This window comes from Ovis aries, chromosome 15 (genome assembly GCF_016772045.2).
Source record: "Ovis aries strain OAR_USU_Benz2616 breed Rambouillet chromosome 15, ARS-UI_Ramb_v3.0, whole genome shotgun sequence".
In the NCBI taxonomy this organism is placed as follows: Eukaryota; Metazoa; Chordata; class Mammalia; order Artiodactyla; family Bovidae; genus Ovis; species Ovis aries.
In genome coordinates, this window is record NC_056068.1 from 37,900,429 (window position 1) to 38,044,607 (window position 144,179).

Here is a 144,179-nt window from a genome sequence, read left to right on the forward strand (position 1 = left end):
GAAATAAATGGGGAAACAGTGGAAACAGTGTAAGACTTTATTTTTGGGGGGCTTCCAAATCACTGCAGATGGTGATTGCAGCCATGAAATTAAAAGATGCTTACTCCTTGGAAGGAAAGTTATGACCAACCTGGATAGCATATTAAAAAGCAGAGACATTACTTTGCCAACAAAGGTCTGTCTAGTCAAGGCTATGGTCTCTCCTGTGGTCATGTATGGATGTGAGAGTTGGACTGTGAAGAAAGCTGAGCACCGAAGAATTGATGCCTTTGAACTGTGATGTTGGAGAAGACTCTTGAGAGTCCCCTGGACTGCAAGGAAATCCAACCAGTCCATCCTAAAGGAGATCAGTCCTGGGTGTTCATTGGAAGGACTGATGCTGAAGCTAAAACTCCAATACTTTGGCCACCTCATGCGAAGAGTTGACTCATTAGAAAAGACCCTGATGCTGGGAGGGATTGAGGGCAGGAGGAGAAGGGGACGACAGAGGATGACATGGCTGGATGGCATCACCGACTCAATGGACATGAGTTTGGGTAAACTCCAGGAGTTGGTGATGGACAGGGAGGCCTGGCGTGCTGCAGTTCATGGGGTCACAAAGAGTCAGACATGACTGAGCGACTGAACTGAACTGACTAAACTGGTGAAAGCACTGTGTTTTCTAGCTCTTGGGAAAACAGGTTGGTAAATTAGAACCAGTACGATTAAATACAGACACCTGGGGGCAGAGTCAGGAGACTACTAGCTTCTGAAAATTCCCCCAAATCTGAGGAAAGTTGTGTATTATCCCACAGTGTAGAATCAAGTGATTGAGGTGATTTCACTGAACTCATTAATCAGGGAGGTCTCAGCTTTCATCTGGGTCACAGCAGGAAAGAAAGTAAAACATAAACTGGCCTGTGGCTCCTGCTAGTAGAATTCCCTGAACTTTAGACTGGTTGCATCAGCCACCATCCACTTAGACCTCTCTGCTTACCTAGCAGTTATCTGGGGCTGGTCTGTTTTTGTTTTTTTTTAATTGGAGTGTAATTGCTTTACAATATTGTGTTAGTTTCTGCTGTACAACAAAGTGAATCAGCTACACATATACATAAATCTCCTCTCTCTTGAACCTCCCTCCTGCCCACCCCCCAACCTATCCTCCAGGTCATCACAGTCTGTTTGCTGTCCTGTGTTTTCACCATCTTCTCTTCATCACCGGAATGGTCTGGTCACTTCTGACCTCAGCTCTTATCATCCCCCAACAAGGGATGTCACAAGAAAGTATATAGATAAGTGCTCTCATCCTAGAGTCTAAGAATTTAGGGAAGGGAGTCAGCAGTGTGGCCCTTGGTGGTTAGGTGTCTGATTTGCCCTTGAAGGAGGCCAGATTAGGCAGGCAGGGCCTTAGGCAAAAGTGGGGCCCAGGCAGGAGGAATAGTTTTGGGGAGCAGAGGTGTAGACTTGCCCAGACAGTTGGAATATAACCAGGACAGAGGGGAAAAGCAAATATATTCCAGGAATATATGTCAGCGATTGAACCTTAGACATCAAATCCACATTAAGTTCAAGGAATAAGGGATGGTCAAACATGGAAGAAGGGGCCCAATTTCAGAAGCGACTAAATACAGGAACACAGCAAAGATAGGGCCAAGGCAGGAATGTCCAAAAGGAATGGGATTTCTAGCCATAGTGCTAGGCTACCTGTGGTTAAGTTAACCTCTCCTCAGTGAGGGATAGAGGTTGCCCTGCATGTGGAAACATACCTTTTTATGTGCATGTGGTAAGATACACATAAGGGTTACTACTTTAACTATTTTTCGTGTGTGTTCAGTGGCATTGAGTTCATTCACAATTTAGTGCAATATCACCAGTCTCCATCCTCAGAGCTTTTGCATCATGCTTTATTGACTATGCCAAAGGCTTTGACTGTGTGGATCACAATAAACTATGGAAAATTCTGAAAGAGGGGGGAATACCAGGCCACCTGACCTGCCTCTTGAGAAATCTGTATGCAGGTCAGGAAGCAACAGTTAGAACTGGACATGGAACAACAGACTGGTTCCAAATAGGAAAAGGAGTATGTCAGGGCTGTATATTGTCACCCTGCTTATTTAACTTCTATGCAGAGTACATCATGAGAAACGCTGGGCTGGAAGAAGCACAAGCTGGAATCAAGATTGCTGGAGAAATATCAATAACCTCAGATATGCAGATGATACCACCCTTATGGCAGAAATTGAAGAAGAACTAAAGAGACTCTTGATGAAAGTGAAAGAGGAGAGTGAGAAAGTTGGCTTAAAGCTCAACATTCAGGAAACTAAGATCATGGCATCCAGTCCCATCACTTCATGGCAAACAGATGGGGAAACAGTGGAAACAGTGGCTGACTTTTATTTTGGGGGCTCCAAAATCACTGCAGATGGTGACTGCAGCCATGAAATTAAAAGACGCTTACTCCTTGGAGGGAAAGTTATGACCAACCTAGACACCATATTAAAAAGCAGAGACATTACTTTGCCAACACAGGTGCATCTAGTCAAGGCTATGGTTTTTCCAGTGGTCATGTATGGATGTGAGAATTGGACTATAAAGAAAGCTGAGTGCCAAAATATTGATGCTTTTGAACTGTGGTGTTGGAGAAGACTCTTGAGAGTCCCTTGGAACTGCCAGGAGATCCAACCAGTCCATCCTAAAAGAGATCAGCCTGAGTGTTCATTGGAAGGACTGATATTGAAGCTGAAACTCCAATACTTTGGCCACCTGATGTGAAGAGCTGACTCATTTGAAAAGACCCTGATGCTGGGAAAGACTGAAGGTGAGAAGAGAAGGGGACGACAGAGGATGAGATGATTGGATTGCATCACCGACTCAATGGATATGAATTTAGGTGAACTCCGGGAGTTGGTGATGGACAGGGAGGTCTGGCGTGCTGCGGTCCATGAGGTCACAAAGAGTCAGACAGGACTGAGAGACTGAACTGAACTGAACTGAACTGAATCTGAAACTTTGTACGCATTAAACAACAGCTCCCGTTTCCTGCTCCCTCCTGCCCCTTGTAGCTACTCTTCTACTTTCTGTTTCTATGAATTTCACGCATCTGTGCTGCATGCTAACTCGGTTCAGTCATGTCCAACTCTGTGCAACCCTACGGACTGTAGCCATCAGGCTCCTCTGGCCATGGAGTTTTCCAGGCTAGAATACTGGAGTGGGTTGCCATGACCTCCTCCAGGGGGTCTTCCCCACCCAGGGTTTGAAACCGAATCTCTAATGTCTCTTGCCTTGACAGGCGGTCTCTTTAAAAACACTAGCACCACCTAGGAAGCGCTGCTCATCCAGTACTTCAAGTAAGTGGAATGATACAATATTTTTCCTTTTATGCCTGGTTTATGAAACATATTTTTAAAATATCGCCTCAAAGTTCCTAAGGAACATGCCATACATGCCCCGGGTCATGTCTCAAGTAGATCTGCAAGTAAACCAACCACCAGCCACTTATCCACCACTGGTTCTGATTTTCCCTTTGAGGGAGATGAGTGCAGTCAAGAGGAAGGCATCTACCTTCTCACTTTCCATTGTGTTTGCTGGTGCTGCCAATTTGCCTCCTCTGCCCCCCAACCTTGATCACTGCTCCCAGTGTTAGCTCTGTTGAATCGCACCACAGCCCTCTTTAACCCCAAAGTAGTATGAAATTGCTGTTCTAAAGAGTGAAACGTTTTTCAACAAACCTTAGGTAGTCTGGTATCTAAACAAGTATGCCTCATTTGTTTCTCACTCTGTGATACCATCTACCTCAGCCTCCCTCACCTGCCTGGTGTGTGCCCAGAGATATCCCCTTCTGCTACCCACTACCACTCTGCCCTCACCTACATCCTGCTCTGCTTTCCCAGCACCTCTGCCCTCCCCTGGGATTAGGGGCTATTTCATCATTCCCTCTCTATTCAAAGTTATCATCCATCTGTGTAGGGTCTCAATCATTAGTTCCCATGGTCGTTACTATCCTTTATCCTAGAAGGTCTAAGAGTCTTCATGTAGGACTTCCAGCAGTTAAGAATCCATCTGCCAATGCAAAGGACACAGGTTCAATCCTGGTTCAGGAAGACCCCACGTGCCAGTCAGGGCCACTAAGCCCGTGCTCCTCAACTACTGAGCTTGTGCTCTAAAACCTATGAGTTACAACTATTGAGCCCAGTGCTGCAGCTACTGGAGGGCATACACCCTAGAGCCCAGGATCCACAATCAGAGATGCCCAAGCACCACAACAAGAGAGTAGCCCCTGATCACCAGAACTAGAGAAAGCCTGTGCACAGCCATGATGATCCAGCACAAAGATAAATAAATACATAAATCTAATAAATAGAATATAAAAATTTGTGAAGAGCCCTCATGCAATCAGACCCCTGGTGGCAGCACTGACCTCTCAGAACTCTCAAGGTAACATGCAGTTGAGCCTCACCATGGCCCTTGGAACTCATGAATTTTATTTTTGAAAGAGGTAAAGGAGGGGCAAGTTGAAGAGTATGGTTCAATGACCAGACACTGTCAGAGGGCTTTGCTGAAATGCTGTTGGCAACTATAGAGGGTCAAAAACTATCCTCAGGGTCTGAAAGTGAACACTGCACAGGAGGAAAGTATATTTTGCTTTGACAAAATCAGATCCTAATTGCTTCGTCTACTAGGTGGGTGACCTTCGAAAATGATTTAATATGGATAACCCACAGATTTCTTATTTGCAAAATTGAAAAATAGAGTACAAAGCATATAGGGTCTATATGGATTCATATTGGCTGTGAGAAACAGAAATACAATATAAACAGTTTCAACAATATTCTTTTATTTTTCTTTCACACCAAAGTCCTGAAGTAGAAACTCCAGAGCTGTTCCACAGTGTCCTCAGGGACTCAGGGCCACCTCACTGCTCTCCATACCTTCTGTGTGGCCTCATGGTCCTCGATTGTGACTAGACTGGCAACCATTGCATCTGTCTTCCATGAAGCAGGCTGGACAAAGGGATGAAGAAAGGGTAAAGGGCATGTACCATCTGTCTTTTGAAGAAAATTGCCAGAAGCTGCCATACAATATTTCTGCTTACATCTCATTGACAAGAATGTAGTCACATAATCACATCTAAGCTGCAAGGGAGGCTGGGAAATTCCAGGCAGCCTTGTGCACAGCTAAAAATCAGGAATCCTATGGCCATAAATGAGGACCAAGTTGGGTTTGGAGGGGGGGCATTCTGAGGCTCTGTTATATGAGTTACTTATTGTGAAGATTAATGTACTCCATCAATAAATGTTGGCTATTTTTAATAGACTTCCTTGAGGGATTGCTAAGGAGTAACTCAGGGAAGCAGAAATAAGAGTGTCCCCAAATGAAGGGGCTTCCCAGGTAGCTCAGATGGCAAAGTAGCTGCCTGCAATGCAGGAGACCTGGGTTTGATCCCTGGGTTGGGAATATCCCCACATAAAGAGAAGATGTACCTTTCATTTTGCCCTTTGTTAAGATAATGACCCAGACATTGTAGCCTATGAGGTGCTAACTTAAAATTTTCAAAGTTGTTATTTCCTTTATTTCACAGGGCTCTGCTCACTCTGAAAGTATCTTATTGACTCACACTGAGCCAACCAGTGTCATGTCTAGGCAGACTCTCAGAAGTCTGTCTAGATATATCAATATCAAAAGATCAAAGATTTTGTAAAAGATTTTCAAAAGACCCGGGTCCAATTCCTGTTGGGGAAGATCCCCTGGAGAAGGAAATGCAACCCACTCCTATATTCTTGCCTGGTGAATCCCATGGACAGAGGAGCCTGCAGGCTATATAGCCTTGGGGTCACAAGAGTTGGACACGACTTAGTGAATAAACCACCACCACTACTTTCCTCCCAAAGCCTCTAATCACATTCAATGGATGATCAAGGCACTGGAAGAATTGATTGATTAGCTGGGCACAACTAGGACAGAATTCTGGAAGTGTAGAGATGTGGAGGTCAGATTCCAGTCTCGTAGCAGGACTACTTCCCATCTTTCCCTGTTGAAATATTATATTGATCCCAAGATATAAAACTGGTAACAGTAGAGCTGGTCTGATTAAAGGTGGGGAGAGCCCAAAACCCAGTCCACCCGTCTTGCCTCTTACCAAACACCTTCAACCCTTACATGTAGAGTCCCTGGGTATCTCCAAGAAACTCCAGGGCTCGTTCCACTAACCTCAGTTTGAATGTCCTTATTCTGATCCATTCTCTTGCTTTAAAAGCTGGTCATGTGAAAGGGAAAGGAAAAAGTTTTAGAGTCAGACAGTCCAGGTGTCCCACTTTGAGATATTATTAGTTGTGTGACTCTTGGGCCTCAGTTTTCACATTTGTAAAATGGAGTTGATGAAAGCTGCTTTCCTGCATTCTAATAAGATTTAAAGTGAGTTTATGAATATAAAGTTCCCAGCACAGAGCAGCTTCTCAATAAATGCTAGCTCCGTTTCTTCTTTTCTCTCCCCTTAAGGTAGGATGATAGCTAGCACATCTTTAACATAGTTTAACATCTTTTCCCCACCACACTGAGCACTGTGCGTGTAGATGAGTGTGCCTTTATGCATGTGTCTGGAAACATACAGGTCACCACTGGAGAGTTTTCAGTACTGGCAGCTAACGATTACTGTAGTGTGTGAAAACTGTCCTCAGGCATTAATTAAGTTAATGAAAGTGCTATCAGATAAGACTGGGATAGTATAGAATGAACAAATCGGCTTCTTACATTTGTATTTTTTTTTTTTTCCACAATGTGTGGCATGTGGAATCTTAATTCCCTTATAAGGGGCTGAACCTGTGGCCCCTTCAGTGGAAGCAGGGTCTGAACCACTGGATCACCCGTGGAGTCTTAACCACTGGGCTACCACTGGAAATCCCTGTTTGAAAATATTAATCAAAAAAATTGAATCTATTAATATTAGCCTGGCTATCACAATAAAGAATATGAATGTTTTTGAAGAAATAATAATTTCTCCTACCCACCTATTTGGGCAGAGCAGCCAGAGCACCCTCATGCTCAGTATAAGGCACTTTGGATCACTTTATATAAAAGTGAAGGGGAGGGACCAGTCAGGCTAGAGACCAGCACCTTAGTATGGGGTTCAAGAATCCCAGCACAAAGAGGATGGCTCAGGTCTGGCATCCGAGGGAGCTTACTCATTCTAGAATCAGAGAGCAGGGCACAGTGAGTAATGGTTGTTGAAGGCCCCCAAAGACATCCACATGCTATCTCTGGAACCTATGGATATGTAATATGACATGGCAAGTGGGAATTCTGGAATTAAGGCAAGGTTGCAAGTGGAATTAAGGTTGCTAATTGGCTGACCTTAAAATAAGGAGATTATCCTGTATTACTCAGGTGGGCCCAATGTAATCATAGGGTCTTGAGTGTGGCAGAGGAAGAATCAGAAGAACATGTGTTGATGGAAGCAGAGGCTGGAACATTTCAGTGTGAAGACTCAACCTGCTGTTGCTGGCTTTAAAGATGGAAGGGGTCCATGAACCAAGAACTGCAGTTGATCTTTAGAAGCTGGAAAAGGCAAGGAAACATTGCCCCCTCTAAGGCCTCTAGAAAGAAAGAAAACCCTGCTGACACCTTGATTTTAGCTCAGTGAGATCTGTTTTGGTTTTCTAAACTGCAGAACTCTAAGGTAATAAATTTGTGTTGTTTAAGCCACCAAGGTTGTAATAATTTGACATAGAAGCAGTTGGAAACTAATACACTGGGTGATGGGCAAACACTGGGAGATTACACAAGGCAGTGGTAGGCAGGAGGCATCCATGAGCCCAGCTATGGAAAACAAATATCACAGAAGCTGGGGAGGTGAAGCCCAACGTGTCAAGGCTCACAGTAGCTTAACAGCCATCTCTCTGGGTCATTGGTTCATTTCTTGGGTAAGTTGGAGATGGCTACTCCTTACGCCTTCAAGCCTGCTGAAGTAGGGCAAGAGGAAATATGGGCACACTTTCCCAAAGTGAGACTTTGGTGCCTTTTTTAATCAGTCACCAAATGATCTCAGGAATGAATGATCTCCAGAGGCCCCACTCTGGTCCCTGCTGGGCAATCCTGCAGGTGTCCTGACACTTCCACAGTCAGGATTGCTTCTCAGACCCAGGCTCACATGTCCCTGTGAGTACCTGTCTTCCTCTTACAGATTCTTCAAAATTCTGTATATTTTGCTTTCATTCTCAGAGCTGAGAAGAAAAGGAAATATCTCACCAGGTGCAAGAATATACCGCAAAATGATAGTATTATGAATAATAGCAATAGATAGTATTTGAGGTTCCTAAGCACGCTTCACAAAAACATCATAGACCTCACTTCTTTTAATGATTGTGAGAATCATAATCTGATAGAGTGCATACCATTAATATCTGCATTTTACACATAAAAGAACTAAAATCCAGAGAGATTAAAGAGCCTGCCCCAAACCACACACCTAGAACATGGTGACTCAGTTCAGTCTTACTCCAAAGCCCATGCCTTTAGTCAGTCCTCCAAGGCCTTGAGTGCCACACTGCTCCAGAACCCACTGCAGAGTGGGAAGCCCCAGCTTCCAGTGGTCCTCCCAATACCAGGGCAGAGATTTTGACTGAAAACCACTTCCAATAGTAAAATAATAAACCTGGTTCAGATATCTAATGTTCTTTCAACTCTAACTCTCATTCCGCACTGGTGCACCGAGCGACTTTCCCTTCTTAGGTTCCCAGTCAAATATATCCGTGTCTCCCCGGGCTAACTTCCTTTTCCCTATTTCCTCACAAACCTCATCTGCTATGACTTGCGTGTGAGAGAAAGGAAAAAGGAGCTGGGAAGAGGAAGATGAATTGGGCTGGGCAGGTAGAGGGCTAAGAGTCCTGAGCCCTATGTGAGAATGGGCAACACGAGTGCCCACAGACTAGAAGCTGAAGGCTGGAGTCCTTTAGTTCAGAGTTAAGACGAGCTCCCAGCTCAGGCAGCATACCCCATGCCTCGTCTTCCCTGTACGCCTTGACTCTATTCCTGCTTGGGTTTCCCAGATCCATCTTACCAGAGGTAAAGAGGTAAGCCGTAGGAGAGAACACAAAGAGAAATGAAAAGAGGCAGAGAGATTCAGTCAAATGCTTCTCTATTCGGTTTCATGTACAGTTTCTTGACTGCTTACCCCCAAACACTCCTCCTCAGCTGAAAAGCTCTACCCCTGCTATACTGGCCCCTGCTTCGTGCCAGTAAGGATTCCATTCTGTCACTGGCCTATGTCAGAGCTCTTTCTCCCTAGGGAAAATAGATGGCAATCTAGGAGGCCAGGCATTCACTGAACAAAATCATGAGCAACGTTGAGCCAACAGTGTTCTAGGCACAGGTGATAGAAAGATGAACAAGAAGGCTGTTCCCATCAAAATGAATCTTTCAGGAACAGTCTTACTATGTAAAGGAATCCAGAAAGCCTTTCCAAAGCCAGACACTCAGAGCTACCTTAAGGGTCTAGGCTTTGAAACAGACTGAAATTCAGTATAAACTCTAAAATTCCTTAAGCCTGGCAACTTGGACCCTCCAAGTATATGCTTTCTTTCTTTCTTGTTTTTTTTTTAGTATAATTGCTTTAAATGGTGCAGTAGTTTATGTATACATATATCCCCTCCCTCTTGAGCCTCCCTCCTACCTGCCTCATCCCACCCTCTAGGCCATCACAGAAGAGCAAGCTGAGTTCCCTGTGCCACACAGCAGCTTCCCACCAGCTATTTTACACATGGTAGGATATACATATATGTCAATCTTACTCTGCCAACTCATCCCACCCTCCCCTTCAAACCCGCATGTTCACAAATGTGTTCTCTATGTCTGCATCTCTATTCCTGCCCTGAAAACAGGTTGATCAATACCATTTTCCAGATTCCATATATATGCATTCATATATGATATCTGTTTTTCTCTTTTGGGCTTAACTCTGTATGATAGACTCTAGGTTCATTCACATCACTACAAGCGTGTGCTTGATCTTATAAGAACACAGGTCATCATACAAGATAAAAGTTTCATCTTAGATGCCAACTCTGATGGACTGGTAGTGATTGCCTAGAGTCCTATGGTAAAGATCAGGAAACTCCATTTGGGCTCCAGTGGGAAAACGGGTTGTGATAGAGCAGCCATGTCGGCCACATATATTTAAGGAATGGTGATGGTAAATGTGCTACGATTACAATCCCAGCCTACGCTGGATGATCTTATGTTTTTCACAGTTGTTTCACACCTGCTCATTTCCCACCTAGGCAACAAGGTGTAGGGAAAGCAATGTCATAGAGCAGAAGGAGCACCAGAAGCTGAGCGGAAGAGCTTTTCTTTCTCTTCTGAAAGGGTGGGATGAAATGAGCACAGGTGTCTAGAATCAGAGAGGCAAGACTTTGCAGCTAGGCTCTCCACGCTCCTGTAAGTTGTCTGAGCCTACACAGATCACAGTTGATTCTTGTTTTTCATGGTAGTTATGTTCTACAAATCTCTGCAAACACTGAATTAGTAAATATGAAACTATTACTCATAAGGGAGATACACGGTTACATTCTTGCATGTCTCCAGTGAAACATTTTCACAACCAATCAATATATAACTATATAACTTTATTCTATGTATGCTTCTGCTTGTGTGCGTGAGAGCTCAGTTGCTCAGTCGTGTCTGACTCTTTGCAACCCCACAGACTGCAGCCCACCAAGCTCCTCTGTCAATGGAATTTTCCAGGCAAGAATACTGGAGTGAGCTGCCATGGCCTCCTCCAGGGGATCTTCACAACCCAGGGATCACACCTGTGTCTTCTGTGTCTCCTGCATTGGCAGGCGGATTTTTTACTACTAGCACATGGAAAGCCCTTGGGAAGCCCATGCTTCTGCTTAAAGGCACCTTATTAAACATGCATTAGTGGCTCATTAACATTGAACCCACAGCCAACAACACTGTAACTCATGCCCGAACAAAGCTCATCTAAAACGTTTCCTCTGTAAGGCATATCACAGCTGCTTGTACTTAGGAACACTAGGTTGCACTTTAACAATACGATTACAGGCCATTTTAAACAGTAAAATCACCAATAAACAGCACAAAAAAGTGAAAGATGTGATGCTAACTAAATTACAAAATGGAAACTTATTCACAGCATAAGAGCTGACATAAGAAGGGAGAGCGTCGCCTTGCTTGCCTCAGCTGGGAATGTGCAAGTTGGAGAAATCAGGTTTTTTCACTGCCCTGCGCTCTGTGAATGACTAAAGTGCCGAGAGGATTGATTTGGGCTTACAAATAAATTTTAGTGAGTAAGAAAATTTGCAAATATGGAACCCACAAGTAATGAAGACAGACTGTACTTATCCTCTGTGAACCTCAATGATAGTACCTCCTTCACACTGCAGATTAAGTAAGAGAAGGTATATAAAGTGTTTCACATGATTCCAATCAGCTCTTCTTTATTCAAAATAGCTGCATTCACCTTTTGTACCTTGTCTGCCATGCTCAATCTGCAGAGATAAGTAGATACTATGAGATTTCCTGACAATACACCATCTTTATCCCTGGAGTATAAATCAAAAATTACTCAGTGTCCGTCAACAAATGAATGATATGACTATGGAATATGTATATACAATGTAATATGTCAGTCATTAAAAGAATGAAAAGTTGCCATTTGCAATAATGTAGATGGACCTAGTGGAGAAGGCAATGGCAACCCACTCCAGTACTCTCGCCTGGAAAATCCCATGGATGGAGGAGCCTGGTAGGCTGCAGTCCATGGGGTCGCTAAGAGTCGGGCACGACTGAGCGACTTCACTTTCACTTTTCACTTTCATGCATTGGAGAAGGAAATGGCAACCCACTCCAGTGTTCTTGCCTGGAGAATCCCAGGGACAGGGGAGCCTGGTAGGCTGCCGTCTATGGGGTCACACAGAGTCGGACACGACTGAAGCGACTTAGCAGCAGCAGCAGCAGCAGATGGACCTAGAGGGTACTATGCATAGTGATATGTCAGACACATACTCTTTGTTGTCACTTATATGTAGAATCTTAAAAAAAATAAAAGAATGAATATAACAAAACAGAAACAAACTCACAGATATAGAAAATAAACTAGTGGTTACAAGTGGGGAGCGGGGAGGGGGTTAGGACAACAGTATGTGGTTAAGAGGTACAAACTACTGTGTATAAAATAGATACATAACGATATATTGTATAGCACAAGGAATTATAGCCATTATTTTATAATAACTTTAAATGGAGTATAATGTATAAAACTACTGAATCACTAAGCTGTACACCTGTAACTGCTGTAATATTGTAAATCAACTATACTTCAACTTAAAGAAAAAGAAAAAAGAAAAGAAGGTATTTTGAACACCAAAAGGAGGTATTTTGGGGACACTAACATGCAGGGGTCAGCCTAGCCAGGACACCTGGGGATGGGACTGAAATAGGAAAATTACATATAGTCCCAGCTCATACAGAGTGGCACCATCTGCCATCATCTCCTCCTCTCTGATCGTCTGCTATACTTCTCAGCTTCTCTCAGCCGACAGGTTTCCTCTTTTTCTGGCTTCCTTACACCTTCATAGTTTTGGCTCCTGTGATTCTGGTTTCCATGGAGTCGGTTCCTGCCTGACTCCATGTGGCTGATCCACACACCTGTAGTCTTTGCCTGTCTAGCACCATCCTCCCACTTCTGGTAACAGAGTAGCTGACTGTACATGAGGTTCCAGGATTCACATGTGACCCAGGCCTGGTCATTGAATCTGTCTCTCCTGAGAATTTGGTGCTTCCTCGGTTATCTTCTGTCACGTCTGTCATTAGTCTGTGTATCTTTTGGCTGCCTCCTGGTTTTTGTTTGCTCAGAGCATTTGTTTGTTCGTGGTTTCTGCTTACTCATGAAGTCTGGATACTGCCTTCTCTCCATGTCCGCTCTCACTGATGATGATAATCATGGTTTTTGTCTCCCCAATTCTGATTCCTAGAATAAAAAAATCACTGGCACAGTTAATTGCCATTTATTTGGGCAAAACTTTCATGCCAGGACACCCTAAAGGCTAATGCCCAGCTTACTGCTCAGCTGCTCCCAGGTAAAGCGCCCGTCATTGTCCAACAAGCTGGACAGGACTGTAGAGGTAAGAAGGGTGTATATGGTATTAAAAGTGGTCACCTATGTTTAAAAGTTTATATCAAGCTGGTTATCCAGATACCTATCCTTTTCTGTCACCCCAGATCCAATCTATGAAGAAATTCTATTAGCTGTACTTTCAAAATATGTTTAGAACCTGAACCCTTCTCACCTTTCCCACTTCAATCACTTTGCTCCAACTGCACTGCCTCTCACTTGCATTGCTTCAGTAGTTACTTGCTTCTATACATAACCCCTTCCCAACATAGTAGCCAGAGTGATTCTTCTTCTTTTTTGTTTTGGCTGCGCTGGGCCTGAGTTGCAGCATGTGGGATCTCTAGTTGTGGTATACACTTAGTTGCAGCATGAAGGATTGAGTTCCCTGATCAGGGATTGAACCTGGGCCCCCTGCATTGGGAGCATGGAGTCTTAGCCATTGGACCACCAGGAAGTCCCCCAGAGTGATTCTTTTAAACCTAAATCAGTTCATGTCATTCCTTTGCTTCATATATGGCAATGGCTCCCCATCTCACCAGAGCAAGAGCTAAAGGCCTAGCCCTCATTATACTCTGACCTCATCGCTACCACTTTCCCCCTTGCTCATTCTGCTTCAGCCACACTTGCTTTTCCTCTTGCCTTTTTTTTCTTTTTCCTTCTTGCTTTTCCTCTAATATTCAAGACATGCTCCCACCATAGGGCCTTTGCTTTAGCTGCCCCATCTGTCTGAGGCACACTTCCTACATTTACTGACTTGACTAACCCTTTTAGGTCTTTACTCAAATCTCACTGTCTCCACAAGGCCTATCTGACCAATCTATTCAATGCTCTAACTATAGTACTACCTGCATTATAGTAAGTTCTGCAGTAGTAAATACTGTGTGCATGCATGCATGCTCAGTCACTTCAGTAGTGTTCGACCCTTTGCAACCCCATGCACCATAGCCCATCAGGTTCCTCTGTCCATGGGGATTCTCCAGGCAACAATACTACAGTGGGTTGCCATGCCCTCCTCCAGGGGATCTTCCTGATCCAGGGATCAAATACAGGTTTCCTGCATCTCCTGCATGGTAGGCAGAGTCTTTACCACTGAGCCACTGGGGAAGCCCGTAGTAAATACTATATATGAAAGTGAAAGTTGCTCAGTCATGTCCGATTCTTTGCGACCCCATGGACTATATAGTATATGTGTATATACCATATATAGTTTCCCACGTTTCCATTCCCTCTTACTCGGCTGTACTTTCTGTTCCTGCACTTATCACTTTCTTAATGTGGGAGAACTGGGTTCATTCCCTGGGTTGGGAAGATCCCCTGGAGAAAGGATAGGCTATCCACTCCAGTATTCTAGTCTGGAGAATTCCATGGACTCTACAGTCCATGGGGTCACAAAGAGTTGGGCACGACTGAGTGACTTTCACTTCACATATAAATTATGTTCATTATTTATTACCTGTCTCCTCCTGCTAAAATGTAAGCTCCACAAAGACAGAACTCTTTGTCTATTTTGTTCCCTTATGTATACTAAGAATTTAGAACAGTGCCTGGCCCAAGCACTCCAAAAATATTTGCTGAATTGAATTGAATTCCTCGGGAGGGAGCTATAAACATGGTAGGCACACTAAGGCTTTTCTATGCAATATAAAATATCTTTCAGTGAAATTTACACATATATGTATACATATCAGTAAAGAGAAAATGTCTGTGTTCAATAATCTAAGCTCCCATTCAAGAATCTAGAAAAAGTACAAAATAAATCCAAAGCAAAAGAAGGGAATAACAAAGAGAAGAAATCAATGAATTTGAAAGAAATACTATGAACAGCTCTATACACATAACTTTGACAACTTAGATGAAATGAACCAGTTCCTTGAAAAACACAAACCAACACAACTCACCCCATATGAAGTAGGTCATTTGAATAGCACTATTCAAGAAAATAATACTATTAATGAAATTCACTACTTGCCTATCAGAATGGGTAAAATAAAAAGTAAGGGTGCACAGAAATCAGACCACTCATACATCATGGGTAGACTACAAAATGGAAAGGCCACTTTGGAAAACAGTTTAATAATATCTTTGAGGACTAAACAAGCAACTGCCCACCTGGGTGTAAATGCCAGAGAAATTTTATATTCACACAAAAATATGTACATTAATGTTTATAGCAGCTTTATTTGAGTAGCCAAAAGCTGGAAACCCTGATGTACTTCAAGGGGTGAATGTTTCAACAAATTGGGTGTATCCGTTCATGGAATATTCAACAATAACAAAATAATGCATTATTGTAAAATCTGGATCAATCTCCAGAGAATTATGCTGAGTGAGAAAACCAAAAAATACATAGTGTATGATTCCATTTGCAGAACATTCTTGAAATGATAGAATTATAGAAATGGAGAACAAACTGATGGCTGCCAGAGGTAATGGCCTGGGCTGGAGTGAGGAGAGTGACAGAAAGGTGAGTATGGTTATAACAGGGCAACACAGAGATGCTCCTGGTGATGAAAATGTTCTATATCAACACCAATCTCCTAGTTGTGACACTGAACTATACTTTTGCGTGATGTTAACAGTAGGGAAAATGGGTGTTATTAGTCAGGGTTCTCTTGAAAAACAGAGCCAGGAAGATATATAGATATAGATTATAGGTACAGATATAGAAATAGACACAGACATAGAAACAGACATAGACACAGACAAAGATATAGAGATATATAAGAAGAGATTTGTTGTACGAACTGGTTCACACGGTTGTGGAAACTGAAAGTCCCATGATCTGCTGTCAGCAAGCTGAGAACCAGGAAACCCAGTGGTATAATTCAGCCCAAGTACTAAGGCCTGAGAACCAGGAAGGTCAATAGTGCAAGCACAAGTTCAAAGGCCTGAGAGTCAGGAGACCAATAGTATAAGCCTCAATGTTAGTCCAAAGTCCCAAGAACCAGGAGCACCACGGTCCAAGGGCAGGAGAAGATGGATGTCCCAGCTCAAGTAAACTAATTCACCCTTCCCCACTCTTCCTTCACCTTCTTTTTCTATTCAGGCTCTCAGTGGATTGGATGATGCCCACCTGCATTGATAAGGATGATCTTTTTTACTTAGTCAAATGATTCAAATGCTAATCACTTCTGGAAATATACTCCTAGACACACCTAGAAATAATACCTTACCAACTATCTGGCATCCCTTAGCCCCATCAAGTTGATAGATAAAATTAACTACACACTGGGTAAAAGGTAAAAGGGATCTTTCTGTATTATTTCTAACTGCATGTGAATTTATGATTATCTGAAACTAAAAGGTGAAATTTAAAAATCTTTCTATTTTAAGATACCATGGACTACATTTAATAATAGCTATTTGTGGGGTAGGGGAGAAAGAGAAATACTTTATTAAATTTAATCACTGATTGTAAAACTGTATCTCATTTTAGAAATGTCAAAATGTGGAAAAAGGTACATCTTAGAAACTAGGAAATATATTAAGTGTGCATGTTTATTTGTAAAATTAATTACTTCAGACATGGGGAACCACTTGGAAGTAAAAATACCAAAATAATAGCAACCAACTATAAATGGTAAGATTTTAGGCATTCTCTTTTTTTTTTAGCTTATCTGCATTGTCTCATTTTTCTACAATGAACACGTATTACTTGTATAACTTTCAAAGCACAGCATATTTTTTTCACAGTATATTTTTAAGACATGACTTAGCTCAGCCCTTAATCCCTTGCTCAAAAACCTACAACCTTAGATGTCCATAAGCAGATGAATGGATAAGAAAGCTGTGGTACATATACACAATGGAATATTACTCAGCCATTAAAAAGAATACATTTGAATCAGTTCTAATGAGGTGGATGAAACTGGAGCCTATTATACAGAGTGAAGTAAGCCAGAAAGAAAAACACCAATACAGTATACTAACGCATATATATGGAATTTAGAAAGATGGTAATGATAACCCTGTATGCAAGACAGCAAAAGAGACACAGAGGTATAGAACAGTCTTTTGGACTCTGTGGGAGAGGGAGAGGGTTGGATGATTTGGGAGAATGGCATTGAAACATGTAAAATATCATATATGAAACGAATTGCCAGTCCAGGTTCGATGCATGATACTGGATGCTTGGGGCTGGTGCACTGAGACGATCCAGAGGGATGGTATGGGGAGGGAGGAGGGGGGGGGGTTCAGGATGGAGAACACGTGTATAGCTGTGGTGGATTCATGTTGATGCATGGCAAAACCAATACAATATTGTAAAGTAATTAGCCTCCAATTAAAATAAATAAATTTATATTAAAAAAACCCTACAACCAATCCCGAAATAACTAGTTTTTCAGTCTATTCACATCATAAAAATCAGTATCTCCCAAAGCAGCCCAGACAACTATAATTATTGGAAATGAGTGCTATTGCAAGCAAAGGTCTGTACTGCTTGTGCCTTCAGAGGGCTTAAGGACATGGATTTGGTTCCAGTACAGATCAATTAACCTGGCTTATTCACAGAGGAAAACGTAAAGGTACACCACCCACATGATTCACAAGGGCCAGGCACTACTCAAACATTATCCACAAGAGACACAAACATGTGAAAGCAAACAGGCGATGCAAATCCATCTCTGCTAAGCAGCCCTTCTCACACTGGGCAGTTCCTCATTTCCTCAAATGGTCAGCAGAAAACATAAGCAGATTCTAAAATAGTTGTCACAATCAACAGCCAGAAACGAAGGTGCAAAAAAGCACTCACATCTGCAACCCAAACACCAAATCCCCATTATTTACCTACAATACTCACACACACATACCTCAAGAGCTATAAAGAAAACTATACAACCCTAATAACACATTGAGAGAAAACCAGGCTAGATGGAGAGCTATTTCTGCTCATAATTGGAAAGACTAAACAAATGATATGGTCATACTTCCCACTGACAAATTTAATGCAGTGCTAATTAATGAGGCATCTTCTGTGGTGGCTCAGTGGTAAAGAGTCCACCTGCCAATTCAGGAGACATGGGTTCAATTGCTGGGTCAGGAAGATACCCTGGAGAAGGAAGTGGCAACCCACTCCACTATTCTTGCCTGGGAAATCCCATGGACAGAGAAACCTGGCAGGCTACAGTCCATGGGGTCACAAACAGTTGGACACAATTGAGTGACGGAGCATGCAAATCACAAGTTGTTTCTCGCATGAGCAAGTAGCCACCTCTGGTCCAAAACACCATGTCCAGGGCATGGCTGTTATCAGCAGATGGTCTGTCACCCCAGACTTTCTGTTGCAGCTGAGACTAGAACAACTCAGAAGCTTGTGGGCAGTTTAGGGGTCGGGAGGACTGACAGTTGAGGAAGGACTACGAAGAGATTTGAGCAGAGTCAACCCAAACACACAAAGAGCAAGATCTCAAATCAGAAGTCCAGAAAGAAATCAGTGACAGGTAGTCAGCCGTGGGAACCAATGGCGTTGAAAGCCAAAGACAGTTGCAGTCACAGCGAGTAGATTCCAGAAACAGAACTGAGACAGACTGGGACAAAAGTGGGCATTTCAGAAATATCAAGGGGTAGCTAGGCAGAGATGTGCTTACAAAGAGGGCCAAACACTGTTATTACAGTCACATTAAAGGGCTTCCCAAGTGGTGCTAGTGGTAAAGGACCCGTCTGCCAATGCAGGAGATATAAAAGACTCGGGTTCGATTGCTGGGTCGGGAAGATCCTCTGGAGGAGGGCATGGCAACCCTCTCCAGTATTCTTGCCTGGAGAATCCTATGGACAGAGAAGCCTGGCAGGCTATTGTCTAAGAGTTGGACATGACTGAAGCAACTTAGCACACACAAAGGACTGAGAGCAATCATTGTTTATCTGAGTTTGCCCCTAATCTGCTCCTTCTTTTTATTTTCCTAATAATTATCTTTTATTTTATGATTAATATTTTTCTTAATTTTATCTGCAGAGCTTCTCTTTTTTTTAAGCATTGAAGTGATGTGTCCTTTGTAATATAACATATATTAGAATTTTTTGATAAAGGGCAAGAAAAATATAAAGCTCATCTGTAATTCAATCATCCAAGGCTAACCATCCAGACCTTTTTTTAATGCCTCTGTATTCATATGCACATATCTATGTTCACATGCACATTTTAAAATTTTAATTGGAGGATAATTGCTGTATAATGTTGTATTAATTTCTGCTGTACAACAATATGAATCAGCTCTATGTATACATATATCTCTTCCCTCTAAAGCCTCCCTCCCACCTACCCCCAATATGAACATATATTAAAGCCAAAATTACTTCAGTTCTTAAAGGGACGTAAGAGGGAAGAATCTGATAAAACTAGATTTTTTTAAAGTAGACCTATTGATAAAATTGGAAATTTCAGAAATAAATTTGAACCTACCTACAGTAAGTTAAAAACATGAAAAATATGGTGGAATAAGTGACAAATAAATGAATCTCTGTTAAACAATACAGGAGAAACTAGATACCATTTTAAAAACTCTAACTACACTTGATCTCAGCCAAAAGGCCAAAAAACAATGATAATTTCTACTATATGCCACAATATATTTGGAGGTATTAAATAACTCAACAGAAATCTATTGTCATTTGAAGATAAAAAGTTTAAGATTATGATAACATATCTTTCCTAACAGAAAACAATATATCAATTTTAAAATATCAAAACATTTAAAGAAATTATTAATGGGTGTTGTGCTATAAAACACAAAGCAAACTATTTAATTAAAAAGTGAATTCAAGATAAAGAGCAATGGAATGAGAAACCACTGAAAATAAATGTCAAATAAATTTTGTTGTCTATAATACATAAAGGACTGATAAAAATATGAAAGACCAGTCTCCTTTTTTAGAGAGATAAATAGCCAAAAGATATAAATAACAAAAAATACAAAAGGTAAAAAACACTTGGGAAAACTCTTTGCCTCACTAATAATTAAGGAAACTGAATTTAAAACAATGATGAGGTAAAAATTCTTTCTACTACCAAAAGTAAGAAAAAACCAGTGTTAAGAGTCTAATAATTGGTAAGCAGATACTTGAACATTGCTGCAGTATTGAAAATTAGGAAAATCTTTCTTAAAAGCAACCTGGTAATAGAGCTTTTAATCCCATTACGGGAGTAAAAAAGAGAGATTTTTTTAAGCTATTTTTTATACTTGTACTACTTATTATTGTGAAAAACCAGATATAAGTAATATGCTCCAAACAGAGAGATTAACTCATTATAACATTATAAATTAATATGGTAGAAGATTGAATTACTAATAAAAATAATAAATCTATGAACAAACTGTATTAATGGAGAAAAATATATAAATAGCATGAAAATAACTTCTTGATATGAATATGTAAACATTATGTCTGCACAACAATGAAGGTTTTTAAAGTAATCAGAATCTTATAAATGGTGGATATTTTAGAATAAAGGCATTCTTTGTACTTTTTGTTGATCCATTTAGAACTTTTTTGCTTGGATCAACTCAAAGTTTGGTTAGATATACATGAAACCACAATATATACAATTTTCAATGCATTTTCTCAGATAAGCAACTACAACCTCTGGCAGATGATATATCACAATTTTCTGCCCTCCTCCAACCTATCCCCATTCTAGAACTCCTTGGAAAAGCTGAGATTTAGAATGGAAATGCCTACCAGTTCGTCAGTTATTCCTAGCTCTCTCCTCTAGGACTCAGATACTCATTCCCCTACCTGCTGTGAGAGTTCGTTGACAGCTCTCAGATGAATGTCTCTCCAAGTATCGCTCTCCCTCAACTGAAGAAAGCTACCTTGCCCGAGGTCATGCTCCTTTCTTTGGGAGCAGCCACTAATAATTACTGGCCAGTGATGGAGGGGTGGATATTCATCTGGCCACACTCACTTGCCTCACGGATCGGCACCCAGTGGGCTCCTATGGAAGCCTTTGATGCAACTGTATCTCTCTTATTCCTTCCTCTGTTCAACCCATTACTAAGAGAGACCAACACTGAGTCCTCAATATGGCACCACTCTTCCAGGAGACCAACCAACAACTTGATGGAAAGTTGACTATACTGGAAGGGGCTGTGATTCATTTTGACTGGAATGAATATATATTTAGGGTATAGGTATGCCTTTCCCATCCTCAGGGCCTCAGTCAGCACCACTATTTGAAGGCATGTGGATGGAGTGCTTGATCCACAAACACAGAATCCTGTAATATTTTGATTGAACCCAGGAACCCATTTCAGAGAAGGCGCAACATGACCCATGACCTTGGGATCCATTCTTTCTATTTCATACCACACTATACAGAAGTCGTCAACTTGACAGCAACAAAATGGCCTTTTAAAGGTGCAGCTGCAGTACCACTTTGGAGGTGATGCCTTCCAAAGATGGAGTGATATCTTCCAAGATGCAGCATAAACCATAAATCAACAACGATTATATTAATATGTGACCATGTTCTCAATAGATATAATACATGGCTCTGAAATCCAAGAGAAGGAAATAGGAGAGGTCTGGCTTCTGCTTATCACTCACAGTGACTAATTGTGGCATTTACATTTCCTGTCCCAGCAACACTGGAGTCTGTGTTTAGAGGCCTTGGTGATTGACTGAGTAATTTTTGCACAATTTTTATGGTAAATGGAGTAGCCACAGCCTGAGAAGGACATGGTAACCAGAGGCCTGCCACATAAGACGCTTATATGACAGTGCTGAAGGTGAGGGAAATGAAAATGGTTTGTATAGCAGGGAGACAATAAGTATAAATTGCAACCTTTGGATGAGATTGTGTGCATTCAGGGTGGCATGGCTGTAGACAAATTGCACCTTTCAGACCGGAAGCAGCACTAGGGGCTCTAGTTTATCCACTAACCTTCCTCTTGTAGATTTCCCCACGAACATAAACCAACCAGAATCCTGGAGGAGCTGTTCCCAAAACTTATTGTAGTGAAAGTGAGTGGAAACAGTGCAAACGGTTGGCTGTAATGGATACTCTGGTATGTTACTCAGATCCTTCTTCCTGAATTGAGGCAATCATTCCCTAAGCTGCTAGTAATGTTGGCAGCCGATGGCTCTCAGATGGGTCTCTCTTCTGATATTGTTTTCAGTTGAAGAGAGTCACTTTGTCCAAGCTCATAGGCAGCCTACAACTAATGACTGGTCTATGCCCAAATATGAATGCCCAGTCCTCTTTGAGCCAAGGCAGGACAGAGTTCCCCAGAGGATTGGCGGGCCGACCTTTGTTGTGACCACTCGGCCATCCTTTTATGCAGTCCTACTTCTGCACTCCTTTGCTGGCATTGAATCCCTGGGCACTCTCCAGAAAGCTTCTTGCATGTGAATATCTACCTCAGGGTCAGTTTCTAGGGGACTCAGTGTGCAACAGTTCATTGTTTTTTCATTTTGTTTTAACAGAAAAGATTATCTATCCACAAGTCTTTGCGTGACCATCATATAGACATTAAGAATCCCTGGGTGATCAGTATCTGGAAAGTACATTGTCCTCACCAGCACCACTGACACTATTTCCTCTCCTTTTGAGACTGTTTTCCTGGGGCTCCGTTGTGTGTGCAGAATGTTAGAAGCAATCAGGAAAACTTACAGTTCTGCTTCTATCTAAAGGTCATTTCCTTTCTTCTTCTGCTCTCTGGTTGTGACAGTCTCTGAGCTTCTCTATCCCATCCTTCCAGGAAGCCACTGGTTCCACTATTGGGCACTTTCTCACTCCACTCACAGTCAAATAAGTTCTAGATGCTGACAGAGTTGTGGGAATCTCTACAGGGTCACCAGGAGGAGGGGAACTTAAGTTCTTCTAGCTGTCAGTCACCATCTTGATTTTCTGTTTCTTTCCTTTGCTCCCATAGCTTTTCTCTCTTGATCAGAGAGTTAAATCACTTACTTACTCCACTGTATCTTTTTTTCTTTTTTTAAGGAATGATGTTTTATTTATTCCTTTAGCCTCCCCGAGTAACATGTGGGATCTTAGCTCCTTGGTTAGGGATCAAACCTTGCCCCCTCCATTGCAAGCACAGTCTAAACTACTGGACTGACAAGGAAGTCCCTTACTCCACTATATCTTCAAATCCCTCTGTCTGCTTTGATTCAACATCTTTTTGCTGTAAATCTCTGCATCACACTTTAAAATTTTATTATTATTATTGTAGTATTACACCGTAAGGGCTTCCCCAGTGGGTCAGCAGGTAAAGAATCCACCTGCAATGCAGGAGACTCAAGACACATGGGTTCCATCCCTGGGTCAGGAAGATCCCCTGGAGTAGGAAATGGCAACCCATTCCAGTATTCTTTCCTGGGAAAGCCCATGGACAGAAGAGCTTGGGGTTGCAAAGTTGGACACGACTGAGCCACACATATATATACACATCACACTTTAAAAGTTCTGAAAGACAAAGCTGCAAATGAAAATGAAGCTTTTTACTTCTTCGTTCTTTCTTTCCTTCCTTCTATCTTTCAGGATATTTCTTGTGTACCAACTCTGAGTCATCTCTTAAGGGAAGCTGGGCTATATATACTTAAACTTACTTAATGTTATTAATGTGACTGTAATCTAAAAAAAGATGTACAACATGAAATTTTTGAGTTATGTTTTATTTGGGGCAAAATGAGGACTGCTGCCTGGAAAATAGCACTTCAGATAGCTCTGAGTGCATGTGTGTGCATGCTAAATCACTTCAGTCATGTCCAATTCTTTGCAACCCCTGGACTATAGCCACCAGGTTCCTTTGTCCTTGGGATTCTCCAGATAAGAATACTGGAGTGGGTTGCTGTACCCTCCTCCAAGTGATCGTCCCAACCCAGGGATCAAACCCGCATCTCCTAAGTCTCCTGCATTCGCTGGTGGGTTCTTTACCACTAGCACCACCCAGGAAGCCGGATAGCTCTGAGAGACTACTCCATAGAGGTAGTAGAGGAAGGCCAATATGTAAGATTTTGGTGAAGAGGGGAGTTCAACGCAATTAAGCACTTACTTTATCAGAGGTTTTCTGCTAGTCATAAAGTGCTGATGTCATCATGAAGGGATTTAGAGCTTTTCTAGAGGGGGAAGATGCAAAGACTGGGATCATGAACACAGTTCCTGAAACTACCTAACTATCTAAAGACCTGTTCCATGAGTTTCCCTGGAACACAGAGTGCCTCAGTCTCCACCCTGAACTCCCTTCAGGGCATATCTAAGGTCAACAGCTGCAGTAGCACAGGGCTCAATCTCCACAGAGGCAGATGGCAAATGCCCTTGGCAAGTGCTAGTTTGTAGCTGACACGACATTAGGGATACAACCATTTCTTCTTGAGATGGCCCTAGGGGCCAAACTTGGCAGCAAATTACAGGTCTATCTGTAGTACATCCCACTGGGGCAACAACCCAGAGCTCTTGCCCTGAGATGGAAAGGATATTAACAGCCTTCTCCTTGTGTAGGAAGGTCTCTAAGTTTTGTAAAGGCCCACTATATTTACTTTAGTAAAGTGAAATATCCCTAACCAGTGGATTTCTATCAACCAGCCAGTTCTCAAAGACCGACTGGACAGGGAAGTTGGAAGTCATAACTCGGCCCCCTTCTCAGCGACTCCTTTAAGACATCAGGGTGCACTTCTAAATTAAGAGTCACATAAAATTGAAACTCCTTCATCCTCACATTGCTGTTGACCTTAGTCCTAAAGCCTGGACACACTTCTTAACTTTTCTACAACCTCCAGACCTCTGACCTTGAAATCATTCTTCATATATAGCCTTGATTCTCCCTCAGGACATAGCTTGGGATCAGCAGAGGGAACTACTGCTCCTCTTCATCACATTATTTCAAAGCACTGTCTTTTTAAGTGGAGAAACATGTAGAAAGTAGACAACGATTGTGACTTTGGATATGATTATTCCTCTGGTTGCAGAGATTCTCTTGCTTTTGTTCATCTTTTGTATTCTACCATGGGCACCATTTCTCTGACTTTGCCTTCAAACTTTTGTTTTGGTCCTGAGTCAAAATTCAGGCTCCCTCATATGGGACAAATCAAATAAAGCTGAAAAAAGGAAGATAAATTGCACCACAGAACCCTGGAAACTTCTGAAATTGAAGGCACCAAGTGATTCTGAAGATGGGAATGTGGCATGTGAATGGAAAGAAAAGATTATTTGAATGTCTTTATAATCATCCGTTAGATCCCTAGATTATCCCAAAAGCACAGCCAAGTGACTTCCTAAAAGAAAGTGACAGTCACTCAGTCATGCCTGACTCTTTGTGAACTCCTGGACTGTAGCCCGCCAGGCTCCTCTGTCCATGAGATCTTCCAGGCAAGGATACTGGAGTGGGTTGCCATTTCCTCCTCCAGGGGATCTATATGACTCAGGGATCAAACCCAGACCTGCTGTGTCTTCTGCATTGCAGGCGGATTCTTTACCACTGGGCCATCAGGAAAGCCCTTACAAAGGTTACCTAGAAGTCAGGCAGTTTCTCTTGAGAGACTGGGTCAAAGGTTCTTTGCCTGGTGCATGAGACCTCCCTGAAGACAGGGGGATTAGATGGAGGTCTCTGTAAGGAATGATGAGCTCCCTGCAGTCCCACCCTCCAGCCTTTACCCCCAATACTCTCTAGAAGTCAGGTTCATAAACTCCCATGTAAAAAGATTTCTTTGACTATCTGACTAACCAGCCTAAGAGAAAATATCTATAAATAAGGACATTTGGAGGTATCTTCCACTGCCCCACCCCCAAACGTGACACTACTGCAAAGCTCAACAGTCCAATACACTCTGCACATTCACAGAAGGGGCATTTAAGTGCCTCACTCTTAAATATGAATAGGCAGCCATTTATGAAAAATCACAAATGTAAATACAAACAAAAAGAGTTCAGAGGGAGATGATAATGGTGGAAATAAAAGAAAATGTCAAGCACTAAAATGAGTGCCCTTAGAGAAGTATGGGAAAATGAAATAAGAACAGTATGCTATTTAAAAACAAAGCAAAACAAAAACAGGGACAGGAAGGAAGGGGCAATCAGGGAACTAGAAAGAGCTCTAGAAAGTAAAAATATGATGGGACTTCCCTGGCAACCTAGTGACTAAGGCCCCATGCTTCCATTCCAGGGGGTACAGGTTCCATCCTTGGTCAGGTAACTAAGACCCCCTATGCTGTGTGGCATGCCACACACCCCTCCAATAAAAAAGAAAAGAAAAAAATTTGATAGGAGATTTAAGACAAAGAAAATCTCCAAGGTGGGGGGGAAAGGAAAGATAAGAAGAAAATCAGATCAGTTTGAGTGATTCAACAACTGAATCAAAAGTTCTAGGGTGAACAGAAAAAATGGAGGGGAGGAAACTCCTACAATAAAAATATACATGATAATTTCTCAAAACTGAAGGAAACATATTTTCAGATCAAAAGGGCCCACAGTGTTAAAGTTCATTTTGTACAGTGGATGAGAAAAGACCCTAATCTAAGGTGCCATCATCATGGAGTTACAGAATGTTAGGAAGAAAAGGAAGATCTCAAAACCTTCCAGAGAGGAGAAAAATAATCTTCTAGTCCCATAGGAGGTACCTAGGGTCAAACTCTCAATAGCAATGTGGAAAGCTAGAAGACAGAGAAGCAATGTATTTAAATTCTAAGGGAAAATTATTTCCAACCTAGAACTCTATACCCAGACTATCCATTTAAATGTGCTGCTAAAAAAAAGGCATTTCAAACATGCTAGTCCTAAAAAACAATTTACCTTTCACGAACTTTTTCTCAGGAATCTATTGCAGGATGTGTTCCACCAAACAAAGTGAGCAAAACCAAGAGGAAAATATGAGTTCCAGGAAACAAGAGACCCCGTAAAAGAGAGATGCAGAGAGACTTCTCAAAATGATGAAAAAAGGAAGTCACAGGATGACAATTGGGCAGCTAGCCTGGAAAGCAACAAGCCCAGACTGAAGCTGGACAATGAAAAGCTCCAGGATGACATCCAGAAGAAATGTCTGTGAGAAAACAAATAAAACTGATAGAGTAAGAGATTTATAATTCTGTCAGAGTGCTTAGGCAGAAATTAGTGACTGCTCTATGGAAACAGAAGTTAAAAAAAGACAATTATTAACCTAAGGGAAAACAAAATGACTATATAAGACACAAAGTGAACAGCAATCAGTTCACCTGTGAACAATATTTCCATAAGCATAATAATATAAACACTGAAAATAGGTTTAATCAAAATTGTTGTATTATTACAATGGAAGGATAGTTATAGGTGAAAGGTGTGTGTTATAGAGAGCACTGTAAGACAACAAAATTCTACTCTCCATAATAAGAAATCAGGAAATAATGCTTAAACTGAAAAGCCAACTGAAAAAAAATCACAAGCACCAGATGAAAGAGCTAAAAGATGTGACCTTAACTGGCTCTACAGAGTGGAAATCAGAAGTGGGGAGGAGTGGGCAAAGGGACTGTCATTTTGTCTTGTTGCTTTTGGTAAAAGCCTTCTGTTTTACTTTTTATACTGTCTTGATTTTTTGAAAGACTAAAGCAAAAAGAAATAAGGTAGGGAGGAAATGAGGGAGAAGAGAAAATAAGGGTAGAAAAATAAGATGAAGTCAGAAGTACAATAACATTAGATCCAGTACACATCACTGCTAAAGATAGGCTGAAAATTGGGTTCTGAGCTTTTTAGCAGCCAGCACAAAGTGGGAAATGTAATCACTTATACAGTTTCACAATGTCCAAGAGATAAAAACAAACCACTTAGTCAGGAGAAATATATCTATTCCTGGTACTGAGATCTGAGAGGCAGTTTTCCCATCTGTCCTCCTAAAGAGGACACCATGTGACGTAGTGAACCACATCCTCATCAACTTGCCTACAGTAGATACAATAGGTTTATAGAGCTATTTCTTATCATATCTTTCAACATGGTTTCATGGTAAAATGCCAATGCAAAGTTCAGTAAAATCAACTCTGTGAGGAGATAAAAACTGGTTCACTTCAGAGAGACAATAAAACACAGGGCCTAGTGTGTGGGCCTGGGTTCCAAATCCACCTCTTAAAAAAGTTACTCAGTTACTCTGTCAGTTTCTCATCTATAAAATGGGGCATAAATCATCTCCTAGGAGTTTGTGAGGTTTAAATAAGTGTATACTTGTGAAGTACTTAAAGCAATGCCTGGCATATATAAGCACTCAAAAAAAAAAAAAGAGCTATTATTCAGAGAGAAAAAATTTAATGGATCTTAGATGTTAACACCATAGTGAAAAAAAAAACCAGCAGTGTGATATCAGTGAGGAGACAGATAGATAGAGCTATTGGAGTAATACAGAGAAATAGACTCACATAAGCAAGGCCAACTGATCTTCAACAAAGCTGTAAAACAATTCAATGGGGGAAAGATAGCCTTTTCAACAAATGGTACTAGAGCCATTGGACATTCATACAGGCAAAGAAATGAACTTCAACTGACGTTTACCTTATCCAAAAATAACTCATAATGAATCATAGATTTAAATGTAAAATGTCAAACTACAATACTATTAGATGAAAACAAAGCAGAAAGTTTTTGGAACCTAGAACTAGGTGAAGAACTCTTGGACATGACACTGAAAGCATAATCTGTAAGAAAAAACTTGATAAATTGGACTCATCAAACTTTAAAACGTTTTGGTCTGCAACACATCCTCTTCAGAGAATAAAAAGACAAGACACAGAATGGGAAAATGTGTTTGCAAACCAGAAAATATTACAAAAGTACTGCAAACCAAATATCTTCAAAGGACCATAAAGTGAAGTCTCTCAGTCGAGTACGACTCTTCGTGACCACACGGACTGTAGCCTGCCAGACTTCTCCATCCTTGGGATTTTCTGGGCAAGAATACTGGAGTGTGTTGCCATTTCCTTCTCCAAAGGACCATAAAGAACTCTCAAAAATCAATAGTAAGAAAAAACAATCCAATTAGAAAAAGGGCAAAAGAGAAGAGGTATTTCTATAGAGGTGATATACAGGTAGTAAATAAAAATGTGATATTTTATATGTGTTATATTATTAGCCACTGCTGCTGCTGCTGCTAAGTCACTTCAGTCGTGTCCGACTCTGTGCCACTAGGGAAATGCAAAACTAAAAGCATGATGAAACATCTTCGTATATCTACAAAAGTGGCTAAAATGAAAATAGTGACAAAACCAAACGCTGACAGAACAACTGGTTCTATTATATATTGCTGGTAGTAAAGTTAAATGGTTTAGCTAATCTGCAAAATAGTTTGGCAATTTCTTAAAAAAATAAACATATACTTACCACATGACCCAGCAGTCACTCCCCTAGGCATTTATACAGAGAAGTGGGAATTTAAGTCCATACAAAAACATACACAGAATGTTTCCTGTATGTTTATTTGTAATAGGCTAAAATTGGAAACAACCTTCAGTGGGTGACTAGTTAAGAACAGTTCAGTTCAGTTCAGTCGCTCAGTCGTATCCGACTCTTTGTGACCCCATGAGTTGCAGCACGCCAGGCCTTCCTGTCCATCACCATCTCCCGGAGTTCACTCAGACTCACATCCATCTAGTCCGTGATGCCATCCAGCCATCTCATCCTCTGTCATCCCCTTCTCCTCCTGCCCCCAATCTCTCCCAGCATCAGAGTCTTTTCCAATGAGTCAACTCTTCGCATGAGGTGGCCAAAGTACTGGAGTTTCAGCTTTAGCATCGTTCCTTCCAAAGAAATCCCAGGGCTGATCTCCTTCAGAATGGACTGGTTGGATCTCCTTGCAGTCCAAGGGACTCTCAAGAGTCTTCTCCAACACCACAGTTCAAAAGCATCAATTCTTCAGTGCTCAGCCTTCTTCACAGTCCAACTCTCACATCCATACATGACCACTGGAAAAACCATAGCCTTGACTAGACGGACCTTAGTCGGCAAAGTAATGTCTCTGCTTTTGAATATGCTATCTAGGTTGGTCATAACTTTTCTTCCAAGGAGTAAGCGTCTTTTAATTTCATGGCTGCAGTCACCATCTGCAGTGATTTTGGAGCCCAGAAAAATAAAGTCTGACACTGTTTCCACTGTTTCCCCATCTATTTCCCATGAAGTGATGGGATCGGATGCCATGATCTTCGTTTTCTGAATGTTAAGCTTTAAGCCAACATTTTTACTCTCCTCTTTCACTTTCATCAAGAGGCTTTTAAGTTCCTCTTCACTTTCTGCCATAAGGGTGGTCTCATCTGCATATCTGAGGTGATTGATATTTCTCCCGGCAATCTTGATTCCAGCTTGTGTTTCTTCCAGTCCAGCGTTTCTCATGATGTACTCTGCATAGAAGTTAAATAAGCAGGGTGACAATATACAGCCTTGACGTACTCCTTTTCCTATTTGGAACCAGTCTGTTGTTCCATGTCCAGTTCTAACTGTTGCTTCCTGACCTGCATACAGATTTCTCAAGAGGCAGGTCAGGTGGTCTGGTATTCCCATCTCTTTCAGAATTTTCCACAGTTTGATTGTGATCCACACAGTCAAAGGCTTTGGCATAGTCAATAAAGCAGAAATAGATGTTTTTCTAGAACTCTCTTGCTTTTTCCATGATCCAGCTGATGTTGGCAATTTGATCTCTGGTTCCTCTGCCTTTTCTAAAACCAGCTTGAACATCTGGAAGTTCACGGTTCACGTATTGCTGAAGCCTGGCTTGGAGAATTTTGAGCATTACTTTACTAGCATGTGAGATGAGTGCAATTGTGTGGTAGTTTGAGCATTCTTTGGCCTTGCCTTTCTTTGGGATTGGAATGAAAACTGACCTTTTCCAGTCCTGTGGCCACTGCTGAATTTTCCAAATTTGCTGGCATATTTAGTGCAGCACGTTCACAGCATCATCTTTCAGGATTTGAAATAGCTCAACTGGAATTCCATCACCTCCACTAGCTTTGTTTGTAGTGATGCTAAGGCCCACTTGACTTCACATTCCAGGATGTCTGGCTCTAGATGAGTGATCACACCATCATGATTATCCGGATTGTGAAGATCTTTTTTGTACAGTTCTTCTGTGTATTCTTGCCATCTCTTCTTAATATCTTCTGCTTCTGTTAGGTCCAGACCATTTCTGTCCTTTATTGAGCCCATCTTTGCATGAAATATTCCCTTGGTATCTCTAATTTTCTTGAAGAAATCTCTAGTCTTTCCCATTCTGTTGTTTTTCTCTATTTCTTTGCATTTATTGCTGAAAAGGGTTTCTTATCTCTTCTTGCTATTCTTTGGAACTCTGCATTCAGATGCTTATATCTTTCCTTTTCTCCCTTGTTTTTTGCTTCTCTTCTTTTCACAGCCATTAGTAACGCCTCCCCAGACAGCCATTTTGCTTTTTTGCATTTCTTTTCCATGGGGATGGTCTTGATCCCTGTCTCCTGTACAATGTCACGAACCTCAGTCCGTAGTTCATCAGGCACTCTATCTATCAGATCTAGGCCCTTAAATCTATTTCTCACTTCCACTGTATAATCATAAGGGATTTGATTTAGGTCATACCTGAATGGTCTAGCGGTTTTCCCTACTTTCTTAATACCTCCAAATCATGGACTATTCCTCAACAATAAGAAGAAAGAAACTGTCGATACATGCAACAACCTGGATGTATCTCGAAAGAATTATGCTGAGTAAAAGGAAGCCAATCTCAAAAGGTTGCATACTGTATGATTCCATTTACATAGCATACTAAAGATGATAAAATTATAGAGATGGAGGATAGATTAGTGGTTCTAGAAATTTGGATTGGGGGAGGGGAGGAGCATAGGAATGACAATAAAGGGGGTAGATGAGGGATCTTTGTGATGATAAAATAGTTCTATATGTTCATTGGTGATTGAAAGGGAAAGTGAAGTCACTCAGTCGTGTCCGACTCTTTGCGACCCCATGGACTGTAGCCTACCAAGCTCTTCTGTCCATGGGATTCTCCAGGCAAGAGTACTGGAGTGGGTTGCCATTTCCTTCTCCAGGGGATCTTCCCAACCCAGGGATCGAACCCAGGTCTCCCGCATTGCAGGCAGACGCTTTAACCTACTTTCTGAAATGTGGGGGGAAATATAGGGAGGACAAAGTAAAACTTATACTTTAGCAAATCACTCTGCCAAAACTACATTGAACCAGAAAAGCCACTTTATTAATTTGCAATGAACAATGAATGTCACAACAATAGGTCACATCCATGTGGCTAGTCATTTCTCCCCTCTTTAAAGCAGACATTCAAGGTTCTAATTAGACTGTTTGGTGAACCTGGAAGCAGAACCAGAGATATTAGAATAATTCAGTGTTTAAAAGGGACATCGTCTCTTAGCCTGATGTATCAATCCTACAACAGGGATACTCAGGTCATGCTAAGGGAGCTGGAAACACTGGAAATTCATTGGCTATAATTCCCTGGATGGAACAGCTGGTTCCAAATAGGAAAAGGAGTGCGTCAAGGCTGTATATTGTCACCCTGCTTATTTAACTTCTATGCAGAGTACATCATGAGAAACACTGGGCTGGAAGAAGCACAAGCTGGAATCAAGATTGCCAGGAGAAATATCAAGAACCTCAGATATGCAGATGACACCACCCTTAAGGCAGAAAGTGAAGAGGAACTAAAAAGCCTCTTGATGAAAGTGAAAGAGGAGAGTAAAAATGTTGGCTTAAAGCCCAACATTCAGAAAACGAAGATCATGGCATCCGATCCCATCACTTCATGGGAAATAGATGGGGAAACAGTGGAAACAGTGTCAGACTTTATTTTTCTGGGCTCCAAAATCACTGCAGATGGTGACTGCAGCCATGAAGAAAAGTTATGACCAACCTAGATAGCATATTCAAAAGCAGAGACATTACTTTGCCAACAAAGGTCCGTCTAGTCAAGGCTAGGGTTTTTCCAGTGGTCATGTATGGATGTGAGAGTTGGACTGTGAAGAAAGCTGAGTGCCGAAGAATTGATGCCTTTGAACTGTGGTGTTGGAGAAGACTCTTGAGAGTCCCTTGGACTGCAAGGAGATCCAACCAGTCCATTCTGAAGGAGATCAGCCCTGGGATTTCTTTGGAAGGAATGATGTTAAAGCTGAAATTCCAGTACTTTGGCCACTTCATGCGAAGAGTTGACTCATTGGAAAAAACTTTGATGCTGGGAGGGACTGAGGGCAGGAGGAGAAGGGGAAGACAGAGGATGAGATGGCTGGATGGCATCACTGACTCGATGGACGTGTGTCTGAGTGAATTCTGGGGGTTGGTGATGGACAGGGACGCCTGGCATGCTGTGATTCATGGGATCACAAAGAGTCAGACACGACTGAGTGACTGAACTGAACTGAACTGAATGTTCACTTTGAGAATGTTCTTGCCAGTAGAACTGCAATAATCAGAGGCATTTGGCTGGGACCTTCTCTCCCAGGAGAGTACTTGCATGAACACCGCCCCCATTTGTCCTAGAGACTGTCCTTTCTCTATGCTTCCACAACCTCTTCCATAAAATAACAAGCCTTTCCTGGCGAATGACGCATGTCTCCCCTGGATGATTTTGCATAGATTTGTTCCAATCAGTTGCACGTATGTGTGTGCTTATTTGCTCAGTCGTGTTTGACTCTTTGTGACCCTGTGAATTGTAGTCCACCAGGCTCCTCTGTCCATGGGGATTCTCCAGGCAAGAATATTGGAGTGGGTTGACATGTCTTTCTCCAAGGATCTTCCCAATCCAGGGATGGAACCCAGGTGTCTCACATTGAGGGCAGATTTTTTACTGTAAGCCACCAAGGAAGCCCAAGAATACTAGAGTGGGTAGCTTATCTCTTCTCCAGGGGATCTTCCCAACCCAGGAATTGAACCGAGGTCTTCTGCATGGCAGGTAGATTATTTACCAGCTGAGATACCAGGGAAGCCCAATGAATTGCATAGGGGCTTTAAATTGAATTCTCAAAAAGTGTCGGTGGCTCAGTCGTGTCTGACTCTTTGTGACCCCATGGACTGTAGGCTCCTCTGTCCATGGGATTCTCCAGGCAAGAATACTGGAGTGGGTTGCCGTTTCCTTCTCCAGGGGATCTTCCTGACCCAGGGATCGAACCTGGGTCTCCTACACTGCAGGCAGATTCTTTGCTGTCTGAGCCACCCTCAGATGGTAATGTGAATTCTCAAAGAGTCATAAAATTTCTTTGTTCTTGAATTAACCTTCTTGTAACCATCACATCCTGATAGTGATATATATAAAACTAACAAGAAGATCTTCAATGTGAAATTCTAAATATCAGAAGCATCTAAGAACTTCCCTGGAAGTTCAGTGATTAAGACTCTGTGCTTCCAATACAGGGGGCACTGATTCAATACCTGGTCAGGGAATTAAGAACTCACAGGCTGTGGGGTGTGGCAAAAAAAAGTTAACACTGTATTTGATGAAAAAGAAATTTAAAAAAGAGAAATATCAGAAGCATCTAAACAAAGGTATTATCTTAATGTAAAAATAATTATACATTTAAAATTACTAAATCATTGCAACTATTGAAGAACAGTTATTTCTTTCTCACAGCATGCTTGTTGATGGGTGAGATTTGCTGGATGCAAATGATCCAATAATAATGTCACCAAAATCAGATTTTTAAGGTTGGGTGTACACTGTTCTGTATAGAGTGGTCTCACTCTAAAAGTTCCCTGAGTATTATGTTTTGGTGGATAATAATATCTTTCTGGTTTATTGAATGTGTGCTGTGTTGAGATATGTAATCCTCAACATATCATAATCAGTTTGGGTTTCCCAGGTGGCAGTAGGGGTAGAGAACCCACCTGCCAATGCAGGAGACATAAGAGACTCAAGTTCGATCCCTAGGTTGGGAAGATCCCCTGGAAGAAGAAATGGCAACGCACTCCAATATGCCTGTCTGGAGAATCCCATGGACAGAGGAGCTTGGTGGGCTACAGGCTATGGGGTTGAAAAGAGTTGGACACAACTGAAGTGACAGCATGCACACAGTAAAAGACAGGCAAGTCCACGGCATTTCCTCCCACTCTGCAGAGAAATAATGGACATCCTAGTGAAAGTACTGTACTCTGAATTTGCAAAATGTTTAAAAGCAATCTTTTAGACTAATACAACACTGTAATGCAAATATATACCAATAAAAAAAATTTTTAAGCAATCTTTTTGGTAATTCCTCACTTATATATCTATATTTACATCAAGAATTATTACAGTGTTTTCTATTTTAAAGGAGAATAAGAAAATATAATAATAATAATTAGATTTCAAGGTCATTTTTTTTCTATAAACAGTTTAACAAATTACATCACCCATGGCAGCAAGAGTAAAATTCAGACTGACTTGCTCCCTCAAATTGTGTTTGGTTACCTTGTATTCTCTAGTATCCTCTGCTTGTCTTATTTCTCTTTTCAATCCTTTTTTTCTTCTCTAGTTTTGTTTAAATGGTAAAAGCAGGGTATTCATCATTACTAATAAGTTCTCCCCAGTCTTAATTCATTACATTCAGGAAAGTCAGAGAAAACACTAGACTCATGAATGATTTTTAATATCTTTATCTATCAAGATAAATGGATATGCCTTGGCTTCCCTGGTGGTTCAGAGGTTAAAGCATCTGCCTGCAATGCGGGAGACCTGGGTTCGATCCCTGGGTCGGGAAGATCCCCTGGAGAAGGAAATGGCAACCCACTCCAGTATTCTTGCCTGGAGAATCCCATGGATGGAGGAGCCTGGTGGGCTACAGTCTCCCGCAAAGAGTCAAACACGACTGAGTGACTTCACTTTCACTTTAGTATCTTAGGACTTCTGGAGTAATTCCAACATAATTTTAGGATTCCAAAGCAGTGTATGAGAAAATGAAATTTAAAAAAAAATTCACCTCAACTGGTTTGGGAATAAAACTTAGCATAATGTTTCTATCAAGTTGTGCTGTTTTATTTTTATTTGATTCCTTGACTACATAGCACCTGAATGTTTATGAAATACATGAATATATTTACTTTGAGTTTTGCTTTCCTCCAGCTTATGCATAACAACCCTTTTTTATTTATGTAAACTTGAAATAATAATAATAAGTCAGCTGTGTTCAGCTCTGTCCTTTGAGATGAAGAGATGCAGTCACAGCCCCAGAGGATGGTCATATGGTCTCCACTGCCTCTCAACATTATAAAAAGTGAAGACTGTACTCAGAATCTGTTCAGATGACCATTTCATCCAAGACACATTTTTGTTAAAGACAGAACACCAGGCATTAGAGGACTGTGAGGCTTAGAATTAACATGTTTAGTTTTGCAAAGACAAAGAAAAAAAAGATCAGTCCCATGTAGTATTGTCACCTACTGACTCCATCCTCCTGCAACAGGACAGAATCTGTTTTTGTCCTTGTGGCCAGACCTTCAGCCTTACACAACTCCATGACACTCATTTGGCAGGAAGGATCAAAGGACATGGATTGTTGCCTACTCTTGCCTACATGTTGTATGAGGTGGCAAGAACACTTCTTTAGGCTTGGTTTTTACTGCTGGAAATGATCAGATCAGATTACTGCACATCAGTTCAGTTCAGTTCAGTTCAGTTACTCAGTCATGTCTGACTCTTTGCAACTCCATGAATTGCAGCACGCCAGGCCTCCCTGTCCATCATCAATTCCCAGAGTTCACCCAAACTCATGTCTATCGAGTTGGTGATGCCATCCAGCCATCTCATCCTCTGTTGTCCCCTTAACCTCCTGCCCCCAATCCCTCCCAGCATCAAAGTCTTTTCCAATGAGTCAACTCTTTGCATGAGGTGGCCAAAATATTGGAGTTTCAGCTTTAGCATCAGTCCTTCCAATGAACACCCAGGACTGATCTCCTTCAGAATGGACTGGTTGGATCTCCTTGCAGTCCAAGGGACTCTCAACAGTCTTCTCCAACGCCATAGTTCAAAAGCATCAATTCTTCAGCGCTCAGCTTTCTTCACAGTCCAACTCTCACATCCATACATGACCACTGGAAAAACCATAGCCTTGACTAGATGGACCTTGGTTGGCAAAGTAATGTCTCTGCTTTTGAATATACTATCTAGGTTGGTCATAACTTTCCTTCCGAGGAGTAAGCGTCTTTTAATTTCATGGCTGCAATCACCATCTGCAGTGATTTTGGAGCCTAGAAAAATAAAGTCTGACACTGTTTCCACTGTTTCCCCATCTATTTCCCATGAAATGATGGACCGGATGCCATGATCTTTGTTTTCTGAATGTTCAGCTTTAAGCCAACTCTTTCACTCTCCTCTTTCACTTTCATCAAGAGGCTTTTAAGTTCCTCTTCACTTTCTGCCATAAGGGTGGTGTCATCTGCATATCTCAGGTTATTGATATTTCTCCTGGCAATCTTGATTCCAGCTTGTGCTTCTTCCAGCCCAGTGTTTCTCATGATGTACTCTGCATAGAAGTTAAATAAGCAGGGTGACAATATACAGCCTTGACGTACTCCTTATCCTATTTGGAACCACTCTGTTGTTCCATGTCCAGTTCTAACTGTTGCTTCCTGACCTGCATATGGGTTTCTCAAGAGGCAGGTCAGGTGGTCTGTATTCCCATCTCTTTAAGAATTTTCCACAGTTGATTGTGATCCACACAGTCAAAGGCTTTGGCATAGTCAATAAAGCAGAAATAGATGTTTTTCTGGAACTCTCTTCTGTTTTCCATGATTGAGCAGATGTTGGGCTCATTCTAAGAAGCTCCAGTGAGATTTAGAAGCCTTTCAGTCCACTTATCCCAATGCTTACAGTTCCTGTTTCACTGTGGATGAAATAATAAATACTGAACAACAGAAGTTGATCCCCATTTGGAGGATTTTATTCAGTCAAACAAAAATTATGCAGATCCCAGGCAATGAATTTCATATTATAATTCACAGCAACCCATAGGCACATTTCACTGAAAGCCATAGACATTGTATCTTTTCCACTACTAATTCTGTGATGAGTCTAACTGAAAAACAGCAATCACAAACATCAACATTGGGGTTTTTTTATAATCAGTATTTTTCTTTTAGCAATATAGTAGATCTAGGGCTGATAGGAACCTATCACAGAGTAATACCGAAACATTTTTGGTATACTAAAATTTAACACTGTGTAACAAATAGCTTCTTTTTTTTTTTTTAGCAAGTATCTTCTAAATAAACCATTATAGTTGATCTCTTAACCAATGTAGGCTGTGTGAGGGGAAGTAGTATTACAGTCTTTAACTTAGTATTTTTATACTTCATTTGACATTTGAGGATTTTTAACACATTTGTGACTTATAATAGGCATTTGTTTATGTTTTTGGTTACTTATGTTATATATGCCTACCAATAAGGTAATGTGTGTATCTATGTGATACATATACCCAGTGGTGCGGGGGAAGTCAGCCCTTCAAATAAGACTTGGTTTATTGCCTTTGCCAATTTTCTTGCTGAAAATACTCCTGCCATGTCCAATTTCAAGCTACCAATATGATGATATTGAATGTGGAGTTGGGAAGAGATGTGAACATTTGCTTCCAGCATACCACTGTATCTATATGTGTGTGTGCCTGTGTGTGTACACATGTAAATATACACATAGATATCATGTAAGTATACACAGCTGTGTGGATAAGTGTGTACACACCACACAAACACATATACATCTGCACACACAACTAACAGGGCTATGGAGTAGTGAGGAAGACTGAATCCAGTGCAATCCCACTTTTACCGCTCACTAGTTACTGGAACTTGGACAAATCACTTAATTTTCTGTGTCTGTTTTCTCTTTTTCATAAAGAACATAATAATAGGGAACCACTGACCAAAATTACCTGCCTTAGCCAGGCATGATAATAACCGCTAGCATGGGGAGATCCTGCTAAGGAACACAGTGCTGCCACCAGAAACTAACCAGAATTCCAGAGAGTCCAAAAGGAGGGAGAAGACACCAGCCCATGATATGTCCTGCCAACCTCTTAGAAACCCTGAGGAAGGACCTTGAATTGGACCATACATGGCCATGGGCCAGATGACTGGCCAGAGGCAGCCCAGAAAGCTAACTCCGTTACTGTGAAACCTGGGACCGAGTCACGCAGCAGTGCAGTTCTCTTGGGGTCCCTTACCCTGCTGGGCTCTGCCTACCTGGATGTCCCTTTCCAATAAAGTCTTTTGCTTTGTCAGCAGATGTGTCTCCTCAGACAGTTCATTTCCAAATGTTAGACAAGAGCCCACCCACTCTGAGGCCCTGGAAGGAGTCCCCCTCATGGTAAGAGTACCACTTAGTGATGGTGGTGGTGGTTTAGTCACCAAGTCATGTCTGACTCTCGAGACACTGTGGACTGTAGCCCACCAGGCTCCTCTGTCCATGGGATTCCCCAGGCAAGAATACTGGAGTGAGTTGCCATTTCCTTCTCCAGGGGATCTTCCAGACCCAGGGATCGAACCCTGCATCTCCTGCATTGCAGGCAGATTCTTTACCACTGAGCCAACTGGGGAGAAGCCCATATTAGTGTCTTAAACTGCATTAATTAATGTCTTTAGAGTGTATGCTGGTTAAATCACAACCTGAAAGTAGGCATGTTATAAAGGTTAAGTAAATTAACATATGTCACGTGCTATTAACAGTAACACTTAAGTGCTCTATATCAGCTATAATTATGGTTGTTGCTATTTATATCTATAAATAACCATGTGTACATATAGTGATTTGTTAGGATTCACCAAAAGCAGCCGATGCTCCACCTCCCTTTTCTTACTCCCCAACCTCTGCCCCATCTCCCTGCTCCTTCCATTTGTAGGTTCAGGCTAGCCTTCCGTGTAGGGACTAAGTTCTGTCTCAATCAGAATCAGCATATCTTTAGACCTGAGGCAGGAGCTATCCTGTTACCAAGTCTCAAGTTGTCTGTCTTACCTACTTGTTCCTCTCTATCAGTCCCTGAAGAGCTCCGCTTAATGGACCATTACCCTGGGTATTTGGCTACCTACCTTTACTCCCCAAAGCCTTTGAGCTCATCGGGTTGCTTCTCTTCTATGGTTCCTGACCGGCAGCTTGCCCTGATTCTTGTTCTGGACGAGAATCTGAATCTATGGACTTTGACTGCTGGGTTCGAACCACATGACTTTGCTATGGAAACTCATGGAATCCTGACCAGTGATCTTGTTCTGGACCTTCCCCAATGCCTATCCATTTTTACTGCACTTATGATTCACTTGATCTGGGATATCTGTAACTACGGTGGCCATTCAACCTGGGTTTTCCAGATGGTATCAATTTTAGATATTCTGTCCCTTTGACTCTAGCGTTTTGGTATACAAAGTTATATTGCCCAGAGAATTATTGATGCCAGAAAAAAAACAAAACTATAAAACACCACAGTCAAAACATGTCCTTTTAAAAAATTCAGAAGATATGATTAGAGTTTGTCTAACTTTTTAATAAGTTCCGGTACTCAAGTGACCATCAGTCTTAATTCCCAGTCCAAAACCATGGTCTAGGTTCTATGACTATTATCAGGCAGTACTATATTGCATGGTGGAGGTGCTCTGGAAGGAAGGCGCAGTTAAGAAGAGGGCCCAAAAACCTCCTTTTCCCCGGTTTCAAATAATAGCAGGCATGTCACATTCTTATTTTTAAAAACTATTTACTTGATCTGTGAGTAATCATCCGCTATTTATTGTTGTTTGAGTAGAATGAGGGCAAACAACGTGTTTGTCTTTGTTTTCCTGCATTCTACCTCTTAGCAACCACATATTTATCAGCAGCTATCTCTTAAGATGGCATGCCCTGGTAAGCGCCCCTCTAAATTAAAAAGTGGCTAAATTTCTGTAAAATCTAAAATTAGTGATTTTAGCTTGGTTACCTCACTCTACTTCCAGCAAATTCAATCTCTGCTGGCAGCTTTTCTGCCTTGCTAGGTTTTTAAAACCAAATTCTTAAAAATATTCCCTCTGAGAAAACGTCAAACTCCACTAAACAACAATTAGTTTTCTAAAGCAATGTCTTCTACTGAAATATAATAATTATAATATCATTTGGTAGTGGTAGTGTATATAAGTTGTGTGGACAGTGGTGGTGGTTGTGTGAGTAGGGCAGGAATGAAATGGGTAGGGAAGGGTTATAGTTAAAATCCTTTTTACTCTTTAGAAACTTATGTGCAAGCAACAGTTGGGTACCTCTCTTTTTAGAATTGGCTCGCTCTAGCAATTTAAGTCGGAGAAGGCAATGGCACCCCACTCCAGTACTCTTTTCTGGAAAATCCCATGGGCAGAGGAGCCTGGCAGGCTGCAGTCCATGGGGTCACTAAGAGTCAACACAACTGAGCAACTTGACTTTCACTTTTCACTTTCATGCATTGGAGAAGGAAATGGCAACCCACTCCATTGTTCTTGCCTGAAGAATCCTAGGGACGGGGGAGCCTGGTGGGCTGCCGTCTATGGGATCGCACAGAGTCGGACACGACTGAAGTGACTTACCAGCAGCAGCAGCAGCTGCAGCAATTTAAGTAAAACTCATTCTTTTCTACTTAATCCTCTTCATTAAGGGGGTGGGGGGGGGGTGCTGTAGCATTAGACAGAGAACTGGGGTAAGTCAGGAGGAACAGATTTTAAACCAGTTTTCTCACTAATTCTTTTGATGGATCCCCAGGAGGTCCATTCCATCCATAGACAGAATTCAGGGTGTCTGTGCATTTTAAAGGGAAAAAAAATTTCATCATTATTTTCATTGATGTCTAATTGAAATCTACCATTTCCTTCAAGAGTTCTCCCAATTCTGCCTACTATTCATGTCCTCCCATTTGTAGGCTTAAATTGGCCACATAGCCCTTTGATTATTAATGTAGACAGGAAACCACAGAGTATTAGCAGTACTCAAGGATTTTTTGCCAAGGGAAGTCAGACATTTCTTACTGCTTTCACATTTGTTGCAGATATCTGAACCTATCATATCTATTCATCACTACATCAAAATTATGGTACTGAACAGACTTGCTGTTCCTCAGTGATCAATGCAAAGAAATAGAGGAAAACAACAGAATGGAAAAGACTAGAGATCTCTTCAAGAAAATTAGAGATACCAAGGGGACATTTCATACAAAGATGGGCACAATAAAGGACAGAAATAGTATGGACCTAACAGAACCAGAAGATATTAAGAAGAGGTGGCAAGAATACAAGAGATCTTCATGACCCAGATAAGCATGGTGATGTGATCACTTACCTAGAACCAGACATCCTGGAATGTGAAGTCAAGTGGGCCTTAGAAAGCATCACTACGAACAAAGCTAGTGGAGGTGATGGAATTCCAGTTGAGCTATTTCAAATCCTGAAAGATGATGCTGTGAAAGTGCTGCACTCAATATGCCAGCAAATTTGGAAACTCAGCAGTGGCCGCAGGACTGGAAAAAGTCAGTTTTCATTCCAATTCCAAAGAAAGACAATGCCAAAAAATGCTCAAACTACCACACAATTGCACTCATCTCACACACTAGCAAAGTAATGCTCAAAATTCTCCAAGCCAGACTTCAACAACATGTGAACCATGAACTTCCAGATGTTCAAGCTGGGTTTACAAAAGGCAAAGAAACCAGAGATCAAATTGCCAACATTTGTTGGATCATGGAAAAAGCAAGGGAGTTCCAGAAAAACATCTACGTTTGCTTATTGACTATCCCAAAGCCTTTGACTGTGTGGATCACAACAAACTGGAAAATTCTTAAAGAGATGGGAATACCAGACCACCTGACCTGCCTCTTGAGAAATCTGTATGCAGCTCAAGAAGCAACAGTTAGAACTGGACATGGAACAACAGACTGGTTCCAAATCAGGAAAGGAGTACATCAAGGCTGTATATTGTCACTCTGCTTATTTAACTCATATGCAGAGTATATCACACTAAATGCCAGGCTGGAGGAAGCACAAGCTGGAATCAAGATTGCCAGGAGAAATATCAATAACCTGAGATATGCAGATGGCACCACCCTTATGGCAGAAAGTAAAGAAGAACTAAAGATCCTTTGATGAAAATGAAAGAGAAGAGTGAGAAAGTTGGCTTAAAGCTCAACATTCAGAAAACTAAGATCTGGCATCCAGTCCCATCACTTCATGGCAAATAAATGGGGAAACAGTGACAGACTTTATTTTTGGGGGCTCCAAAATCACTGCAGATGGTGACTGCAGCCATGATATTAAAAGACACTTGCTCCTTGGAAGAAAAGTTATGACCAAAATAGACAGCATATTAAAAAGCAGAGACATTACTTTGTCAACAAAGGTCCATCTAGTCAAGGCTATGGTTTTTCCAGTGGTCATGTATGGATGTGAGAGTTGGACTGTGGAGAAAGCTGAGTGCTGAAGAGTTAATGCTTTTGAACTGTGGTGTTGGAGAAGACTCTTGAGAGCCCCTTGGACTGCAAGGAGATCTGACCAGTCCATCCTAAAGGAAATCAGTCCTGAATATTCATTGGAAGGATTGATGCTGAAGCTGAAACTCCAAAACTTCGGCCACATGATGGGAAGAACTGACTCATTTGAAAAGACCCTGATGCTGGGAAAGATTGAAGGTGGGAGGAGAAGGGGATGACAGAGGATAAGATGGTTGGATGGCATCACCGACTCAATGGATATGAGTTCGAGTAAGCTCCAGGAGTTGGTGATGGACCGGGAAGCCTGGAGTTCTGCAGTCCATGGGGTCGCAAAGAGTCGGACACAACTGAGGGACTGAACTGACTGACTGAACAGACTTGCTGTTAAACATCTTGTAATTTAACATGTTAACAAAGAAGCACATATATTGCTACCATATCAGATATTTATTTTTAATATTCTGATAACTGTATTTTGATAGAATCGGATTCCTTTGGATTCTTACCTATTTTATTTTTAAAAAATACTTTGCTTTCTCTATCATCTCTCTCTCTCCCTTTATATAGGCAGGGACCTGTACTGGTCTTCATTGCTGTGTGCAGGCTTTTCTCTAGTGTGGCTAGCGGGGATTTCTCTTGCTGTGCAGCACAGGCTCTAGGCGAATGGGCTTCAGCTTAGTTGTGGTACATGGGCTTGGTGGCTCTCTGGCATGTAGAATCTTCCCATACTAAGGATTAAACCCGTGTCCCTTACTGGCAGGTTCTTATCCACTGTACCACCAGGGAAATCAATGTATTTTTTTTTTAAGACATCTTTGTTGAGATAAAAATCATATAACATAAAATTCACCCATTTAAAGTGCATGTACAATTCAAAGGCTTTAATATAATCACAGGCTTATGCAGCCATCACTACAATCTAAGCTTAGAATAGTTTCACCACAAGAAGGGAAACTCATACTCAGTAGCAGTCACCACCTACTCTTTTCCTCTCTGTCCCCCAGCCCTCGGCAACCACTGATATACATTTGGTCTTTATAAAATTTGTCTATTCTGGACCTTTCATATAAATGGAATCATACAATGTGAGTCTTTTGTCACTGTTTTCTTTTACTTGGCATGTTTTTAAGGTTCACCCAAGTTGTATCATGTATCAGGACTTCAATTCCTTTTTATTGCCATCTAATATTTCACTGCATGGCTATACCATATTTTGTTTATTCATATTGATGGACATTTAGGTTATTTCTACTTTTCAATCAGCATGAATAATAGCTGAAATGCTATGAGCACTCACAAATGTTTGTGTAGATTATATGCTATGTTTTCATTTTTAATGGGTTTATACCCATATTCTCAGTCACTAAGTCATGTTCAGTTCCTTGAGACCCCATAGACTGTAGCCCACCAGGCTCCTCTGTCTGTGGGATTTTCCAGGCAAGAACACCAGAGTAGGTTGCCATTTCCTCTTCCAGGGGATTTTCCTGAACCCATGCCTGCACTGACAGGCAGATTCTTTACTACTTGAGCCACCTGGGAAGCCCAGGTTTATACCTAGGAGTGAAATTACTTGGTCATATGGTAATACCATGTTCAGCCTTTCGAAGAATTGCCAAACTGTTTTCCAACGTGGTTGCACCATTCTAGCTCATCACTAGAAGTGTTTGAGGGTTCCAATTTCACAACATCCTCTCCAACTTATTATTGCATGCTTTTTTATTACAGCTATCCTAAGGGGTATGAAGTGAATTTGAATTTCCCTAATAGTTAATGATGCTGAGCACTTTTTCACACGGTTATAGGCCATGGGTCATGGGATCTCTTCTTTGGATAAATGCCCATTCATATCTTTTACCCATTCTTTAATTGGATTGCTTGTCTTTAATTATTGAGCTGCCAATATTCTTTATATATTTTGGCTACAAGTCCCTTATTAGATCTAATTTTTCTTAAGAAAAAAAAATGACAGAAGAACAGAACAGACAGACTTAGACAAATCTAGACCTTAGTGTCATTATTTGATAGTCTCTGTACATGAACCAATAAATCCTCCTTATTGTTTAAAAAAGTGAAACATTAGGTTCTAAAATTAGATTACAGTGATGGTTGTACAGTTCTGTAAATATGCCAAACCTGTGCATATCTTAAATAGACAAATTTTATGGGCTTCTCTGGCAGCTCAGATGGTAAAGAATCTCCTGCCATACAGGAGACCCAGGTTCTATCCTTGGGTCAGGAAGATCCTCCGGGCGGGAAGGGGGTGTGGGGGGGGTGGGGGGTGGAAAATGGCAACCCACTCCAGTATTCTTGCCTGGGAAATCCCATGGACAGAACAGCCTGAGAGGCTACAATCCATAGGGTCGCAAAGACTCAGCAGACACACTGAGCAACTAACAAAAACAAAATGGCATAGGAATCAAATTTCAATAAAACTGCTAGTCCCTTGGACTCCAAGGAGATCCAACCAGTCCATCCTAAAGGAGATCAGTCCTGGGTGTTCATTGGAAGGACTGATGCTGAGGCTCCAACTCCAGTACTTTGGCCACCTCATGCGAGGAGTTGACTCATTGGAAAAGACCCTGATGCTGGGAGGGATTGGGGGCAGGAGGAAAAGGGGACGACAGAGGATGAGATGGCTGGATGGCATCACCGACTCTATGCACATGAGTTTGGGTGAACTCTGGGAGTTGGTGATGGACAGGGAGGCCTGGTGTGCTGCAATTCATGGGGTTACAAAGAGTTGGGCACAACTGAGCGACTGAACTGAACTGAACTGAAAAAGACTAAAGAAACCGTTGCCTAATCTACATTCATAAGGTTTAATTTTATGTTTTCTTCTTGGAATTGCATTGCTTTAGCTCTTATGTTTGTGTTTTTGATCTATTTTGAATTAATTTTTTTACATGATTTAAGGAAGGGGGTCCAACTCCATGTACTTTATTTGACATGCTTAAAAATATTCTGAAAGGGAATCACAGGCTTCACCAGACTGACAAGGTGGTCCATAGCACAGAAAAAGGGAGGCATCTTTTTGGACTATACCCTTATTTCTCTGGGTCTCAGTCTCTTCCCCTATAAAATTCATGGATGGGGTTGAATTGGGAAGTCCCTTTCAGCTCTGTGCTGCTCTTAACTATGTACACCTTATGGGTAGAAATCAATGATTCCTTTCTCAAGAAAATACCTGTGTATGACGCCAGCTGCTTCTAAGTTTACTTAAAAGGAAGCCATTGTCTGGCAACCCAGGGAGGGCTCAGTCAGAGCTCTGGAAAGTGTTTTAAGGGGTAGAGGTGACACAATAGGGGAAGGAAATGTTTTCTATTGAAAAGCAGTCAATTGCCTTCAACAAGTTGCCAACAAACTGGGAAAAGCCTTTTTCTTTTTTTTCCCTCTGGTTTCAGTTGAATGCCAACTTTCGGAAGGTAAGGGGCCTAGATTAAAGGGTCATAAACACGACCAAATGAGGGAGGGAGTTTTTTTCTAGGAAGTTAGCAGGAGAGATGCCATACATGCAAATAAGGTGCCATAACTGAAGTCATCAAAGGGAAATCAGGAAAATACATTCAAATCTTTGCTTTCACAATTGAAAAGGAACTTCTACAGTTTTACAATCGATCTTCCATATTCCTTACCTTAAAAAAATGTTTTAAACATACTGTGAAGGGTCTTAGGTATATATTAGTTGGGGCTCTTTCAAAATTAATTAATTAACTGATTATGAGATAAATTGTTGGAATTTTTAAAAGCTTTAACATCAGTTTTTTAAGCTCTTTGATCACTGTCTATATGCATTGCAGTTTTTCCTGGAATCTATTTCTACACAATGGAACTACAGATCATAATAATTACAAAAAGTAAGAAAATGTTTTTAAAAATCCATTAAATATGGAATTTTAAAAAGATTATAGGACATTTGCAGAACAACTAGCATAGTCTCCTGAGATTTGTATGTTACCTACCCCATGCATAGACTACACTAAATTCTGTTTCCACTAATTTGCAAGTCTTTCGTTGACATCCATTTAAATGAACAGTAACATTTATCAAGCAGGGGGAAAATACCCTTAGGGGCTTGAATGTCAGGACTTAACACTTTTCCTCTCCCCAGCACCTTTTCCTCAGGCTCTTCCCCCTTCCAAGAAGGACCAACAATGTGGAGAGGAAGAGTGTGGCCAGAAAGGAAGTAGGGTCAGAGCTCAAGAGCCCTGCCAATTAGTCAAAGGTCAGCACAGAAGGGACTGTCTGTGAAAGGACAAGGAAGCAGGCGTCTCTTGAGCCAGCTGAACTGGTCGGCAGCCAGTCTGTCTCTTCGGCCAGAGTGGAGTCCCCACGGTTTTGTGTGGCACCATAAGGAAAAAATGCTCTGTAGAATAGGGTCTAGCTTCACCGTTTTAGGTGAATAGAGGGTGTCAGCTGGGGGTCAAGAGGCAGAGGACAGAGAAGACCCTAATGATATTTGCTGCCTCAGAAACTTACAGACTTATTTGTAAAGACTGAAACTAGTAAAGACTGCTTAGAACAAAAATTATGAAATCTGGTCAAAGGGTTGTATGCAAAGATGCCATTTTTTTGTACATGTACTCTCATGGTGATGGGGGAAAATAGTGAAAACCATAGCACTCTAATTAGGGGAAAAAAACTATTGTTTTTCATAAATTCATAACATTTCTCATGCCAATAATTTTCTTTTGGCACTAGAACACAGGAATGATGCCCCCAAGTTTTTGCCCCTCTCCTCAAAATGAAAAGGGAAGTACAATTCATTTCTCAGGAACAAAATGCACATTTCAAAAAAAGAGCATTAAACTAACATCAGATAACTTATTCTAAACTATGTCCCCCTTTAATTGGACTTTTCTTCAGATTTACTAAGAGAAAAAGTTGATCTCTAATCTCCATGTGTTAGTTTCTTTTTTTTTCTCTCTCACATATACTTTCTCATGCAAGTAGAATTTTACTGTTCGGTGAAAATCCAGTTGCAATCTGTCCGTTATCAGTATCAGTCATTAGACATTTATGTTCAGAAGTGATGGACCTTTTTGCTCTTTCTGCATTTAGATGACCTCAGCCTATTTTCTGAGAAATGATATCCCATCCCCACTGGGGACAAACCTCTCCTAAATGCCTGCCTAGCTCACTACATTTTTCACAGAAAGAAGAGTCCTGAGGACTAGGTCCAATGGGGAGGAACTGCCCAAACTGGCCTGAGACAACATGGCTGGATCATTTCAGTTCAGTTCAGTCGTGTCCGACTCTTTGCAACCCCATGAATTGCAGCACGCCAGGCCTCCCTGTGGCAAGTCCTTATTTTCATCATCTTAGTTGCAAAGAGACAAGGTCATGGCCTGGAAACACAATCTTGTGCATTTGAGAGCCAGCCAAATGGAGAGAAGCAATTGGGATAGCTGAAACCAGGGGAATGGTCTGAACAGAGCTGGGGAGATGGAGAGGGTCAAGGGAAGGGTTTCAGTTCTAAAGTCACAAATGCAAAACCGGTGCCAGAGCGGTCTTTCATGTCAACTCTTGAGAGAGGTTCTGTTGCTCAAAGGAGCCACCCAGCACTCCAGGCTAAACACTGCAAAGCACCAGATAGATCAGATCTATTTTTATTCTCTCTTTTATATATTTTATTTTCATCTCAGTACTCTATTTTTTTTTTTAATCCTTTCAGTCTTCCTTCTGTGAGTTCCTGTTTTTAATCTCTATCCTCTACAGCGCTAAGCTCTTTTTCGGACTTTTAGTACTTTTGCTGTTCTTTTTTTTTTTTCCTTTTTTCACGTAGTCTGATCTGGAAACTGGGTCTTTATGTTGGCCTGGATTTCTCAGGTCTCTAATCAACTCTGTGGAAAGTGGAATAGCTTGGCAACAGGCATAATAATAATAATTAAAAATAACAGCACAGAACTAAGAAATGAGATTCAAAAATAAGGAGACTGATATAGGCTTTCTTGCTGAAAATACCTATTCTTGCCAACAGAGAAGCACCCTTACAAATCAGTTAATAACATCTCTCTATGTGGAGAAAAGCAAAACCATAGGGAAATTCTGCCTTCAGGTGTAACGTTTGCTTTGTGCATTACCTCCTGGTGAAATTCCCACATATAAACAAACCTCTGAAAAGCCAAGACAAGAACAATTGCTGCCACTAGTAAGACTTCCAAGAATACTTTTAAAACACAGAGTAGGTTTGTTTTTCTGGCACAACTGCTTCAGAGAAGCTCTCTTAAATCCATGCATGGTCATGGTATATCTCCCATTTATGCACTCTTGTTTGCTGAACTTAAGTCTTGTGAACGAGTTATTTAAAAAAAAATACACTTCAAAATTACCCACACCCTGAACAGCAGGACTGCTGTGTGTCTACTCATGCTCTGGAAAGGCACAAGTCAGGTATTGGGTGTAGGCACAGGACAAACCGCATGGTCTGCCTTGGCAGCCCTGACCTCACCTGCAGACTGCCCACACACACTCCCTTCCAAACGGTGCTCCTCTGATGCCAATCGGCTGACTGAGCTACTGTGGGCAGGAGCCTATGGGAGGGGAGGGAGGAGGGGATGTGGATAAAAATTTTATAAAGTAAACTTCGAGCTTAAAACTTGATTTACCCTTTCAGTCCAAATCACAGTGGAGGTCCCAACTCTTCTTAAACATCTTGGACACTGAAGAGTTAATAGGGTATGGAAGCTGGTGCAGCTGGGGGCTGTCATCCAAGGCCAGCAGCAGGAAGGGCTTGGTTCTGGCCAGGCTACAGACAGGCCATCTGGATGCAGGGAAGGCCTAGAATGCCAGGGGCAGCTTTTCTTTTTGGTGTTCGGCTTCATTAAGTTCAGCCTGGGGAGAGTCTGTCTGGTTTAAGACCTAAACTGAGAGTCTTCTTTGAACAAGGATTTGATATTTTGAATTTTATATAAAACCAACACCCACTGCATATACTCTTGGTAAAGAAGGTCATGAAACACAACGTCTCTGGTTAAATACTTTTTAAAAAGGATGTAGACGAGATTCAGTCAACTTATAAATAGAAACTATGTGTAGTCTTTAAATAATTTCACTAAGAACAGATAAATCAGGGCAGGTTATCTGAAAAAAATTATTATTTTTTTGTATAATACCACTCTGTGAGTCTTATGAAAAATTATTTCACTGTTTGTCCTGTAGTTCACTTGAAAAAAGCAATTTCACCACACTGAAATAAAAAAATTATTTTATTTTTATTTTCTATTTAATTATACAACATTTGGCATAATGGTAGTGTGGTCCAGTTGTAATTCCTTTCACAGGAAATTTTTCTTTACTAAAATTGAGAAAAACAAACCTCTGCAGGGAAATTATAACAACTTCCTACTCTATATCACTCATGAACATACACTCTGTTTGGAAACCACCCTCTTTAAGAGATATGATCTATCCTTCTCGAGCTATGGCAGATTGTGTTGGCTTTGTATGTGATATTCTTAACAATTAAAGGAAAAGGTGAATGTAAATTCACTCGGACAAAACAAAGCAGGAAAGAGAAAATTATCCTTAAGAAAATTCTTACCTTAAGTGAAAGAAAATGCACGTATCTTTCTGGGTGGGGAAAGATGAGGGGGAGGGCAAGGGATGGGTGGAGATTTTTTTCTCTCCAAGGCATTAATTGCCACCTAGCAGCAGAGAAGGGAATTGCACATATAACTTTGGACTTCAATTCTAGAAAACATCGGTTTTAAAGGGCACATTACTTTTATTGGGGCTTCTTTGGTAGCTCAGATGGTAAGGAATCTGCCTGCAATGAGGGAGCTCTGGGCTCGATCCCTGGGTCAGGAAGATCCCCTGGAAAGGGAATGGCTACCCACTCCAGTATTCTTGCTGGAGAATTCCAGGGACAGAGGAGCCAGGGGGTTGCAAAGAGTCAGACTTAGTGACTAACACTTTCACTTACTTTTATTATGACCAGTATCTAAGAAATTATTAGCCTACTTACTGGTCAACTATGGATTGATTTTTTTTCTCTCTTGTAGGGAGGAAAGAAAAAGAGATACAACTAGTGAAAAATTTTGCCTTATTTATAAGAATACACTTTTCATCCTAAAATGTCTCTATTCTTTTGTTTCTTAATGGTTAGGTTGCCCTTGCCACCTCAGCAATAGGCCAAAGGAAAAGAAATTCTGAAGCCATTCTGATACTAAAAAAAATTGCTAGTTTTGGCCCATTAAAGGAAGAAATGCCTGTTTTTAATATAGAATGTGGCTTTCCAAACAATCTCAGGGTGATTTATATGAAAATAAGATCAGAATGTATTTTATTTTGCTAGGGCAATAAGAGATTAGTTATTTTGAGAATTAAAAGACATTTTTAATAAAAGGTGAAATAATTTCCAGATCAAATGATTATTCAAATGTGTTAAAGAAGAGTGTCCTTATTTCAAACTTCACTAACCATGTTTTCATTTTTAGAGCAGTGAACTGAATGCCAAAGCCTACAAGGTGAGTCTCTATAATTGTGTTTCATAGATCTTAGCACCTAAATAAAAATACCTAAAAATTTTCAAATCAAATTAAAGCAAAATTAAACAGTTTAGAGAACTTAAAAAGCAAGGTGAAAAAACTCAGCTTTACCCATGGCTAAAAGTACATCTTACTTAAGATATTAGATATGAGGGGAGGGAGTGGCTTACTATATACTTTCAATTTGTCACTTTTTATGCAGATAAATAGCAGGCATTGCCACTATATTGATTATGTGATCATAGTATCACTAAGATAGTCAGCAACATTTTTTTTTAATGTTTATTTTTACTTTATTTTGCTTTGCTGCTACTACTGCTAAGTTACTTCAGTCGTGTCCGACTCTGTGCGACCCCACAGACGACAGCCCACCAGGCTACCCCGTCCCTGGGATTCTCTAGGCAAGAACACTGGAGTGGGTTGCCATTTCCTTCTCCAATGCATGAAAGTGAAAAGTGAAAGTGAAGTCACTCAGTCCTGTCCGACCCTCAGCGACCCCATGGACTGCAGCCTACCAGGCTCCTCCATCCATGGGATTTTCCAGGCAAGAGTACTGGAGTGGGGTGCCATTGCCTTCTCCTTATTTTTGCTTTACAATACTGTATTGGTTTTGCTGTACATTGACATGAATCAGCCACGGGTGTACATGAGTTCCCAATCCTGAATCCCCCTCCCACCTCCCACCCCATATCATCTCTCTGGATCATCCCCGTGCACCAGCCCCAAGCATCCTGTATCCTGTATCGAACATAGACTGGCGATTCATTTCTTACCTGATAGCATACATGTTTCGATGCCATTCTCCCAAATCATCCCACCCTCTTCCTCTCCCACAGAGTCTAAAAGTCCATTCTATACATCTGTGTCTCTTTTGCTGTCTCACATACAGGGTTATCATTACCATCTTTCTAAATTCCATATATATGTGTTAGTATACTGTATTGGTGTTTTTCTTTCTGGCTTACTTCACTCTGTATAATAGGCTCCAGTTTTATCCACCTCATTAGAACTGATTCAAATGTATTCTTTTTAATGGCTGAGTAATACTCCATTGTGTATATGTACCACAGCTTTCTTATCCATTCATCTGCTGATGGACATCTAGGTTGTTTCCACGTCCTGGCTATTATAAACAGTGCTGTGATGAACATTGGGGTACACGTGTCTCTTTCAATTCTGGTTTCCTTAGTGTGTATGCCCAGCAGTGGGATTGCTGGGTCATAAGGCAGTTCTATTTGCAATTTTTAAGGAATCTCCACACTGTTCTCCATAGTGGCTGTACTAATTTGCATTCCCATCAACAGTGTAAGAAGTTTCCCTTTTCTCCACACCCTCTCCAGCATTTATTGCTTGTAGACTTTTGGATCGCAGCCATTCTGACTGGTATGAAATGGTACCTCATTGTGGTTTTGAGTTGCATTTCTCTGATAATGAGAGATGTTGGGCATCTTTTCATGTGTTTGTTAGCCATCCGTATGTCTTCTTTGGAGAAATGTCTATTTAGTTCTTTGGCCCATTTTTTGATTGGGTCATTTATTTTTCTGGACTTGAGCTGCATAAGTTAGTCAGCAACGTTTTAGAAGACAAATGCTGGTTTAAAAAGTAATAATAATCATCACTAATATTTTCTGAGTATTTACCATGTGCCAGGCAGTGGGCTAAGCACTTTAGATGAGAAATTTACTTGGATGAGAAATTCACTTGGTCATCACAATAATCATAAAAGATACTGACCAATATTATCTCAATTATGTAGCTTTAAGCAACAACAACAAAACAAAGGTTCAGAGAGGTAAAATAAGTCACTGAAGGTCTCAGAGCTTATAAGTAGCTAGGCTTAAATACAAACCTGTTTGCCTTAAAAATTGGAATGCTCCAGGGTTCAGCTTTTGGAATTCTTTTCTATCTACTCTCACTTCAATGTCACAGCTCTGAATACTTCTCTACCATGATGAGTCGCAACTTTGTATCTCCAGCCTGGACCTCTCCACTAATCTCCAATACATGTGCCAACTAACAATTCCATGTCTCCATTAGAATGTCTAATAGATATCCCAGACTTGAAATATGCAAAAATATAGTCATCACCTTTCCCCCAAAACCTATTCCTCCTATCTATCCTTTGTTGAATTTTTTTTAAGTATTTATTTATTTATTTATTTGGCTGTGCCAGGTCTTAGTTGAAGCCTATGGGATCTTTAGTTGTAGCATGCTAACTCTTTAGCTGTGGCATGTGGGATCTAGTTCCCCGATCAAGGATGGAACCAGGGCCCCCAGCATTGTGAGGGCAGAGTATTAGTCACTGGACCACCAGGAAAGTCCCTTCTTTGTTGCATTTCATTGCAACTTCTTTATTCCATTTACTCAGGCCCAATACGTAAGCTATTTTGAAACTTCTTTCTCTTACATGTCATATCCAGTCCATTAGCAAAGCACTGTTGGCTCTGTCTTCAGAATATACCCAGAATCCAGCTGCTTACTACAATCTCACCATTACAACTTTGGTTCAAGCCATTGTCATCACTTGCTTAGATTACTGTAGTAGCCTTGATCTTGTTAACCTGCTTGGCCCCCTGTAGTCTCTCTTCAACACAAAGGTCGGGATAATTCTTTTAAAATGTCAATCTTGAAATATCTGTGTTCAAAATCTTCTAGTAGCTTTCTCTCTCACTCAGAGTTAAAGTCCTTACCGTAGCCTACAGGCCCTATGATATCAGCAATCCCTAGTCCATTTCCTCTTTGATTTTATCTCATAACACTCTAACTCAGGGATGTTCGTCTGTTTTGTTTACTGAGGTATTCTCGGCATCATAGTAACAATGCTTGGCATATAGTAAGATAAACGACAAATATTTGTTGAATGAAAGAGAAATATCTGACTCTAAGACTTGTCTTTTCCATAATTCCTTTCTATGCGTACATTGGTGGCTTTGCAAGTTGAAGGTGACTGTCTGGATCATTCCGAGTAGCTCTTGTAACAGAGCAGCACTTGTGGACCAAGAGAAAAAAATATTTTGGTCTCTTGGGGTTCCAATGACTTTTAGCTCCTTTAAGCATGATTTAAGGATTTGGCTCAGGGTATATCCTGGTTTTTAACCAGCAGGTGCAAAATTGATCAGTAAGGGTATTTTGCAGAAAGAATAGGCCAGAAAAGCACATTACTTCTCTGTTTAAAGACCATTATTGGTCACTTCAGGATTTTTTAGAATTAAACAAAAGTAAATTTGAATATGAGCCAAGTTGATACTTTCCTATGGACATGTAACATTCATCGTTACTCAACTGTCCAGATGACATTCTGTAACCATTGCTTAATTTCCGGAAAAAAAATTTTTTCTAAATAACTCAAGTATGCCAATGGCTTTTGTACAGGCCTCTCATTTGGTCACACACACTGAGGAGGAAAATTGTATTATACACTTTAGATAGAATTCTAAAGTGTTATTCTTCTAAATTATGTCTTTTGCTTTCAATTTGCTATATTCCAAGTCTTAGCTCTTACCAGAAGAGAGCTTTAACTTCTGAGCATTTATTTTTAAAAAAATTAAAAAGTTGTAGTGGATACAGAGAAGGCTGCCTTTAGAGTGAGCCATCTAAAAGTCTATCAAATGTTGGTTAAATAAATTATGATGCATTCATATGATGGAATACATTATGGTTATACAGACACTTAAAAGCATGTGACATGAAGAAATGTTTGTGGTGTCATGTGCAAATTAAAAAGTAGGTTAAAAATAAGCATATATATAATTGGATATAAATTTCAGTGGCAGTTTATTTTGTTGAGGTACTAATTCTATGTTTTCCCCTATCCCCTTAATTCTTTTCTTTCTCTTGGCAGCACGGTGTGGCATGTGGAAATTCCCCCACCAAGGATGGAACCCCTACTTCTTGACCACATCCAAGTAGGTATCCAGACCCCAGATTCCTATAAGGCAAACAGCAAAAGCTGCATGGAGACAACAAAGGCTCACTCTGTCTTTTGAAATGAGAAGAGGGGGGAAGAAAGACAGAAATGCCTTTGAGGGTGACATGGAAGAGAGATTCCTCGAGATTTAGGAGATGGAAGCCTGTAAGTTGAGTGAATAGCTAAGAATCCTATCTTACTCTGTGACAAAACCTCAGAGAGGAAGACTGCACCCAGGTGCTACTGCTGCTGCTGCTGCTAAGTTGCTTCAGTCGTGTCTGACTCTGTGAGACCCCATAGATGGCAGCTATTTCAGAGCCCACCAGGCTCCCCCATCCCTGGGATTCTCTAGGCAAGAATACTGGAGTGGGTTGCCATTTCCTTCTCCAATGCATGAAAGTGAAAAGTAAACCCAGATGGCAAATTCACTTACTTGTTTCCAGACTCATGAGTTCTAAAGGTGGTAAAAAGAATATTGGAGTCAACAGATCTGAAGGGAAGATGGCACAAAAAGGAATCTCAGCAGTAAATCAATGTAGATGGATGACCAAATAATTTGAAGTAATTCTAGGTATTTCCACAATGATTAAGACCCTAGGAACTTGTGCAACCCTGGATGGAAAGGAAATACTCAATAATAACAGAGGTTGATTTTCCCACCAGCATGGTAGGACAGGAATTCAGTTAGACTCCTGTTGACCTAAAAAAAAAATGCAGTATTTCTTTCTATGGAATGAGTCATACTCCACAACTTGCATGTGCACACAGAGACAATATATGCATATTATAACTAATGGAAAAGGTATCATCAGGATAATTTCCCTCCCTTCTTTGATAGATATATTTCTATAGGGCAAAAAATGACTAAATTTCTAATAGTAATTTTCTCTACCTCATGGATTAAATGGGGTTATTTCTCATACTTTTTGCATTTGAAAAAATAAATGTTTATTCCTCTTATTATTGGAAAAGTATAAAACCAACTGTAAGCTGAGTTTTCCCCCTGTACTTTTGAGTAGGGAGCAAACAGGAAAGGGTATATGTCACAATTTTAGGTTCTATTTTCCAGCTATTTTAGAGTCACCAATATTAATGTGCCTAGAAGTATAGCAAAAACTAAATATCAAGAAAAGACAACAGATTTTTTCTCACATTAAAAAAACTGTTGTATACCTCCTGCACCCTGTAAAAACTGAAAATACTATTCTATCTGTCAGGTTCCAGCAAGAAACAGATGACACACTTGAAAAGGGCAACTGAAGAGAATATAATCAGAACGTGAGCAAGGAAACAGCAAGAGATGATGCAGTACCACTGCCAACCTGTGGCCGTGGAGGGAGAAAGGGTAATAAATACACTGGCCTCTGTCTCCTACTGCCTTCTGATTTTTTGCTAGTGCTCTCCATCAGCTTCCCTCATAGCTCAGTTGGTAAAGAATCTCCCTGCAATGTAAGAGACCCGGTTTGACCCCTGCGTTGGGAAGATGCCCTGGAGAAGAGAAAGACTACTCACTCCAGTATTCCGGCCTGGAGAATTCCATGGACTGTATAGACCATGGGGTCGCAAAGAGTCAGACACGACTGAGCAACCTTCACTTACTTCACTCACTCACTCCATCAGCTGAGCTCAACCGGAAGCCAGAAGGGAATAAAACTTGGGGAAGTAACCCATAAATGGTAAAGTAGGGGCAGCAGAGAATATCTAGCATGGTGACATTAAAGTGCAAGCAATTCTGTCATTTTGCTATAAATATTTGCAAATGCAAAGATTTCTGCTAGAAGAGTACTAGAAACAGAGTTTGGGACTTCAATCTTTGAACTTACACAATATATGCAATAGATGTATGCATAGATAAGGAATATATGCAACAGATTTGAAATTATTATCACTGCTTTCCTGGTGGCTCAGACGGTAAAGAATCCACCTGCAGTGTGGGAGACCTGGGTTTGAACCCTGGGTCAGAAAGATCCTCTGGAAAGGGGAATGGCTACCCACTCCAGTATTCCTGCCTGGAGAATTCCACAGACAGAGGACCCCGGTGGGCTACAGTCCATGAGGTCACCAGGAGTCAGACATGACTGAGTGACTAACACACTACTGCTAAAGTACTCTTATTCATCCATGAATTCTAAACTTTATTGAGTACCTAGATTGCATGATATATTAGATATATATACAAAAAGAAATATAACACAGTTCCTGTCCTCTGCAGGCTTAATTTAATAGATGGAGACAAACTGTAAGTAAATAAATACTATTGTTAATATGTGTAGCAGGATGTTAAAATGGGATTCTTTCCGTTTCAGTTTTGGCTGAAGCTCTAAAGAAAGTAAACTATCTCCACATTTCACAGTAAAGTGGAAGACCACGAAAATTAAAAATTTTAAAAAGGAGGGAGGCTGTTTTTGCCATTTTAAATTGTCTACTGACTTCCTTACTGCATGTCTAGGGAAAGAGGCTTTAATGGAAATCAGATATACAACCCCTAAGCTGAGTGTCATAGTGGATTAGTGTCTGGCTCATATCTGAGGAAACCATTCATTCAATACTTATAGAATATTTATTAAGTATTCTTAATACTTAATAGTATTCACTATTCTAGGCACAGGTGACTTTAGAGGTAATTTGTTCACCTCTGCCATTTAAATCCTCTGCCTTCATGGAGGTAACATTTTAGGGGAATCTAGGCAGCAAGATTGCCGGGAGAAATATCAATAACCTCAGATATGCAGATGACACCACCCTTATGGCAGAAAGTGAAGAGGAACTAAAAAGCCTCTTAATGAAACTGAAAGAGGAGAGTAAAAAAGTTGGCTTAAAGCTCAACATTCAGAAAACGAAGATCATGGCATCTGGTCCCATCACTTCATGGGAAATAGATGGGGAAACAGTGGAAACAGTGTCAGACTTTATTTTTGGGGGCTCCAAAATCACTGCAGATGGTGATTGCAGCCATGAAATTAAAAGACGCTTACTCCTTGGAAGAAAAGTTATAATCAACCTAGACAGCATATTCAAAAGCAGAGACATTACTTTGCCAACAAAGGTCTGTCTAGTCAAGGCTATGGTTTTTCCAGTAGTCATGTATGGATGTGAGAGATGGACTGTGAAGAAGGCTGAGCGCTGAAGAATTGATGCTTTTGAACTGTGGCGTTGGAGAAGACTCTTGAGAGTCCCTTGGACTGCAAGGAGATCCAACCAGTCCATTCTGAAGGAGATTGGCCCTGGGATTTCTTTGGAAGGAATGATGCTAAAGCTGAAACTCTAGTAACTTTGGCCACCTCATGAGAAGAGTTGACTCATTGGAAAAGACTCTGATGCTGGGAGGGATTGAGGGCAGGAGGAGAAGGGGACGACCGAGGATGAGATGGCTGGATGGCATCACTGACTTGATGGATGTGAATCTGAGTGAACTCCGGGAGTTGGTGATGGACAGGGAGGCCTGGCGTGCTGCGATTCATGGGATGGCAAAGAGTCGGACACGACTGAGCAACTGAACTGAACTGAACTGAGGCAGCAAGAAATTTTGATTGGCTGTGAAGATGAGTTTTTAATTTGGAAATGCTTATATTCCCAGAAATGTGAGGCAAAGCCATTCTGTGGGTGTTTTGTTGAGTCAGATACCGGCTACGAGAGAGGGGTCAAGTGGAAGTATGAGGAATCCTCCAGAGAAAGAAGCTAAAGGTGTACACCTCAGATGCTTTAGAGCAGATGACATGTATTTACCCAAGTGCAAGTAAGAAATTTGAGCATTTGCTCATTGGGGATGGAAATGTTTCCAAAGAACTCATAAAGAGTCAAGTACAAACACCTGCTAAGCTCAGAGAGCATCAACAGAACTGTACTAGTCTTGTTAAGAACTCTCTTGCCATTTCGTCTTGGAAGAAGTAAGGCAACTGAGTTGGTGGTGGTGGTCGGAGGGGCATGAAGAGAGATTTTAGATTGGGACATAGGAAGTCAACCATTCCCCTTTAACCACGGCAAGCTCAAGCTGGCAGACAAGGAAAGGGACATTCTAGAAAACATATTGATATAACTTTTCTTCTTTGCTATTTAGCAGTATTTATCATGATTGAAAATTTAGGTTTCCTTTGAACTACAATTCTATTTCTATGAATTCATCATTAGGAGTTAGTCAGGAAGCTACACAAAATGTGTGCATGTACAAAAAGCAACAGTTAGAACTGGACATGGAACAACAGAATGGTTCCAAATCAGGAAAGAATTATGTCAAGGCTGTATATTTAGCCACTCTGCTTATTTAACTTATATGCAGAGTACATCATAAGAAACACTGGGCTGGATAAAGCACAAGCTGGAATCGAGATTGCTGGGAGAAATATCAATAAACTCAGATATGCAGATGACATCACCTTTATGGCAGAAAGTAAAGAACTAAAGAGCCTCTTGTTGAAAGTGAAAGAGGAGAGTGGAAAAGTTGGTTTAAAACTCAACATTCAGAAAACTAAGATCATGGCATCTGGTCGCATCACTTCATAGCAAATAGATGGGGAAACAGTGACAGACTTTATCTTGGGGAGCTCCAAGATCACTGCAGATGGTGACTGCAGCCATGAAATTAAAAGACGCTTGCTCCTTGGAAGAAAAGTTATGACCAACCTAGACCGCATATTCAAAAGCAGAGACATTACTTTGTCAACAAAGGTCTGTCTAGTCAAAGCTATGCTTTTTCCAGTAGTCACGTATGGATGATCATGTATGGATGTGAGAGGTGGACTCTAAAGAAAGCTGAGCACCAAAGAATTGATGCTTTTGAACTGTGGTGTTGGAGAAGACTTGAGAGTCCCTTGGACTGCAAGGAAATCCAACCAGTCCATCCTAAAGGAAATCAGTCCTGAATATTCATTGGAAGGACTGATGCTGAAGCTGAAACTCCAATACTTTGGCCACATGATGGGAAGAACTGACTCATTGGAAAAGACCCTGATGCTGGGAAAGATTGAAGGCGGGAGGAGAAGGGGACAACCGAGGATGAGATGGTTGGATGGCATCACTGACTCAATGGACAAGAGTTTGAGTAAACTCCAGGAGTTGGTGATGGACAGGGAGGCCTGGCGTGCTGCAGTCCATGGGGTCACAAAGAGTTGGACACGACTGAGTGACTGAACTGAACAAGAATATTAATTTTAGTATTTTTACAGTAGCAAAAACTTGGAAATAATTTAATTTCCCACCCATGGTGGTGGTGGTTGGTGGTTTAGTCACTAAGTTGTGTCTGACTCTTGTGACCCCGTGGACTGTAGCCTGCCAGACTCCTCTGTCCAGGGGATTTCCCAGGCAAGAACACTGGAGTGGGTTGACATTTCCTTCTCTAGGGACTCTTCCCCAAGCAGCTACTGAACCAGGTCTCCTGCATTGCAGCAGATTCTTTACCAGTAACTGAGCCACCAGGGAAGCCTAGAGTTATGTAAATTATTGTATTTCCACACAACTAAATACTATACAATTATTTTAAATTATGAATATTTAAGATGACAATACTTTTTATATCTAGTATAGAAGAGTTTATCATTATTTTGCTTGTTAAAAAGTTATACATATATGTGAGGCATATCAATACACAGAGATATGTAGAAAAGAACTGTCAAAATTTTTATGTGCTAAATAATAATTTTAAGCATCCATTCAACATTCATTATTCACTCATTTAGCATTATTTATTAAGCTCTTAATATGTAGTAGGCATTATGCTAGGTGCTGGGAAAACAAAAAAACATTTGTTTTTTTTAATCTACTAAATTTTTAATCTACTAAATTTACAGTGATTTTGAAAAATGACAACAAGCAATATTGGTGAATTTAAGAAAGGGATCACTCATAGACAAGGGTTGAGAATACATTTTGGTAAAACATTTCTCCAGAGCAATTTAGTACTTTTTATAAAAGCCTTAGAAATATCCATTTCATTTGACCCTACAATTCCATTTTCAGGAATTTATTCTAAAAAAAGGAGTGCAGATGTGTATACAAAAGATATGTCATAAATAAGCTGCCTGGGAGAGGGGTAACCTAAATATTAAAGACTAGGAATTTGGGTAAATAAAATATCCAGTGCATAATACTAGGGAGTCATGTTTAACCTAGAAAATGTTTAACATGAAGAAATGTCCAAAATATATGAGACAAGGTTTAAAAAAAGAGTCTGATACTAAATTGCTGGGAACTTGAGCAAATCACTTAAGTGAGCTGAGTCTCTTCTTCACCTGCAAAGCTTAGATACTTAAGGACCCTCTCAACTCTTCCGTTATATGACTCTAGGTATCCATCCTTTCTTTTTTATAAAGAAAATACCATCCTTTGTGGTTCAGTTGGTAAAGAATCCGCCTGCAATGCAGGAGACCTGGTTTCGATCCCTGGGTTGAAACGATCCCCTGGAGAAGGGAAAGGCTACCCACTCCAGTATTCTGGCCTAGAGAATCCCATGGACTGTATAGTTCATGGGGTCGCAAAGAGTAGAACACGACTGAGCGACTTCACTTCACTTCATCGTTGGCAGTCGGTAAATGTTAGGTTGGCAGCTGATTGCACAACTGTCCTAAACTATTTCATTCGAGGATTTACTAAAAATTGCTCACAAAAGAGAAAATATGTGTCTTGGAAGAAAATGTCTACCTTTTTCCTTAGTTGCCTAATCTTTCAGCATCGTGCTTGGTTTTGAAGGTACAGAAAGACACTGGCGCCCTCAGAGAGCAAAGTCTCTTGGGGTAAAACCAATAATAATGTTAAAAAGACTGATGATAACAAATCCTTGAAAGATGAGTTCTCCAAGGAGTAGGAGAAAGGATTCCAAAGTAGAAAGAAAAGCATGTTCACAGACAAGATAGAGAGAGAGGATGGTTGGCACAAAAACGGACCATTATTTGTGGCCTTTCTTTCAGTATCGTTCTTCTCATATTACCCAACACCTCATATATCGTTTAAGGGGAGACTGAGCCACACACTCGATCACCTGTAGTCTCTGGTGCATCCGGTCAGGCCGGTGAGAAACTGACAGGAGTCAGCAACACGGAGGTAACTTCACCAAGAACCCAAGAAGGGGTACTTGGTAGCGGCAGCCCAGCAGCTCCTAGTTCCCGCGGGCACTCCTGGCCAAGGTTTCCAGCCAATCTCAGTTCCTCTAGCTTCCCAGGCCCCTCCCACTTCTGAGCCGCCTGAGAGCTTTGAGGGCGGGGAAGCAAGGGAAGCCTATCGATATCTCTGGAATAAACTATTCTACCCTGCGCCGCCGCCGTCAAAGTCCGCAGTCTTCTCTGTAGATCGCCGAGCGGAAGTTTCGGCAGTGCTGTTCCATCCGCTGGTTTGCAGGAGGCCGAAGCCAGGCTCGCGCCGGAACCATGGTGCGTTGGATTCCGAGATTAGGCAGGGTTGGGGAAGAGGTCCGCTGGCTGGGGGGTAGGGGGAGCTTCTTCTCATGCCTTCCTTAGAGCGGCCCGGGGCCATGGGACTTAGGAACCGTTGCCGACGGGATGGTTCAGGCGGTGATTCAGCATCTCCGGCCTGGCCGGGAGAGTGGAGGTCGGTAGTCTGTGCTGCCGCTGCGACCTTTCCCTGGGGTTTGTTTCGCTTTCCACGGGGTCTTGAACAGTATCTTCTCGGTCTACCAGCCGATTTCGCTCCTCAGATTCCTTCAGTCGAGTAAATTCCGAGCGGTCCAGAGAGGGCCCTAGTGCTCTGTGTGGCAGAAAGGAAAAATAGGGACTTAACTTCAGACCTCCTTGTACTGCCAAGTGCGGACTTGATTCCAGGGTTTGGGTTGCTGCCTGGACCGCGTTCATTTTCTTGGCGGGTCCCTCTGCAGTCTTTTTCTTAGAGCTCTGTCAGAAAAAGCCCTTTTCAATCACTTTGTCTGCTGTTGCTGCTGCTAAGTCGGTTCAGTCGTGTCCGACTCTGTGCGACCCCATAGACGGCAGCCCACCAGGCTCCCCCGTCCCTGGGATTCTCCAGGCAAGAACACTGGAGTGGGTTGCCATTTCCTTCTCCAATGCATGAAAGTGAAAAGTGAAAGTGAAGTCGCTCAGTCGTATCGACTCTTAGCGACCCCATGGACCGCAGCCTGCCAGGCTCCTCCGTCCATGGGATTTTCCAGGCAAGAGTACTGGAGTGGGGTGCCATTGCCTTCTCCGACAAATGAGTGAACCGAAGCTGATATTAGTGATGAAATCAGGGTTATAGTATAGAGCTCAGGGATTCCAGGCCAGTGCCTGCCATTCCAGCGCTCAACCTTCTCACCCCCATGATTAGTCTCCCAAGCACTGTGCTGGTGGACTTAATACCGTCTTTAAAGCTGTAATGGGTCTGTTTTTATGGCAGTTTGTGTCCACTTATGACTTCCTGGGGACATTCTTGTGTTCTCATTCAGTATGAATGAATGAAAGGCACGTTCAATATGAATGTTTTAAGGGCAGTGAAGGTTCAAGGATAAATCAGACATATCCCAAATCGTAGTATGAGGCAGAAAAGTAAGTGTAGATAAAGAACTGGTGGGAATATGTTTTGAGATTTGGGGAGAAAAGATGGAGAAGATTTCAAGAGATAGACATTTGAGCTGACTTAAGAAAAGGTAGTAATGTTTTTGACCATTTATTAGGGTCTGAAAAAAGGGAAGAATATTAGCAAAGATAGAAAGGAAAGTGGACATATAGGAACTTTAGTAATTGACTAAACCCAAACCAAGTACTATGAACAGTGTTAGAACTGCTAGACTGATTGGGAAGCTATGTACCATTTAGATCCGCCCCCCCCCATCTCCTTATAAATGTAAAATTGACTTGCAGCTGATTACAGTAGTAATCTTCCAATGAGACTGCAATAGCAGCTTTTCCTTAATGCTGGATGGAGAGAGATGGGAGAACATTTTTTAATGATAGAGCTTGTGAAGATTTTGAATTTGTAATGTTCTTGTGTTAATAGGTCTTTTTTCATTTACTTTCAGTTTCGCAACCAGTATGACAATGATGTCACTGTTTGGAGCCCTCAGGTAAACTTTTGGTTACTGCAATGTGTTTAGAAGCTTATGGGATTGTAGGAAGTGAGAAAATGGAATATAATCATTTTATACGTTCCTGAAACCTAAGTTTATCATTAAAGTCAGTCTTCTAGTTTTAAGAAACAGCATTTGAGATGTAACTATGCCCACTTGAGATTTGGGATTGCTAAATTATGTTAAATATATAAAAGGGTCTTGTAATGACTAAGGTGTGTTGGGTTTTTTTTTTTTTTTCATTTTAGGGCAGAATTCATCAAATTGAATATGCAATGGAAGCTGTCAAACAAGGTTCAGCCACAGTTGGTCTGAAATCAAAAACTCATGCAGTGTTGGTTGCATTGAAGGTAAGTAAAGCAATAAATATATCTTCCTCCTTTAGAAAACACTGTAAAATGTTAGTTTCACTATATAAATAATAAAATTATAAACTTACTCTTTTGTCTTAAATGATGTTTCTATTTAGAGAGCACAGTCAGAACTTGCGGCTCATCAGAAAAAAATTCTCCATGTTGATAACCATATTGGTATCTCAATTGCGGGACTTACTGCTGATGCTCGACTGTTATGGTGAGTATGACCTGGAAAACAAAAGAAATATCCCTTTTGATTCATAATTGATTACATATCTAGAAACAATCCGGATATTTTAGGAAGTTGTCTGCTAGAGTGTTTATAAGTTAAGATTATTAATACCTTAATGTATTTGGGCTCAGTTACTAAGTATTCCATTTCTTGATCACTGTAGCAGTAATTAATAGGATTAACCACATTAACATTAATGCTTTTTAGAAGTCATTGAATAATGTATTACTTGTTAACTCAGTATATATAGTTTGATGTTAGATCTGGGAAGAGCTTGACACCAGGTTTCTGAAGGATCAGCTGAACCACCTTTGCTGTCTTTAATATACCAGTATTCATTTGACATTTATTTTTTGCAAAGCTCAATACTGGATACAAAGAGTATACAAAGGTGAATCAGACAGATCTCATCTTCTAGGAGCTTAAAATCTAGTAGAATATCTGCAATACAAGGTAGAAAGTGGAGAGCAACAGGTATATTTCTTTGGAGGGGGTGGGGGATAAAGATTATTTCCAGTTGAGAGGCATATTGCAGATGAAGAGCTGGGGCTTTGGGATCACACAGTCTTTAATTCCCACTTTTAACACTCAATCTGATGTTGCTCTAGTTACTCAAACTCTGAATTTTTTTAGTATTTTTTTTCCAAGGTTATTGACAAATAGCCTAACATGTAGAACACTTCATACAGCATCTTTCAGTGTATGTGTTGGTAAGTAGGAGGTAGTTAGCCACAAATAATCTCGTCTGTGATTTAATTAGGAAAGGAGGAATATAAACACCGAAGACAGTTAATAATGCTGATGTTTAAAATTTTCAAGTTATTTGGTGAGTTCCCTGTTCTCTTAGGTCAGCAATATAGTGATTACATTAGTGTTTTCTGTTAGCTGTTGAAAATATATGTTGCATTGTCAAACATTTTACTTAACCCAATCTTTCAAAAATATTGTCACTTGTAATCGTTTAAAAGCTTTATTGGATATTTTACATTATTGCGCAAATCTTTGACATTTTATGTATATTTTTTACTGAAGATACATCTTAATTCAGACTAACCACTTTTTCAGTGCTCACTAGTCACATGTTACTAGTGCCTGCCATATTGAGCAATGCAGTGTTAGACAGCCTTTGGAAAGGAACTTAAGTGAAAGTAGTGAACAACTAGCTTGGTTACAGCAGCCAACATCTGATCATCGGATGTGACACACACATAAACTAGACAGAGCAATATGAAAGAAAAGGTTATCCTCTTGGCTTTAATAGGTGTGAATTTTCTTTTCCCCAGTGTTGTATTTGCTTGCATCTTGTTGGGTTTGAGACTTAACAGTGTAGTGTCTCCTCTAGAGTACTGCTATGGAGAGAAGTAACATTGACAGAAACATGTTAACAGCGCCCTAGTATGGATTCAGTTTCTTCTGTTTGTTCTGTTGGGGAAATTTTTGTCAGCTTTCAAGGAAAAAAGCAAAGTTATTCTTTTTGCTAGCTCAAGACATGGAATTAAGACAGTCTTGCTGACAGTGGGAAGGGTAAGAGAAGAGATTGCTCTTTTCCTATCGTGCAGCCTTTTCTTCTCTGTTATGTAAAGTGCTCTGAGGCAAAGGTTATCTAGAGCTAAGAAACGTGTAGTCATAAACTTAGGTAAAATGGTGAAAATTTTAAGGTTAGTCACTTTCAATAATAGAACACTTAAAATATAGAGATTTGATAGAAAAATTTATCCTTGTCATTATATGTTTATGGTTCCATTGTGTGGATGTACGTGTAAACATCTGGAAGAAAGCAAAAAGAAACCAAATAACTTTGTTTGATTAGAATTACTCTGATTTGAAATTACCAGTTTTTCTTGTTTCTTTTTCAGTAATTTTATGCGCCAGGAGTGTTTGGATTCCAGATTTGTATTTGACAGACCTCTTCCTGTGTCTCGTCTTGTATCTCTAATTGGAAGCAGTATCCTTTTCATTTATGCATTTATTGTAGCATTTATGGATGTAGACTTTAAAGGGTCTTGATACTTAATCGTTATATTACTTATTAGGAATATGATAATATATAACATAGGTAAGATTGTGCAAACTTTAAGTTGAGTCACTTTTCAGTAAAAGAATGCTTTAAGTCTTTAGAAGGAGAATTGTAGGGAGTTTTACTATGGAAGAATAGATTCTAACTGAGTTGGTTTGTTCTTTTTATCAGCCTTTATAGATAAGCAATTAATATGTTCCAGATATAGATAAGCCCAATTTCAGAAAAACTGAGCATCAATTTTAGAAGAGATTTAATGTTTGTTTATTCGTGGTTATAGATGCTCCCCCTAAATCCTTAGATCCCTTAGATCCAAAATGAATGAAATTCTCTACACCAGAAAAGATCATCTTGCTAGCACTCACTTGGGGTTTGGTGGATAGTCAAACATCTTTTAACACTAAGCCAAAGAAATATTTATTTTCTTCTTCTTGGGGTAGTGAATTATGCAGCACTTAAAAAAACCAGAACTCTTTGTTGATAATATTTAATTTGAAATTAAAGACAGTACTTTACTTCTTGTTAGAACAAACTCTTTAACTAGTTTAAGAAACCCAGATACCAACACAGCGATATGGCCGGAGACCATATGGTGTTGGGCTGCTCATTGCTGGTTATGATGTAAGTTCATAGAGTATTGTTATATTTTAATGATTTTTTTTGAAACTAACAAATTTTCTAATTTTTAGCTCAATTAGAGTCAAGAATTATGCAGTGTATTTTTCTTCTATTTGTAGGATATGGGTCCTCACATTTTCCAAACTTGTCCATCTGCTAACTATTTTGACTGCAGAGCTATGTCCATTGGAGCCCGATCTCAATCAGCTCGTACTTACTTGGAGAGACATATGTCAGAGTTTATGGAGTGTAAGTAATTTTTCTTTTTTGCCCTTCTAGTCTTTATATAGTGAATAAACACAGTATCCTATGTGGAAAAAAGCTCTACTTTTCTTAGAAAGATTAAGCCCATGAAGTGTATATTATTTCTGCCATATATACTAGTTTTCACTTTCTCTGGCTACCAGGGCAGTTTCAGTCACCGGTCAAACTTTTTAAAAATATAACTATGTATTCCTTACCTTGAAGATTTTTTATTCAATTGGTCTGAAGTGTTGTCCCAGCCAGAGCTGAGAGCCACTGTAGTAGTTACTACTTGTAAATTCTGTTTACAGCTTTTATTTTCTGTGATTCTTATTTTTAGCCACATAGACATTTCTGCAATAAGTAGTCCATAAATAAATAAATCAGTTTAGTTGTGAGGAAGAAAAGATGTATCGTGATGATAGGGCAGGTTTTCTTTTTTCTTTTTTTTCTGTTTTTTTTTTTTGTTTTTTTTTTTTTAGTTTTTTTTTTTTTTTTAATTTTAAAATCTTTAATTCTTACATGCGTTCCCAAACATGAACCCCCCCTCCCACCTCCCTCCCCACAACATCTCTCTGGGTTATCCCCATGCACCAGCCCCAAGCATGCTGCACCCTGCGTCAGACATAGACTAGCAATTCAGTTCTTACATGATAGTATACATGTTAGAATGCCATTCTCCCAAATCATCCCACCCTCCCCTCTCCCTCTGAGTCCAAAAGTCCGTTATACACATCTGTGTCTTTTTTCCTGTCTTGCATACAGGGTCGTCATTAGGGCAGGTTTTCAAATGATTTGCTTATGCAAGGGTCTTAGATTTTAACACATGCTTTTTACGCGTCAAGGTAATCATGCATCCACCGCCACCCCACCCTCCAGCATTCTGTTGTGGTGTATTGCATTCATTGACTTTTTTAAAATTTATTTTTCTATTGAAGGATAATTGCTTTACAGAATATTGTTGTTTTCTGTCAAACCTCAACATGAATCAGCCATAGGTATACACATATACCCTCCCTTTTGAACCTCCCTCCCATCTCCTGCCCCATCCCACCCCCTCTAGATTGATACAGAGCCCCTGTTTGAGTTTCTTGAGCCATACAGCAAATTCCCTTTGGCTATCTATTTTACATACGGTAATGTAAGTTGCCATGTTACTCTTTGCATACATCTCACCCTCTTCTCCCTTCTCCCCATGTCCATAGGTCTGTTTCTCCATTGCTGCCCTGAAAATAAATTCTTCAGTACCATTTTTCTAGATTCTGTATATATGCATTAGAATAAAATATTTATCTTTCTCTGAATCACTTCACTCTGTATAATAGATTCTAGGTTCATCCACCTCATCAGAACGGACTCAGATTTGTTCTTTTTTATGGCTGAGTAATATTCCATTGTGTGTGTGTGTGTGTGTGTGTGTGTGTGTGTGTGTGTGTGTGTGTGTGTATCTATCACAACTTCTTTATCCATTCACCTGTCAGTGGACATCTAGGTTGCTTCCATGTTCTAGCTATTGTGAATAGTGCTGCAGTGAACAACATGTGTCTTTTTCAATTTTGGTTTCCTCAGGGTATATGCCTAGGAGGGGATTCCTGGGTCATATGGTGGTTTTATTCCTAGTTTTGTAAGGAATCTCCATACCGTCTTCCATGGTGGCTGTATCAATTTACATTCCCACCAACAGTGCAAGAACATTCCCTTTTCTCCACACCCTCTCCAGCATTTATTGTTTGTAGACTTTTGATGATGGCCATTCTGACTGGCAGAGAAGGCAGTGGCACCCCACTCCAGTACTCTTGCCTGGCAAATCCCATAGACGGAGGAGCCTGGCAGGCTGCAGTCCATGGGGTCACAAAGAGTTGGACACGGCTGAGCGACTTCACTTTCACTTTTCACTTTCATGCATTGGAGAAGGAAATGGCAACCCACTCCAGTGTTCTTGCTTGGAGAATCCTAGGGATGGCAGAGCCTGGTGGGCTATCGTCTGTGGAGTCGCATAGAGTCGGAGACGACTGAAGCAACTTAGCAGCAGCAGCATTCTGACCAGTGTGAGGTGATATCTCATTGTAGTTTTGATTTGCATTTCTCCTTAATAATGAGCGATGTTGAGCATCTTTTCATGTATTTGTTAGCCATCTGTATGTCTTCTTTGGAGAAATGTCTGTTTAAGTCTTTTTCCCACTTGGAAAAAGTTTGATTGGGTTGTTTGTTTTTCTGGCATTGAGTTGTATGAGCTGCTTGTATACTTTGGAAATTAATCCTTTGTCAGTTGTTTCATTTGCTATTATTTTCTCCCATTCTGAGGGTTGTCTTTTCACCCTGCTTAAAGCTTCCTTTGCTGTGCTTTTAAATTTAATCAGGTCCACCTTGTTTACTTTTGTTTTTATTTCTGTTACACTAGGAGGTGGGTCATAGATGATCTTGCTTTGATTTATGTCATAGAGTGTTTTGCCTAGCATTCATTGACTTTTGAATGTTCAGCCAGCTTTGCATTCCTGGGACAAATCCTTCTTGGTCATGATGTGTAACATAAATTATATATATGTAAAATGTTTATGGAAACATAAACATTGCTGGATTTAGTTTGCTGATATTTTGTTGAGGTTTTTGTGTGTTTGTTAATCAGGGGTACTGATCTGTAGTTTTACTTTCTTCTGGTAGCTTTGTATAGTTTTGGTATCAGGGCAATACTGACCACATACAAGCAATTGGAGACTCTTTTATAAAGAGCAAATACAGTGACAAACATTTCACAGAGTACATTTTACAAAACTTTGAGCTGTAAAATCCTGATTGTATCAGGATTTTAATTTAACTTAGCATAAGAAAAGGGTAACTTTAGTAACAAAAATCATGTATTCTCTCATTAAATAAAACAATAGCAATCTAATAATAGATTGTTAGAAGATTATATGGCCAAACATTAGACTTTTTTTTATTATGATATATTTAGTCTGTGACTAAAACCATGATTTCAGACTATAGACCTGACAAATAAATAAAGGAAGCCTAGCATGAAAATAGAATTAAGAAATAATTGTTAATTTATTATATTTAGGCAATTTGAATGAACTGGTTAAGCATGGTCTGCGTGCCTTACGGGAAACCCTTCCTGCAGAACAGGACCTGACTACAAAGGTAAATACCACATTTTCCAATTGGGGATACTAACATTATAGTTTAATCATTTATTATACAAATGTAAGTAATAGAGGTGTGTCTACTTATAGTTCTTTAATTTGTAAGATGGTTTCCTCGGCTCATTCTTTCTCTTTAAGGTATTCACTAAATGACTGATTTTTAAATGATTTTTAAATATTTCTTTTTGGTATAAAGCAATAAAACAGTTGCAGAATGTCTTTCATCAAGAGATAGGAATATCTTTGTATTTTTAATATACATTGAGCACCAATCACATGAAGGCAGGAGGCACGGAGAAAATATAATGCATACAACAAACATCTTGGCATTCCTGGGACATACATCCAGGTGGGCAAAGAGAGACAGTGTACCCACAAGTAGATTATGTAGGATATTAGAATGTGATAAAGGCTTAGAAAAAATAAAACCGCTTTAAAAGGAGAAAGGATGGCCAATAGGGTATAAGAAGGAGACATGGTGGGTATAATTTAACATAGAGTGGTGAAAGATGGTCTCACTGAGAAAGTGAAATTTGAGGGAAAGATCTAAAAGGGTTGAGTGAGTGAGCTATGCATATGGGGGCCTTGAGTTCAGAATGTTGCTAGTATTCAACATAAGGAGGCCAGTTGTGTTGGAGTCAGTAATCAAGAGGAGAAGAAGGAATAAAGTCAGAGAGGTAATGGAGGCCACATAGCGTATGTCCTGTAAACATTGTAGGCACTTTGGATTTTACTCTTGAGTTTGAGCAGAGCAATACTGTGGCTCGATGTAGATTTTAAAAGTCACTCTAGTTGCCATTTTGAGTGGGGGCATGGGTGGAAATAGTTTCAAGGCTGTTAGAGTAATTCAAGTCATAGACTGTGGTAGATTAGAGCAGAGCCATAGAGTTGGAGATGATGAGAAGTGGTTCGCTTCTGCATGTTTTGAAATCAGAGCCAGAAAGCTTTGCTAATGAATTGGTTGTGAGGTGTGAGTTTAGAAAATGCCTTTAGCATTTTTGCCTGATTAGAGGAAAGATAGACTTATGATTTACTGAGATGGATGAGACATTTGGAGGAAGAGAAGATCAGGCAGTTAGTTTAGAACATACAAACTTTGAAATGCCTCTTGTTTGTCCATTTGGTGATACAGTATAAGTGATTATTGGATGTTCACCCCCTAGAGTTTGATGGAGATTGGTTTATCCTAGAACTAAGGTTTTGAAGTCTTTGTGGAAAAATGGTCTTTAGAGACTGGCTAGGATTAGATTTCTGAAAGATTAGAATAAGTTTGAAGACAAGTTTGAAGACTTGGTCAAGGGTATTCTATCCTTTAGAGATTAGAAGGTGAGAGTAGGAATCAGCAAAAAGGGACTGAGAAATATGCCAGGGAGGTAGGAGGAAAACATAGAAAATGAGGCATCTTTAAAAGGAAATGAAGAAACTGCAGTCATCCATTGGCATCAGTGGTGGGGGGATTAGTTCCAGAATCCCCTACCATGGATCCCTAAATCCAAGGGTGCTCAAGTCCCTTATGTAAAATGATGTCATACTTGCATATAGCCTATACACAGTCCTCCTGTATACCTGAAATTATCTCTAGACTACCTGTGTCACCTAATAAAATGTAAATACATGTAAATAGTTGTAATTGCAATATAAATGCTGTGTGAACAGTTGCCAGGGCACAGCAAATTTAAGTTTTGCTATTCAGAACTTTCTGGAATTTTTTTCCCAAAATATTTTTGATCGATGGTTGGTTGAACCCACAACTAACAAATGAAGAACCCACCAACAGAGAGGTGAACTGACTTTTAAGGAGAAGAGAGTGAAACATTGCCAATAGGCCATGAAAGATGTGGACTGAGAATTAACATTTAGACTAGCAGTGATGTTACTGAAACTTGACCAGACAGTCTTAATGGAATGGAGGAGAAAAGTGTGCTAGGAATAGAGTCAGGAGAAAATGAGAGAAATTGGAGACAGCTCTTTGGAGGAGACTTTCTGTTAACGGATCCAGAGAAAGAGGGTGGTGGTTGGTAGAGAATGTAGTGAAAAAGGGTTTTGTTTTGTTTTTTTAAGATGGGAGAGATTACAGTAGTTTGCTGCATGGTTATAAAAATAATCCAGTATCAAGAAAAAGATTTATGGAACTTCCCTGGTGGTCCAGTGGTTAAGACCACACTCCAATGCAGGGGGCATGGGTTCCATCTCTGGTCGGAGAACTAAAGTCCTGCATGCTGTATAGTGCAGAAATAAACAAACAAGTAAAGATGTGCACTAAGTAGATTAAACATCATTATTAAGAAAACACAGATAAAAACATCTGTATAGGATAAAAATGAGAACTGCTAGACCAATCACCAGTAGCACCTAGGTGAAAAGGTAGGCTTCAGAGAGGACTGGGGCTCTTCATTCCCAGTAACACGAAGGGAGAGAATCTAGGGACATAGATATAGGAAAGGTTGGATACTATGGGAGCTTATGAACATTCTCTTCTGATTGCTTCTGTTTTTTCAGTTAATTAGAAGCAAGGTAGGTTTTGAGCTGAAAGAGAAATGGAGAATGTTAGAAAGAGTTGTCCAGGGAAGGGGAGATTGAATGATCTAAAACTTGTATAATACAACAACAATTAAAGGACTCCTTGAGGTAAATGATCACTAGAGAGATCAGTTACCGTATTATAAAATATGTCTTGTTATGATTGGGTAATTAATAGTTAATATGTGTATGAAGACTTTCAGTTCAGTTCAGTCGTTCAGTCGTGTCTGACTCTTTGCGACCCCATGAGTTGCAGCATTCCAGGCCTCCCTGTCCATCACCAACTCCCGGAGTTCACTCAGATTCACGTCCATCGAGTCAGTGATGCCATCCAGCCATCTCATCCTCTGTCGTCCCCTTCTCCTCCTGCCCCCAATCCCTCCCAGCATCAAAGTCTTTTCCAGTGAGTCAACTCTTCACATGAAGTGGCCAAAGTACTGGAGTTTCAGCTTTAGCATCATGAAGACTTTATAACCTGCATAATCTTTTTAAATAGCATTTCCTATCATAAAAATAATTTTCTTTCAAAAAAATTAGGAAAGTTACATTAAAGTACATTAAATTGTTTTTATTTGTTTGTTTTAAAAATACCTATAATGCCATCACTCCAAGATGACTGTCTTTTAAATTGTGGGTATACAGTTTACTGTTGGCATTTACAGCTTGGAAAAGTTGGCTCAGGTATCTGGCTTTCTGATTTTACATTTTTACTGAATCATAGAGAATGCCGTATATATCCTTAATGTTTTAAGTTCTCACTGAAATTTTAATCTTACAGGAACTCTACTGTACTGGTTAGCATTCACTGAACATTTTTAAGAGTTGCTTTTTAATTTTTCCATGTAGAACACAGTTCTAAGTTCCCTAAACTCAATATTTTAGAACCCAAAATTTATTTCCTTAAGAACCATTATGTCTTAACATATATAGGGGTAGGCTTTACCTCTCAGATGGTAAAGAATGAAGGCTTGCTGCCTAGCAAATGGTTTGTGTCCTCACACTGGTCTTCACATTCTGACTGTGAGCCAAGTTGCAAATTTCTAGGTGACATTGACCTTCAGAATTGTTCGTGGTTATCAAAAGTGAATATTAAATCTGCAGATTACAAAAGTTTACTAGTTTTCTTCTTTTTCCCCTAGGTTTTTTTTTTTTTGTCTCATTCAAGTGGTATATAAATTTTTATTCAACTTTTTTTCTTCTTATCATAAGCATATTTCTAACCTAAATTCTCTTGATTTTTAAATTTTACCTTTTTTTCCCCTTCAGAATGTTTCCATTGGAATTGTTGGTAAAGACTTGGAGTTTACAATTTATGATGATGATGATGTGTCTCCATTCCTGGAAGGTCTGGAAGAAAGACCACAGAGAAAGGCACAGGTATATAACTAATTATAACCAAGAGACTAATTCTATTGTAAATTGCTATTCCTACCACAACAGTGTAAATCTACTGTTTTTGTCTTTAATTTTTGAGATAGGCTTATAATTCATGTGGCAGTAGGAAAACTAAGAACTAATACTGAGGGGGTCAGTGATCTCTAAAACACAAAAAGGGTGATTTGGTTCTCTGTTGTAGCTTCTCAGTTCTGTGTGTTGATGGGCTCAGCTAGATGGTTCTTTGGCTCATGTCACTTTGGGTGTCTCAAACATGCAGTCAGTTGAGTGGGTAGGGCTGGAACATCCAAGATGGCTTTACTCATTTGTCTTCTTTACTCACATTTGCTAGGTATCTTGGAAGGACAGCTAGAAGGGTGGCTGGGCCTTGGTCCATGTAGTCTCAGGGCCTCTCCTTCACCAGAGTATTTCTGGCAGGAAGCAGCTCAGAGGTTGCAAAAGTTCAAAAGCTCAGAAGCGCAAGCTGCCAGGCATTGTTAAGGCTGAGGCCCAGGACTGGCACAGCATTCCTTCTTTACATTCTGTTGGTTAAAGCAAGTCATAGGGCTATCTGAGATTCTATCAGAGGTGGGACTGAGAGAAAAACTCACTGGTGACCAGTTTGGGAAACTAAGTTGACTCTTCACAAATATTGAGAAAAGGATCAAGAAGTACTGGTGAATCTCAGGTTAAATACTAGCCTTTTTTGTCAAAAGTTTGAATATACATTTGCTTTTATAGGTGCTTATTTAATAGCTGTGTAATTGGTAAAAAAAACTATCTTGTTCAGAAATTTCTTCTACAGCATGAATTCTTTTTTTAACTTGAAAAAGATGTTGGTATTATTTGGAGCGGCAAGATTTGCATTATTTAACTGCTGTTGGGAACAATGCAGAACAGTACCTCAGAGCTGCTTTGTTGGAAAATATTTTTGCTGTGTTTATTAGTGATAAGAAAAGCCTTTATTCTTGGAGCAAAACAAAGTATGATGAAATGTTGGAATTGTTCATTGCTTTTTATTATGTAATATTTGTGAGTAAAAGTATATATTGGTTAAGTGTTCTTTTTACATACTTTCTTTTTTCTTCCTCTCTTAAGCCTACTCAACCTGCTGATGAACCTGCAGAAAAGGCTGATGAACCAATGGAACATTAAACAATAAACCAGTCTGTATATGTATTGTCATACATGTAAGAATGCAGAAGCAGACACTGATGACAGTAATCTATACTTAGAACCAAAAGATGCAGAATGGTGGGATAGAATGGTATGTTTTAGGAAGCAGTTCAGATGTGAGTTTTTCCTAAGCTGCCACCAAAACCATATAATTGGGTTCATTTTTCTTTAAGAGGGCCTCTATAATCATTTTCTAGAAAGTATAGTTCTCTCTACTAATGTTTTTATATGAAGAACATAGTGTCTTTGTGGTTTTAAAGATAACTGTGAAATAAAATTGTTTCACCTGCTGATGTATCAGGGTTTTGCTTTTTAAGTAGCTTCAACTGTAAATAGTAGTCTGCGATTACAGCTGTGTCATCATCATATGTGGTCACCATGTTTGCCAATTAAATTGCCTTGTTTTTAGTGACAGGAAAAATATTACCTCTTATATATAACAGCCTTATACTAATACCTCAGCGAATAGACTGGCTGCATGAGAAACCTCCATGGAGGTTTGGTCCAGAATACTGATTTTTAGAGTTTAACCTTGGAGATTCCAAGTAAAACCTAAGAAAAAACCACTTTCTAATAATCGTAGTGGGAAGATTATTAACATGGGAATGATTTTTCATTACAACCAGCAGATGGCAGTAGTAGTATCTGTGGTCTCAGTGTAGGGAATTTTTGCAAAAATCAGTTCAGTTCAGTTCAGTCACTCAGTCGTGTCTTTTTGACCCCATGGACTGCAGCACACCAGGCTTCCCTGTCTATCACCAACTCCCAGAGCTTGCTCAAACTCATGTCCATCGAGTTGGTGATACCATCCAACCAACCCATCCTCTGTCGTACCCTTCTCCCTCCTTCAATCTTGCTCAGCATCAGGGTCTTTTCCAATAAAACGTCAGTTCTTCGCATCAGGTGACCAAAGTATTAGAGCTTCAGCTTCAGCATCAGTCCTTCCAATGAATATTCAGGACTGATTTCCTTTAGGATGGACTGGTTTGATCTTGCAGTCCAAGGGACTCTCAAGAGTCTTCTCCAACACCACAGTTCAAAAGCATCAATTCTTCGGCGCTCAAAGTCCAGCTCTCACATCCACACATGACTACTTGAAAAACCATAACTGACTAGATGGACCTTTGTTGGCAAAGTAATGTCTCTGCTTTTTAATATGCTATCTAGGTTGGTCATAGCTTTTCGTCCAAGGAGCAAGCATCTTTTAGTTTCATGGCTGCAGTCACCATCTGCAGTGATTTTGGAGCCCAAAAAACCCAAAAAACTCACTGTTTCCCATCTACTTTCCATGAAGTGATGGGACTGGATGCCATGATCTTAGTGTTTTGAATATTGAGTTTTAAGCCAACTTTTTCACTCTCCTCTTTCACTTTGATCAAGAGGCTCTTTGGTTCTTCTTTGCTTTCTGCCATAAGAGTGGTGTCATCTGCATATCTGAGGTTATTGATATTTCTCCCGGCAATCTTGATTCCAGATTGTGCTTCATCCAGCCTGGCATTTCGCATGATGTACTCTGCATATAAGTTGAATAAGCAGGGTGACGATATACAGCCTTGACATACTCCTTTCCCGATTTGGAACCAGTCTGTTGTTCTATGACTAGTTCTAACTGTTGCTTCTTGACTTGCATACAGATTTCTCAGGAGGCAGGTCAGGTGGTCTGATATTCCCATCTCTAAGAATTTTCCACAGTTTGTTGTGATCCACATAGTCAAAGGCTTTGGCCTAGTCAATAAAAATAGCAAAAGGGAAATTTTAATCTCAAACCATCATTTCCTCATATCCTGCCCAGCCCTACTTTAGCATAATCTTTAGCCTGCCTTCCATTATTCCTATGAACTGTGTATGTAAATACTGCAGTACAATTTTTATCTTAGATCATACAAAATGAAATTAGAGGAAATCTGTTTTTAAAAAACAAAGCCAGGGACTTCCCTGGAGGTACTCTGGTTAGGCCTCCACACTTCCCTGCAGGTTCAATCTCTGTCAGGGAACTAACGTCCCACAAACCCTGTGGCACAGCCAAAAAATAAAAGACAAAGCCCGTAATCCAGAATTTCACTGCTCAGAAGCCCAAAGGAGTTCTTTTCTGAGATTCATATCTTTCTAGAGAGGAACAGTTCATTTATAGACAGGCAACTTGGATTTTAGACTTAATTCTACTAATTAGCTGCTTTTGACTTGGAGCAGTTGACTTAACCCTGCTTTAGGGAAATCCTTTGGAGAATTATTGTGAAGGTTAAGTGGGAAAATTTATGTGAATCTTAATAGGTTTAACTCGTGACTTCTTGAAGGGAGAGTGGTAAGGGAAACTCTGGCATCCTTGTTGAAGGAATGAAAAGTGAAAATGTTAATTGCTCAGTCATATCTGTTTTTCAACCCCACGGACTGTAGTTTGCCAGGCTCCTCTGTCCATGGAATTCTCCAGGCAAGAATACCAGAGTAGGTAGCCATTCCCTTTTCCAGGGGATCTGCCTGACCCAGGGATCAAACCCATGTCTCCTACATTGTAGGCAGATTCTTTACCATCTGAGCCACCAGGGAAGTCCACCTGTAACTAAATACAGGAATGTGGAGATGTTGGTCTCCACTCTGGAATCAGCTTCAAGAGCCTGCCATTTGAGTTTGCAATGAGTCCACCAGTGCTATTTGACCTACAGTAAAGCTGTGTCAAGCTCATGAAACACAAACACAAAACAGAGAAAGGGAGTCATTCCGTCTGTCTCCAGACTCAGTGGGTGTACTGATCTGTATTGTACTTTGAGGGAAATTTTAGTAATTTTTTTCAGTATGTAATTTTAGTCTGGCACACTGACTTTAGAACTTAAAATCCTCCCCACCCCAATAAGATTCAATTCTATTTGTACTGAGTTCACTTTGATGTCTTTTCATGTTTTATCCAGTGTGTTATACTCGGCCATTCCATTTAGTCTGTGTTAAATAATAAAATTCTTAATAATATCTTCATAAAACCTATCACTTTGATATAAAGATAACATTTAATTCACTTTGAATTTATTCAGTTCAGTTCAGTTCAGTCACTTAGTCATATCTGACTCTGCGACCCCATGAATTGCAGCACGCCAGGCCTCCCTGTCCATTACCAGCTCCCGGAGTTCATCCAAACTCATGTGCATCGAGTCGGTGATGCCATCCAGCCATCTCATCCTCTGTCGTCCTTTCTCCTCCTGCTCCCAATCCCTTCCCAGCATCAGGGTCTTTTCCAATGAGTCAATTCTTCGCATCATGTGGCCAAATTATTGGAGTTTCAGCCTCAGCATCAGTCCTTCCAGTGAACACCCAGGACTGGTCTCCTTTAGGATGGACTGCATATATGCATCTTTAAAGAACTGGTATAGTTAAAAATAAGATGCAGTAAAGTAGGTAACAGGATTCATGCCAGTTTTTTCAGTATTGAACCATTTTGTGATTTGGGGGACAAGTCCCTTTTCTCTAGGCCTTGATTTTCTAGACATCTAAATTTTTCAATTCTTATATGACAGGTTCTTGCTCTTAATTTATAATTTACAATGCATTCAAAATGATATAATTACATGCTAGATAAAAAGAAGTCCCAAAACAAAATGCATGTTATAACAAGTGAGGAAGAAGTAGGCTCTATAAGATCCTGATACCTGTTAATTAACTCTGTATTTAATACACAATGGAATATTACTCAGCTATTAAAAAGAATGCATTTGAATCAGTTCTAATGAGGTGGATGAAACTGGAGCCTATTATACAGAGTTAAGTGAGTCAGAAAGAAAAACACCAATACAGTATAATAATACATATGTGTGGAATTTAGAAAGACGGTAATGGTGACCCTATATGAGAGACAGCAAAAGAGAAACAGATGTAAAGAACAGACTTTTGGACTCTGTGGGAGAAGGTGAGGTTGGGATGATTTGAGAGAACAGCACTGAAACATGTATACTACCATATGTGAAACAGATCACCAGTCCGGGTTCGATGCATGAGACAGGGCACTCAGGGCCGGTGCACTGGGATGACCCTGAGGGATGGGATGGGGAGGGAGGTGGTAGGGGGTTCAGGATGGGGAACACATGTACAATGATGGCTGATTCATGTCAATGTATGGCAAAAACCAATATTATAAAGTAATTAGCCTCCAATTAAATAGGTTAATTTAAAAAATATATACAGTAATGTATATGCACTGGCAATGACAATTTTCAGTGCAGACTCAAACTGCTGAGCTTTTGTTACTGCTAAGTTTAGTTTTTAATGCCTTATGGGTCATTTCACGCTGATAGATTGCCACTTCTTGGGAAGTAGAATTGGAAACTAGATAACTGCATTTGTGAAAATTCCATGTTAAAAATAAAGACAAATAGAATAACTTGTGCACACATAGCTTGGGTTGATCTCAAGGGAATTAACCTTAAGTGAAAAAGCCAAACTAAAGGTTACATTGTGTAATTCATTTATATTGCATTCTTGAAATGAAAAAATTACATACATGGGGACCAGGTTAATAGTATCCAGGGGTTAAGGAGGGAAGGGACAGTGATGGAAAGATGATAGGAGGGAGATTTGTAATGGAATTATTAGTGGTGATCATATGAATCTTAGCTTGATATAATTGCCCAGAACTAAATACACAATGAGTACATGTAAAACTGGTAAAATATGAATGAGGACTGAATTGTATCAATGTCAATTTCCTGGATTTGATATTGTACTATAGCTATACAAGATTTTCTTTTTTTTTTTTTTTTTACAATTGGAAGAATGGAAAAACAGACTGGTTCCAAATAGGAAAAGTACGTCAAGGCTGTATATTGTCACCCTGCTTATTCAACTTATATGCAGAGTACATCATGAGAAACGCTGGACTGGAAGAAACACAAGCTGGAATCAAGATTGCCGGGAGAAATATCAATAACCTCAGATATGCAGATGACACCACCCTTATGGCAGAAAGTGAAGAGGAACTAAAAAGCCTCTTGATGAAAGTGAAAGAGGAGAGTGAAAAAGTTGGCTTAATGCTCAACATTCAGAAAACGAAGATCATGGCATCTGGTCCCATCACTTCATGGGAAATAGATGGGAAACAGTGGAAACAGTGTCAGACTTTATCTTTTTGGGCTGCAGTCACAATCACTGCAGATGGTTATTGCAGCCATGAAATTAAAAGACGCTTACTCCTTGGAAGAAAAGTTATGACCAACCTAGATAGCATATTCAAAAGCAGAGACATTACTTTGCTGACTAAGGTCCATCTAGTCAAGGCTATGGTTTTCCAGTGGTCATGTATGGATGTGAGAGTTGGACTGTGAAGAAGGCTGAGCGCCGAAGAATTGATGCTTTTGAACTGTGGTGTTGGAGAAGACTCTTGAGAGTCCCTTGGACTGCAAGGAGATCCAACCAGTCCCTTCTGAAGGAGATCAGCCCTGGGATTTCTTTGGAAGGAATGATGCCAAAGCTGAAACTCCAGTACTTTGGCCACCTCATGAGAAGAGTTGACTCATTGGAAAAGACTTTGATGCTGGGAGGGATTGGGGGCAGGAGGAGAAGGGGATGACAGAGGATGAGATGGCTGGATGGCATCACTGACTCGATGGACGTGAGTCTGAGTGAACTCTGGGAGTTGGTGATGGACAGGAAGGCCTGGCGTGCTGCGATTCATGGGGTCACAAAGAAATCAGACACGACTGAGCGACTGAACTGAACTGAGGTGAAGAATATACGGGATCTCAAGAAAAAGAGTTTTAATAAAATGAATGATGGCTTTTGTGATATATTTTGGGTTATCAAAGAATTTACTTTTGTCTGATGGTTCTAGAAAGAACAAACCTCAAAATATCTGGATTCTGGATAGAGAAGCACTGTTTGTGTTCTATCTCCCAGAGGTGAGCCTGTTTATGTTAGGTTCTGTCAGGTCTCTTTGTATTCACAATATTTTGCTTAAGGCCTCAAAGAAGTTTTTATTATTAATGATTGGTCAGAAAATCTTCCTGTGGGGGGTGAGTGGGAGGTGGGAGGGGTGAGAATGTGGAAACTTAAATGTGCAAAATCGGAGGTACTATGGCTGATTGTAGCTGTAACAGGTCTTTGGAAACAGGTAAAATGCTTTAAAAGAGTGACTGTCAGTCTCCCTTTATGCATAAAAAAATTTAATCTAGGTTCTTCTAAAGGATCATGAAAGGGACCGTTACTAAACAAAGACCAGAAATCAAAACCAGTGCGACTTTGATGTTCAAGCAACTCCAGCCTAACCGCAGAGGCAGAGGCGTTAAGAACTGAAATGGATCTTCATACAACTAGAGTCTCTTGGAGCACTGAAGTTACTTCCTCAAATTGTATTTAGTTACTTTCCCAGTTTATTCGTGGGTGAGCTAGAAAAGGGATTCCAGCTCCCAGGATAGCATTCTTTCCCACTAGGCCATCAGTCCTGTGAAATGTTCTTGAGTCCAAGCACTCCCTCTCCTCCATTGGCTGCTGTGGAGTTTCTGGCAGAAAATACAATTTCTAAGTAGTGTTTAAATGACCTCAACGCCTAATTCAGGCTTGCAGGGAAAACTTAGCTTGTGTTTCCAGTGTCCTCTTCGGCCTAAAGCAGCCGACGATAACAAAACAGGAAGAGGCTTTTAAAGTTCCTTTGGAACCAGAAATGCTTGCGACGTACTCGGAGCGCGCAGGCGCAGGACGGAGAGGGCTTGTCCTCTCTGAGTTGCCGTAGGGCCTAGGTGGCTGCGGCCTGGGTCGGCTCCCCACCCCCTTCCACGTCAGCGGAGGACTCTGCGGGTCCGCCGCCGCCGCTGTGGGTTGAGCCGGAGTTTACGGTTCCGCGGTTGCCCCAGCTGCTGCCCCTCGTAGTCAGGTAACGGCCTACAAGCCCCCTTATCTTGGAGGAGCTCCCTGGGCTGGGCAGAGTCGGAGGAACCGGGCTCTAGCGGGGAGATGAGGAAGGGGAGCGACTAGGCCGCTAGCGTCCGGGCCTGGCGAAGTGGAGTGCAGGGTTGGGAAGCTCTGAGCGGGCCGCCCCATCCTGGCCTGCCTACTGGCCGGGGGTCTTCTCCCTTCCAGGCCCCCGGGGCTCGCCATTCCCGGCCGGGGCTTCCTTTGCAGGAGGGAAGGAACGGGGAAGGGGCGTGGGGGTGCAGAGCACCAGTTGAGGGACTCCTGGTCCACAGAGTCGGGTCGCATAGGTGAACGTATTAAAGCGCTGTAAGGGTTTTAAGCAGAGTATTTTTGCATGGGATCTTTTTAACTTCAGAAGTTCAGATTGTGTATTATGTTTAAAAATCACTTTTATATCGTGATGGGGTGAGGCTGGGGGACTTGTCACTGTATTGTGGGCTTTAATTCTGCAGTACAGCTTTCTAGACTCTGGGCGGGGTTGTGGGGTGAGAGATAATGTAACTTAGGCTAAGGCTGACAAGTGTGTGTTTTAATACATCAGGATTTATTTCTATGCAACGTAATATAGATGGACCCTCCCCGTCTAATGCTGTAAAATTCATAAGCCAAGCTGAATGAACTTTAGACAGAAAAGATCACGATAGTTGCTGGTTCTGTTTTTGTTTTTTCGGTTGTAATAACTTTATATTTCTTTTTCTAGGTTTTTTTTTTTTTTGGTATCTGTTATCTTTAAATCTTGTATCGAGAGTAGGCTGTGACCGGGAACCATGACGGCTGCCGAGAACGTATGCTATACGTTAATTAACGTGCCAATGGATTCAGAACCACCGTCTGAAATTAGCTTAAAAAATGATCTAGGTAAATGTTGGTAATATTTTGAAAATGAAAGTAAAAAGTTCACTTGCATTTCAAGTTCCTTTATAATTAGAAATACTTAATTTTTTTTAAGATCTCTTCAATAAAACTTTGTCTTGCTAAAAATGGAAATGTGTTACTTTAGGCCTGCAGTATTGGTTTTTGGAAAGAAAAGAACATCTCAGCTTAGCTTATATCACGGTGGGGTGGGGCTAAATAAATATAATGGTTTAGTTTTTAGCTATTCCTCAAGATAACATAATGGCTTGTTTAAATGTAGCTGACAGTTCTTTGTAGATAACAGATTAAGAGTGAGTATTAGAATGTTTTAATTTCTTTGTGCACTTAGCTTCATATTACTTAGCTTGTTCTTTTTGTTTTACTGCCTGTTGAACAAATGAAGTCAACACTGGAACATATATATGTTTTCTCAGAAACATTTATGCTTTTGATTTTTAAAGCATTTATGCAAAGAAGAAAACAAAAACTTTATTTCTGAATTTTAAAAGTATGTACTGTATCTCCTTTTTGTGAGTAATTCTGCCAAAATTTTTTTAAAGTAATGCACGTTCCGAGATAATAATTCTTGCTTAATTGAACTAATAAAAATAAGTTTTACTTGAAGTGATAACTGCTGTTTAAAACAGACTAAAGGGAAATTTATGCTTCAAATCTTGATAGTGTCTTTTAGAATATAGTTTACAGTTTGAAAGGAGATGATATTTTAGTTGCATGTTCCTGCTGTTAATCAGCAGTAATGGAATACCTTGTGATTTTAGGTTACATAATATTCGGTTTCTATTGAGGCCTATTTCTAGAAAAGGAAAAATAAATTTTTTTTATGGCATTTAAGCTGATCTTGTTCGTTTACAAAAGCCACACATACTGTATTTCCTTTTTTCCCCCATATTCATGTAAGAGTAGAATGGAATACAAATTGAATAAACTTTCATTACTTTTTTTTTCTAATGTCAAAATCTTCAAATTTTCATAATTTAAAGGTTTTCACTTTTAAACCCCCCAAATACTTAAGTTTATTGGTGGGTGATAAAGGACAAACTTGTCCTTAACTGTAAAAATACTCTTTTCTTAACTATACTTTACCTACTAAGTAAATAAATAAGTAGTGTTGAATTTTACGTTTATTTTTGACTGTATTTCAATAGAGTTGAGATGAAAAGATTTAGAAATAGTTTTCAATTTGAATAACAAATAGTTTTGTTTGGTGAAACACTGATATGGTTTAATTTCACTTTACCTTTGATCACTGGATATGAGCCCTGATGACTATACATTTCCTGGAGTATATTTTGGTGAATTAAATTGATATTTAAAACTATTTTTCATAAAGGAGAAGAACCTCTGAAAATTTTGAGGATGTGAAAAGAAGCATTCTTCACCTCAATTTGAATTGTTAGAATAAAGGGAAATAAGGATTGAGGAACTTGAAATGAATGGTGTTGATTTTTTTACAAGTTTACTGATAAACTTACTTTTAAAACTTCATAACCTTTAGTTACAAGTGGGTTTTTCAGTGGCTAAGATTGCATGCTCACAATGCAGTAGGGGCTGGGTTTGATCCCTGATCAGGGGACTAGATCCCATGCTGCCGCTAAGACTCAGAGCAGCCAAATGAATAAATACATATTAAAAAAAAAGAAAAATACTGAAGATCTGCCCAGATTAATGCTTAACTTCATCCTTTTACGTTTGTTCATTTCTTGATTTGATATGGCACACAGGTTTTTGGGTTTTTTTCCCATGTGTAGCTACTGTGAAGCATGGAGAGATGCATAAGAAGTTAGTCTGTTTTAAACAAAAACATTGACACTTAAAAGGCTTCCCTGGTGGCTCAGACGGTGAAGAATCTGCCTGCAATGTGGGAAACCTGGCTTTAATTCCTGGGTCAGGAGGATCCCCTAGAAAAGGGAATGGCAACCCACGCCAGTATTCTTGCCTGGAGAAGTCCATGGACACAGGAGCCTGGCGAGCTGCCATCCATGGGGTGCAAAGAGTTGGGCAGTCGGGCACAACTGAGCATAACACTTTTTCACCTCACATTGACACTTACGGTATAACTTTGGCAGTAACCCTCACTGTGTTCGATTCTTTTAAAGAGGTTATTTATTTATTTATTTTTGGTTGCGCTGGGTCTCTGTTGCTTCTCACAGGCTTTCTCTGGCTGCAGGGAGATTGGGCTGGCGGCTGCTCTTGGTTGCTGTGCGCTGGCTTTTCACCAAGGTGGCTTCTCTTAACAAGCATGGACTCTAGCCACCCTGGCTTCAGTAGTTGTGGCTCACAAGCCCTAGAACTTGGGCTCAGTAGTTGTGGCTCAGGCTTAGTTGCTCAGAGACTTGTGGAATCTTCCTGGACCAGGGTTTGAACCTGTGTCCCCTGCATTGGCAGGCGAATTCTTATCCATTGTAGAATTCCCACAGGACCAGGAAGTCCTGTGTTGCATTTTTAATGCATACCTTAAATTCGTTAGTATTCAGCATACTTGTCTCTTAAGTTTCTGCCTTCAAATTTTGGATCCAAAAGATTTTAACCATAAATTCTTCAGTATGCAATAATGATGTGAAATTATAGATTGTTTTGCATAACATAGAGCGCTTATTTTTAGGTTAAGTAACAGTAAACTAGCATCTTATCTTAAATGTGTCATCCTTAATTATAAATAATGGTTGCTGATCCAGTACATTTTAACTTTCCTCCAATTTTTTAGGTAATTTCTCAAGAAAGATTCTGAAGTTTTATAATCTGTGGGAATATGATGAGATTTTGGAGTTAATTTAGTCTGTTAATTCCCAACTTTTTTGAGTGTGAGGTTCTTCCTAATGTTGAAAAATGGTCACTTATCCCCATCCCCACCCTTCATAATAGTGGCTGTAACTTTGGTTTAGAAAATAGGTACTGACTAAAAGCTACTTTGAATTCCAAAGCATATAACGTATCTGTTTACATTTTGAAAAATAGCTACAGGTGTGTTTGAGATACACGTTTTTTGGTATACCTATAGATTCATGGCTTCCACATTAACTCCATTGGTTTGGGGTCAAAGATCTAATCCAATGCTTTTCTATTATATGTAAAGAATCATGAGGTTCAGAGATAAATGACTCTAAAATCATACAGCTTGTTTTTGGCAGAGCCAGGTGGAAAACCCTTGTCACTTGGGTTGGTACCTTTATTACTATTGCCTCTGATAAAGTGAGAACATGTTTTATTTTGTTAATTGCTTTTAAAATTATCTGAGGAATTTTCTTTTAAAATAATTGTGCTTAAAAAAAATTTTTTTTTTTTTTTTTATCAGAAAAAGGAGATGTGAAGTCAAAGACTGAAGCTTTGAAGAAAGTAATCATTATGATTCTGAATGGTGAAAAACTTCCTGGACTTCTGATGACCATCATTCGCTTTGTACTGCCTCTTCAGGATCATACCATCAAAAAATTACTTCTGGTATTTTGGGAAATTGTTCCTAAAACAACTCCAGATGGGAGGCTTTTACATGAAATGATCCTTGTTTGTGATGCATATAGAAAGGTAAACTAAACCGTAATTATTTCCAAATATTGCTTAGATTTTTAAATAATTGTAAAGTTGGTGGTGTGGGCTCTGTTTTAATTTTTTAAATTAAATCTCAGAAATGTAAGTTTTAGATATTTGAAGCAGAAGTTGTAAAAAGTTATTGTGAAAAGTTTTATTGTTGCTTTTTTCCAGATATTTTCCATGCATTTTTATGTGTTATTAATAAAAAACAGTGACACATAGAATACAAGACATTGATGTGATAAGTAAAAATTGCTTTTATCTATAGGAATCTGATGGAAATTGTGTAATAATCTAGGTATTTGTCCTGAAACCTACTTCCTAGTTTTTTTTTTATTGAAAAATTTTGTATGTAAACATTGTGTTTTTTTGTAAAATACTGGGACTCATCATTTCATATTTGATTTTTATATCAGGATCTTCAGCATCCTAATGAATTTATTCGAGGATCTACTCTTCGTTTTCTTTGCAAGTTGAAAGAGGCAGAACTGCTGGAACCTTTAATGCCAGCTATCCGTGCTTGTTTGGAGCATCGACACAGCTATGTTAGAAGAAATGCTGTTTTGGCCATCTATACTATCTATAGGTAAATAAAGGTCCTCCTTTGGCTTACTTCTCTATGGACTGTTTAGTCTTTCAGACCAGAAGAAGTTTCAGAGTGGTTCCTTACAGATTTTATGTACCTTGCAAATATGTTTTGATTAGCCTGAACATTTTTCCTTATTAAGTTGTTAACATTTAAAAGTCAAAAAGATCTGGCAACACCAGGTCCTGGTTTCTACATGACAGTAATCTGCTGGAAGTGAATGGCAGGGGCCCCATTTAAACAGGTTGTATGCTTTCCAGTTTACGTCACTACCTGTCTTTCTCAATTTTAGTACTCCAGCCCAGTTAATTAATTTATTAACTTGCTTAGCCCATAACTTTGAGGTTTTGGCCTTATTTTAGAATTCTCTTTTTGCAGGATGTGGGTCTTGTCTTTTTATACTTAGAGGTCTTAAGGAGGAAACTTTTTAATAGGAAGGGTTGCAGTTCTCAGCTGATTCCTGTTCTTAGAAAACTAAAAATTTTGGACTTTAGGCTGGAATGCTTGGTTTTTACAGTCACTGGTGTCAGTCTATTTAGAATTAGGATGTAATTTATATAAACATCTTTGTACTTTAATAGTCAATAATTTAGTAATTTCACAGTTATATTGGATTTTGTATCTGTTCAGGAAGGTGGTAATCTGGTTAATAATATAGAGTTCTTTGGAAGTTATCATTACAGATTACACAGGTTTCAGAATTTAAACTTAGAGTACACACAAAGAAATTATTATGATTATAGGACAACTGGAAATTTGAACAGTCTGTATGATGATAGTAAGAAATTATTAGTTTTTACTACATGATAATGTTAGTTTGAAAAGAAAGTTCTTAATTTTAGAGACGCATACTGATACATTTACAGAAGAAATGTTAAATGATCTTGGATTTGTTTCAGAATAATATGGGAGGAGAGGAAGTGAGACAGGTGAAACCAAAATGACTATGAATTAATTATTGTTAAAGTTAGGGGGGAAAAAGGGCTAGGGGATGGTTTTTATTAAACAGGTGTTCATTGCTCTGTATACAATACAAACACTTCTAAGTTTTCAAAGTAAGAAATTAGTAGATAAATACAGTGCATAAATAGTAAAATTGAAGGGACTATTTCTTCTCCAATAATTCTTTTTTTTTTTAATATTTAAAAAATTTATATGGCTGCAAGGGATCTTAGCCGCAGCATGCGGAATCTTTAGTTGTAGCATGTGGGATCTAGCTCCCTGACCTGGGATTGAGTACTGGCCCCCCTCCATTGCAAGCTCAGAGTCTTAGCCACTGGGCCACCAGGAAAGTCCCTCCAATAATCCTTAATGTAGGATCTTTCAGTACCTCAAAGTTGTCATTATGAGCATCAATATTATAGCCCTAAAGTATATGAAAGAGAAATTAGAGCTGTCCAGTTGATAGATAGCATGTTGAGTAAATCAGCTTTCTCTAATTTGAACTAAAAAACACAATTTGATAAATAGATGAATATGTAAATTTCTGATTCATACTCACAATTTTCTAATTGATTTAAAGTTTAAAAAAGTAAAACAATTAATGATGGTATAAGGTTTGATAAAGGTTAATTTTGGTAGAGTCCAGAGAGTTACTAAATATGAATATTACCTGTTTTATTTGAAGAAACTTTGAACATCTTATACCGGATGCTCCTGAATTGATACATGATTTTCTGGTGAATGAGAAGGATGCAAGTTGCAAAAGAAATGCATTTATGATGCTAATTCATGCAGATCAGGTGAAGTATTTTTTTAAAAATACTTTTATGACTGTTTAAGTGAGAATTAAAGATATTACACAAGTTTTTAGTAATTTTGTTTGTAGTACATATGATTTGTGTTATTTTGATTTTTTTTAGATTTTTGAATTTAATTTATATAAAAATAGAGTTTAAAAATTCATTTTGTGGTATATTGCTTATGTATGTGTTCTTTTCTTTTTTTAAGTACACATCAGACAGACATTTTTAATAACAGCCATTTTACAGTTCTTCTGGATTGAAATTATTGTGGCCATATGCTTTGGCACCCAGGTTTGGGGCTTTATTTTTCCTTCTGTTGGTAAAGATCTAAAATTGTTTAATAGAGAAAAACAGAAGTTCTTTATAGGGTCTGTCCCAAGCCATAGCTTTGAAAGAGGGTGGAGTTCAATGTAGATGTATGTTTTTGTTAGGCTTTTCAAACTTCATATGTAAATGTCAGCCCTATATCCAGCTCTGCTGGTGATTAAAGTTTATTCTTCTGCTGGTTAGCAGAGATTCTGCACACATTGGTGGCATTTAATCTTAGAACTTTTGCCATCCAGTATTTATTATCAAAATATGCATGAAGGCTGAAAAAATAATGGAATCTGTCCATTCTTCTGAAATCTAGATGCTATCATTTTATCTTTGTAAACAAAATTATAAGAATGCTGCTTATTTGGGCCACAGAGTTTTGTCCTTTTGTACAGTTGGTTTTATTGACCTGTGTTTTTGGTGTTATGCTATTTACCTACATAATTAGAATTTCAATAGAATTTATTGATACTTTTACTATAGAGATGTTGATGAGACCATAGTTCTCTATGTTACAATGTTAAGGGTGTGAGAATCAGTGAGATTTTTATTTTAGGTCTCAGAAACAGAAATAACTGTATTCATAGGCAGTTGGTTTGTTTAGGTTGTGTAGATACCCTGAATCAGGTAATACATAGTGTTTTTCTCCTTAGTTTAGCTGCTAGAAAATTCTAATGCTGGATTTGTGGCCCATTTCTATTAATAGAAAATATATTTGACTTTGTATCTTATATTTATGTGTTAACCTGTATTTTTTTCCTCAGTTAGTTTTTCTTTGCCCTGATTTCCTCATTTGTTTTAGGTTTAGTTATGTATGCTTTTTTTTTTCTTTAAGTCCTTTTATTGAATGAGGTTGAGTTTGATAAATATATTCTTTTTTTTTTTAGGATAGAGCTTTGGATTACCTAAGTACTTGTATTGATCAAGTTCAGACATTTGGAGACATTCTTCAGTTGGTTATCGTTGAACTAATTTATAAGGTAAAACTAATCTATAATGGGTAAAATTAAGAGTTTGAGATAAGGTTAAACAGTCTTGAGGGCACAACTTAATTGGTGGGGTAATATGTTTTAACAGTAGAAATATTTTGCAGCATGGCCTATTCAAGTCTTCCCTACTCCCTTTGGTTTGTCATATTTTCCAGATTCTTCCATTCTTTCTAAATCTCCATAAAGAATTCTGTAAAAATTCATGGTTTGACCCAACACATATGTGAAGAAATTGTTGTATACTGCTCAGTCACTGAATTGACTATGAATTAGGCTTTGAACTAAAAGTCAAGATCTTTTTTTGAATACATAGCCAACTACTTTGGAAATCTAAAGACAAATGAGAAAAAGTCTTAAATATATTTTTGTTCCTTGTTTGTAAAAGAGAATAGAAAGATTTTAAATATGTTAAAATGACATTTTATGCCATTGACTCACAGGAATTTTAAGACGATCAGAGATTTGGGTTTTAAAATGAAGTACTTTATTGACAACATTTTAATTCAATATATCCTTCAAAAAATTGATTATATCTTAATATTCTGAGAAAATAAAAGATGCAGTAACATCCAGTTTTGCTATTAATACCATTGGAGGCCAACAAAAATATATGTTAGGAATGGATTTTATTGCATAGAATGGCATGAACAGAATACATAGCGGACCCTGCTAACTCATTACATCCTCTTTGCTTCTGCAGGAAAGAGGCCCCTTTCAACACAGGTTATCCAGTCATTTTGAATTGACATTTAAGATGAAGCCAGAACTATGAATATTACATATGTAAATATAAAAATGTAATTCATCTGTATGGTTCAGGGATGCCACTGAGATTCTCAAAAGTAGGAGTTCTCTGCCGTCGAATGACTTCTTTGTCTAGTAGGGTCCAGGTTATAGTGAGAGGAAAGAGGTCTTGAGTCTTAATGGAGTAATAGAGATTTGACTAAACATTTTAGAAAAATCTAACATAAATGCTAATTTCAAAAGAGAAAAAATAAGAACTATTTACTTCACAGGTAAAAGTATTAAGATGCATTTAGAATGGAATAGAAAATGTTATTTGTCTTCTCAACATTGAATATGGTCCCAAATTATAAGTGCAATAGTAGTATTTGAAAAAGAAGTGCTCTTGCTTTATTAAAAAACTAGTATTTTTCTATTATTATTTATTGAAATTCATGTAGTCCATCATGTTTACCTTTTTGATGTGACATCCAGTATAGAATAGGACAAAATTTAATACCTATTACAGTACGAATGTTAGTTACTTGGTTAATGTCTTGTGTATAGTGTGCATGTCTTTAATTATAAGCCATCTGAAAACCTTTTATGAAAGAGTGGAAATATAAATTATTATTGAATGAATAAATGAATGAGTAGCTGTAACAGTTAGTTATTTGAAGTAAAATCTATTTCTTCCGGAAATTACCGGTGTTGTATCATGGTGTCTCATCCTGCATTGGCCAACATCTCTGAGCTTTCAAATGAAGAAAACTATGGCAGCCCACTCCAGTGTTCTTGCCTGGAGAATCCCAGGGACGGGGAAGCCTGGTGGGCTGCCGTCTGTGGGGTTGCACAGAGTTGGACACGACTGATGTGACTTAGCAGCAGCAGCGTATCCCATAAGCTGACATCTGTCTTTAAGAATGTGTTTGAAAGCAAGTGTTCCTGAATTCAGTTGAAACCTAAATGTTTTCTTCTCCAGGTTTGTCATGCTAATCCATCAGAAAGGGCTCGTTTCATTCGCTGCATCTATAACTTACTACAGTCGTCTAGCCCTGCTGTAAAGTACGAAGCTGCTGGAACATTAGTAACCCTCTCTAGTGCACCCACTGCCATCAAGGTACTGTCCTTTTTTGTGTGTCTGTGTGTCAGTTAGATGATAGACATGCTGTCTTCTCACTTGATGTAGTAACCTTACAATCAACTACAAATTTTAGAAAATTCTTTGATTTCCAGTGTAGTCCAACCTTCTTTTCTTACTTTCTGCTTTCATATGTATATAAAGAGTAAAAGTGACAGAATAGCAGTATTTGTAGTTTCTGGAGCATGATACTGGTATTTTAAGATCTCCACCCCATACTTCAGTTACATTAAGAACTAGATCTGGGGAAATGGATGCTGAATCCTAAATAATGTACCCTAAAACAGTTCCAGTGAATGTTTTTGATAATGAAATATTTTAATATACTGTCAAGGCTATGTGAGGAACCCTACTCTATTCATAGAATGAATTATTGTAGAAAACCAGATTGTATAAATAGGGGAATTTAGTGCTTTTACCACCAATACTTAAAAAATTCTTTTTTAATGTGTTATTTTGAAATAATTTTAAACTTACAGAAAAGTTGCAAAAATAGGTCAAAGTTCCCATTACCCTTCACCCAGCTTCCCATGATGTTCATGTCTTGCATAACAATTGTGTAGCTGTCAAAGTTAAAATTGTCGTTGGAACAATATTGTTAACTAAACTATAGACTTTATTCAGATTTCATCAGTTATCCTACTAAAGTTCATTCTCTGTCCCAGAATTCAGTCTAGGATCCCATGTAACACTAAGTTATCATGTGTCCGTGTCCTTCTAGTCTGGGATAGTTCCTCAGCCTTTCCTTGTTTTTCATGATATTGATACTTGTGAAGAGTACTGGGTCAGTTTGTTTGTAAAATATCTCTTAATTGGTTTGTATGGCATTTTCTCCTCATTAGTTTAATGTGCAAATATTTTAGGGAAGTACCACAGAAGTGGTACACCATTCTCAGTGTATCCTATCCTACATGATGCTGATATACCTTATTACTGGTGATGTTAAACTTGATCATTCAGTTAAGGTGGTCTCTGTCAGATTTCTCTACTGTTGACTTATGATTTTTCCTTTTGTAATCAATAAATATTTTGAGAACATACCTAGAAACTCTGCAAATATCCTATTTCTCCTCAGACTTATACCCAGCTAATTTAGACACATATCAGTAGATCTTTTCTATAGCAGTTTCTATTATGATATTCTAATGGTGATTTTTTGTTACCCTCATTCTACACTTACTATTTGGAGTTCTGCAGGGAGGAGCTGTCCCTTCTCCTTCATTCTTTCTTCCCTTCCTCCCTCTCTCCTTTCCTTCTTTCCTTCCTTTTCTTCTTTATATCAGTATGGATGTTTTATGCTATGGATTATAGTCCAGTATTATTATTTTGTTGATCAAATTGTCCTAGCTTTAGTCATTAGGAGCTCTTTCAGATTTGCATCTTTGCCCTTTACTTTTAATGACTCAGAGCCATCTTTATATTCTTGATTTTTTCTGTTCTGTAATGCAAGTGGGTTAGGGTTTGTACCTAAACTTAAAAGTTGCTTAGTAGCCAAACTGTTTGGGATTCTCTATCTGCTTTTTTCTGCCTTGTTCCTTAGGTTCAGCCCTTAATTTTTGGCTGTTAATGAGGGTTTCTGGCTGTAACAACCTCTTCTCATCCTTTTAATTTGTGATGCTTCCAATTTTTTGTAATTAAAAAAAAAAAGAAATTTGTTAGAACTTGGGTAGTAGAGGGACACATTCCTCTGAGAAAAATGCATAAATTTTCAGTGTAGGATAGTGAATGTATTTTGGCTTCTTGGAGGCTTTACTTATTTTCAGATTCTATGTTTAAGATAGATGAATGTGTTCTTAAAATGTATTTCTTTTTTTTACATAGGCTGCTGCTCAGTGTTACATTGATTTAATTATTAAGGAGAGTGACAACAATGTAAAGCTTATAGTTCTAGATCGATTGATAGAATTAAAAGAACATCCTGCTCATGAACGAGTACTACAGGTAAATATTTCTGAAACAGAGAAATCCTAAATAGAATCTTCTTTCAAATTGAAATAATTCCCAATACTTTTCATCTTGGTTAGCTTAAATGCTTGGAGATTTGGTGGTTTAAATTTTGATCAACTAAAATATAACTCCTGAAGCACTGTAGCCTTTTGGGGTATTGTCTTTGTTATTAAAAATAATTTCTAACATGAATTAATGTGTTACATTTTATCTTTTCTGTTTGTACTGCACTTGGTGTTCTTACAAGTAGAGATATATTTGTTTTAGTTTTAATTTACATTTTTTGCAAAGTAATTAACACCAACGGAGAATGAAAGATTATTAGATTCTAGAAAATTATCAATATACCTGTTTAATCTGTGACAATGATTATTACAAAACTAAAGCCCCATGATAAAAATAAAGCTACGTTCAATGCTGATCCTGGATCAGTAACAACAAAAACATTTTCTATAAAGGACATTATTGGGAAAGTTGGGGAAATGTGAATGCAAACTCTGTATTAGTTAATAGTATCATTAATCAGTGTTAAGTTCTCTAAATTTGATAATTGTGTTATATAGGAAATTTTTCTTACTCTTGGGTATACAGTGAAACATTTCGGAGTATAGAGAATAAGACACAGCAAATGTGGTGAGATATTAACAACTGGTATATATAAGTAATGGTTGTAGAGGAGTTTATCCTTAAAAATTTTAGAACATTTTTATCAGAATTTTTTAAAAAAATAAAGTTTTAAAGAAGTGAAATATTTTGTTTTGCTATATTTGAAAACACTTGCTATAGAATTTTAAGTATGCCTCTTTAAAATATTAGTTTCCTGCAGAGCCAAAATAACATTATCGCACTTAACAAAATTGTTAATGAATCATCCAATTTTCCCAGATATTCCTAAAACACTCTTTTGGTTTGATTTTTCCTATTTATAGCCATACATCACACTTGGTTGTGATGTATGTAATTGTGATGTGTGGTTCCTTGAGTCTCTTAATTTGAACAGTATCATTTTTTCAGAACACTGACTTGTTTGAGAGACTCCTCCTGGATGTATCTGGTTACTTTTTTTGGTGTCATTTAGCTTGTTGCTCTGATTTCTGTATTTCCTATAAACTGCACGTTTGAGCTAAAGCTTGACAGAGTAAACATGTTCAGTTTGAATGCATCATATGTGATACTACATACTTCATGTTGCCTTACATCAGGCAACTCAAATTATCTGTTTTGTCCGACAGTAGTGATTTTATTATTGATCAGAGAATTAAGGTCATGATAGAACCCTCTATTCTGCAGTTAAGATTTTCTTCTTGTGACCAGAAATACTGATATTAATTCTAGATTATTTCTATTCTTTTTTAGGATCTGGTTATGGACATCCTAAGAGTATTGAGCACACCAGACTTAGAAGTACGCAAGAAGACTCTGCAGTTAGCACTGGATCTTGTCTCCTCTAGGAATGTTGAAGAGGTAAAACAAAATTCTGACAGCACTTTGTAAGCTGTCAAGTCAAACATGATGTCATTCTCACTTATTTTTGCTTTGTTCTACAGCTGGTTATTGTCCTTAAGAAGGAAGTAATTAAAACAAATAATGTGTCAGAGCATGAAGATACTGACAAATACAGACAACTACTTGTGCGAACATTGCATTCCTGTTCTGTCCGATTTCCAGATATGGCTGCAAATGTTATTCCTGTGGTATGTAATCCCAGTGATCTTAATCTTGAAATTCTCTAAAAATAAAAATTAGGAAATTTTAGTTATTTCACAGTTAAATTCTGGAAATCTCAGCTCTTTGTAATCACTAAATCTCACGGTAAGAAGAGATCTTTATGTCTGCTACTAAGCTCAAAAGGATAAGGACTTTGACTTCTTTCTCTCATATCTTCACTGAAAAAACAACAACAAAAATAATGACAAATATACCTCCATATACTATTATAACTAATGTTTGTTGGTGGTGGTTTAGTTGATAAGTCGTGTCCGACTCTTGTGACCCCATGGACTGTCTGCCAGGTTCCTTTGTCTATGGGATTCTCCAGGTAAGAGTACTGAAGTGGGTTGCTGTTTCCTTCTCTAGGGGATCTTCCCAACCCAGGGATCAAACCCAGGTCTCCTGCATTGTAGGCAGATTCTTAACCAGCTGAGCTATGAGTGAAACCCTTAATGTTTGTTACTATTACCTATAGTAAAATATTCTGTGTATATAAATCAATCAGTAGGGCAAATAAGTTTCTTTCAGATAATCAATAATTTTATCTCTTAAATTTGAAGGATTTAGTTAGAGGAAAAATTAGCATACCAAGAATGTTTTGCTTTCTGTCATTGTCAGACAAATGAGGTATGTTATTGTAATTTGAAATTTTGACTTTGAGCTCTAAATTTTCTCTGAAATGATTTTACTTTTGGTAAATCTTTGTGTCTCCAGTTAATTTATTTTGAATTGTGGGTTTCCAGCTTCAGTTTTTGTTTTTTTTTTGGCTATGCTGGGCCTTTGTTGCTGCACATGGGTTTTCTCTAGTTGCAGCGAGCAGGGGCTACTCTAGTCGTGGTGTGCAGGCTTCTCATTGCAGTGGCTTCTCTTGTCGCAGCACAGACTCTAGGGTGATGGGCCTCAGTAGTTGCGGGGTACGGGCTTGGTTGCTCCAAGGCATGTGGATCTTCCTGGACCCCTGGACCAGGAATCAAACCTGTGTCTCCTATGTGGGCAGGTGGATTCTTATCCACTATACTAGCAGGGAAGTCCTCTAGCTTCAATTTTATTATGTGTTTTGTAATAAACTTCGCTGCATGTAAACTGAAAAGTCATCATCCCTTTGTTTACATAATGGTACTTGTCTCTCAACTTATATTTTGCTGTGTATTTGGAAAGTATTAATTATTTTCTTTGTAAACTTGTTCAGTTTACTTATTAACCTTAGGTAATAGGTAATTTTCTTTCTGAAAATGTGTAATTGTTATCCCTTTTTTTTTTTTTTTTCTTTTAGTTAATGGAATTTCTCAGTGACAGTAATGAAGCAGCAGCTGCAGATGTCTTGGAGTTTGTTCGTGAAGCCATTCAGCGCTTTGATAATCTGAGAATGCTTATTGTTGAGAAGATGCTTGAAGTCTTTCATGCTATCAAATCTGTCAAGTAGGTTTGAAATCTGTTTAAATGTAAAGTTAAGTAAGCATTTTACCAATTTCTGTCTTTAAGGGTAAGTTGATAGAAAATATGACAGGAGAGCTGTCTTAAAACAGTTAAGACAAAATGAAACAAAATAAATGTCAGAAACATGTCACCCCTACTCTCACCTTTAGTGAATCCATAATCTATCAGCAAAAAAATTTTTGGTAGGTAGGTTTCTCCATTCTCATCTCCTCTAAAGCATCATAAATTCTAAAGTGACTAAGAAACATATTTTTATTTATTTGTTTTTTTATGTACCTTGACCAAGTGGGTTTATTACAGAGATGCAAGACTAGTTAAAAAAATTCAATCTATGTAATCCGCCATATTAACAAGGGAAAGAATTACCCCCACCCTGTACCCCATGCACATACAAGCAAAACTATTAGAGCTAATAAATGAGCTCAAGATTGCTGCTTACAAAATCAGTATTAAGTATCAACTGCATTTTATACACTTGCAAGGAATAATCTGATAAGGCAAATATTTTTAAAAGGTACTATTTTGGGATACCATCATTATTTATATTCCCTCTTTAGCATTTACTGAAGTGGAGCATTGAAAATAACAGCCTAAATCTGTAATGTTTCCCTTCAGATAGTCTTTGCTAGTGAGAAAGGACTATTGCAGCTGAGTTTGCTTCATTTAAATCATCTGATGGATTGTAGTAGACTTGCCTTACATCTGCCTGTATAGAAAAGAAGGGAGTACAATATTGGTTTTATGATATGAAAATGTATTGAGATTTATGGAAGTGAGAAAGATTTGTTTCTTTCTGGAAAAATAAAAATCATGTCAAAGTTTAGCTTTTGGCAGCCATAACCTCTTAGGGTTTCAATTTCTAGAATTTTTTTTGAAATAAATTTAATGAAAATCTTAGGGAAAATCTTAGGGAAAAGACTTAATTTACTACAACATTTTTAACTAGAAAATTGTTGCTTGCTTTATTTGAGGTTTTTTTCTGTAGTTTTGATTCTCTGCATTCCTTCCTTTTTCACTGGTCTATTTGGCACCCCTGCCTCTTCAGTGAATTACTTGTTATATAAAAATAATACATACTTTTAATAGTGGTAGGTTATAAAAATCAAATTTACTTGAAATTCTGTCCAAAATGAAAGACAACACATTTCTGGGAAACATTTGGGTATTTTATTTTTTAACCTCCTGGGTTTACCAGTCGTAGAATGTTCCTAAATAAAGAACACTTACTTTCCTTTTAATTCTTGTGACTTCAGGAGAGAATCAAAGAAACTTAGTGTCTTGTTATATTCTTTCTTAACATTTCATCCATGGTCCCTTGGAACTGCAGAATATTTTTTTCTTCCTTAAGCTTAAACTCATAAAAAAAGACCACTGCTTCAAGATTTGTTGGCCGAGTCAGTTCTTCATAGCTTGTATTCTTGCCTTAGGATTTACCGAGGAGCATTGTGGATCTTGGGAGAATACTGTAGTACCAAGGAAGACATTCAGAGTGTGATGACTGAGGTCCGAAGGTCCCTTGGGGAGGTATGTTTTACTTTAATATATGCTACTTTATGCAGTGATTTTTATTTTAGTAAATCTGACTTTTATGTGGTGATTTACTTTTGTGTTTTTATTTAATAGTGTTTGGGCTAAAGAACATTGAAAAAAATTTTAATTACTCAGATAATTAAGCCTCTGGTCAATGGGAAATTAAGGGAGTTGCCCTCCTCTGCATTGATAACACGTGTTCTTTTATCTGTATTATTTACCATTCTGGGTAAGATTTTATTTGAACAAAAGGTTATATATTTTAAAAAGGAAAAAGAATTGTAAAACTGCTTAATCCTCTGTATTATAAAAAAAGAATTCTTGTAAGAACAGGGCAAACTTTAGAACACCTATTTATATACTAAAACTGGCAGCATTTTCCTCATCTAAATAAGCCCATATAGTAGAATAGAAAGAATAGTTCTTGTTAGAAACCTGGATTCCAGTCTTGCTTCTACCAGTAATAACTCCAGGACTTTGGATATAATTTCCTTAACCTGACTGGACATCAGGTTTTTCATCCATATAATAAAGGAGTTGGTAGATAATGATTGATGACTCTTGGAGCTCATAAATTAGATGATAGACTGGTATTAAGAAATAAATACATAGTATCTACTTGGTTTAAAAGAGAGGAAGGAAGTTGGGTGACTTCCTTGGCAGTCCAGTGGTTAAGACTCCACAGTTCCTATGCAGGGAGTGCAGGTTTGATCCCTGATGGGGAAACCAAGATCCCATATGCCATGTGGCCAAAAAAAAAAAAAATTAAAAGAGGAGGTTGGTAAATCTGACTACATACACATAAGTCAGATTTATTTCATTTTGTGGAAGAATGGGTGCTGGTTTTGATTAGTATTTCAACGAAAGTGAGGGAGAAGAGGAATAAGGCTTAGTTACTGTCCTAAGTGTTTTCCTTTTCAGTAACTTATATGTAGAGAATTAAGATTTCTGTTTAACAGATTAAGAAACTGAGGTTTCAAAGTAGTTTTAATTAATTTGCCCTGAAGCCTTAGACAGTGAAGAATCTGTCTGCACTGTGGAAGACCTGAGTTGGATCCCTGGTTTGAGAAGATCCCCTGGAGAAGGGAGTGGCTACCCGCTTCAGTATTCTTGCCCAGAGAATTCCATGGACAGAGGAGCCTGGCGGGCTACATACAGTCCATGGAGTCGCAAAGGGTTGGACATGGCTGAGTGACTAATACATTCAACACATACAAACTAAAAGTAGCATCCAACTCCAAAGCCCCTTTCCTCACTACATTATTCTGAGGAGGAAGGAAAATTGGAAGCAGAGTCCCAAGTTCCAAAAAACCCCATTGAGGAAATAGTTCTGTAGAGAACTATAGAAATTATTGAATATTTAAGTATGTTTGGCTTCCTACTGGTATTTGATATTTCCATTTGATTTTTAGATCCCAATTGTAGAGTCAGAGATTAAAAAAGAAGCTGGTGAATTGAAACCTGAAGAAGAAATAACTGTGGGACCAGTTCAGAAGTTGGTAACTGAGATGGGCACCTATGCAACTCAGAGTGCCCTTAGCAGTTCTAGACCAACCAAGAAAGAGGAAGAAAGGTAATTTGTAGCACCTGGGACCTGCGAGCTATACTGCTGTGTATAAAACAGTCAGAGGATTTCTTTCTCTTATTAGTTTACTCTTTTGACCCAGATAGAAATCTTCACTATTTAAGATACTTGGACGGAAAAGGATGTTTAAGTTTCTTCCAGAAATTATGTTAATAGTTTTAATTCTCTGCTCCTAATAAATATTCTCATTGAACTGTGTTCTATTTAAGATTACTTTACTCACATAGAAAATACTAAGTGGAGGTAACTAATGACATTTGAGTTTTATTTCCAAATAACATTTGGAAATCACGTTACCACTATCCCGCTCCAGAACTTTTTCATCATCCCAAACTGAAATTTCAAGATTTTGCACTTCTAATTGATGGAATAAAATTTTGATGTTTTCCTCCATATTTGCTCTCTAATTATATAGTAAAGATGATGAAAATTTTGATGATGTCTAAAATTTTAATGGTTACTATATATTAGGCATTGTACTAAATAAATAGCTTGTCCCTGATAGTCTTTGACAGTATCCTGTTGATTAGCCACATTTCATACAGGAGGAATTTGAGGTTTAAAGAGGTTTGGAACTGCCCAAAGGGATGCAGTAAATGAATATACACCTTTAACTGTTTTCTCTTTATTTATTTAGCTCTTTTAACATTGCAGATGTGTTACAGCCATGTTTTTTTTTAAATCTTTTTCCTTTTTTATTCTGAGAGGTAAAGAGGGAGCTAGTTGAGATCTTTATCATCGAAGGGTGGCAGTGAGAGTATGAAATAGGCTTCCTTGAGTCATTTATACAAAAGCTACATGCTGCTTAAGAAGTTGGTGGGTTTCATTTGCCTTGATTGCTTTGCAGACCTCCCCTAAGAGGATTCCTTCTGGATGGAGATTTCTTTGTTGCTGCCTCCCTTGCCACAACTCTGACCAAGATTGCCTTGCGCTATGTGGCTTTGGTTCAGGAGAAGAAAAAGCAAAATGTAAGTTCATTTATTCTACATTTACCTAACATGAATATTGAGTGCCTGCTATATGCATTGAACAGTGAGGACCCAAAAGTGAATGAATGCTAAATTCCTGTCATAAAAGAGCTTATGCTTTAATTGGGGAAATGAACACAGTAATATAATGAAATATATGTATATAATATAATGATTGTAAAATTGACATAGTAATGTAATAACAACACAGTATGATTAGCCCATTGGAAGTGATGATACACGGGTTTATGAAGTTATTTCTGATTGCTGGGATTAGTCAAAGCCCAGTGAAGGAAATGCCTGTCTCTCCAGCATCTTCTTCCTGCTAGTCATTGTCTGTTTTATCCTAGAAATGCCTCTTAAATATATTCCCATTTTTGCAGTTCATACCTTTTTCATGGCTTCTGACTATTCTGACTGTATACTCATTTACAATAATGTACTGTCGTTCTACCCAACCCCTACTGCCATCCTTTATGTTACTGTCCTGTATTTTATTTCTGTGTGTCATTTAATCAGCCCTGTGATGCATAATTATTATTTTTGCTTTAAATAGTCAATTATCTTTTATGTATATATGTACTATTTCTTTCCCTTTTCTTATTTACCTAGTGACCAAACTCATGCTGGGAAGGGATATATTTAGCAAGTTTTAAGTAGCTGAGAGTTGGAAACAGGGCACAGTTCAAGTACCTCTTTGGGTGGTTTTTTTTTTTTTTTTTCATTTTTGCTTTGTTTGCTTTCATATTTTTCTTTCTGGTAAAATACATGTAACACAAAGTTTACCCATTTAAACTATTTTTAAGTGTACTGTTCAGTGTTGTGAGTCATTCAAATTGTTAGCCATTACCACTGTCCCTCTGCAGAACTTTTTCATCATCCCAAACTGAGAATAACCAGCAAACCATGACCCCATATTCCCTCCGCTAGCCCATGGCTACCACCATTCTGCTTTTCTGCCTCTATAGATTTGCCTGTTCTACACACCTAGTATAAATGGAAGTATACAATATTTGTCCTTCAGCGACAGGCTTATTTCATTTAGCATAATGTTTTCAAGGTTCATTTGAATGATAGCGTTGTCAGAACTTCTTTCTTTTTTCAGGCCGTCTAATATTCTGCTGTTACTGTTTATCCATTCATTCATTATTAATAGTCAATTTTCTTCTAAATATTTTTTAATGAGAAAAAAGTTATACTTAAGTGTTTTTAATTTTTTGTATACATGCAGATTTCTATCTGATATTTTCTTCCTGCCTGAAGGAGTTGATTATTCTTATAATGCAGGTCTGCTGATGATGAATTCTCTCAGCTTTCATTTGCCTGAAAAAAAATCTTTGCTTTCATTAAAAAAAATCACTTTGTGGTAAAACTGAGTGTTTTTTATTTTATTTTTAGTCATATCTTTTTTCACATTGCTAAAATAAGGAGTGATGTAATGAAGATTAATGAGAAAAAAATCAGTCATGGTTAAAACACTGAAGTACAAATCTTATTAATATTGTAGTGGAGATAGAAACATCAAAAAATAGGATTACATTCAGTTCAGTTCAGGTCAACGAAAACCTTTTGTCAGAGTTTATTATGACTTTTATCTTTGAAACACTTTTTCCCTAGTAGAGATCATTTTGTGTATTACCATATTGTAGTTCCATTTAACTTTATAACATTTTCCCTATGCTCTTCTAAACCCTTCCTAATCATAATAATATTCAATAGCTCCATAATAATCCATTAGATTCTTTCATGTAGTCAGACCTGCATATAAGATGACACTTTATTTTTAGATTAGGGATTTTTGAAGGATTTTTAAAAAAATGTCCATCATATATAGCTTTACTCATAAATCCATAAGATTCAGAAGATCAGGTAAATTATAAGATGTTTTATCTCTTGTTAATCAATTACTTTTATTTATGAGGAGTAACTTACTTTGTAATTCTCTGAGGGCCCTTATTTATTTATTTAGGTCTCGTCTGTTCTTTAAATTATGCTTCTTAAAAATCTCCAACATTTTATGTCTTGGTTCTGCAAGTTGGGAGAGCATTTGCTGGAATCTGTTTAAGAGAACCAGCTTTCTGGTAACATACTAGTTCAAGAAATTTGCCACCTTTGGTACAAGGCAGAAGGAAGTTTGGTTGTTCATCACCGTGCTGTCTTGGCTTTCCTTCATTTATGCCTTTTCCAACACACTTCATTTCTTAATGTAGATCTGACTTTCTCGCTGGTATCATACACCTTTTGCCTAAAGAATTTGCTTTAACTTCTCTTGTAGTGCAGATCTGTTGACAGTTAATTCTTTAGGTTTTTGTTTGTCTGAAAAAGCCCTTATTTCTCCTTCAGTTTTGAAAGATATCTTTGTAGGTATAGCATTCTAGGTTGACAGTTTTTTCTTTTAGCACTGTAAAGATGTTGCTTCATTGTCCTCTGGCTTTCCATACTATCAAGATGTTGCTCTTGTGCCTCTTTGTGGAGTGTGTCCTGTTTTCCTCCAGCTGGTTTTGGGTTTTCTCTTTATCACTATAATTAGAATTTCAGGTTTCAGTCATTTGATTAGGATATGCTTTAGTGTGCTTTTCTTTATGTTTCCTTTGCTTATGGTTCATTGAGCTTCTTAAATATGTAGTTTTATAATTTTTATCAAATGTGAGAAATTTTTGGTTATTATTTCTTTAGCTACTTTTCTCTGTCTCCCCTTCTCTTTCCTTGTGGAGACCATATCTGGACACAAAGGATTATTAGATTTATTCTTCCCCAGGCTTCTGATAATTTTTTCATATATGTATGCTGATCACAATGTGTAGATACATTTACATCACAATGGTGGAAAACAATATGGAAAACCAAGGGACTGGTCTAGATTAAAAGGAGCTAAAGAGAATAATAATCAAAATGCATGAACCTGATCCTGGATTTAAAAAAAAAAAAAAAATCTTGTGACAATTAGTAAGATTTAGTTGAATTTGGAGTGTAGTAGATATAGTTGGGAATTGTTACGTTTTTTAGGTGAGATAATGATATTATGATTATCCAGGAAACTGTCCTGAATCAAGAGATGTTTGCTAAAGCACTTATGAAGTAAAGATTCTTGCTTTCATACGTTAAGCCAAAAAAATTGTTGTTGTTGTTTAGTTGCTAAGTCAGAAGTCTGACTCTTTGTGATACCGTGGACCACCAGGCTCCTGGGATTTCCCAGACTAAAATACTGGAATGGGTTGCCATTTCCTTCTCCAGGGGAACTTCCCAACCCAGAGATTGAATCCACACTCGTGCATTGCAGGCAGATTCTTTACCATTGAGCCACCTCAGAAGCCCAAGTCAAAAAAATAAATGTACATATATGGTTAGAGTAAGAACACAGTTTTGGCAGAATATTAACAATTGGTGAAGTGTATCATTCTTGGGCTCCAAAATCAATGCAGACCGTGACTGCAGCCACGAGATTAGAAAGACACTTGCTCCTGAAGAATAGCTATGACACACCTAAACAGTGTATTAAAAAGCAGAGACATCCCTTTGCCAACAAAGGTCCATATAGTCAAAGCTATGATTTTCTGGTAGTTGTGTATAGATGTGAAAGTTGAACCATGAAGAAGACTAAGAGTTGAAGAATTGATGTTTTCGAACTGTGGTGCTGGAGAAGACTCTTGAGAGTCCCTTGGACTGCAAGGAGATCAAACCAGTCAATCCTAAAGGCAGTCAACTCAGAATATTCGTTGGAAGGACTGATGCCAAAGCTGAAGCTCCAATACTTTGACCACCTGATGCAAAGAACAAATTGGAAAAGACCCTGATGCTAGGAAAGATTGAGGCAAGAGGAGAAGGGGGCAACAGAGGATGAGATGGTTGGATGGCATCACTGACTCAATGGATATGAGTGAGCAAACTCAGGGAAATAGTGAAAGACAGGGAAGCCTGGCAGGCTGCAGTTCATGGGGTCACACACAGTCAGACATGACTTGGAGACTGAACAGTAACAAAAAATCATTCTTTTATCTTTCTGAAGTTGGAAAGTATAAGAGAAAATAGAGGAAGAGAAAAAAGTTTTTAAATCTCTGCTCTCTATCAGTTGAGGGTTAATGAAGGTTTTAGAGGGTGGCAGGAAGGAAAAGGGTGTAAAAAATAAAATCTAAAATATTCAGGTTAAGTGATATTAGGTTTAATTTCTTGAATTTTGAGTTATATTAAAGTGACGTTATTGCATTTGTAGAAGCCTGACAATAAATAAACCGTTTCTCTCCTTGTCTAGTCTTTTGTTGCTGAAGCAATGTTGCTCATGGCCACTATCCTACATTTGGGAAAATCCTCTCTTCCTAAGAAGCCGATTACAGACGATGATGTAGATCGAATCTCCTTGTGCCTCAAGGTCTTATCTGAATGTTCACCTTTAATGAATGACATTTTCAATAAGGAATGCAGACAGTCCCTTTCTCACATGTTATCTGCTAAACTTGAAGAAGAAAAATTATCCCAAAAGGTAAGGTATATATATGATAAAGGCATAAAAGTGCTTTGTGTTCTTTGTTGTTGATTTTTCAGTTCTCATATGTGAGGAGTGTCTATGTTGAAGGCCTCCAAAAATTATCGTTTTTTCCAAATTAAAGAGAGTTGATATATTGTTTTTGCAACACAGAAAGAATCTGAAAAAAGGAATGTGACAGTACAGCCTGATGACCCAATTTCCTTCATGCAACTAACTGCAAAGAATGAAATGAACTGCAAGGAAGATCAGTTTCAGCTGAGTTTGCTGGCAGCAATGGGTAACACACAGAGAAAAGAAGCCGCAGATCCCCTAGCATCTAAACTTAACAAGGTAACGATATACCAAATACACCAGTGGGTTATTTAAATTGGCTGCTTTTGAAAGTAATAATCAAGAATTTGTTGGTCCTACTGTTTATTGTAAAAGAAAAATAACTAGTACAGCATATTTTTTTGTCCTTACTGTGATTGATAGGTTCATTAAACATGAATTGAAACTCGGTGGAACCTGATACTTTTCTATATGCTAGTACTATTAGTCCCATGGCTGATTTCATAACTTGTTCCAGTTGTGTGTCAGATTACCGTAAACTAAAACATAGAGCCAAGGGATCCTGAGAGGTTAACTAGAGCTTTTAAAAGGTAAAACACTAGCCTCCTCCCTGACACCCTGCCCTCAGTTTCTCCTGTCCCCTGCTACTTTAAACAGGGCAACTCCACTTTTATATTCTTAGTGTATTGAGTTCCATATAGGATTTCATTAGGAAAAGTATTCTCATCTCTCTGTTTTCTCAAATACTAAATTTACACACCCATAACCTAGTTTAATCCTTCCTCTGTTAGATAAGTAAACAGTCTCAGATTGATTTTGTTGCCCAAGGTAAGATCAGTGGCAGAATAGGAACTACTAAAACACTTTCTCCCTTAAAATTGGTAATTGATATTGACAGTGTTACAGTTATAAAATTTTTTCACTTTTGTTTTTTTAAATTGTAAAATTTACATAAAATCAAATTTACCCTCTTAACTTACTTAAAAAAATATATATATACATATATATATATATATATCAGTTGATTTGGCTGCGTCAGGTCTTAGTTATGACACTTGCTTAGTTGCCCTGCAACATAAGAGATCTTAGTTGCCTGACCAGGGATCAAACCTTCATCTCCTGCATTGCAGGGTGGATTCTTGACCACTGGACTGCCAGAGAAATCCCCTCTTAACCGTTTTTAAGTGTCCAGTTCAGTGGCATTAAGTGCATTCACATTATTATGTAACCATCTGTACCATCTATCCCCTGAAATATTTTCATTTTTCAAAACTGAAACTCTGTGCCCATGAAACAATATCTCCCCATTCCCATCTTGCCTCAGCCCTTGGTAGTCACATTCTGCTTTTTATCCCAGTAAATTTGATTATGCCAGGTACCTTATATTAGTGGAATCACAATTTCATCCTTTTGTTACTGGTTTCTTAGTTCATTTAGCCTAATGTTTTCAGGGTGCATCCATTTTGTAACATTTGTCAGAATTTCCTTTCCTTTCAAGGCTAAATATATACCACATTTTGTTTATCTATTCATCCGCTGATGGACACTTAGGTTGCTTCCACCTTTTGGTTGTTGTGAGTAATGCTGCCGTGAAGGTGGATGTTTGGATATCTCTTTGAGGTCTACTTTCGTTCGTGTTAAACCCAGAAGTGGAATTGCTGGATAGTATAGTGATTCTGCTTTAGTTTTTTGAGGACCGCTGTACTGTTTTACATAGTAGCTGCACTGTTTTACATTCCAGCCTTCAATGCAGAAGGGATTCTGATTTCTCCATATTCTTGCCAACACTTACTTTTTATTTCTATTACAGTAACCATCCTAATGGATATGAAGTGACATCTTGTTTTAGTTTTGATTTGCATTTCCCTAGTGATTAGTGATGTTGGGTGTAATGTCTACTCAAGTCCTTTGCGAGTGATTTTAATCTGGTTGATTGTTTTCTGTATGTTGAGTTGTAGGATTTCTTTTTCTATTCTGGGTACAGGTCGCTTATCAGATGTATGATTTGCAAATATTTTCTTCCATTCTGTGGCTTGCCTTTTCACTGTGTTAATAATGTTCTTTGATGCACAAAAGTTTGTGATTTTTAATGTAGTCTCATTTACCTATTTTTTTTCTTTTGCTGCCTATGTTTTTGGTGAAATGTTGTTTTACATTTTTAAAATATTTACTCTGGATTTTTCTTTTCTTTTTTTTATGGAGTCGCAAAGAGTCGAACACAACTGAGCAACTGAACGGAACTGGATGTTTTTTTAAAAGTTTTGGTAGGGGTACATCTAAAAATTTGTCTTCATGGAATTACAAGAATTTCTTGCTTGTAATTATTTTTCCCGAGTTTGAGTAACAACCAGTGAGTGTATGTGCTGAGGGATTTAACTGAAAATCTATTCAAATCTGTTCAGTTCCTGAGTTGAGATAGTGTTTAATGTACTTGCTGAACATATTTAACATGGTAATGTGTAAGTTTCAGTCACCATGTCTAAATTATAAAACAATTTTATTATACCCATTTCGAATGACTGGTTTAATCTAAGTACATCTGTTAATCACCTAACATTCCTAGTCATTTGGCTAGGCTATATCTGATTGTCTCAGTCATTTGATTGTTTTTGTTTGACAGGTTACCCAGTTGACAGGTTTCTCAGACCCTGTGTATGCAGAAGCCTATGTTCATGTCAACCAGTATGATATCGTCCTGGATGTACTTGTTGTGAACCAAACCAGTGACACCTTGCAGAACTGCACGTTAGAGTTAGCTACTCTGGGTAAGGAAATTTACCATAAAGGGAGTTTTATTATATGGTAAATCTTGATGACAGGTTGTTACGAGAAGTGTACAAGTTTTAGTGTAAGGATTCTCTTGAGCCCTTCGTGACATTTTGAATCAAGTCTTAGTTTCTGAGCCTCTGTGATACTTTCTTATGCTTACGTTCTTTGGTACTCCTAGATAGGTTCATTCAATGAGCTTGAGCTAACATATGTCAATTTTTAAAAATATACATAAGAACTGTTTATATTACAGATTTACCAGATATCTTAGTTAGTTTCAATTGCCTTAGTTTAGAACAAGGTATTTTCTGAGTTCATAACTCAATACATACCCCATGTGTGGCCAAAGTAATACATTATCACATTTAGCAATGTGAGTTTTTTTTCCTTCTTAATAAAGACACATGAATTAGACTTTTTCTGATCATTTACGTATCTGGCTTTGAAGTTGGAAAATTCAAATTGTATATAGGAACAGTGCACTTCCCTACAAAATTCTATATGACTTAAGCAAGAGTTAAGAGGCTTTAAGAAATCAAAGGAGAACATAGTTCTGTCCTGTCTTCCTCAGCATAGCTTGAGTCCTACATAAAGAACTAATTCTTTCTTCAGGTTGTTTTATCTTTCTTTATAATGGAGTGTATAGTTTAAGACTTAAGCTTTTTGAAAAGTTCGTATCCATTCACTGAAATAAAATGGTATGCCTAAAACACACCCCCCACGTAAGTGAATTTAAATATAGGATTATTCTGAGAAGCCTATTACCTTTTAAAAGAAAATGTGCATATTGATGTGCATAATAGTGCTAAATGATTTTTTTATCCTCATATTTGAATCGTAATCCTTATTTTATTCCTTCTTTTGCCAAAAACTATTGAGCTGTATTTTAAGGTTTTATGATTGGAGAGGTTAATATGTATGTCTTTTTAGCCACATCTAAATTTTTTTTCAGGGGACTTGAAACTTGTGGAAAAGCCATCTCCTTTGACTCTTGCTCCTCATGATTTTGCAAATATTAAAGCTAATGTCAAAGTAGCATCAACAGAAAATGGAATAATTTTTGGTAATATAGGTAAGGAATTGTTTTATAGCCTGTGATGTTTGGATGTTTTTATTAAAGAATTTCTGTAATGAGTAGTTGTGTGACATTTCTTGAGGACAGGACTTGAATCCATTCATTTATTGATTTATGGGGCATCTGCTGTGCTATTCAGGGTTGTACTATGTTCTGGATGTACAGAAATGAGAGTCACTGTCCTCAAACTGTCAAGCAAGAGAAGAAGAATAAGTAATATAAAGTTACAATACAGTATGCCAACAGCTAGGTTGTATACTATGTGCTTTGGGATCATAGGGGGAAGATGCTAACTATGGAAGGCTTTATAAAGGAGGAAGGAATGTTATTAACCGTTGAACTAAGTCTAGAACTGTGCACAGGTGTTTGTTGCCAGGCCACCTAGGGATTAGCTTGCACAAAGGTATTTAGTCAATAAGCTCTCTTTTTTAAAAAAGCAGTTTGTGTGGTAGGAACAAAAAAAATCTCTGTCCTCAGATAGCTTCTAGTTCAGTAAGGGAAAACAAATGCATGAAATAGGTAATGTGCAGTACAGAATGTTAAGCGCTGTGACAGAATCCTGTGCTGGGTGAAGTGGAAGTCTATGCAGAGATTCGGTTATTTCTCGCAGAGTGATGGGGGGTTGGGAGGAAAGGCTTCGTGGAGGAGCTGAAGCTCAAGTGGGGTTTTGAAAGATCAGTAAGTGATCTACAGACAGAGATTCAGTTGAATCAAATGCAAGTAGTTTGATAGACCTGGAGTTGAGAGTGGGCTGGAGCCTGATGGTAGAAAAGAATGAGCTTGAGAAGGTTAGTGACAGCTGCACTATATTTGTCATGCTAAGAATGTCAGACTTGATCCTGGATATAAAGAGGAGCCATTGAGGAATTACTGGTGAATCACATGATTAAATATTTCTGTGGCAGCACTAAAGAAGACTGATTGGAAGAGGCAGGAAGGTTAGCTAGTAGACTTGAAGTAGCCCAGGTGAGAGATGACGGAGAGTTTGAACCAGCACAGTAATGGCCAGGATGAAGAGAAGGGCTGAATATAATAGATATTAAGGGGGTAGAATGTCCAGGACATGGTCGCTGATTTAATAGTAAGTGGCTAGAGCAACCCTCAGATTTCCTTCTTGGGTGTGTTGGGTTGGTGTTTTTGTTAATCACTGAAATGGAATACAGGAGAGAAGGACAAATTTGAGAGAGATAATAAATTAAACGTTCTTTAAGTTACTGAAGTGCAGTTCGAGATGACCCTGGAACTTGAACAGAAGGTCTAAAGTAGAGATGAATATTCGGTTTTAAACCATAGAAATGGAAGAAATTACCTAAAAAGGGCATAAAGAGTTAGAGAGGGGAGATTTGAAAACTGAATCCAAGAGAACAAGAATATTAAAAGCTGTTCAGAGTTTTTTATTCAGAGCAATATTAAAAGAAGGAGAAGCCTGTAAGGGAAATGTGGTTAGAGAAGTAAGGAAAAATCTTGAAGACGTGTCCAAAGCTACAGATGATCTACAAGAAGCATCCTTTAGATTGATTATCCATGATACTAAAACATTGCTTATGGTATGTCTTGGGCAGTGGTGGTAGGTTCAGGGCTACATTGGACTTGGAGAAATAAAGATGGTGAGTGTAGATCACTCTGAGCGTAGGACCTTGGTTTTGATAAGATTGAGAGGGGGCAGTAGCCAGAAAAGAAGTAAAGGATGAGGGAAGATTTTTTTTGAAGATGAGAGAGCCTTGACTATGTTCATAAGCTCTAATGGAAGAAAGTCAGTGTGAAGGTAAAGACATGAAGAGTGAAAGAGGTGATGACTGATGGAGTGAGGTCCTCAACCAAAGCAGGCATCACGGATGGCAGCAAGTATTAACCTTGAAGACAAGAGCAGCAAAAGTGAGGTGGTGAAAGTTGATAAGTTGATCCAGAGAAAAATACATTTATTTTTAGACGTGGGGCTGAAAATTAAAGGAACTTATTCTTGGTAAGCTTAGTTTTCTCTAAAAGTAGATACCGTGGGGGAGTGTCAAGAGGAGAGGCTAAAAGGAGGAAAGGTAGGCTCCAGTCAGATTATGACTTTCTACTATGGCAGAAACATATATAGAATCAAACAGTATTGTGTCATTAAGTACTATAACTCAGCAGTATTCAGAAATGTTTGTTAGGCACCTGTTACTACTGTGGGAACACTGTTACCTGTATATCTTTCCACAGTGTCTATAACACATTACAACTGCTGTGTAAGCACTCATTGACTGAATCCTGGCCTCTACCACTTAACCAGTTGAGTGACCTTGAGCAGCTTAACTTTTCTGTCTTTGTTTCTCTGTAAGATGGAAAGTAATAATACTGTATTGATGGGAATATTAAGTAGGTAATTAATTTGTAAAACAGATAGAATAGAGCCCAGTATATAGTAAGCAAAACTATTTGCTAATATCTTAGTTGTTTTTTAGAAATACGAAAACTTTTAAATTAAAATTTTCCTTTGGTGATTGGGAATCTTTTTAAATTGCAGTTTATGATGTCTCTGGAGCAGCAAGTGACAGAAATTGTGTGGTCCTCAGTGATATTCACATTGACATCATGGACTATATCCAGCCTGCAACTTGCACTGATGCCGAATTCCGTCAGATGTGGGCTGAATTTGAATGGGAAAACAAAGTTAGTCCTTAGATGATTTTCTTAAACTCCTTATCTTTCTTTTTGGCTAGTGTTGAGGGATTCTTTGATAAAATTAATCTCAGATGTGAAAAGCAAACACTTTCAGTATCTGTGCTTACAAATTAGCCTTAACTGGAAAGCATGCAACTGGTGTGGTTAATTTACTGTTGTAAATTGGTGAGAGTAACAGTTCTATAAGTAATCTAATTGTTTAAGACATTATAAACGATGTTCCATCCCTGGTGTGTATGAATAGAAACTTACCATTGAATCAGTATCCAATAGAAGCTTTGCAGAGTCAGTGGCTTGCTAGCGAACTTTGTTCCTGTGACCCTTGATTTTTATTAGAGCTATTTTGTATACAACATGTTGACTGTCTATGAAGTTATCTCTACTCGTAAGTTCTGATACCAGCCTACAGTTTGTTGGGTTTTGTAGATGTTGTTTACTTTTCGTTGCCCACCCTTTCCCCTTAAGTGCTTGGAAGGAGGTTTTAATATGACACATAAGTGATTGTTTTATCAGCCCTAAGATAAGAAATTCACAACTTTCTCTTTGTTAAAAGTATAATCTCTTGACTTTTTTTTCTCTTCCTCTCTACAGGTGACGGTTAACACAAATATAGTTGATTTAAACGACTATTTACAGCACATATTAAAGTCAACCAACATGAAATGCCTCACTCCAGAGAAGGTAAGATTTGCCTGGGTACTTCTTAAATTTGATACAGAGTAATGATAGATTCTTGGCTTTCTTGTATTTCCTGTAGTATATTGTGTTTTTACTTAGCCTGAGAAAAGCAGTGTCATTCTGGGCTAGTTAGAAAAAAACTATCCTGTAGAATGTGTGAATCTGCTTACTGCTTTCTACTGAAATAAGAACAGTATCTGCTTGTCCCTAGAGCAGTGTCCCAACTAAATAGTCAGATTGACTTTTCTTTTCAGTCTTCTCCCTTTCAACTAAAGACTTATTCCAAAGTGTACTAGATTATCAAATGTCCATGACCTCTTCTTTTGATTCTGATTTTGGGTCAGAATATATCTGATCAAGTATGGAATTGTTAATATACTCTGATTTTCTGCTCTGTTTGTATATGTATGTAAAAAAAAAGACTAGAGAGAAAGACCAAAAACTGAAACTGAGAATGTAAGGAAGTTTTCTTTATAAAATGTCTGCTAATGTTGCGGTGCTGATTTAATCAGTGAAAGAATACTGCCAGACCAAATCAAGTAGGCTTTAATTCATGTTAGTCTATTCAACAGATATTGAGTCTGATAAATATTATATGCCGATACTCTGTGAGCTGCTGGATATACAATAATGAAGACAATAAAAATAGTCTCGTTCTTTATAGAGCTTAAGGTCTGGTGTAGGAGGCAGTCACACAACTCTAAACAAAGAATATAGAAATGCAAATTAGGATAAGTGCTATTTCTTTGATCAGGTTTATCGAGATACAGACACAGTAAAGCTCACACATTTTATGTGTATAGTTCTGTGAGTATCAACAAGTTCATACAGTCATGTATGAGTAAATGGTGAATAAGTTGCTTTAAGTGGTGATAATTTACCTGTGCTGTTTAGTCTTGCTTAAGTGTAGTTCTCTAGTATTGAGTTTCTCACAAATTTCTTTCAGGCACTTTCTGGTTACTGTGGCTTTATGGCAGCCAACCTCTATGCTCGTTCCATATTTGGAGAAGATGCACTTGCAAATGTTAGCATTGAGAAGCCAATACAGCAGGGACCAGAGGCCCCTGTTACTGGCCACATAAGAATCCGTGCAAAGAGTCAGGTAACAGATAAATAAATATAATAAATATTTTATATTTATGATATTAATTTTATATTTATAACAATATATTATTTTATATCTATAATATATACTATTTTAATATTTCTAATAATTATATATAATATATATGCATCTAATGCAACGTCACTCTGGCTCAGACAGTAAAGAATCCGCCTGCAATACAGGAGACCTAGGTTCGATCCCTGAGTCAGGAAGATCCCCTACAGGAGGGCATGGCAGCCCACTCCAGTATTCTTGCCTGGAGAATCCCCATGGACAGATGAGCCTGGTGGGCCACAATCCATGGGGTCACAAAGAGTTGGACACAACTGAGCAACTAAGCACACACACATATTTATGATAATCATACTTGGTAAAGAATCCACCTGCAATGCAGGAAACCCTGGTTCGATTCCTGGGTTGAGAAGATCTGCTAGAGAAGGGATAGGCTACCCACTTCAGTATTCTTGGGCTTCCCTGGTGACTCAGCTGGTAAAGAAGCTGCCTGCAGTGCAGGAGACCTGGATTTGATCCCTGGATTGGGAAGATGAGAAGGGAAAGGCTACCCACTCCCATATTCTGGCTGGGAGAATTCCATGGACCATATAGTCCATGGAGTCACAAAGAGTCAGACATGACTGAGCAGCTTTCGCTTTCACTTTTCACTCTTGAAATATAACTCCTTCCTTTAATAAATGGCCCACCTTTTGGGTCTGTCATTCTGGTTTATTTGCAATCAGATTAATTCCTATGGAGTGTTTCTGAATGTATTCTGTAGTTTTTTGAAATCTAGTGACTCTATAAATCTAGCGCTACAAGTACTTAACCAAGTAAAGTTTTGTTGAGTCTGTTTTGTACGTCTTAGTGTCAGTGTTGATGTGGTATCTTTGAATGGGGGCTTGGTAAGATGGAATAACCTACTGATTACATATAGTTTTAATAATTATGTATAAACATCTTCATTCTTTCTTACAGGGAATGGCCTTAAGTCTTGGAGATAAAATCAACTTGTCTCAGAAGAAAAATAGTATATAAGAATAAACAAAAGTCTTTGCAGCTTTACAGTTAAAATTTAGGTATGGGCTTACTGGACTCCAACATCTTTTGTACTCTTTTTGTGCTTTGTGTTATATAGAATCTGAGTTCATGCTGAATGCATTCCAGCCAATAATTTATAGCCTTTCCCTTAAATCAAGATTGATTTTAAAATTATAGTTTGTCTTTTGTCTTAACAGTTTTGAATGCTGTCCTCAAAGTATATAATGTTTCTCACATGTATCAAGACCATTTTCACAGTACAATAAACAGATCTATTCCTAAGTCTTTTGTTGTTTTATGAATAAATGTGTAATTACATAATTTTAGGTAACGATGAATTTCTTTTAGTTGCATTATAGATCTCTATTATAAATTTAAATTGCTGTTTGAGTTGTGAATATATGTGATATGCAATGAGATAGACTTTGATTTACTTGATTAATGGTTACTGATTTAACATTCTGACATCATTGTATCCAAAAATGCCTCATCATGTTCTAAAGGGCTTTTCTTTGAAATTTAGGTCCTAGAAGAAAGTATCAAATACCTTGAGAAAACAGATCCATGTTCATTTTATCTTTTAATTAATTTTATTGGCGTATAATTGATTTACAATGTTGTGTTAGTTTCTGCTGTACAACAAAGTGAATCAGCTGTATGTGTACATATATCCCCTTTTTCTTAAGATTTCCTTCCCATGTAAGTCACCACAGAGCATTGAATAGTTTCTTGTGCTATACAGTAGGTACTCGTTAGTTGTCTATTTATACATAGTAGTCTATATATATATATTCTAATCTCTCCATACTCCCACTCCCCTCTTCCCCCTTGGTATCCATATGTTTGTTCTTTACATCTGTATGTCTATTTCTGCTTTGCAAATAAGTTCATCTGTAAAAATTTTTCTAGACTCCACATATAAGTGACGTTATATGATATTTATTTTTCTGGCATCACTATATATGACAGTCTCTGGGTCCATCCATGTCTCTGAAAGTGGCACAGTTCTGTTCCTTTTTATGGCTCATGTTCCATTGTATATATGTATCACATATTTTTTATCCGTTCCTCTGTTGATGAACGTTTAGGTTGCTTCCATGTCCTGGCTGTTGTAAATAGTGCTGTAGTGAACTTTAGGGTGCGTATATAGTTCTAAATTATTGTTTTCTCCTGGTATGTGTGCAGGAGTGGGATTGCTGGGTCATGTAGTAGTTCTGTTTTTAGTTTTTTAAGGAATGTCCATACTGTTCTCCAAAGTGGCTGTACCAACCTACACTGCCACCAACAGTGTGGGAGGGTTCCCTTTTCGCCATACCCTCTGCAGCATTTATTGTTTGTGGATTTTTTGATAATGGCCATTCTGAGCAGATGAGGCGATGACCTCACTGTAGTTTTGATTTGCATTTCTTTAATGATTAGTGATGTTGAGTGGACCTTTTTTTCATGTGTTTGGTGTCCATCTGTATCCATCTTCATTTTAAACAGTTTTATAAACTAGACATACTATTCTTAATTATTCTGAATCATAATGAAAAGTAGATAATCCAAAATAGAGTTTTAATCTTCACATTTAGCTTTGGGTGTTCCTTTATGTTTGTTAGGAATTAAGTTGATTCCAGCCAGCCAATTACTGAAGGTGCACTGGGAGCATCCAGCTCCAGAGGATTCAGAAAGCTGTCCTGTTTCCATGTTGCCTCTGTGTCTCACCGTCTCCTCCCCTTTTCCTCACTTTATGCCAGGGCTGGGCACCATCCCCAGGATGATTCTAAATGCCTTTGTGAGCTGAGCTGAGTTCGCTCAGGTCAGATTGTGCTGTTCTTTTGGCCATTGCTTTCCTTGGGGATGACTGAGGTAGTCTGCTCTTTTACCTAAGTCTGAACATTAAACTATTACACTTTGTCTTCCAGCTAAGATTCAGGCTGCATTCAAGATGAGTCCATAGATAAGGTCTGTGAAAGAGTGAAAGCGGCATCTCCTGTTTCAGCACTTGAGTAAGAATGAAATGGTTTATTTGGAGTGTGAAGGAGACGGATACATAGTATGATGTCAGAAACTTTGAAGCCGCTTGCTTTTTTAATCAGATGAACCTGGGGATCATAGGGCATTTGAGATTCCAGAATACCAAGATCTCAAAGCAGAGTCAGTGGCTACCAAATAAGAAAGATACTGGGGATGCTGAAAAGGGATCAGGTGGGTGCAGTGTCCAACGTTGGAGATTTGTGATGGGAGTAGAAGAACTGATGCAGTTTTGGATTAGATCATTTCCCAGGCTCTGTTCCAATGAATATTAGTTTCCTTGATGCCATTAGATATTATGAGAGAAAAGGGATTCCACAGTCAAGTCAGTTTGGAAAAGCTTTATATTGTTCTGTATTGGCATTTCACCACCCACACTAGCATACTAAAAATATTGAGAGGTCCTTCAGTAAAGTTTGGTTTAACCCAGCATATCTTAATCTTACATAACCAGGGAATCCTTTTTCTATAGAACACCTATTGATGATAACAGGACAGGAAAAGTGGCTTAGCACATTAGAGATTTTGGTTTTGCATTCACAACCATGATTTCATGTTAAATCTCAAGGGTTTAATCTTTCTGTATGTCCAAGAATATATCTCTGTTGATACTCAGAAAATTGCCTAACACTCTGGTCACTTTTGTTGGGCTAAAATTGGCTCCCATGGCCATTTTCTTAAATTCATAAATAAGGAGAACAAAAGAGAAAAAAGTTAAAACAGTTGTCAGATACCTATACTACATTAAGATATTTACTTTATTAGCATTTTATTGGTTTTGTGCCTTTACTAAATGTAAATTGAGTGGGATAGCACTGTTTAGAAAAGCTGTTTACACTGTGCTCTCTTAATTGGGATTTAAAATACATTTTATATGCCCACATTTCTTTGCATTGTTCATGTAAGAAGGCTTTTTCAATAGAATGGGAAAGACTAGAGATCTCTTCAAGAAAACTGGAGATATCAAGGGAATTTTTCATGCAAAGATGGGCAGAATAAAGGACAGAAATGGTAAGGACCTAGCAAAAAAAGAAGATCTTACAAAGAGATGGCAGGAATGCGCAGAAGAACTATACAAAAAAAAGGCCTTAATGATAACCACGATGGTACGGTTAGTCACTTACAGTAAACATCCTGAAATGTGAAGTCAAATGGGCCTTAGGAAGCATTACTACAAGCAAAGCTAGTGGAGGTGATGGAATTCCAGTTGAGCTATTTCAAATCCTAAAAGATGATGCTGTTAAATTGCTGGATTTAATTAATGTGTCAGCAAATTTGGAAAACTCAGCATATAGCCCAGAGGTAAAGAATCTGCCTGCAGTGCAGAAGATGCAGGAGATGTGGGTTCGATTCCTGGGTAGGGAAGATCCCCTGGAGGAGGACATGGCAACCCACTCCAATATTCTTTCCTGGAGAAACCAAAGGTAAGAGGAGCCTGGCATTCTACAGTCCAAGGGGTTGCAAGGAATCAGACACGACTTAAGTAACTGAGCATGCACAGCAGTGGCTATAGGACTGGAAAAGGTCAGTTTTCATTCCAATCCCAAAGGGCAATACCAAAGAATGTTCAAACTACCATATAATTTGCTCATTTCACATGCTAGCAAAAAGTATTCAAAGTCCTTCAAGGTAGGCTCTTCAATAGTACATGAACCAAGAACTTCTAGATATACAAGCTGGGTTTAGAAAAGATAGGAACCAGAGATCAAATTGACAACATCCATTGGATCATAGAAGAAGCTAGAGAATTCCAGAAAAACATCTGCTTGATTGACTGTGCTCAAGCCTTTGACTGTGTGGATAACAACAAACTGGGAAACTCTTCAAGAGATGGAAGTACCAGACCACCTTACCTGTCTCCTGAGAATCCTGTATGCAGGACAAGAAGCAACAGTTAGAACCAGAAATGAACAATGGACTTGTTCAAAATTGGGAAAGGAGTATGTTAAGGCTGTATATTGTCACCCTGCTTATTATCTTACATGCAGAGTACATCATCCAGCCGGGTTGGATGAGGTACAATCTGGAGTCAGGATTGCCGGGAGAAATACCAACATCCTGAGATATGCAAATGATACCACCCTAATGGCAGAAAGCAAAGCGGAACTAAAGAGCCTCTTGAGGGTGAAAGAAGAGTGAAAAAGCTGGCTTAAAACTCAGCATTCAGAAATCTAAGATCATGGCATCCAGTTCCATCACTTGATGGGGGAAAAGTGGGAAAAGTGACAGATTTTCTTTACTTGGGCTCAAAAATCACTGTGGACAGTGCCTGCATCCATGAAATTAAAAGGTGCTCCTTGGAAGGAAAGCTATAACAAACCTAGATAGCATATTAAAAAGCAGAGACATCACTTTGCTGACAAAGGTCCATATGGTTTTTCCAGTAGTCATGTACAGATGTGAGAGTTGGACCATAAAGAAGGCTGAGTGCCAAAGAATTGTTTTTGAGCTGTGGTGTTGGAGAAGACTCTTGAGAGTCCCTTGGACTGCAAGGAGATCCAACCAGTCCATCCTAAAGGAAATCAGTCCTGAATATTCATTGGAAGGACTGATGCTGAAGCTGAATCTCCAGTACTTTGGCCACCTGATGTGAAGAGCCAGCTCATTAGAAAAGACATTTATGCTGGAAAGATTGAGGGCAGGAGGAGAAGGGAGCGACAGCGGGTGAGATGGTTAGATAGCATTATCTACTCAATGGACATGAGTTTGAAGAAAGTCCAGGAGATGGTGAAGGACAGGGAAGCCTGGTGTGCTGCAGTCCATGGGGTCTCAGAGTGGGGCAAGACTTAAGGACTGAGCAACAACAGCAATGCTCACATTATAAAATATCATATAATTAGGACCATAATATCTAGTAAGAGGATAAGCAAAGTATCGGACACCAGCTAAGAGCTTAATGTATAAATGTATTGAATAAGTGTGTAAATCTTACAGGAAAATTAAATGGCCTTGATATTTCGCTGTCTTGACACTAGAGGGAGCCATATGCAGTTACTTTCATTTTGGGATTAGAAGAGATTGGAGTTTAGAGTTGTTTTTATACAAAGAAAAACCAATATAATTTTTTATTAGCAAGGAGATTGATATTAGTGATATTTTGCTAGCTGTGAAGAAATTTTCCCATTTGATTTGTAAATAATACAGAAAACAGGAATTTGTTTTAGGATGCCTAAAGTGACAGAACAAAAATTATTTTTTAAATATGTATTTATTTATTTGGCTGTAGTGGGTCTTAGTTGCAGCAAATGGGATGTAGTTCCCTGAAAGGAAGAAGTGGAAGTGATAGTCGCTCAGTTGTATCCGACTCTTCACGACTCCATGAATTGTAGCCCATCACACCCAGGCCCCTGGGCCTGGGAGCACAGAGTCCCGGCCACTGGACCACCAGGGAAGTCCCCAAAATATTTTTGAAAACTCAAATATCATCAAGAATGAAGTATCTGTGCTATATATTGGATAAAGTAAGTAGTTCTAATGGTGACAAAATCTTCCACACTGGAGAATGTCCCTTAGCTCATAATTAATATTCTTTCCCTCAAACCAAGATCAAGTTTACAATTATAGTCTTTTGTCCTAATAGTTCTGAACACTGTCCTCAAAGTAGGGTCAGGCATATCATCTTCCTGCCTTACAGTCCTCTCCAGACTCTGTGTTATCTTTTCCCATCCTTGAACATCACTCTCTACCCTCAGGAATCTCAGGAACCTGAAGTGGTAACCAGCTACAGTGCAGAAGTTCAGTTTAGAATCAGAAGAAGTGTGGAATCCTGTCTGAATGTACTTGTTTTGTGGTCTTAGACAATCGTGAATAGCTGATTTATTGAGTGCTTACATGTGTCAGGCATAGCACTGAGTGCTTTTTCAGTGGCATATAGAACCCCTCAGTGACCCTTATCAGGCACATATTATTAAAATCATCATTTACAGATGATGATCACAGTCATAAGAGAGGGTGTTACTTCCTATCAATTAAGGCTTAATTTCAAGAGTCGAACTCAGGGATGAAGCCTGGGTTTTGTATCTGACACAAGAACCTTGCAACTAGTCATACATTGACACTACTGCCTCATCTCTTTGTGCTTCAGTGTCCTCATCTGTGAGATGCTTATACTATCTGGGGCTTCCCTGGTGGCTCAGACGGTAAAGAATCTGCCTGCAGTGCAAGAGACCTGGGTTTGATTCCTGAATCTGGAAGATTGCCTAGGGAAGGGAATGGCTACCCACTCCAGTATTCTTGCCTAGAGGATTTCATGGACAGGAGCCTGGCAGGCTACAAAGAGGAGCCTAGCAGTTCACAAAGACTCGGATACAACTGAATGACTAAAACTTTCAAACTTTCACTATAATGTCTATTTCATAGAATTGATGTGAGGGATGAAATGATATAATGTATTATACATTGGCACATAGTAGATGTTAATAAGTATCCACTCATTTCTTTCCCCATTCACCTTCCTTACACTACAGAAAAGACAGAAACCTATTCTTCAAACTATCTTCATACCTCCCTCAGAATTTAAATCCTAATTTTATGCTCTGTTTGAATGCTTTTTTTCTTTTTTTTCTTAACACCAGAAACTTACTTAGAAGAAGCTTCATTTCTCAAGAATTCTTTATAGTAGTATTCATCATGTCAGTTTTTTAATTAGCTTTAGCACTTTTGCGTATAAACTCTTGTTTTCACAGTTAAATGAAACTGTCACAACCCATACACCTCATGTGATGATAGATGATCTTTGATGAACATACTGGTTTTATTTGTTTTCAGGATGATAGTAGAATCCTGAGGCCACAAGAGCGGGTCCCTGAGGTCCCCGTCGTAACTCGAGAGGCACCTGCCGCAACTCGAGGAAATCCAGGAGGTTCTCCCCTCCAGGCGAGATGAGGACCATTTCCACTGAGGCGTCTCGAGGCTAATCACACCTTCCCTCTTGAACTTCCGAAAGGGTCCTTCACACCCTTGCTGCAACTCAAGAAGTTCCCCGACATACCCGTCTCCACTCGAGAGGAAGAACAAGGGTCCTGATTCTTTAACAACTGAGTACAGAAATACGTGGATCCATATCACAGTAACAATTATTTAGAATTGCTTACTTGGATCAAAAGTCACTTCTGATAATTGACCACTTTCTCTTGTTTTCTCTATCTAGCAAGGCAGAATCTCTTTGATTAAGAAGTTAGTTATGCGGTGACAAAAGCAAGTGGGATTGTGCCTTTTATCTGATTCTATATATAATTGTGGGATTCTCAGAAAACTGTGTATTTTTGATTAATTGTAAAACCAACAAAATACACAAATGAAATGCAGCATGGTGGGCTGAAACACCCCTAAATGAGATTCTTCCCAAATTGAATCTCAGTTCTCTAACTCTTTGCAGCCCCATGAATCGCAGCACAGCAGGCCTCCCTGTCCATCACCAACTCCTGGAGTCTACCCAAACCCATGTCCATCGAGTCGATGCCAAGTTGAGTCCCATTCTCCTCTTACCCCCAATCCTTCCCAGCATTAGGGTCTTTTCCAGTGAGTCAACTCTTCGCATGAGGTGGCCAGAGTGTTGGAGTTTCAGCTTCAACATCAGTCCTTCCAATGAACACCCAGGACTGATCTCATTTAGAATGGACTGGTTGGATCTCCTTGCAGTCCAAGGGACTCTGAAGAGTCTTCTCCAACACCACAGTTCAAAAACATCAATTCTTCTCGGCGCTTAGCTTTCTTTATAGTCCAACTCTACATCCATACATGACCACTGGAAAAACCATAGCCTTGACTAGATGCACCTGTGTTGGCAAAGTAATGTCTCTGCTGTTTAATATGCTGTCTAGGTTGGTCATAAATTTTCTTCCAAAGGGTAAGTGTCTTTTAATTTCATGTCTTCAGTCACCATCTGCAGTGATTTTGGAGCCCAAAAGCATAAAGTCTGTCACTGTTTCCCCATCTATTTGCCATGAAGTGATGGGACCAAATGCCATGATCTTAGTTTTCTGAATGCTGAGTTTTAAACCAACTTTTTCACTCTCCTCTTTCACTTTTATCAAGAGGCTCTTTAGTTCTTTGCTTTCTGCCATAAGGGTGGTGTCATCTGCATATCTGAGGTTATTGATATTTCTCCTGGCAATCTTGATTCCAGCTTGTGCTTCATCCAGCCCAGCATTTCTCATGATGTACTCTGCATATAAGTTAAATAAGCAGGGTGACAATATACAGCCTTGATGTACTCCTTTTCCTATTTGGAACCAGTCTGTTCCATGTCCAGTTATAACTGTTGCTTCCTGACCTGCATACAGATTTCTCAAGAGGCAGGTCAGGTGGCCTGTATTCCCATCTCTTTAAGAATTATCCACAGTTTATTGTGATCCACACAGTCAAAGGCTTTGGCATAGTCAATAAAGCAGAAATAGATGTTTTTCTGGAACTCTTTTGCTTTTTCAATGATCCAATGGATGTTGGCAATTTGATCTCCAGTTCCTCTGCCTTTTCTAAATCCAGCTTGAACATCTGAAAGTTCACGGTTCACATACTGTTGAAACCTGACTTGGAGAATTTTGCGCATTACTTTACTAGCATGTGAGATGAGTGTAGTTGTGCAGTAGTTTGAGCATTCTTTGGCATTGGAATGAAAACTGACCTCTTCCAGTCCTGTGGCCACTGGTAAGTTTTCCAAATTTGCTGGCATATTGAATGCAGCACTTTCACAGCATCATCTTTTAGGATTTGAAATAGCTCGACTGGAATTCCATCACTAGCTTTGTTCATAGTGATGCTTCCTAAGGCCCATTTGACTTCACATTTCAGGATATCTGCCTCTAGGTGAGTGATCATACCATCATGATTATCTGGGTCATGAAGATCTTTTTTTGTATATATAGTTCTGTATATTCTTGCCACCTCTTCTTAACATCTTCTGCTTCTGTTAGGTCCGTACAATTTCTGCCCTTTACTGTGCCCATCTTTGCATGAAATGTTTCGTTGGTATCTCTAATTTTCTTGAAGAGATCTCTGGTCTTTCCCATTCTATTGTTTTCTTCTCGCTTTGCGCTGATCGCTGAGGAAGGCTTTCTTATCTCTCCTTGCTACCTTTGGAGCTCTGCATTCAAATGGGTATATCTTTTCTTTTCTCCTTTGCTTTTTGCTTCTCTTCTTTTCTCAGCCATTTGTAAGGCCTCCTCAGACAGCCATTTTGCTTTTTTTGCGTTTCTTTTTCTTGGGGATGATCTTGATCCCTGTCTCCTGTACAATGTCAGGAACCTCTGTCCATAGTTCTTCAGGCACTGTGTCTATCAGATCTAATCCCTTGAATCCATTTCTCTCCTCCACTGTATAATTATAAGGGATTTGATTTAGGTCATACCTGAATGGTCTGGTGGTTTTCCCTACTTTCTTCAATTTAAGTCTGAATTTGGTAATAAGGAGTTCATGATCTGAACCACAGTGTAGAGCTTCTCCATCTTTGGCTGCAAAGAATATAATCAATCTGATTTCAGTGTTGACTATCTGGTGATGTCCATGTGTAAAGTCTTCTCTTGTGTTGTTGGAAGAGGGTGTTTGCTATGACCAATGCATTCTCTTGGCAAAACTCTATTAGCCTTTGCCCTGCTTTATTTGTACTCTAAGACCAAATTTGCCTGTTACACAAGGTGTTTCTTGACTCCCTACTTTTACATTCCAGTCCCCTATAATGAAAAAGACATCTCTTTTGGTGTTAGTTCTAGAAAGTCTTGTAGATCTTCATAGAACCGTTCAGCTTCTTCACCATTACTGGTCGGGCTATAGACTTGGATTACTGTGACAGTGAATTGTTTGCCTTGGAAATGAACAGAGATCATTCCGTCATTTTTGATATTGCATCCAAGTACTGCATTTCAGACTCTTTTGTTAGCTATGATGACTACTCCATTTCTTCTAAGGGATTCTTGCCCACAGTAGTAAATATAATGGTCATCTGAGTTAAATGCACCCATTTAAGTGAATGGGTGAATCCATTTTAGTTCGCTGATTCCTAAAATATCGACGTTCACTCTTGCCATGTCCTGTTTGACCACTTCCAGTTTGCTCTGATTCATGGTCCTAACATTCCAGGTTCCTATGCTCTTAACAGCATCAGACTTTGCTTCTATCACCAGTCACATCCACAACAGGGTTTTGTTTTTGCTTTGGCTTCTTCTCTTCATTCTTTCTGGAGTTATTTCTCCACTGATCTCCAGTAGCATATTGGGCACCTGCCAACGTGGGGAGTTCATCTTTCAGTGTCCTATCTTTTTGCCTTTTCCTACTGTTCATGGGGTTCTCAAGGCAAGAATACTGAAGTGGTTTGCCACTCCCTTCTCCAGTGGACCACATTTTGTCAGAACTCTCCACCATGACCTGTCTGTCTTGGGTGGCCCTTCAGGGCGTGTCTCATAGTTTCATTGAGTTAGACAAGGGTGTGGTCCATGTGATCAGATTGATTAGTTTCCTGTGATTGTGGTTTTCAGTCTGTCTGCATGGTGATGAAAGATGAAGAAAAACAACCAGTGGGATGACAGCCATGAAGTTTGGATGTCAAGGAGACCCAGGGGTCTCTTGAATCTGGGAGCTCTTCTGAGTTGTGGGGCTTCACATGAAGAAACTTCACGTTCTGCTTGTCTCACACTAGAATGCTCTCTTCTAGAATATCTGGAGCATTGGTGTCAGAACACATTTCCCAGGAAAGTGAGAGGCATAGATTCAAAACCAAGTCTTTTGGCTTGCTTTCTCATGTGGTACTCAAAGATGGCCCTGTATCTATGAACGCTCTCTGTGCTCTGCCACATAAATTGCTTCTGCTGCATGTTATCCACTTATCTTGCTCTTAAGAAAATAATTGAGTACTTCCCTCTCTGTGATCACCAGAGAGAAATTTAGAAGTAAGCAAATAACCCTCCCTTCATTACTGGTAGTTGAACATCTTTTATAGTTACTGTGTTTTTAAAGTCAAGTTTAAAATAAACATATACAAGCATCATGGTTTAGTAAAGGTAACATACTTGGATTCAAAAGGCTTGGTTTTGAGTCTAGATAAAGCTGAAGGTCTTTTTAGGCACCATGGGACAATTACAGAGATGGAACCCTGAAGAGGTCACCTGCTCACTGGGGCAGGAATCTGATGTAATATAGATGCATGTGTGTATGGCCATCAAGATTAGATGGTTGCTGCAGAGAACAGCATTTTAGAGGAGAACTTTTAATGAAAAGTTGAATGTCACTGAAGGCTGGAACAGTCATATTAATCTGCTTTTACATATGCTTCAGGGAGAAGGCGATGGCGCCCCACTCCAATAGTCTTGCCTGGAGAATCCCATGGACAGAGGAGCCTGGGAGGCTGCAGTCCATGGGGTCGCTGAGGGTCAGACACGATTGAACATCTTCACTTTCACTTTTTACTTTCATGCATTGGAGAAGGAAATGGCAACCCACTCCAGTGTTCTTGCCTGGAGAATCCCAGGGACGGGGGAGCCTGGTGGGCTGCCATCTATGGGGTCGCACAGAGTCAGACACGACTGAAGTGACTTAGCAGCAGCAGCAGCAGCCCTATAATGGAGAAGGATAAGAGGCTTATGGAAGCTTCCTAATGGAAGAGACTGACTAAGGGGGAAACTGGGTCTTGTTCTGATTGGGGGGGGGGGCATGCTCAGTAAATTTTTAATCCAATTTTCTGTTGATGGGTGGAGCTGTGTTCCCTACCTGTTATTTACCTGGGGCCAAACTATGATGGAGGTAATGAAGATAATGGTGACCTCCTTCAAAAGGTCCCATACAGGCACTGCTACACTCAGTGCCCCCAACCCTGCAGCAGGCCACCACTGACCCACACCTCTGCTGGAGACTGCTGGGCAAGTCTGGGTCAGTCTCTTGTGGGGCCACTGCTCCTTTCCCCTGGGTCCTGGTGCACACGAGGTTCTGTTTGTGCCTTCCAAGAGTCTATTTCCCAGTCCTGTGTACGTTCTGGCAGCTCTTTGGTGGGGTTAATGGTGACCTCCTCCAAGAGGGCTTATGCCATACCCAGGTCTGCTGCCCCCAGAGCCCCTGCCCCTGCAGTAGTCCACTGCTGACCGTACCTCCTCAGGAGATACTGAAACACAGTTCTGTCTCAGTCTCTGTAGGATCTCTGGGTCCTGGAGCACGCAAGGTTTGTTTGAGCCCTCTGAGCGTCTCTGGTGGAATGGGGTTTGATTCTAAATGCGAATTCGTCCCTGCTGCCATCTTGGGGCTTCTCCTTTGCCCTTATACGTGGCGTATCTCCTCGCAGTCACTCCAGCGACGCGCAGCCACCACTCCAGCACCTACCGCTTGCTGGCTATTATCCAGAGACACCTCAAAATGCACATTATGAAGTGAAACTTATGTTACCGCTCAGACTTGTTCCTCTGCTGAGTCTCTGTCTGGTTAGTTATGCTAGAAACCCAGTAGTCACTGTTAGCTCTGTCGTCACCCCTGTATCTCATCAGACACCAAGCCCAGTGTTCTCCCTTCCTCAGTATTTTTCTCATCTCTTTTTCCCACTCCTATTGCCATTGCTCTGGTTTAGACTTTCGTCATCTTTATTGTGTTCTGTTACAGTGGCCCATCTATAAACTTCACAAATGATTCTAAACTTAAAGCCGACACTGCAGTCCTGACCACACGCAACAGCAGCTATGTGACTCCTTGACCTGGTCAGACTTTTCCCTGGTAATACCATTTTGGAAGACATAACTTAAAAAAGAAAAAAATAAGTCCAAAAACTTTGACATTATAATAAACATTATAAATAATGAAAATTTAAAATGTTGAGACACCCTAAAATGAATATTGATAAGCAAATGGTGTTAAGTATATGATGTGTACCAGAGTACCCAGTAGATATTTATTGAGTAACCAAATGAGTGAAGCCTGTAGCTATAGAGATAACAGTAGCCATAAGAGATAGCAGGTTGTGGATATGAAGTGTTAGGTGGGGTAGGAAGGGGTAAATTAAGAGTTTGGGATTAACGTATACACCCTATTATATATAAAATAGATAATCAACAGGTACCTACTGTATAGCACAGAGAATTCTACTGATTATTTTGTAATAACTTGAAAGGGAAAAGACTCTGAAAAAGAATCCTTAATATATATTCGTATCTTTCTGACCCAGGGATCAAACCCAGGTCTTCCACATTGTAGGCAGATGCTTTACCATCTGAGCTACCAGGGAAGCCTACATATTCATATATTTATGTATAACTGAGTCATTGTGTTATACACCTGAAACTAACACAATATTGTAAGTCAACTATGCTTCAGTTAAAAAAAAGAATGTTAGATGAGAAAAAAGACCCCACTCTGTAAGAATGTCACCCATATTGAGACGAATCAGGGCGTGTTATGGATATACTGCCTGTCTCTCTCTGAAGGTGAATAAAAAGTCAAAATATCACATCAGTCATATCACTGGTACCTCTTGAAAATAAATGCTGTTTACTGCCTCAAATCACTGGGTGTGCCTAAGGTATTTCATTAGCTGGAGTCCCCTATTCTAGCTCTTGTGACTTTTACATCTGTAATCTTGATGTCTTAAACCCACCTGGAGAGTTAGCATCTCCTTGTAAGTGAGCACTGCATTCTCCTATAAAGAGAGTGGGGACTGAATCTTACCACATGGGGCTTCACCAGCCAGAATGTGGGGAAAATGCTATGTGGCTCAAAAAGTCTGTCCAGGAAATTTTCTGAACTCTGCTAAGCTATGCGTATAGTTTCTTAAAGCCCAACAACATAAAGTGAATTTAATTAGTTGTAATCAAAATGTTCTTTCTGTGAAGTTATTTAAGGTCATACTTTTTTTTCCCTAATTACCCCATGCTTTGAGTAAAAGTATGATTATTACTCATGCTTTGAGTAAAGGTTTGACTGTTAAGAGCTTATTTTCAAACATATCTGCTAGTACACTATAATTCACAAGCTGGACCAGTGTATTCCCACAGCTAATATTAAATAATGGTGGTCTTTTTTTTCTCGGCCCAAGAAAATTTAATAGAATTTTGTCAACTTTATGTTTCTTCTCCATAAATGTTAAAACTGGCTCCCAAATTTTAAAAGTAATAAAGAAGCATTAGGAGAGTGTTTGAGCTTCCCTGGTGGCTCAGATGGTAAAGAATCTGTCTGCAACGTGGGAGACCTGGGTTCGGTCCCTGGGTTGGGAAGACCCCCTAGAGAAGGGAAAGGCTATCTACTCCAGGGTTCTGGCCTAGAGCATTCCATGGACTGTATAGTCTACGGGGTTGCAAAGAGTTTGACACAACTGAGTCACTTTCGCTTTCACTTTTCACTTTCAGGGGAGTGTTTGGCTAGCTGAATGTTCTTGATCTAATAACTTGTCTTTGTGACCATTTGCGCTCGTGGTGGTTTTTGTTTTCTGCTAGTAAATTGTTTCTTGTTTGTCAAATTGAATTAAATGTGTCACCATCATGGTGGCAACAAAGGACAACTTGATTCCCAGTTGCTCCAGACACTGGCCTAGGTGTCTTTGTGAAATGTAACTTATAAACTTGAGATATTCTTAGGTAACTCATGCAGATTGTATACTCATAGGCGCTATTTAATGAAAATAAGTCTTAGTAATGGAAGAATAAACCTAAGCTCAGGTAGTCCCTGACTTATGCCTTTACCATAAAGAACTTTGGAAAAGCCATGGAAGAATGTGCCCTGGTTTGGGGCACCCAACCTGAAGTAAGATTTTCCTCTTATTTTCCCAGCCTAAGGCATAATGCAGGCTTCCCTGGTGGCTCAGAGGTTAAAGCGTCTGCCTGCAATGCGGGAGACCCAGGTTCAATCCCTGGGTCAGGAAGATCCCCTGGAGAAGGAAATGGTAACCCACTCCAGTATTCTTGCCTAGAGAATCCCACGGACGGAGAAGCCTGGTAAGCTACAGTCCACAGGGTCGCAAAGAGTCATATGGCAGAAAGTGAAGAGGAGCTAAAGAGCCTCTTGATGAAAGTGAAAGAGGAGAGCGAAAAAGTTGGCTTAAAGCTCAACATTCAGAAAACGAAGATCATGGCATCCGGTCCCTTCACTTCATGGGAAATAGATGGGGAAACAGTGGAAACAGTGTCAGACTTTATTTTTGGGGCTCCAAAATCACTGCAGATGGTGACTGCAGCCATGAAATTAAAAGACACTTACTCTTTGGAAGAAAAGTTATGACCAACCTAGATAGTATATTCAAAAGCAGAGACATTACTTTGCCGACTAAGGTCCGTCCAGTCAAGGCTATGGTTTTTCCTGTGGCCATGTATGGATGTGAGAACTGGACTGTGAAGAAGGCTGAGTACCGAAGAATTGATGCTTTTGAACTGTGATGTTGGAGAAGACTCTTGAGAGTCCCTTGGACTGCAAGGAGATCCAACCAGTCCCTTCTGAAGGAGATCAGCCCTGGGATTTCTTTGGAAGGAATGATGCTAAAGCTGAAGCTCCAGTACTTCGGCCATCTCATGTGAAGAGTTGACTCATTGGAAAAGACTTTGATGCTGGGAGGGATTGGGGGCAGGAGGAGAAGGGGACGACCAAGGATGAGTTGGCTGGATGGCATCACGGACTCGATGGACGTGGGTCTGAGTGAACTCCGGGAGATGGTGATGGACAGGGAAGCCTGGTGTGCTGCGATTCATGGGGTCGCAAAGAGTCGGACGCGACTGAACTGAACTGAACTGAAGGCATAATGCAGGGCCTTACCAAGACCCTTGGGTTCTGACTGTAATACCTGTTGTAAGTGCTGTGCATTATCTTGAAGTTACTGAGATGAGATACAATTTGGTGAGTATTTTAAGAATACCCAATCAAGGACGATGTGATAAGCTATGAGAACACAGAAAACTATCAGAGGAAAGTCAAGAAAATTTTCACAAAGAGATGACATTTGAACTAAGCCTTGAAAAGCATAAATTTGCCTGCTGAATGTCAGGTGAGGGATGGGAAGAAAGTATGGGGAAACCATCCAGCCACAGAACAACTGGATAAGTCACAGACATGCATAGCACAGAAAGGCAACTTCTACTCAACATAAAGTGTATTGGGGGCAGGTGGTGAGACTGGAGATGGTAGACAAGGATCCAGTTGTGAAGGCTGAGGCCTTTGAATTTCATCTTGCAGGGAATGAAGTACTGAGAATTTTAAGAAAGCAACTGAAATGATCAGATTTGCATTTAGGAAGACCTCTGACTACTGTTTGGAGAATAGGTTAGGGGTGTGGGAGACCAGTTAGGAGCCTGTCATACGAGTCAAATTAAATTATTTTGACAGAATGAGAGGTGGAGAGTGGGATAGTGGTGGGGGCAGGTAGAAGCCTTTAAAAAAAAAAAATTACAAGTTTGCCTAAGGGCAAATGCTGCTCTGGTAAGTCAAGTTGGGTTGCCAAACCTGCTTTTCCTCATATATAAAATGAAAATGATTATCGTTACCCTTCCCATTCAAAAGGGTTACTGAAATTGCAATGAAATATAATATATAAAGGTGTGGACAAATGAGTGATGGAGTGGTTATCAGTAGTATTTTGTCTCTTAAAAAAAAATGATTTATTTATTTTTGGCTGCATCGGGTCTTAGCTGTTGCATGCGGGCTCAGTAGTTGCAGTGCATGGGCTTAGTCACCCCACGGCATTTGGGATCTTAGTTCCCCAACCAGGGATTGAACCTGTGTCACCTGCATTGGAAGTCAAATTCTTAACCACTAGGCCACCAGGGGAGTCCCTGTTAAATAGTATATTCATTGTGATCTTCATCCACAGCACATATACCATGGGGCTGAATGATGTGAAATTGCCTCTTTTATGGGCTTTAAAAAAATCTAATAGTGATGTCATGTGATTCAGCCTAATAGTTTGTGGATTACTTTAGTCTTTCCTGGTACTTCCTGCCTGCTTTTAGGCCATATTATTGCCTTCTCTCTCTGTCTCTCTCTTTTTTTTTTAAAAGATGAGCAATACATTTCATCAAGGGGATTTCCAGGAATGCTAGGGAGGCAAGTGTGGTAGAAAGAGTGCAGCCTTTGGAGTCAAGTAAACCTGGAATCAGATTTTCCTCTGTAATTTATTAACTGTGGTCTTGGGCAAGTCAGTCTGCTTCAGCCTATTTTTTTTTCTTCTGGAAATGGAAATAAATAATGCCTGCCTTGTAGGGTTATTAAGTGAGAATATTCATTCTTTGTTAGTATGTGGCATGTAAAAAGTGTTGAATAAAAGTCTCAGCTCTTTCCTCTATATATATACCCTCTCTTCATTGGTTCTACTTGTTTGCAGAGAGTGTGGCATAGAACTCTAGTTACCTGCTTCTTTGTGTCCCAGAAAAGCTGAGTTACAGCTGTCTACCAGGAATTTTGGTGTGTGTGAAAATTTTTCAGTTGTCATAACGTCAGGCCAAAACCTTTTAAATGAAGTGACCATTTAAACTATCAAACATCATTCCATGGGATTACTTTAGTGCATAATTTGTGTCAAATTTTTCCGGAATGCCACAAGCCTCATCACTTTTCACATCATTCAGGAAATTACTCATTTAGCCCACACTTCCAATAAACTCATACATACAGGCTGTGTCATATTCCCCCGGAAGTGTCACCTTTTTTTTTTTTTCTTTTAATATGATAACTGCTGTTGCAAAGGAAGTAGTATTTATTTCCTTATATTCCTAACTCTGAATCCAACCCCAAAAGGTAAACTCACAATTGCTGACCCTCCATATTTCTGGGTTCCAGTAGCACAACTAGATTTCTGCCTCAGTTTCCTTGCTTAATATTTTTGTTCCCTGATGAGTTTTGATTTTGCATTAATTGAGTTTTTTTTAGTTGAGCTTCTTCTTTATGCAAGACTATTCTTGTCACAGCTTGTATATGGTGAACAAGACAGAAAAATCTTTGCATTGATGAGTTTACATTTTTTTGTGCCAAAAATCAAATAAGATGTTTTCAAAGTGGATGAGTGTTACCAAGGAAATAAATAGGCTAATGGGGTTGATAGAGCCTGGTAGATGGAGAATAAATTAGAAAGTTTGTCAGAGAAGTAAGGAGGTAAGAAGACCCTGAGGTGGAAATGAATTTGGCATATTTTGAGGAACCAAATGGCTGCTTTTTTTTTTTTTGCTTTTTTGCATTAGAGGGATGAAATGGTAGAAGATGCGGTAGGAAAGATAGACAGGGAAGAGACAAAAATGATTTTTTAAGCTCTGGCCTCCAGTCCCCTGGAGGGTTGGATTCTGCATCTAGACACTCCCAAGATCTTCCTTTAAACCAGAAGTATGCTATCTGGGAGTATGCTGTGACTGCCAACCTGGGTCCATCTCTATTGCATAGATTCTGGCTGCCTTGCCCGACTCCCTTAAATTTGCCCCTGGCTTGAATCAATCCAGAGTCCTTGATTCTCTACTATGTGATGGCCTTTTTTGAACTTACAAATTAATTACTGTTAAATAATGTCTGCTCACTGAAGACAGAAACTGAATAAAGGCAAATTTTTTTTTGATTGTCCACAATCTCACCATCCAGAGATAAATACTGGTTAGCACTTTGAGACATAGCATTTCAGATATGTATTTATTTTATATATTTATTCAAAAAATGGTCATAATGTGATCTTTTTATATGAATGATATAAATTTCTATATCAGCAAGTCAATGTCTGTATCTGCATCACACTAATTTCAGTCACTACTGTGATGATCTACCACAATTGATTCAACTCATTCACTGTTTTAAGAACTAATTAAGTTATAATTATGACAATCATAGTAGTTAATACACATTAGGAATGCTGGTAAATTTTACACACATCATTTTTGAGTTAAAGAATGTGAAGTGACTTGTCTCACACCGCACAGATAAAAAGTGGCAGTGCTGAAGAAGAGGTGACATCTGCTAGCAGGTACTGCTGGCTAGGCGTGGTGCTAGTCTCAGCGGGAGACAGCTTCTGCTATTTTCCTTCAACCTCACAGAGTAAAACTCTGTAACCGTTCAGCGACCATAGTGGGGGATACGCACCTGGATGCCCATTCCCACCAAGACTGCACGTAATCAAGATGTTGTTAGGAGGATGGATGCTGGACAGCCAAAATTTGGCAGTCCTTATTCCCATGCCTTATGATGGAGTCCAGTCCCATGTTCTGCTGCCCCTCCAAGAGGGCTCCCCCACCCTAAGGCCCTCATCTCTTACCTTCTCTGAGGCTCTGAGGCTCTTACCTTCTCTATAAAATAGATAGAGACCATGGTCTCTATAAAATAGACCATGGCTTAATACTGTTGACTATTAAATAGGAATAGGACCCACGTTTCCAAGAATGAGGCTGGTCCTCATCAGTGCCCTTTGAAAAAGTGAGAAGGGGACCAGAAGAGTTTGGGAACTAAAGGACTGAGGAGGAAGGGAACCAGGCAAGATCTGGTTTTTCCTCAAGGTTATTGAAGGAAATAGTGAAGGAAGAAGGGATGTGCTTGACAAGTCATGATTCCTTTAATGCCCTGCTGGTTTCCTGGGGAAACTACTCATGATTTGACCTCCTGGTCTCTCATTGGTTCCCACATCAGGGCAGGGCAATCAGCCAGTAACAGGCATCATCAGGCAATTGAGAAGAAGCTAGGAGGTGGAAACAAGCAGGATGCCTTATGTCTGGAGGATCTGAGCTGTACCTTTGTACCCTAACAGCACATTGCAAAGGGACTAAGCAAAGACGGTGTTGTTCCCATGGCAGCCAGGCCCTTGGCAAAACAGAGAATAAGCTCCTGGATGAAACCAAAGAGGCTTTTTTCCCTGGGAGGTAGCACATAACTGCTTGTCTGTGGCCCTGGGTTCTGGTGGGGTCTCCATCACCAACTTACTGGGCATGGCATATCCTCTTCCCTAGCTTAATCTTCAAGACCCAGCTCACATGCCACTTCTACTATAAAACTCTCTCAGGCTCTCCCTAGTTCTTTTTTATTTTTTCTGTGCTCACACAATACTCTCTATTCCACTATTATACCAGGTAGCACAACTTAACATGTTACTGTGTCTGTCTTCTCCATTAGTCTGTGAACTCCAGCAGTATGGATTGTGTCTGATTCATCTTACTATTGCTTTTCTAGCTCAGTAACTGACATAGGATTAGTGCTCAGTGAGGTTTCTTGAATAAATGAACCTGTAAAATGGAGATAGCCTTTGTCCTGCCTTCCTTCCATGATGTTCTAAAAGTTAAGAATTACAAACTTTTGTCCACATGCCACCATTAACTCACTGGGCAATAATGATAATAATAGCTCGTAAGTGGACAGCGCTTTACAGGTTACAGTGCAGCTTTGCATCCAATCATGTATTCAATCCTCATAGTAAGCCAGTTATGACATTATCATTTCACTAGTGGAAAAACTGAGCTCCAAGAGGTGAGAAAACTAGCTAGAACTAGCAAGCAGTGGGGCCATAAATGGAACTCTGATCTCTAATCCAGAGCTTGCCTTCTCTTTATTACACATTGCTACTTTTACTTTCACTGTTGGAAGAACCCTTGATCCATTGTAAAACAGACAACCTCTCCTGTAAACTATAAGTTCATGGCAGTTTACTTGGCTCTCAAGACCATGCCTCCCCAATGTCCTCTTCCAATCTCTTGATTAAAAACTGCTTATTCTCTCAGATTCCACTGGAGCCTCCATTCTCCATTGACACTACCCTACCACCATGCTTCTGTCGCATGCAAAAGTTTATTTCCTTTTGCCATCCAGTTCAGTCCATCAGACACTCTGTCCTGGGACCTCAACTCTTGAATGAATAATCCAAGAATGGAAGGAATGAGGGGAGGACCTGTCTTTGAGGCTCATGCCATTTATGCTATCTTTGCGGTGGTTATCTTTTGACCACTTCTGTCCCTAAATTCTCTACTTCAAGTCCTGCCATCATCCAGATGACTTCACTATGTGAAGATATTTAACACTCTAGCCTCTTTCTTTCTTAATATTGGCAACAATAACCACCACTTCACAGCCACAGTTATATCTTGGGCCTTCTCTGGACCTGGAGCCACTCCACTTTAGCTATCTTAAGGTCTAGTATACTATCATCTCCTGGCTCCCCAGCTCTCTCACTTTCACTCCCACCGTACCTCCCCCTTGATGTCCAGAATACCACCAGGCGTCCCTGGTGGCTCAGAGATTAAAGCATCTGCCTGCAATGCAAGAGACCTGGGTTCGATCCCTTGGTTGGGAAGATCCCCTGGAGAAGGAAGTGGCAACCCACTCCAGTATTCTTGCCTGGAGAATCCCATGGACAGAGGAGCCTGGTGGGCTACAGTCCACCGGGTCGCAAAGAGTCGGACACGACTGAGCGACTTCATTTCACTTCACTTTGTCCTCACAATCTTCTCCCTAGTCCACCACTCCCCTTAATATTTCCTTTTCTTCCCTATGCTGCCTAGATCTGATAATGCTGCATGAAAACTAGCCTTATTTTCCTCCTGTCAACACACCGATTCTGAAAACTCTAAACTTGTGTCAGTCCAACCATCCACCCCTACATGTGGGCTGCTAAGTTCAACCAGGCAGGTAGGCTCTAAAACAATTCTGTGCTCTTCACCCTTGATGGGGCTTTCAGAGGTATTGTAATCTTGGTTATCTCTTCACAGTTGTTTTTGTCTCTTGTGCACCAGGCAATGTGCTGCATGTTAAACACATAACAGTAGCTAGATACAACAGACGCAGTGTCTGCCTTCATAGAATTATAGTAGAGGAGAGACACTTTGTTCTCTCTATATAAACATATAATTATGGTTGCGAAGAGTGCTGCAAAGGAAAAAACTCCAAACAACTCCAAACATGTACTACAGGAAGAGCTACCCTAGTCTGAAGGGTCAGGAAAGACCTTCCTGAGAAAGTAACATTTAATTTCAGACCTCAAGGAAGGGCTCAAATTAGCATAGTGAAAGGAGCAGAAGCAGAATGGAAGGGCTTTCAGGTAGAAGGAGGGGAATCTGTGAAGGACCTGAGACAGAAAGAGGAAGTGAATGAAAGGGGACCTTGTAAGGATATATGGAGGGAATTGAGGGCAAGGTTGAAAAAGTCAAGGTGAGCCATATCTTTGGGCCATTTTAAGGATTTTTGAAACAGTGGGGTTTTATGGGTTTTCAGGGCCTTATGCAGAAGACAGCACTATCTGATTTCCCTTGTCTATTAAAAAAGGTCAACCCACTACTAGTATGTTAAAAGGGTTGAGTGCAGGTAAGTAAACCAGATAAGAAGCTATCATAGTGTCCACGCGAGGGCTGCTGGCTTATTGGAGATAGATTTGAGAACCTTCTCCAAACTCCAAAGTGCTCACAACCTGCCTTTGATTCCTCCCACCAGCACCAACACTAGTACCACTTTTATCAGTTGGCTTGCTTCCTACTTCTTCAGTTCAGTTCAGTTCAGTTGCTCAGTTAGGAAACTCAAAGTATCAGGTGTGAGCTTCCTCAGTTTCCTGCCTGTACACCCACATATTAGCTATCTACACTTCCTTCTCTTCCTTCCTGCCAGTCTCAAAGAAAGAGGGCCACGTGTTCTTTCTGAAGCCGATCGTTCCCTCTTCCACCTTCTCTAGGACCAATAACAGGCTCGATTGCTTATCTACACCTGTCCTTGAAACAAACTCAATTCTCTGGCAATCAGAAGAACAAAATGCACTCATTGCCTGCCACCCAAGCTAGTACCTTATCTCCTTCCTTCCCTTTATAACAAATTTTATATAGTCCACACTGCCTGTATCAGGGATAGCGGTGCTCTCCCCACATTCCAGCTCCTTTGACTGGGACTAGTATCTCATTCTGGACCAAAGCAGAGAGCAGCTGGCATGTGACCTTCCAAGTGACGCTTCAATGACTGAGACAATTGTGGAGGGGGTTCTGTCTTCTAAAAGTTAAAACTTCAAGATGATGGAGCCTTCATCACTCTGAGCTCCTAAGTGACTGTGTGGAGCATTCCACCCAGGACATGGAGCATAAGAAGGAAGCAATGTAAGGCACTGAAATTTGAGGGTGGTTTCTTGCTGCCGCAGAGCCTAGCCTGACAAATACATTTACTGCCTCTACCTCCTCATTTCCCTCATGTGTTTTTTTAAAATTATGTTATTTGTGACATATACTTTCAGCTCTCAGACTCCTCCTGTCCATTGATATTTTACTCAGATGAATGCCACCACAACTCTTTTATTGCTTAACTGTGTAATTTGATTTCTCTGTATCGTATGACCTAGTTGGCTATACCCTTCTTGAAGCTTCTACTCTTCTGGCTATGGTACTAGCATCCCTTGGTTTTCCTCCAGTTTCTCTAGAACATACGTTATAGAAGTCAGCTTTTTTCTCACATTATCAAAGGGAGTAGAATGGCTCTTATCAAGTCAAAACCCCACTTAAAAGCCTTCTATGGCTTTCCAAATCTACGTTTATTAAGCTGACAGTTGAGACCCTCAGTGATTTAGCCATAGTCTTGTCTTTCCAGCCTTAGCTTCAAGTCTTCTTTGCATAACTTATACTTTATCCAATGAGAGCTTAATGAGCTCTCTTCCTCTTTGACTTTCATCATGCATCTGTCCTATGTCTCAGTCCTGGTTTCTTCTGTCAAAAAACCTAAGTATGTATGCAAAGATGCCGGTACAAGGATTGCTTATAATGACAAAACATTGGACAAGACCTAAATGTCTGTCTCTAAGCAAATGTGTAAACAGGTTATGGTAAATTCATGCAGTGTATACTATGATGTTAGTAATGATATACAGTCATGGAAATTGTTCACACTTTATTAAATACATAAAAGCAATGAAGTGTACATCATCTGATATTTATTCAAATACATAGAAGATATGTATTTTCTATGGGAAAAATATGGGAACGTATCTGGAAATGTCAAAATGTTAATGATCACAAGTGACAAGAAAATCAATAAATTAGGCTTCTTTCAAATGTTAAAACTTTTGATTTCTATAGTCACCATGAAGAAAGTGAAAAGAAAAACCACAGAATGTGAGAAAATGTTTGCAAATCATTTATCTGATAGGGGACTTGTAAGTAAGAAATATCAATAACCTCAGATATGCAGATGACACCACCCTTATGGCAGAAAGTGAAGAGGAACTCAAAAGCCTCTTGATGAAAGTGAAAGAGGAGAGTGAAAAAATTGGCTTAAAGCTCAACATTCAGAAAACGAAGATCGTGGCATCCGGTCCCATCACTTCATGGCAAATAGATGGGGAAACAGTGGAAACAGTGTCAGACTATTTTTTGGGCTCCAAAATCACTGCAGATGGTGACTGCAGCCATGAAATTAAAAGACGCTTACTCCTTGGAGGAAAGGTTATGACCAACCTAGATAGCGTATTCAAAAGCAGAGGCATTACTTTGCTGACTAAGGTCCGTCTAGTCAAGGCTATGGTTTTTCCAGTAGTCATGTATGGATGTGAGAGTTGGACTGTGAAGAAGGCTGAGTGCCGAAAACTTGATGCTTTTGAACTGTGGTGTTGGAGAAGACTCTTGAGAGTCCCTTGGACTGCAAGGAGATCCAACCAGTCCATCCTAGAGGAGATCAGTCCTGTGATTTCTTTGGAAGGAATGATGCTAAAGCTGAAACTCCAGTATTTAGGCCACCTCATGCGAAGAGTTGACTCATTGGAAAAGACTCTGATGCTGGGAGGGATTGGGGGCAGGAGAAGAAGGGGATGACAGAGGATGGGATGGCTGGATGGCATCACTGACTTGATGGACGTGTCTGAGTGAACTCCGGGAGTTGGTGATGGACAGGGAGGCCTGGCGTGCTGGGATTCATGGGGTTGCAAAGAGTCAGACATAACTGAGTGACTGAACTGAACTGAACTGAACTGAAGTAAAATATATAAAGAACTCTTACAACTCAGCAATAAAAAGACAACCCAATTAAAAGTGGACAAAGATCTAAATCAGCATTGCTCCAAAAGAGATATACAAATGGCTGATAAGCACATAAAAAGATGATCAATATCATTAGACATCAGGGAAATGCAAAACAAAACTACCATGAGACACCACATCACACCCACCAGAAAAAAATCAAAGGACAGATTAACAAGTGTTAACAACGATTTGGAGAAACTGAAATCCTCATATACCATGGGTAGGAATGTAAAATGGTACTGCTGCTTTGGAAACCAGTCTGGCAGATCCTCAATAAGTTAAACATCAAGTTACTATATGACACAGTGATTCCATTTCTAAGTATAAATCCAAGAGAAATGAACACATATCCACACAAAAGCTTATATATGGATGTCCACAGCAATATTATTCATAATAGCAAAAAAGTAGAAACAATCTTAATGTCCATCAACATAGATAAGCAAAATATGGCATAGCCACACAATAAAATATTATTCAGTAATAAAAAGAAATGACACAGAGTATAGCTTGGATGAACCTTGAAAACGTTATGCAAAATGAAAGAAGTCAGTCACAAAATACCACATGTTGTAAGATTCCATTTATATGAAAGGTCCAAAATAGGCAAATCTATAGAAATAGTAAGTACATTCATGGTATTCTAAGGCTGAGTGTAGAGGACCATTGAGGGTCAACAGGAAGTGACTGCTAATGGGTACAGAGTTTCTTTGGGGAGATGAAAATGTTCTAAATTTGTGATGATGATTACACAACTCTGACTACACTAAAAACCATTGAACTGTACAGTTTACATGGGCAAACTATATGGAATATGAATTCATCTCATTAAAGCTGTTTTAATTTAAAGATGTAAATAGTATTGCTTTTACAAAGTTTAGAAAAGGGTAACAGCATCAGTAGGGAAAAGGAGAGAAAAGTTTATAAAAAACTAACATACAGCTCTGGCTTAAGCAAAAGCAAAAGTGTGTGAGTAAGGAATTTATTGGAAGGATACTGGGATAATTCATTCATAGAATTCAATGAATTACTGAATAACCAAATCTTAGTAGGAGAGGAATGAGGGCAGCTCTGATCATTTTGATGGTCCAGGTTTCAAGTTCCCAGAAGAAGAGTGTTTGATTGTCTCAGCTTGGATTAGGTGTCTGTCCCTGGATCAGTCAACTTTGGGTGAAGGGAAAAGGATCAAATAGCAAGGACCCGATTACAGGAGGCCTTCACTTGTGTATCTTATCATTTGCACAGTAAGAGGACAACAGCTGTAAGTGGGGCAGACAGACAGACACAAAGTGGTGCTTAATAAAATTAAGTTAAAAAGCAAGGTCCGAAACAGTTTGTATAGTAAGACTCATTTTATTTAACTAAAAATTCATAAAATGTGACAGGTGACATATATGAGTGTTACAAACACGCCTAAGACATGTTAGGACTATAGCAAACTATAAGAAGTGTCCCACATTTAAAAGGAGCGAACGCAACTCCGTTCCAGCTGGTTTTGTCCTGCTGGAATGCAAGTCCAGTTGTTGCCAGATCTTTGGATTTTTCAAGTAAAGCCAAACACTTTGATTTTTGTGTGAAATTTCCCGAGTTTAAAAATACTCTGGGGGCCAAAAAACAAAAATCTCTATTGGCTGTGTCTGTCTGCAGGTTTCCAGTTTGCAACTTCTATTCTACACATTTGTATATAAATAGAAAGTGTTTAAGACAGATCTGAGTATGTACCTGCTGTGTGATCTTGAATAAGTTATTTTCCCTCAACAAGTAAAATGGGGAAAATAATTCCAACCTTCATGGCAAATAGATGGGGAAACAATGGAAACAGTGACAGTCTTTATTTTTTTGAGCTCCAAAATCACTGCAGATGGTGACTGCAGACATGAAATTAAGAGACACTTCCTCCTTGGAAGAAAAGCTATGACTAACCTAGACAGCATATTACAAAGCAGAGACATTACTTTGCCGACAAAGGTCCGTCTAGTCAGGGCTATGATTTTTCCAGTAGTCGTGTACGGATGTGAGAGTTGGACGTAAAGAAAGCTGAGTGCTGAAGAATTGACGCTTTTGAACTTTGGTGTTGGAGAATACTCTTGAGAGTTCTTTGGACTGCAAACAGATCCAACAAGTCCATCCTAAAGGAAATCAGTCCTGAATATTCATTGGAAAGACTGATGCTAAAGCTGAAACTTCAGTACTTCGGCCACCTGATGGGAGAAGGACTATTCATTGGAAAAGACTCTGATGCTGGGAAAAGTTGAAGACAGGAGGAGAAGGGGATGACAGAGGATGAGATGGTTGGATGGCATCACTGACTCAATGGTCATGAGTTTGAGCAAGTTCCAGGAGTTGGTGAAGGACAAGGAAACTTGGTGTGCTATAATCCATGGGGTTGCAAAAAGTCAGATATGTCATTGACTGAACTGAACTGAATTCCAACCTTCAGAATTGCATCCATGAGTTAATATAAAGTGTTTAAGAGTTTTCAGTTAAAGGTGGTGGTTTGAATGTACACACATAATTTTGCTCCCTCCTGAGCATGAGCCTGTGTGTGCTCAGTCATGTCTGACCCCATGGACTGTAGCTCGCCAGGCTCCTCTGTCCACTAAAACCACAGTAAAGGGATTTAGAGTAACAGAGATTCTCAGGAATAGTGGGGAAAGGAGAGGAGACAGCAGCAATACAAATTTGGAATCTGGAAAGCAGATGGACAAGTAGTAAACTAACTTGGCAGATTTAAGAAGCAGAATCCTACACAGAAAGAGGGAAAAACAGAGAACCCGCCTGCTCTATACCACAGACTCTTCTAAAGCTCAGGAACTGAGGACAAATAAAGTGGGAAATAAATTTAGGAAAATTGATTGAACATTGCCTATGAAATGGATTTTTAGAGTCTCCTGCCTATTTTATGCCCCTGAGTAACTGTCTTTATCCACTCTAGTGGAAGACTGAAGAGTTATTATCCAGAAAGGATTTTTCAAAAAGAAGA

The 144,179-nt window shown here is 39.3% G+C and overlaps 2 protein-coding genes and 2 long non-coding RNA genes across 5 annotated transcripts; 3 read left to right on the forward strand and 1 right to left on the reverse strand.

Annotated features, from left to right (window-relative positions):
- Positions 1 to 29,457: 29,457 nt before the first annotated feature.
- Positions 29,458 to 62,935, reverse strand: LOC132657871 (uncharacterized). Of its 2 annotated transcripts, none has more exons than XR_009596626.1 (2): positions 62,775 to 62,935; positions 29,458 to 37,834 (listed from the first exon to the last, which is right to left on the reverse strand). It is a non-coding gene; the product is annotated as an uncharacterized LOC132657871 (long non-coding RNA). The 2 variants fall into 2 exon arrangements; XR_009596627.1 differs by lacking the exon at positions 62,775 to 62,935 and adding an exon at positions 40,035 to 44,224.
- On the forward strand, positions 55,250 to 57,171 carry LOC132657870 (uncharacterized). Its single transcript, XR_009596625.1, has 3 exons — positions 55,250 to 55,620; positions 55,739 to 55,802; positions 57,022 to 57,171. It is a non-coding gene; the product is annotated as an uncharacterized LOC132657870 (long non-coding RNA).
- A 165-nt stretch (positions 62,936 to 63,100) lies between the features above and the next one.
- On the forward strand, positions 63,101 to 76,774 carry PSMA1 (proteasome 20S subunit alpha 1). The gene is made up of 10 exons (XM_004016132.4): positions 63,101 to 63,162; positions 64,758 to 64,802; positions 65,054 to 65,155; positions 65,275 to 65,378; positions 67,250 to 67,338; positions 67,961 to 68,031; positions 68,148 to 68,277; positions 71,330 to 71,409; positions 75,198 to 75,308; positions 76,404 to 76,774. The coding sequence occupies exons 1-10, from the start codon at positions 63,160 to 63,162 to the stop codon at positions 76,458 to 76,460; spliced, it is 792 nt and encodes a 263-aa protein (XP_004016181.1). The 5' UTR covers positions 63,101 to 63,159; the 3' UTR covers positions 76,461 to 76,774.
- A 6,458-nt stretch (positions 76,775 to 83,232) lies between these two features.
- COPB1 (COPI coat complex subunit beta 1) lies at positions 83,233 to 116,582 on the forward strand. The gene is made up of 22 exons (XM_027979366.3): positions 83,233 to 83,328; positions 84,070 to 84,227; positions 87,538 to 87,767; positions 88,190 to 88,359; positions 89,987 to 90,101; positions 91,307 to 91,399; positions 93,114 to 93,251; positions 95,094 to 95,213; positions 96,576 to 96,683; positions 96,767 to 96,913; positions 98,203 to 98,348; positions 99,794 to 99,890; positions 101,309 to 101,469; positions 102,329 to 102,449; positions 106,699 to 106,926; positions 107,083 to 107,262; positions 109,604 to 109,748; positions 110,705 to 110,824; positions 113,325 to 113,470; positions 114,074 to 114,163; positions 115,107 to 115,262; positions 116,238 to 116,582. The coding sequence occupies exons 2-22, from the start codon at positions 84,137 to 84,139 to the stop codon at positions 116,295 to 116,297; spliced, it is 2,862 nt and encodes a 953-aa protein (XP_027835167.1). The 5' UTR covers positions 83,233 to 83,328; positions 84,070 to 84,136; the 3' UTR covers positions 116,298 to 116,582.
- Positions 116,583 to 144,179: the final 27,597 nt, after the last annotated feature.

What these genes read in the sequence shown, in the direction of transcription:
- PSMA1 (XM_004016132.4), top strand. An exon ending in CAGTGTTGGTTGCATTGAAG is followed by an intron (nt 65,156 to 65,274) that starts GTAAGTAAAGCA and finishes GTTTCTATTTAG; the next exon opens with AGAGCACAGTCAGAACTTGC. An exon ending in TATGTCAGAGTTTATGGAGT is followed by an intron (nt 68,278 to 71,329) that starts GTAAGTAATTTT and finishes TATTATATTTAG; the next exon opens with GCAATTTGAATGAACTGGTT.
- COPB1 (XM_027979366.3), top strand. Translation starts at nt 84,137, where the DNA reads ATGACGGCTGCCGAGAACGTATGCTATACGTTAATTAACGTGCCAATG. An exon ending in AGGAGAAGAAAAAGCAAAAT is followed by an intron (nt 102,450 to 106,698) that starts GTAAGTTCATTT and finishes CTCCTTGTCTAG; the next exon opens with TCTTTTGTTGCTGAAGCAAT. An exon ending in AATTTGAATGGGAAAACAAA is followed by an intron (nt 113,471 to 114,073) that starts GTTAGTCCTTAG and finishes TCCTCTCTACAG; the next exon opens with GTGACGGTTAACACAAATAT.